Source organism: Chlamydotis macqueenii, chromosome W (assembly GCF_036417535.1).
Source record: "Chlamydotis macqueenii isolate bChlMac1 chromosome W, bChlMac1.mat, whole genome shotgun sequence".
Lineage (NCBI taxonomy): Eukaryota > Metazoa > Chordata > Aves > Otidiformes > Otididae > Chlamydotis > Chlamydotis macqueenii.
In genome coordinates this window covers 2,780,117-2,919,781 of record NC_141592.1, presented here as the reverse complement: position 1 = coordinate 2,919,781, position 139,665 = coordinate 2,780,117, and the positions used below count along the sequence as shown (strand labels likewise).

The 139,665-nt window shown below is 46.3% G+C and overlaps 1 protein-coding gene across 1 annotated transcript; it reads left to right on the top strand.

Moving 5' to 3' along the window:
* The first annotated feature begins 47,934 nt into the window (after positions 1 to 47,934).
* On the top strand, positions 47,935 to 117,915 carry LOC147596529 (polycomb group RING finger protein 3-like). The gene is made up of 8 exons (XM_086769451.1): positions 47,935 to 47,978; positions 71,284 to 71,401; positions 82,572 to 82,668; positions 92,041 to 92,096; positions 93,109 to 93,219; positions 93,998 to 94,086; positions 112,530 to 112,667; positions 117,829 to 117,915. The coding sequence occupies exons 2-8, from the start codon at positions 71,293 to 71,295 to the stop codon at positions 117,913 to 117,915; spliced, it is 687 nt and encodes a 228-aa protein (XP_086625577.1). The 5' UTR covers positions 47,935 to 47,978; positions 71,284 to 71,292.
* Positions 117,916 to 139,665: the final 21,750 nt, after the last annotated feature.

The window sequence follows — 139,665 nt, the reverse complement described above, 5'->3', positions numbered from 1 at the left end:
TGGGGTTCTCATTGCCAAACATGAAACTGGATGTGTTTTATGCTATTAAATTTACCTTTTATGATTTTGGGAATTAAAGTATGAAAAAGAAATTGCACAAATACAATGTTTACAATAAGTGATAGATCTCTGGTGGAATCTGCTACTGTTATTAGATATGGGTATATCTTATTCTGTGACCTCACCTGGAGTACTGTACCAAGCTCTGGAGCCCCCAACATCAGAAGGACATGGACCAGTTGGAGAGGGTCCAGAGGAGGGCCACGAAGATGATAAGAGAGCTGGAGCACCTCTCCCATGAGCACAGGCTGAGAGAGTTGGGGCTGTTCAGCCTGGAGAAGAGGAGGCTCTGGGGAGACCTGATAGCGGCCTTCCAGTATCTAAAGGGTGCTTAAAAGAAAGATGAGGAGAAACTCTTTAGCAGGGCCTGTTGTGACAGGACTAGGGGTAATGGTTTCAAAATAGAGAGAGGTAGATTTAGATTGGATATTAGGAAAAAATTTTTTACACTGAGGTTTGTAGAACACTGGCCCAGGTTGCCCAGAGAGGTGGTGGATGCCCCATCCCTGGAAACATTCAAGGCCAGGTTGGCCGGGGCTCTGAGCAATCTGATCTGGTTGGAGATGTCCCTGCTCCTTGCAGGGGGGTTGGACTAGATGACCTTTAGAGGTCCCTTCCAACCCAAACCATTCTATGATTCTATGAATATTGGAGATCACAATTATACTCTTGCTATATTGCTGGTATAGCTCTTAAATCTGACTTTATCATTAATGAATTGGTATTACATCAGTACTGCAGATCTGGATTGCATCAATTAAAACAGTGGCTATCTACCTCTTCTAAGAGGATTTTAATGTTATATTTTGCTTTCATAAAAAAATCTTGTGTGTTGTTCCCCTCCCCGCCATATAACTAACAATTGCTTACATATGAACTTTGGGTTGTATGGTCACTGAGAAATGTTTTTTTTTTTTAATTTTTAAGACTTCTTTAGCTTAAATTAACTAAATTTGTAAAACTATTTTTTTTTAAGCTAGATCTGTAATGGAGTGAAAAGTATAAGATGAAGAGAACAAAAGGGTGTCACCGAAATGGGGAATCAAACTCCTTAACACCAATGGAGCATTAAGAAGCAGGCATTCCTTATTGTGGCGCCGGATGCACGGGGGATCCTGCCACCTAACATGCATGCCGGTCTGGAAATCTGGACAGAATATATTCAGTAATTTCACACATAATCATAAACAATTCCCAGAATATTGATACATAATCATCAGATTTTGTAATAATCATTATAATATTCCCCATCCACTTGCGCATTCTCAGTCTTTTGAGTCGAGGGTCTTCTGATGGTCTTGGGGGTCGTCAGAGCACCTCCTCCTGGAATTCGCTGGTTGAACCCCTCCTTAAAATCTCCATGTGTGGTCTTGAGAACAGGTCGTGGTATTCCTTGATCTTCTCTACCTCCAAAGTGATGGTTCAGGGCCTGTTTCACACTCCATCCTCGAGGCCTACCTTTCTTCTACTATCCCTCTTAATTAGCCCAGATATGCTGGGCTAACTTTTAACAAACAGAATAAAAAATTTTCCTGACAATCCTAAAACTACCAGTTCTCTCTAAGGATTAATAGATTACATATGAACTCTAGCCTATTGTTGTATTTCAGCCCCAATCCAGACCAGACTACGCAGTCTCTCTCTCACTCCCCCCACCCTCTGAGGGAACAGGGAGAGAGAATATAAGAAAAAAGGCTCGAGGTTTGAGACAAGGACAGGGAGAGATCCTTAAAGTCACCATTACTCTGCACAGCACAAAACCAACAGGACTTTCTGCTTGTCCTGGTTTTGGCAGGGATGGAGTTAATTTTCCTCTCAGTAGCTGAGGTGTTTTGGATTTCAGATGTGAAGATTGTTAATAAACACACTGATGTTATGAGTAGTTATTAAAGAGACCAAGGTCACTGTCTGGCTTTCCAGGTCTCGCTAATGTGCAGGTACAGGAAGTTGGGAGGGATATAGCCAGAATAATTGATCCAAACTGGCCAAAGAGAGTATTCCATGCCATAGACGTCACGCTCAGTATATAAATGGGAGTTGCCCAGGCTGGGTGGGGCACAGCTCGATCTCCCTTGCTCTCTCCTCTCTCTGCTCCTTTGCTTGCTGCTCGGTTTCATTTCCGTGATCACTGCTCGGGACGGGCTGTATCGGTCATTGGGACATCGGGTGGTGAGAAAACATACATTGTTCATTTTGTATATTTTAATATCTTTATATTCTGTTATTATTGTAGTTTTCCTTTGCTATTCTAGTAAACTGTCTTCATCTCAACCCACAAGTTTTCCTTTCTTCCCAGTTTTCTCCACCATGCCACTGGGGAGGGGGAGGCTGAACGAGAAACTGTGTGGTGACTCGGGCTAAACCACGACACTGCTCAACCTTCCTGGACCAGTAGTGATCTTCCCAATGGGAAGGGGAGACATAGTGAATGTACTGCTGGGGGGAGGGGGGAAGAGTGAGTGAGAGTGTAAGATACCCACCTGGAGTACTGTGTCCAGTTCTGGAGCCCCCAGCACAAGAAGGACATGGACCAGTTGGAGAGGGTCCAGAGGAGGGCCACGAAGATGATAAGAGGGCTGGAGCACCTCTCCTATGAACACAGGCTGAGAGAGTTGGGGCTGTTCAGCCTGGAGAAGAGGAGGCTCCGGGGAGACCTTAGAGCGGCCTTCCACTACCTCAAGGGGGCCTACAGGAAAGATGGGGAGAGGCTGTTTAGTAGGGCCTGTTGTGACAGGATGAGGGGTAATGGCTTTAAAGTAGAGGGGGGTAGATTTAGATTGGATATTAGGAAAAATTTTTTTACAATGAGGGCAGTAGAACACCGGAACAGGTTGCCCAGAGAGGTGGTGGATGCCCCATCCCTGGAAACATTCAAGGCCAGGCTGGATGAGGCTCTGAGCAACTTGATCTGGTTGGAGATGTCCCTGCTCCTTGCAGGGGGGTTGGACTAGATGACCTTTGAAGGTCCCTTCCAACCCTAACCATTCTATGATTTTATGTTCTAGTCTCAAATCAAATGAATTAATATATCACCAAAGTTGTTTCTAGTTCTGTTCTGCATATTTCCAGGAAGAATATATTAAATGTCAGGACAGGTAGAGATCATTCAAGTCACCATTACGGGCAAAACAGTCTCGACTTGGGGAAAACTATTTATTTATTATTATTAATAAAACCAAAGCAGGATAATGGGGAAGAGAACAAAAACCAACTTCCCTCATCCCTCTCTCTTCCCAGGCTTAACTTAATTTCAAATTATCTCTACCTCCTTCACACCCTGCCCCCCCCCCCCCCCCGAGCGGCACAGGGGGGCAATAGGGAACGGGGGTTGTGGGTAGTTCATCACATGTCGTTTTCCCTCGCTCCTTCCTCCTCAGGAGGAGAACTCCTCACATTCCTCCCCTGCTCCAATGTGAGGTCCCTCCCATGGTCTGCAGTTCTTCATGAACTGCTCCATCGCGGGTCCTTTTCCATGGGGTGCAGTCCCTCTAGAACGGCTGGCCCAGCACACGCCCTCCACTGACCACAGCCTCCTTCAGGCACCCGCCTGCCCCAACGTGGGGTCCTCCACAGGCTGCAGGTGGATCTCTGCTCCTCCGTGGACCTCCATGGGCTGCAGGGGGACAACCCGCTCCACCATGGTCATCACCACAGGCTGCAGGGGAATCTTGGCCAGGAGCAGCATTACTCCTCCCCCTCCTTCTTCACTGACCTTGGCGTCTGCAGCCGTTCCTCTCACAAGAAATTCTTCACAACAGGCAGGCAGATGCCTCTCAGGTTCTTTTCACATCTCCTCTCTTCACTTCTCTCGGCTGGGCCGGGGTGAGTTGGGCCCAGATGGCTGCCTGGTGGGAGGCCAGAGGGTGAGGCCTGCAAGGCCCACAAGGCTCACTCCTCCCTCTCTCTGCCCTCGCTTCTTTTTATTTTTTTTGTTTCCCACTTCTTAAATATGTTATCACAGAAGCGTTATCACTGTTGCCAATGAGCTTGGCCCTGGCCAGCGGCGGGTCCGCCCTAGACCCAGCCAAGTCCACCAGACAAGGGAAACTTCTAGCAGCTTCTCATAGAAGCTGCCACTCTAGCCCTCATCTACTACACAAAACCAGCACAGGTGGGTTAACCTTAGCTGGCTACTAGGTGCCCACCCAGCCACTCCCCTCCTCAGCTGGACAGGGGAAGAATATAAGATGAAAAAAAGCTTGTGGGTTGGGGTAAAGACAGGAAGATTACTCACCAATTACCATAATGGGCAAAACAGACTTGACTTGTGGAAGATTAATTTAATTTATTGACAATTAACAATGGAGTAGGATAGTGAGAAATAAGAACAAATCTAAAACCACCTTCCTCCCACCCCTCCTTTCTTCCTAGGCTCAACTTCACTCCTGACTCTTCTACCTCCTCCTCCCAAGCAGTGCAGGGTAATGGGGGTTGCAGTCAGTTCATAACACTTTATCTCAGCCGCTCTTTCCTCCTCACGCTCTTCCCCTGCTCCAGCATGGCTTCCCCACAAGATCATAGGTCCTGCAAGAAAAACTGCTATTGCCTGGTCTCTTCTCCATGGGGCCACAGTTCCTGCCAGGAGCCTGCTCCAGCATGGGCTCTTCACAGGCTGCAGTTTCCTTCAGGGCACACCCACCTGCTCCAGCGTGAGGTCCTCCATGGGCTGCAGGTGGATCTCTGCTCCTCCGTGGACCTCCATGTACTGCAGGGGGACAACCTGCTCCACCATGGTCATCACCACAGGCTGCAGGGGAATCTGCTCTGGCTCTTGGAGCATCTCCACCCCTTTCTTCTTCTCTGACCTTGGTGTCTGCATAGTTCTCTCACATATTCTCACTCCTCTTTCCCAACTGCTGTTGTGCAGTGTTTTGTTACCCTTTCTTAAATATGTTATCACAGAGGCGCTACCAACGTCACTGAATGACTCAGCTTTGGCTAGCTGCGGGTCCATCTTGGAGCCATCTGGAACTGGCTCTATCTGACTTGGGGACAGCTTCTGGTGTCTTCTCACCACTTTAAAAAAACTCCAAAACACAGGACCAATGTTCAGAATCTTACTATAAACTATTGAATAATCTATACAGTTCGTAAAGCCTCTTATGGCTGCGGTGAAGGGCACTTTTGCTGAGCTGGATCCTGAAGAGCTTTATTCAAGTAAACCGTAGACAACACACTCATTCTACTGTTTATATTTCCATTACTGTTTATATTGTCGGTTGCAATCTCTACACATCTGCAGGCTGAGTAATCCTTTAGGTCATGATAAAACCTCAAAGACCATAGAAGTATCCAAGGATGCATCAGTTCAAACAAGTGAATCAAGTACAGTTGAATTGCTTTGAAGTAGTTCTAGTAACTACAATTAACTGTAAAGTTTTTTTATTACTACTAATAATAGTTTAGACCTATCTCTTGCTGTGGGACTAGATGCTTTTTTTTTCCTCCAGAGGGCTACTGACATCAGGAAAAACTATAATCAGTCAAAAATTAATAAATACACACTTTTTATGCAACCATCTTACCTTAGAGATTCACTTTTGGTAGAATACAATGAATGTTGAATATGTGGAAACAGAAATAAATACAGTCACTTTAGGATGTTAAAAAAAAAATCTAATCAATTTATTTGGGTGGGATAATTATCCACAAGTCTTTCTATGGTGATCTATTACTATTCTGTTACCCATGCTATTTTTTTACAAACCAGATCAGATTTAAAGATCCACTTTGAATAAAAGTTTGAATTTATATTGAGTGTATGTGGCAAGGTTTTGGTAGCCAAGTAGGGGACTGCAGGGATGGCCTCTGTGAGAAGAGGTAAGGGGCTGCCCTGTGCTGAGGACAGCTGATTCCAGCTGGCTCTGCAACTGACCCACTTCTGGCTGAAGCTGAGCCAATCAGCAAAGCCAGTGATGCCTCTGTGAAAATATTTAAGAAATGCCAGAGCAGGTTTGTCCTGAAGGACTGCAGCTCATGGAGATGACCCATGCTGGAGCAGGGGAGATGCATGAGGAGGAAGGAGCAGCATAGAGGAACTGTTATGAACTGACTATAACCCTTCCTGTGCTGCTCGGGGTGGGGGATGAAAGAGGCACAGTCAGGAATGAAGGAGTGAAGCTGAGACTGGGAAAAAGGGGGGGGGGAGCTGATGTTTAACATTTTGTCTTTGTTTCTCACTACTCAAATCAATTTTAATTGGAAACAAGTTAAATTTATTTTCCATAAGGCAAGTCTGTTTTACCTGTGACAGTAATTGGTAAGTGATCTCCCTGTCTTTATCTCAACCCACAAGCTTTATCATCTTATTTTCTCCCCCGTCCTGTTGAGAAGGGGGAGTGAGAGAGTGGCTTGGTGGGCACCTGACAGCCAAACAAGGTCATCTCACCATACAGATACAGCTGTGTATCATCGCTGGTTGGTTCATCTAGTACCTGTATCAAGAAGGCATATCTGACACACTACAGAAATCTTCTGGAATTCACAGCATATTTTGACTTATTCAGGAAATTGGAAAGTGAGATCCCATGGGCAGCAGCTCCAAAGGGCAAAGGAGCTGAGGAAAACTGTCAGGTCTTTCAAGAGTAAAAGTACTTAACCAGGTACTTTTAGGTACTAACCAGGTTGCCTAACCATAGTACTTGTGATGAAGCTTCAAAGAATCATAGAATGATTTGAATTGGAAGGGATCTTCAAAGATCATCTAGTCTAAATCCCCTGCCATGAGCAGGGACATCTTTCACTAGATCAGGTTGCTCAGAGCCCCATCCAACCTGACCTTGAACACTTCCAGGGATGGGGCATCCACCACCTCTCTGGGCGACGTGTCCAGTGTCTCACCATGCTCATCATAAATAATTTTTTCTTTATATCCAATCTAAATCTACCCTTCTACCATTCTACCACGTCTTCTGTTGCAGCCCAAGATGTGATTGGCTGTCTGGGCTGCAAATGTGAATTACTGACTCATGTCCAATTTTTCATCCACCAGTATCCCCAAGTCCTTCTCTGCAGGGCTGCTCTCAATACATTCATCCCCAGTCTCTACTGATACTGGGGATTGCCCTGATCCATGTGCAGGACCTTGCACTTGGCCTGGTTGAACTTCATGAGGTTTGCACGGGCCCACCTCTCCAGCCTGTCAAGGTCCCTCTGGATGGCATCCCTTCTCTCTAGCAAATCAACTGCATCACTCAGCTTGGTGTTATCTGCAAACTTGCTGAGGGTGCACTCAATTTCATTATATATGTTGTTGATGAAGATATTAGAGAGTATTGATCCCAGTATAGATCCTTGAGGGACACCACTCATTACTTCAACTTGGACATCAAGCTGTTGACTGTAACTCTTTGGATGTGGTCATCCAACCAACTTCTTATCCCTTTAAGAGTCTATCCGTCAACCCCATATGTCATGGTTTAATCCCAGTCAGCAACCAAGTATCACACAGCTGCTTGCTTACCCCCCCCTCTCCCCAAGAGGATGGGGGAAAGAATTAGGAAGAAAGGAAAACTCATGGGATAGCAAAGGAAGAAATAATATATTTATATTAAGAATGACCATTAAAAATATAGCGATAATAAAATATACAAAGCAAACGATGCACAATTTCTCACCACCATACAATTTGATGAATGATACAGCCCTTCCCGAGCAGGAATTATAGAACGAAAATGAAAGTGATCTCAGAATGATCCCAAGCAATAAGTGAAAGAGTAAGAGAGCTGGCCACTGACCAACCCCCACTTATATAGTGAGCATGATGTTTATAGAATCATAGAATGGTTAGGGTTGGAAGGGACCTTCAAAGGTCATCTAGTCCAACCCCCCTGCAAGGAGCAGGGACATCCCCAACCACATCAGGTTGCTCAGAGCCTCATCCAGCCTGGCCTTGAACGTTTCCAGGGATGGGGCCTCCACCACCTTTCTGGGCAACCTGTTCCGGTGTTCTATAACTCTCATCGTAAAAAATTTTTTCCTAATTTCTAATCTAAATCTACCCCCCTCTATTTTAAAACCATTACCTCTCGTCCTATTGCAACAGGCCCTACTAAACAGCCTTTCCCCATCTTTCCTGTAGGCCCCCTTGAGGTACTGGAAGACCGCTATCAGGTCTCCCCGGAGCCTCCTCTTCTCCAGGCTGAACAGCCCCAACTCTCTCAGCCTGTGTTCATAGGAGAGGTGCTCCAGCCCTCTGATCATCTTCGTGGCCTCCTCTGGACTTTCTCCAACTGGTCCATGTCCGCCTTCTGTTGGGGGCTCCAGAACTGGACACAGTACTCCAGGTGGGGTCTCACCAGGGCAGAGTAGAGGGGGAGAATCACCTCCCTCGACCTGCTGGCCACTCTTCTCTTGATGCAGCCTAGGATGCGGTTGGCCTTCTGGGCCGCAAGGGCGCATTGCCGGCTCATGTTGAGCTTCTCGTCCACCAGCACTCCCAAGTCCTTCTCCTCAGGGCTGCTCTCAATCCATTCTCTGCCCAGCCTGTATTTGTGCCTGGGTGGAATGGAATGGCATGGAATACTTCCTTTGGTCAGTTTGGGTCAACTGTACTGGCTAATACCGCTCCCAGCTTCTTGCATCTGCACATCAGTGAAACCTGGGAAGTTGGAAAGTGTCCTTGGTCTCTTTAGCAACAACTCATAACATCAGTGTATTAACAGCATTCTTCACGTACAAATCTCATGCTAAATCCAAAAAACACCAGCTACTGAGGAGAAAATGAACTCCATCCCAACTGAAATCGGGACAGTATCTACCCCTTATTCCATACCATCTATGTCATGCTTTTATATATATATACACACAGATATCATTCTATAGGCCATCCCTCCAAAATGTCTGTTGAGTTCATTTAGTCCATGACTTTGGGCTCCATCTGTCATAAGAGCCTTTCAGGCAGGAGAGATGCTATATAGCATTGGATTGTTGCACGCTGCATCTGGGGCTCAAAGCTGGTACATCTGGCGTGGCTGGTGTATCATGTCCAAGGTCTGTGAGTTCAAGATGTTGATCTCGAGGGAGTTGCAGGGCACCAGTTCTGGTTCCATCAGTACTGCAATTTGCTTGGTTTCATCAAAGTCAATTCTTCATTGGTCTGGGTGATTCTTTACTGTGGCATACCACTTGTTTGTGTTTGACTCCAGTTCATATTGAAGTTCTGGCATGTCCAGCACAGCAGCACTCAGTGGTGGAGTAACTTCATTCAGGCCACGATAGTCTACTGTTAGCCTCCGCTCTCCACTAGAATTTCCCACTGGCCATATGGGATTGCTAAAGGGTGAGCAAGTCTTGCTGATCACCGCCTGGCTTTCCAGTTGATGAATCAGCTTGTGGATGGAGATCAGGGAGTCTCGGTTGGTGCGATATTGCCACTGGTGTACCGTGGTAGTAGTGATCGGTACCTGTTGTTCTTGGACCCTCAGCATCCCCACAACAGAAGGGTCCTCTGAGAGGCCAGACAAGGTAGACAGCTGTTTAATTTCCTCTGTCTCCACGGTGGCTGTACCAAAAGCCACCGGTGCCCTTTTGGGTCTTTGAAATACCCACTCCTGAGGTATCTATACCAGGAATGCACGGAGCATCTGGGCCAGTCACTATGGGGTGCTTTTGCCACTCATTCCCAGTCAAACTCACTTCAGCCTCCAGCACAGTCAGCTGTTGGGATCCTCCTGTCACTCCAGAAATACAAATGGGTTCTGCCCCTTTAGAGCTTGATGGCATTAGGGTACACTGTGCTCTGGTATCTACTAGAGCCTTATACTTCTGGGGATTTGATGTGCCAGTCCATCATATCCACACACTCCAGTAAACCTGGTTGTCCCTCTCCCCCACCTAGCTGGAGGCAGAGCTCCTCTAATTCTGATTATAGTAGCCATTATCAATGAATTACTTGATCTGATCACAGTACCCACTTTCAATTAATGGGTTTGTATGATCTACGTGGGTTTGAATTCCATCCCTCTTACTCATTTCTTGTAAATAGGGATCAGAAGCCCATCTACCTTGTCTGGAGAAATGTTCACCGGAGACTGGAGCAACAAATTTCCCAGAAGAAACCCCCATTTGTGATTGTTTTCCCTTACAACTCATGTACCCTTGTCTCTAAGTGGATTTTCCATCCCACTTCCTCATGTCCTCTCCATGATTATGCATGTAAAACCACAAGGTACTGCGCCACATGTACCGTCTCCCTTGAGCAGGGGGAGGTCGTCTTCTAATAGCTGAAATACTGGTCCATGCAGGTGGGGAGCAGGACCTATCCTCCTTGAGTTGCTGAAACTCCTGGGACAGTTTTTGTAACAGGTTTTCAGATCTTTCAGTCAGTCTTTCCACAGCTGAGACACAGGCCCGTAGGGGCAGAAGAGAGATAGTCTTTGTATTGTCGGAGCTGGTTAGCCACTGCACACACTGGTAGTACCTCTTCGTCTTTCCAATTCATTGCTGCCAATGAGTTGGCATACGATGATGGTGCACTCTGTACAAACTTCCATCACATGGGTCGGGTACATTCAATTTCATCTGGGTCTATGGATGTCTGCGAGTCATCCAGGTTACGATAAATCAGCTCCCAAACAGCTAATTCCCTCAGAAACTGGATACCTCTCTCCATAGTGGTTCACTTGCTTGGGTGGCATACAATATCTTCCTTAAAGAAATACCTGTCCCTCACACCTGACAGGAGTCGCCTCCAGAGGCTGCAGGCTGCTGACTCTCTTCCAATCGTCCTGTCAATGGCCGCTTCCCTAGACAGGGATCCCAGCTGCCTGGCTTCCCTGCCTTCTAATTCCAGGCTTCTGGTCCCACTGTCCCAGCATCGGAGCAACCAGGTGACAAGTTGCTCACCTTGATGACGGCTGAAATCTTTTTGCATATCTCACAGCTCACTCAGGGATAGGGATTGGGTGATTACCTCTGGTTCTTCCTCCCGTGATGGCCCTCATTCATCGTCACCCCTGCGATCTGTTTTTTTTTCTTGCATTTCTTCTTCTGTAGAGGGACAATAGATACCAGCACAGGTTGGTTCTTTGGGTCCCCTGTGGTGCCGCTCACCAGGATTTGAGTAGCCACAGTGCCCATAGCTAGGATTAGGGCAGCCACAGTGCCCATCACGGGGACTGAGGTAGCCACAGTGCCTGTCGTGAGGGTTGGGGTAGTTGCAGTGCCTGCTGACAGGGTTTGAGTAGCAGCAACACCTGTTGTAAAGATTAGAGTAGTCACAGTATTATTAAATAGTTGTTTAACCCTAAGCAAGACCAAGGCCTGAAATACATGCAAGATACGTGACAATATGGGCATGATGGTTGAAATACCCCAAGGGTACTAAAAATTCTCAAAAATTGTTGAAATTAGCCTGGCAAAGAAGGGGAAGCTGTAAACAGATGTTCCCCTTCATAGCTTGGCTTCCTGTACTAAGACAAAAGATGTAATTCCAAACAGCGTCCACTAAATGGCTGTCAAAGTATGCGGATGAAGCCGCCGCTGCCACTTTGCTCTGCGCATCACCCAAGTACAAAACTGGTCCTCTTACAAGTGATCTCACCATACAAGCAAGTGTCACATAGCACAGCAGAACAATACCTTTAATACAATGCCCAGCATTGATAAATCACATATAAATACTAGCAAATCACACATACAGTAAGTACGATGCTGCCCAATACAGCTATAAAAGCAAATAAAATTGTGGCCAGTGGTGACCAAATCAACATAATGAATACTTATCACAAATTTGTTTTAGCATGCTGTGGAGGCAGAGAGTGCAGCACAGCTGTTTGACATTGACGAATTTGGGCTATGTCCTGGAACACCACTTGCTCAATAACAAAAACAGCAACTAGAACAAGATAAGGAAATACCAAAGGCAAAAATAGTAAAGACAACCAAAAAACTATAACCAATCCAAATGAAGCATAAGGCACGTGAACAGTATATTGCTACCAATCAAATTAGATGATTAAGTGTGTGCACTTCGCGTGTAACAGACTATAAAAGACTAATGCTGACTAACAATAAAGGTCTCTGGAACACCATCCACGGAGTCCGTGTTTTTACTGCCACAGCACACTGTTTTAGTTCAGCCCCACTCAGGACCAGCCTACGCAGTCTCTCTCTCACTCCCCCCACCCTCCGAGAGAACAGGGGGAGATGATATAAGAAAGAAAAGGCTCGAGGTTTGAGATAAGGACAGGGAGAAATCCTTAAAGTTACCGTTATGGGCAAAACAGACTCGACTTGGGGAAAACTATTCATTTATTTCTAAAACCAAAGCAGGATAATGAGACAGAGAACAAGATAACCTCCCCCCACCCCTCCCTCTTCCCGGGCTTAACATTATCTCTACTACCTTCCCCCCCGAGCGGCACAGGGGGGAAGAGGGAATGGGGGTTACGGTCAGTTCATCACGCGTTGTTTCACGCCACTGCTTCGCCATTAGTGGAAGCACTCCTCACATTCCTCCCCTGCTCCGTTGTGGGGTCCCACCCACGGGCTATAGTCCTTCGTGGAACTGCTCTGGCGTGGGTCATCTCTTCCACAGGGTGCAGTCCCTCCAGAACAGCTGTCCCAGCGGGCCCTCCACAGGCCACAGCCTCCTTCAGGCATCCACCTGCCCCAGCGTGGGGTCCTCCATTTTAAGTACTTGTAGAAGAAAATTGAGTAAAAAGGATGTAGACAAAATTGGTGCCACAGGGAAAGCTGAAAATAAATTTTTCTTTCAATCCTTAACTTTAAGGTGGGTAAACAATGGGGAATTCACCAATTTTTGTATATACCAGAGTGTCCTGTTCCCTTATTGGGGAGAGATTTATTGAGCAAATTGGAAGCACAAATTAGTTTTTAAAACGGTGAAATTCAATTAAATATTCCTGAATCAAAAGCCATAGAGGCAAGGATTTTTATGTTACAGACAACTCCAGAGCCGTATGAAATCCCTCAAGAAGTGGACAATGCAGTAACTCCTTTGGTGTGGGCTGGCGAAGTTCCTGGACATTCCAAAGCAGCAGAACCGGTAAAGATTTTCCTAAAGGAAAGCACCAAACCGGTAAGACAAAAACTGTACCCTTTAAAATTAGAAGCTAGAAGAGGCCTTGAGAAAATAATTGAAATTTTTTTAAAATATCGACTATTAGTCGAATGTGAATCAGAATTCAATACTCCCATTTTACCTGTGAAAAAGTCAGGAGGTGAGGAATATAGGTTAGTACAAGATTTAATAGCAATTAATTTAATAGTTCAGGATATTCACCCCTTAGTGCCAAACCCGTGTACCTTGTTGACAGCTTTAAAAGAAAATCACAAGTGGTTCACAGTACTGGACTTATAGGATGCCTTTTTCTGCATTCCCCTTGACAAAAATAGTCAGGCATATTTTGCCTTTGAACTGCAAAATCCCACAACTGGGCAGAAGACTCAGCTCACCTGGGCAGTGCTACCTCGAGGATTTAAAAATAGCCCAACAATCTTTGGAAATCAATTGGCTAAGGAATAAGAAACATGCAAAAGAATTAATCCTGAAGGAGTGGTGTTGCAATATGTAGGTGACATTTTAATAGCCACAGAAACCAGAGAAGAATGTTTCAACTTGACTACTAACCTGCTAAATTTCTTGGGCCAAAGTGATAACAGATTTTCCAAGAAGAAAGCACAGATTGGAAAAGAGACTGTCATGTATTTGGGATTTGAAATCACACAGGGACAACGACGACTTGGAAATGAGAGAAAAGAGGCAAATTGCCAAATGCCAGAGCCAAAAGGAGCTAAGGAGCTGCAAACATTTCTGGGAACAGCTGGCTGGTGTCACCTGTGGATTCCTAATTATGGACTGCTGGTAAAACCTTTATATGAGACTTTAAAGGAATCTAAAGAAGGGCTCCTCGTGTGGGGACCTGAAGCTCGAAAGGCATTCCAGAACGTAAAGGTGGCTCTGATGTCTACTCCTGCTCTAGGGTTGCCTGATTTAACCAAACCCTTTGAACTGTTTGTGCATGAAAGACAACACTTGGCTCTCAGGATCTTTTCTCAGAAAAATGGAGAATGGAGAAGACCGGTTGGTTATTTCTCCAAACAATTGGACAATGTTAGCCAAGGATGACCAGGTTGTCTACGAGCTGTAGCAGCAACTGTCCTCCTGATTCAAGCAGCTCGTAAGCTGACAACGGGACAGCCAAGAACAGTTTATGTACCACATATGGTACTTTCTGTTGTGAAACTGAAAGGAGGACACTGGTTATCCCCAAGCAGGATGCTCAAACATCAAATTGTCCTGTTGGAACAAGATGATGTCAAATTGAAAACAACTATGACAATAAACCCTGCCACCTTTTTAAATTGAGTAGAAGAAGGAGTCCTAAGCCATGACTGTCTACAGACCATCAAACAAGTTTAGTCCAGTAGAAGTGACCTTAAGAGTGAACCTATATCTGACCCAGAATTCGAGATATGTACTGATGGAAGCAGCTTCGTGAGAAATGGAAGAAGATTGGCTGGATATGCAATAACAACAACAAACTCTGTTATTGATGCAAAGCCGCTTCCAATGAACACCTCAGCACAAAAGGCTGAACTGATAGCCCTCATAGAAGCCCTAAAGTGGACAGAAGATAAAAGAGTGAATATATGGACTGATTTGAAGTACGCTTTTGGAGTAGTACATGCCCATGGAGCCATATGGAAAGAAAGAGGAATGCTAACAGCACAAGGAACATCCATTCAACACCATGAAGAAATTCTGCAATTGCTCCAAGTGGCGCAGAAACCCAAAGAAGTTGCAATTATGCATTGCAGAGCCCACCAATTTGGGAATTCCCCAGTGAACATTGGAAATAGATTAGCCAATCAAACGGCAAAGGAGGTAGCAGAAAAAGGCATCATGACAATAATACCAGTTAAAGAAATGAAATTTGAACAACAAACCCCAAATTACAGTAAGGTTGATCTGGAATTAGCTAAATCACTTAATTCAAATAAAAATGAAAAATGATGGATGATTACTCCTAATAATCAAGTTGTGGTCTCACTTCAATCGATGCTAAAAACAGAGAAATTCATTGGGAAATAGAGGCAATGATCAGTGATTTAAGGAGACAGGAGATTAGTATTAGGATGACAAAATTAGTGAAATCAGTAATAAAAAGGTGTGAAATTTGTTTAAAGAATAACCCTAGAAATATTAAACAACCACCCCCAGGAACCACATATAAAGAAAACTCACCTGGAAACTATTGGCAGATTGATTTTTCAGAATTGCCATGATAAAATGGATATAGATATCTATTGGTATTAGTAGATATGGCCAAAAGTTTTTCCCTGTCACACCAGTAGGCAAGAGAGGTGGCTAAAAATCTGTTGAAAGGAATAATATCACAGTTTGGAATCCTCAAAAGAATGTCATCAATCAATAACAGATTATTCAAATATTGAGCAAAATTCTGGGAATTAAATGGGATTTACACACTCCTTGAAGGCCACAATCTAATAGACAAGTAAGATTTGTCAGGAAACATCTTTAAAATGGCCTCATGCTCTTCCTTTAGCACTTTTGAGAATCAGGATTCAACCCAGATCTAAGACTAAAATTAGTCCATATGAGTTAATGTATGGAAAATCTTATCAGACTCCCACCCTTGTTCAAAATTTGACTGTTCCTGGGGATAATGAAATGGAATTGTATTTGATATCCCTTGGAAGAACTCTGAATGCTTTAAAAGGATATGGAACTGCCACAGAGCCTTTTTCTTTAAACTCCCCAGTTCACCATTTTCAACCAGGAGATTACGTGTGCCTGAAAATTTGGGAATCAGAATGTCTTCAACAAAAATGGAAAGGACCATATCAGGTGCTTCTAACAACATATACAGCCCCTAAATTTGAAGATATTGATTCTTGGATTCATTATTTGAGAGTCAAGAAGCACCGCCTCCAAAACAGAAACAATGGATTTCTAAAGAAACAGGACCTTTAAAATTAACACTCTCTCATTTTTAATGAATTGTATTTTAGTAGTAATGTTAATAATACTTTTTCTTTTACTGATTATAGAGATTAGTTATAAGTAGATGAGACTTATTTAAAAAAAATGAGCATAAATAAGTCTCAAAGGGGGGAAATATTATATGACATAAAATGCTTAATCAATATAATTTTAGAATAATATGATTTTTGAAAATTAAATATCAATATGAGGTGATTCTTGCTAACTATAGAACTGTTGTCACATAGGTTAAATTTTATCTGAAATCTATTTATCCTTAGAGGGAACGGGGAGTTTTAGAATTGTTAAGAAAATACAATATTTTGTTTTTTAGAAGTTAGCCTAGCATGTCTGGGGTAATTAAGAAAGGTGGTAGAACAAAGGTAGGCCTCAAACACCAGCTGTGAAGATAAGCCCTGAGCCATCACCTTGAAGCCAGAAAATCAAGGAGCAACACGACCTGTTCTCAGGACCATGTATGGAGATTTTAAGGAGGGGTTCGATCAGCGAATTCGAGGAGGAGGTGCTCTGACGACCCCCAAGACCACCAGAAGACCCTTGACTCAAAAGAGTGAGCATGCGCAAGTGGGTGGGGAATATGATAATGATTTCTAGGAAAACTGATGATTATGATGTGCGGATTAAACTCTATAACTCGGAGAGAGTTATAAAGCAGGCATGTTTATTCAGCACTGGGTGTGTGGGGGATTGCTCCTCCAAAAACACGCACACCATGTTAAGCAACAGGTACAGTATTTATGCATCACAGACATACATATTCATAGAATTCCCGAGGAGTTAATTACATATACATTAGTTTCTGAGAAATCATTATAATAAGTCTCCACCTGATACAGGGAATTAACGGTCTGCTAAATATTGCTTGATTTAGGAGACTAACTGTCTGCATATTGCTTGATATTACTTGATTTAGGAGACTAACTGTCTGCTAGAGAGTGCCTAACAATCCTGTTTGCCTTGAAACTCACTTCAGCTTATCAGGGACTGGTATGTGTCAAGAAACTGGTATTTGTCAAGGACTGATATGTCTAGCAAAGGACGGAATGTTAGTTCCACCACAAATTCGGTCAGAAGTCGGGAAACTGCTGAAATCCCCAAGGGAAAGGAGAGCATGGGTGAAAGACTAAAGTTCATCTAGAGGAAGATCAGACCCCTGAAGAAGTAAACGACCACCAGAGACAGATCTGAAATGCTAACGCAAGTGTTTTTTTAATAACCCCGCCTCACTTATGCATATGTATGTCTGTATTGTGCAATCCTATGAATATGTACACCTGCACCGGACAAATTTTTGGTAAAATGTGTTGTCGGTGTGCGTGCGTTTATCATGTCATTTGTGACAGTGATGAGTGTCCCTGTATGTGTAAATGTGCAGGTTTGGGGAGGATTGTTCTGGAGTGCTTGTATTTGCATGTGGAGAAAGTACAGGTTTGGGGGAAGCAGTGCCAGGAGGGCCTGTCCCTGTGTGTCAGAAGGCTAAATGGGGCAGGGAAAAGCATGCATTGCACAAGGGCTATTTCTGGGTAAATTCACCCCTCACCCAGTCACTCCCATCTTGACAAAAAGATAGCAGACAAAGATGCTACCTGAAAAAAAGTGTACATGCATGAGGGAGCAATACTGGAAATCCCACAGGGGTCACCCTAGGAAGAAACGCAGAGTACAGCAGAGAGGTATTTTCCACCCCGAGCTTAGGGGGAACCGGAAAGACACTGCTCCCTTTTCAGCACACGCATAACAGAGTGGGATAGGAGGAATGGATGACGGAAAACCAATCCAGTATCGAGAGAGAGACAAGGATCTGGATCTGAGCGTAAGTATACACCCAGTGCGCATGCGCTACATACACGACACGCTCACTCGGCTTCATTCGGTCCGCACTCGGCTATTTCCGTCTCTTTGTTTTAAACTCGGAATATTGCGAGGGGGGTGGAGAGGAGGAAAGACAGAAAGTATTTATTTTTCTTATTTTTCTCTTTTTTTTTTTTCTTTTTTCTTTTAAGGGTAGGGAAAAAATAAAAGGGGAACTGGAAGGAAAAGGAGACGGGAATCAACCCCCTAAAGGTAAAAGATTCCTGCTCCTCCCCCTTCTGTTAGCGGCTGGGCACAGCGTTGCTCATCCTCTCTTCTGTTGCCGTTGCTGCTGTTTGTTGACAGGTCAGTCTGCCGTCCTCCGGTGCTGGGGAGGGGGGAATGGGATGAGCACGGCACGGCACGACACTGGGTCGGGTGTGGGCAGGCTGTGCTTGCTTTTTGTGATGCAGAAAATGCACGTTATTGTCTCAGTGGGTTCGATGGTATTTTAATAAACAGTGGAGGGTTTTTTTCTTCTTTTTTTTCTCCCCCTCTCCTTAAACCCCCTTTCTTTTTCGTGCTTAAGGGTAGCTTCTGGCCACCAAGGGGAAAGGTGTCTTTTCCTTTAAAAAACCCCCACGAACTTCTTCTCCCTCCTCTTTTCTCCCCCCTCCCCCCTTTCTGTTTTCACCTATTTTAACTACTAAGCTTTCTGGTTTCTGGATGCTTTCTGGTTTCTGGATGAGTGGTAACGCTTCTTTCTGGTGCCTGGTCAGTGTGCCACTGCGTCCTGCCAGCAGACTCTTGTCCTCAGGTTTGCATGGAGACCTTACATTACTGTGGGTTGGCTTAGGTATGTAGCTCAGCAGGGTGATAAGGAACGTTTGTGGAGAGGTGATGGTGGGATTTGGATGAGAGCTGTTTGAGTCTCATTCAGAGCGCTCTTTCCATCCTTATTAATGCTTTTGTATTGATTAAACTCCCCACTGTTGGGAGGAGGAGGGAATCTGTGAATCTGTCTCTAGTCAGAGTAGAGTGGGCGTATTCCTTGCTAAATGACCTCAATTATGAAGATACGGGGTTTGTATGGATGTGTATGGCTTAGGTTTTCAAGTCCTGTGAGAAGTAGGAATTGAAGTAGCACTGGTAGATAAAAAAAAAAAAAAAAAGAATGTTAGGAATGTTTGTGGTTTGCATTGCGCCCCCCCCCCCCCCCCCCCGAGTATTTGTTGACCGGTGTAGTTGTCTTCTACCAAGTTCTGTTTGTTTTCGACAAATGTTGACTTTGTTAGTGAGTTGTGGTACTGTAGAATAACTGCAGGAGATTTAATACTTTAGTACTATGGTTGTATAATATTTGGATGCTCTTTGCTAGTTCATGTATTTTTGTTTTGGGAAATGTTATATACTCTATAACTCTCTATATGCATAGTCTCAAATAAGTTTAGTAATTTCCCCCCCCCCCCCCCCCCCCGGATATGAAAAATGGGTGACTGAGAAACATAGATGTAGAAATTGTTTGATTACCTATGTGTGCTCTAGAATGTTCCTTTAGAAGTGTTTTGCTTTAGTAATTGTCTACCTATGTTTCTTAGAATTAAAGTTGTGGATGAGAAGGTTAAAAGAAAAGAAAAAAATTCAGATGCTATTTAAACACAACATTCATTCTAACTTTGAGATCTCATGTGGATAACGATCCTTCTGGACTAAAGTAATTTTAGACTTAAACATTGGACTTGCCAGGAATATATTAAAAATATTTGCATGGAAACTTTAAGCTAGATATGGTCTGTAAAGTGGATGTACGTTTTGAAAAACACTGCAAATGTAATGAGATTTTGCAAGAATGCAATGTTGAATATTCCTGTTTGTTTCTATGTGTATATATAATTATTCATCCTTTTATATTGGGATAGTGGTCTGACTGGTACATAGTTTGAGACAGAGATACTAAATGGAAGCCTTTATCAGCAGTATTTGGTGATGCAACGGATTTCAGAATGTTGATAATCTTGAATGGCCTGTGGTTTAAACTAGTTCCCTTTTTGATACTGCTAGTAAAAAGGGTTGAGTAACAGTTCAAACTACCCCCTTATGCTGGGATAGGTACTCTGTCAGGTTTGAAGGGAGGCTGGAGAAAATTGACTTATGAATGTCAGATTAGAATGTCTGATTGAAATAAGGTAACAGCTAGAAAGACACTGCTCAATTCTAGAATCTATTACTTGGTACAGGACTTGTATTGGAGTCCTGTCTCTAGGGTAAACTAATAATTTCAATAAAAGACAGATTTTGGGAAGATGAAAGTCAAGGCTCACAGACTTTGTTCTAAATGTACTTGCTATGCTGAAGTAGTTAATATAATCAAAGGGTGGAGAGGGTGAGGTTGCATTGCATTAAAACCAGATCTTACTATTGTGATATGTATTGTTGTGTCTTATTGTTGATTGAAACAGATACTGTATGCAGCAGTTCTTACTGTAGTCTATTTTGAAGAGTTAAGGAAAAACTTGCTGCTTTTATTCAAATCAGGTTTCTGTGAAGATAATTTTCTGAATAAATACTTCTATATTTAAATTGTTAGCATATAAAATAGCCCCTGTGGTGAGAATTTAGGAGATGGAAAAAATTTATTTGTTATTGAAGACTTAAATGAAACTTGTCATTACAAAGGTCTTGTAATGACCTTTGCAGGCATGTTGAGGACAGAATAAAAGAGGAATGAGTTGATAGGTAATGCCATTTTCCTTTTTCTACCAGAAAGCAAGCTTCATTTAAAGTGAAAGTTGAGTTGAATTTGTTCTGAGGGATAAATTCTGTCTGAATGACATATTACTTTATATTTTATATTTTTTTTTTAATGCAGGTTTTTTTTTTTTTTTTGGCTTCATTAGCATGCAAACTCGAAAATGTCTCCTTTCACAGAGTTCAAGAATCTGTAGGAATAGATATGTCTACTTCAGAGAACTCGATTTTTTTTTTTTTTTTTTTGGAAACCTACCTTGTATAATAAGAGCTCATCAAATTGCACTTGCTTTTGGAAGCACTTAACAGAAATTTTTTTAGAGATTATTCTTTATAGGGGCAAATTCTCAAATGGTGTCTCTAGGTACATGTGTCGTAGTTTAGCCCGGCTCGGGACCAGACTACCCAGTCTCTCTCTCACTCCCCCCACCCTCCGAGGGAACAGGGAGAGATAATAAAACAAAAAAGTTAAGATTTGAGATAAGGACAGTGAGAGATCCTTAAAGTTACCATTACGGGCAAAACAGACTCGACCTGGGGAAAACTATTTGTTTATTATTAAAACCAAAGCAGGATAATGAGACAGAGAACAAGATGAGCCTGGGAAGAGGGAAGTTAACTTTATGTTCAATTATCTCTACCTCTTTCCTCCCTGAGTGGCACAGGGGGGAAGAGGGAATGGGGGTTATGGTCAGTTCATCACATGTTGCTTTCTGCTGCTCTTTCCTCCTCTGGGGAAGCACTCCTCACATTCCTCCCCTGCTCCAGCTTGGGGTCCCTCCCACGGGCCACAGTCCTTCATGAAACTGCTCTGGCGTGGGTCATCTCTTCCACGGGGTGCAGTCCCTCCAGAACAGCTGTCCCAGCGGGCCCTCCACGGGCCACAGCCTCCTTCAGGCCTCCACCTGCTCCGGCGTGGGGTCCTCCAGGGGCTGCAGGTGGATCTCTGCTCCTCTGTGGGCCTCCATGGGCTGCAGGGGGACAGCATGCTCCACCATGGGCTGCACCACAGGCTGCAGGGGAATCTCTTGACATGAGCAGCATTACTCCTCCCCTCCAGCTCAGGCAGACGCCTCTCAGGTTCTCTTCAAGTCTCATCTCCTCTCCACTTCTTGCAGCCGGGCTGGGCTGAGTTGGACCCAGTCGGCTGCCTGGCGGGAGGCCAGAGGGTGAGGCCCACAAGGCTCGCACCTCCCCCTCTCTGCCCTTGCTTCAGCTTCTTCACATCTTGTCTTTTTAATTCTTTTTCCCCTTCTTAAATACGTTATCGCAGAGGCATTATCAGGGAACATTCTGCTACCAATTGGCTCAGCCCTGGCCAGCAGCAGGTCCGCCCTAGGCCCAGCTGAGTCCACTGGACAAAGGGGAGCGACTTCTAGCAGCTTCTTACAGAACCTGCCACCATAAGCACCCCCCCCAACACAACAGTGAATTTGCTATGAGCAGTTTGCTTCACTTAGAAAGGCATAGTTAATATATTCTCGTTAGGAGCTTCTTCTTAAAAACACAAAAACAAAACCCTGAAAAAACAACCACAAATAAGAAAAAGAAAACCCAAGCAACCTCCAGACCCCAAACACTACCCCCACTCCAACCCTCCCCCCTAGCTATTCATAGTCAACCTGTCGCTAATTATACTTGTGAATGATTTGTGCTATATGAAATTCTTAAGTGTTTTCTTTAAAATAATAATAAAAATAAATTGATGGCTGAATACAGATAGAGAATGGACCTAAATAAGCATATGAGACAGTATGGTGAAATCAAGGCTTACCTGTTCTGGTTAGTTTTTGGCAACCAGTCATGTGAAGGGAATGAGACACAGACTCCATGGTTTTGGGGGAAATGGAGATGTTTATTGTTCTTTTTCTTCTCATTATATATTTTTTCCTTGTTCACGCGCTGAGCATACATATTTATGATTTGCTGTTGGCCCTGATTGTGCTTACTTCTGATTGGTTATTGATGCTCTCATCCAGTTTCTCCTTTGGTTTCCAGTTCCTCATTCTTACTCGATTACATTTTTCGTTTCTTGCCTCTGAGTGCAGTTTCTTTTCCTGCACCTGTGTTTTGTCCTTTTCCTGACCTTATTTTACTGCTGTATCAACTAGGTTCATGTAGGTCTCTGTTGAATCTCCCACAATTCCCCTTTTTTTGTTTTAACAGCACAGCATATACACCTCTATCAAAAGTTCTCATGAGGATGTCTTGTAACATAATCCATCCTTATTCCTTCTTTTCCAATCAACAGTTATGCCACACACAAGCTTAGCCAATAAAGTTACTGATCACACGTTATACATATTCATGATTATGAAGCAAAACTAAGTTTCACTACCTTCTAGTAATTTTCTACTACGGCATTCTTCTACAATTACAGACATAACAACTCCAGTAACTTTCTTATCTACAAAGCCAGTGACTAGTTTTTTGCAAGCCTCTGTTGAAACAAGCCATAAATTCTGCTAACAATGTCTTGTATCTTAAAGCTTCCCTTCTCATTCCATGGCTTTCTTCCAGCGAGCATGATTGTATCCCTCCCCCAAGGTTGGTGTGCTTTCACTGACACCGTACTGGCTGGAGAAATACCCACATCTCTCTCTTCTTTCTTTATGAGAAGAGGCTTGTTTCAACGCTTTATCTATTAAAGTCTGCACACATATCAACACACACACGGAATACAGATCAAAATACATATATAAAAAGAATGAATAAGCATCCTGCAGCTATTTGTAATAAGCTTTTATCAATCCACCAAAAAGATTTCTGAATATATCAAAATCATCACTTTGTTGCTGTTTTTGTACTCCTTTTTGCAAGTTTTGAATACTTTTGTGAATAGATTCCAAATAATCAGACAGATTCATGCAGCAAAGTCCATCACAATTCCAGCAACCATGATTTTGGGGTAATAATAAAAATCTACTATTGATCTATTCTGTTACCAACCCGACTATGCCAAAGACACCGCCGAGGAGGAGGGTGATGATCAGCCGGGTCAGAGCAGAGAAAGGAGTCAGGCACAGCACCTTCAGGGCATCCCCTGTTTTTCATAGAGTGTGCTCTGGGTCCTTTCTCTTCTCCGCTCCGAGCCACCTCTGTTTATATCCTCAGCAGATTCGCTGAAAGAGTACTGACCAGACGTTGCTGCATGCGTGGCCAGCGCACACAACAAGGCCTGTCAAATATGTGCTCTGCAGGCTAACAGCGGTTCTGTTTTGTAAAGTAGCACAGTATATAGAATCTACATCATTTAGCAGCGTTGATAGTGCCGATGCAGTTGTATGCGTTTGCTTAGCAAGCCAAAAGCCCAATTTATTTAGCGTAGCTAATGCCTGGGCACTTGCCACACCAGGTGCAAAGATTGAAGCTGCAATAGTTTCACTTAGGTTCCAAGGCTCTATACTGTCTTGGCAGTCAGATTCAAAGCTATGTGTACTTCATTTAGGTCTTTTATGCTGTAAAATCACTGTATTTGGTATAAACCTCTCCAAGGTTCCCATGGTGCAGGGGCCCCCTTTTATATGGGAGGGTATCCCTGCCCACGCACGGTCTTCATATATGAAAAACACACCATCAGGGAGGCCACTGGAGCAGTGCTGGGTTTTGATAGGTTAGTGCTCGCATGATTACACCATACTGTGTCATTGCACTGTACAGGTTCTGAAGCATTTGCAATCACTACCCCTCTGGTAACATTAGCTTCTGAATGGTTAAAAAAATAGACAGAAGTCCATCTTTACTGACCTCAAAAGTTTTATCTCCTGTGGTTCAGCACTCAGTGTTCGCGGCTGCTGTTGTTTTACACAGAGTCACTGCCCCACCGTTATCTGGCAGGTCGACCAAGCATGTTCTAAAAAGGCTTATTTGAAGATGATACAGACAGACAAATGGCGCCCCACCCTGTGGCACCAGCCATAGTTACCCACACGTTTGTTCTTTCTGTGACTGATGTCCATGGAGCTGCCACACAGCTTGTTAACAATCCGACGAACGCAAGGCAGCTTGGAGCGCTGGTCGTACCCATCGTGCAGGGATCCACTTGTTCACTGCTCCTGTAGAGACACAAGCATATCCTTCCCCCCACATCATAAGAGGGAATGGTCCTTCCCAATTACCTGTTTCCAGATTCTTAACCATCACCGGAGCTTGCCCTCGGATGGCCTCATGTACAGTAGATGATCCAAAATGTTTCTGTATTGGGGAAGAATTGTCACTCCAGTGATTTAGAAAATTGAGCACATACATTGCTTTTGCTAACTTCTCATTTGCAGATTTCCCTTCCATTCCCCCTTCTTGTTTTAACAGCGTATTTTTAAGCGTACCATGGGCACGTTCAATGATGGCCTGTCCAGTGGGGTTATGTGGAATACCAGTAATGTGCTCGATGCCCCAAAGAGCAAGGAAGGTTTGGACTGCGCGAGAAGCATACACTGGCCCATTATCTGTTTTTATACGCGTGGGAACCCTCATGAAAGCAAACACTGACATCCAGTGTTGGCAAACATCTCGAGCACGTTCTCCTGTATGAGCAGAGGCAAACAATAAGCTGGAATGGGTGTCAGTAGTTACATGTACATATTTGTGTCGGCCAAATGACGGGACATGAGTTATATCAGATTGCCATAATTCTTGAGAGCACAAACCGTGCGGATCAACCCCATATGGAGGTGGCATAATTGTGTTCTGGCAGCTGCTACAGGAACGCACAATTGCCCGAGCTTGTTCCTTTGTCAGCTTAAATTGTTGTTGAAGGGCTGCAGAGTTTTGGTGATAAAATTCATGGGACAGCTTGGCCTGCATGAGTGTGTTTGGAACGAGGGCCACATTAGTGAGAGCATCTGCTCTCGCGTTACCTTCTGTGACAGGTCCTGGAAGCGAGGTGTGAGCTCTCAGATGTACAGTAGAGTAAGGATGATCCCGCACTTGTAATACCGATAATAGCTGTTGAAACTGGTCATACAACAAAGGGTTATTAATTTCCCTTAACATTGCCCGTTCTGCACGTTGTATTACATTGACCACATAGGCAGAATCGGAGACAACATTGAGGGATTCATCTTTCCACTTATACAAGGCTCGTACCACCACCGCAAGTTCTACAATTTGGGTTGAACCTTCTACCAATTGTACGTCATGATGCCACTCACCATCTTGCTTCCACACAATCACGGATTTGTGCGTTTTTCCTGATCCATCTGTAAATATTGTCAAGGCATTTTCTATGGGGGTGTAACTTAGATGAGTCGCTGGATACAACATTAATTCTCCTAAAAATTGCAGCATTGGTTGCTTAGGCCAATGAATGGAGACCTGTAGCAAAACTGTTTCTGGAGTCAGTCTCCTAGGGGAGGATAAATCTGAGTCTCCTTTAAGTATTTGGAAGAGTGGAGAAAGCAATTCCGTATAGAGGCCTAATACCAGGCGTACCCAGTTGATAGCTCCCAGCAATTTCTGCAAATTGTTTAAGGCAAACACTGTTTGAGGGATTTTTAACCTTTGCGGCCTAACTAATTTGCCAGCCGAAATACTCCTAGGGACATACCTTTTGAATTTTTTCTTGAGCAATAACCAATTTAAATCAGGATAATGCACTGGTGATATCATTAAGAACTCTGTCCACCAGAGAATCATCGGGTGCTGCAATTAAGATATCATCCATATAATGATAAATGAGGCTGTTCCTATGCAAGCGCCTTACCGGTGCTATGGCCTGTGTGACGTACCATTGGCGGATGGTTGGACTATTTTTCATACCCTGCGGAAGTACCGTCCACTGATATCGCTAATTGGGTTCTCCTGCATTGATTGAAGGCACAGAAAATGTGAATAGTGGAGCACCCTCAGGATGTAAAGGCATAGTGAAAAAAACCAAAACCAATCTTTTAAATCAATAATGATAACATTCCAATCTCGAGGTATCACTGAAGGAGATGGTAACCCCTGTTGCAAAGGTCCCAGATCCTCAATTACTGAATTTACTGCCCTTAAATCCTGTGAGAGTCGTCATTTACCCAATTTGTCTGTATTACAGACACGGGTGTATTCTAGGAACTGTCTGTTGGCTGTATGTGTCCAAGTTGTAATCGCTCATCAAGTAACTCATTCAAATGGTGCAGCTTTTCTCTTGCTAAAGGCCACTGGTGGACCCAGACGGGAGTATCTGTAACCATGGCAGGTTTTGGGTAAGCTGCCCCCGCCCCGCCGGATGGGAGGGGCGCCTGGCGGCGGCTGCGGCCCCAGGCACATAAGAGGGGAAAAAAAACCCCAAAACCTGAGGTTTTAAGACAAGAACAGGGAGGGATCCTTAAAGCCATCGCTACAGGCAAAACAGACCCGACCTGGGGAAAACTATTCACCCATCACTAAAACCAAAGCGGGATAAGGAAAAAGGGAACAAGACAACCTCCTCCCCCCCCTCCCTCTTCCTGGGCTTAACACCATCTCTACCTCCCTCCCCTGCCCCCTGAGCGGGACTGGGCGGGAAGAGGGAATGGGGGCCACAGTCAGCCAATCACACGTTGCCTTTTGCTGCAGTTTACTAAGAGGAAACCTACAATAATAACCAAATATAAGAACATTAATATATACAAAATGAACAATGTACTATTTCTCACCACTCGGTGCCCAAATGACCGATACTCTGTCTGTTTTTTGGCCCAGCTTCCTGCACCTGCTTGTTAACGAGACTTGGAAAGCCAGACAGTGTCCTTGGTCTCATTAACAGCAACTCTTATCATCAGAGCATTCTTATCAACATTCTTCACATACAAAACCCAAAGCTTCTGAGAGGAAAATTAACTCCATCCCTGCTAAAACCAAGACAGTATTCACCCCTTATTTCATACCATTCACTCCATGCCCATACACACACACACAGACTGCCTATACCTGTCTAGGAAACTTTTTACTTGCCTCCGGACTCTAATCTGTTAATTTCTCTGTTTGCACTGCCTGTCCATTTCCACTTAAAGATCTTATAACTTAACGCTGCGCCTTACACGGCAACAATACCAACCTGGATGTATCACTTGTTCTAACGGGGTCGACCTGCGACACCACACACACCAGAACACTCAGCTGTAGCACAAATACAGATCAGCTGGAATGAGCTTACGTCCACACCAACAACACTGAACAGTATCAAAAGTATGACACCATTGACACAAAGGGCACACAAACACACACAAAAAAGCACGACACCATCGACACAAAGAACACACACACAAACACGCCACCTCTATAGCGAGGAAGCTCCAAAGACTGATGGCTCCTTTTCCGGATCTATGGGACCTGGATCAAAGGGATTTTCCGGCTCGCTGTTAGTCTTTGTTTCCATGGACGAAGGAGCGGACGGGGTAACGGGTGCTGTTGAATCTCCTTTATGCGTGTGATTCTTTAAGGCTTCAAACATTACACGCCACGCCAGTAATAGCCTTTGAGCAGCAGGGTCACCCCGCGTTGCACAGTCCCATAGTTCAACGCTTATACTGTCCCAGGTGCCCACTGTATATATATTAGAGGTGTTAGCATCTGATACGTGAGCGGACACCCAAGTCAACAAGCTCTTCAGGTCAGTGTTATTAATAGCACAGTTCTGTTCCTCTAATGCTTTTTTTAGAATCGTTAAAATTGATTTATGTTCATTTGTCAAATCCCACTGAAGTGGGACATATTGATTCAGTCCGTTATTTCACACCTGCACAGGATAAGCCATCCCTAGCACTGCTCCTTCCTTTAAAGCTTCCTGCTGTACTTGTGCCCATTGCTTCCTTGGGTCAAAGGATGGTGCAGCAGGAACGGAGGAAAACAGTGGAGAGAGGCTTGGCAACGGGGGACTCGGCAAGGGAGATGGCAAGATGCCCTTGTCTGTTTTGTCTTCCAAGTCTATTAAGTTGTCTTGCGGCGGTGACTTAGCGGGCTTTGGACTCAGCTCTGCTGTCGTCGCCTGAGCAACAGCAGTTTGCACTCCCTTTTCTGCTTGCCACCATCTCAAAGTTTCAGTTTTCACTTTATATGCATCGTATTTGATCCCCCTCTTTGCTAATTAATTGCATGAGTAGCTTTACGATTGCCTCCTCTTCTGCCGAGAGGTTAGCTCCCATGAATAATTCCCAGCTGCTCACCTGTCCTCCAGGTGATGTCCCAGGCTTGAAGCTGCAGTCCTGCTGCAAGCTTGATTCGTTCAGCTGGGTTCCCTTCAGACGCTGGGTGCTGCACTGCAAAACCCCTTATCACACTGGGGTCACCATTGAAGGGAATGAGACATGGACTCCATTGTTTGGGGGAAATGGAGATGTTTATTGTTCTTTTTCTTCTCATTATATATTTTTTCCTTGTTCACGCGCTGAGCATACATATTTATGATTTGCTGTTGGCCCTGATTGTGCTTACTTCTGATTGGTTATTGATGCTCTCATCCAGTTTCTCCTTTGGTTTCCAGTTCCTCATTCTTACTCGATTACATTTTTCATTTCTTGCCTCTGAGTGCAGTTTCTTTTCCTGCACCTGTGTTTTGTCCTTTTCCTGACCTTATTTTACTGCTGTATCAACTAGGTTCATGTAGGTCTCTGTTGAATCTCCCAGAGTCATGTAGCAATGATTGCCTCTTGCCCAGCTTGTAGTTAGGTTATGTAGAGTCAGCTGGGGAAAGTGTTGAGATTTGGGTGATAACTGGAGATCTCAAGGGTGGGTATGTTGGTGTTACTGAAATTGAGGAAAGTAAAGACACAAATGCAAAGGAAACCAGGCTCCATTAGTTCTGTTACTCATGGAACAACTTGTTTGCACAGATGAAAAATGATTGAGTTTGTTTAAAGTGAAAGGGAATTCATGATATCCTGGTATGTTTTGGTCACTGTTAACCATTTTATGTTCTAACCTTGTGAGTGACAGTAACATTAAAACTGACAATATGTAAAAATACATGTATTAGTGGCAGAAACTACTGCCACTAAAATAAGAAGGGGACAGATATTTGTGTTTCACATATAAGAAGATGGACACAAAGCAATCGAGGGGACTTTTTTTTTTTTTTTTTTTACTGTGAAGATCTTCAAGAAGTGAATCGTGACGAGGACATAATCTACAAAATTGAGAAGATGATAGCAGCAAAAGGGAAAGGAAGGAAGAAACATCTGCTGATTAAGTGGTATGGCAGACCTCAGAAATTTAACAGTTGGATCTAGTGATTGGGGTTGGAGTGGGAGGAAATAGAAGGATGGCAGATGGGAGTTTCTACATCATACATGGGGCCCAGCTGAAGTGTCTCTATACCAATGCACGCAGCATGGGGAACAAACAGGAAGAGCTGGAGATGCGTGCACACGAGCAGGGCTACGACCTCGTTGGCATCACGGAGACGTGGTGGGATGACACATACGACTGGAGCGTCAACATGGAAGGGTATAGGCTTTTTAGAAAGGACAGGAAGGGGAGACGAGGAGGGGGTGTCACTCTCTACGTCAGCAACCGGCTGGAGTGTGTGGAGCTCCGCCTGGGGATGGAGGAGGAGCTGACAGAGAGCTTATGGGTCAAGATTAGAGGATGGGGACGGACAGGGGATGTTACGGTGGGGGTCTGTTACAGGCCGCCTGGCCAGGAAGACAGAGCAGACGAAGCGCTCTATAGTCAGATAGGAGCAGCCTCACGGTCACAGGCCCTGGTCCTCATGGGGGACTTGAACCACCCTGACATCTGTTGGAGAGACAACACGGCAGGGCACAGGCAGTCCAGGAGGTTCTTGGAATGCGTGGACGACAACTTCCTCCTGCAGGCGATAGAGGAGCCGACAAGGAGGGGTGCCATGCTCGACCTTGTGCTCACCAACAGGGAGGGGCTGGTGGGGGATGTGGAACTGATGGACAGCCTTGGCTGCAGCGACCATGACACGGTGGAGTTCAAGATCCACGGGGCAGCAAGGAAACTACATGGCAAGCTCTCTGCCCTAGACTTCAAGAGGGCAGACTTTGGCCTCTTCAGGGACCTGATGGGCCAAGTGCCATGGGAGGCGGCCCTGGAGGGAAGAGGGGCCCAGGAAAGTTGGTCCATATTCAAGGAGCACCTCCTCCAAGCTCAGCAGAGGTGCATCCCGATGAAAAACAAGTCGGGCAAAAAGGCCAGGAGGCCCACGTGGATGAGCAAGGAGCTCCGGTGATTGTTACCGTGGCTATTGATCTACTTAATCTTCTCCTATCATTATTTTCCCTATTCCTATACATCCTCCAGGCTCCTTCAATTAACTTCTCCAAATCCCACACCTCAGGCTCTTTTAGTCTTTGGAGTTTTTGTCTAATATCTTCGGATGACTGGCCCAAAAACAACGATACCAATTGTTGCTGCCCTACATCAGATGAGGGGTCTAAAGTGGTATATTTACACATTGCCAATCGCAATCTGTCTAAGAATTCCGTGGGGGTTTCAGTTTGCCCTTGCTTCACAGCATAAATTGCTGACCAATTTACAGCTTTCGGGATCGCGTTCTCCAATCCAAATTTTATCCAATCTTGGTATCGCTTTAATATGCGATAGTCTGTATTATCATTTGGATCCCAATTTGGGTCAGTCAGGGGAACACACTGATCGACTCCCCCTGCCAGCGTTCCGGCTGTAATTTGAGCCTGGACATGAGTTCAGGCGGTTTTTAGAATTAGCTGTTTCTCCGTCTCAGTCATTGCATTTAACATTATGTCTATATCTTTCCAGTCTGGGTCTTGATTTTTAATTATTAATTCAAATCTTTTGGCAATTCCCAGTGGATTCTGTTGCTCGTCCCTTGTCCACCAATGCCGTCACCCCGTCATAGAAGGCCACCAAATTGGTCAGGCACGATCTGCCCTTAGTGAAGCCATGTTGGCTGTCACCAGCAACAGTCCTTCAAGAACTGTTCCAGTATGGGCCCTTTCCATCCCTTTCCATGGGATACAGTCCAGATTGCTCCAGTGTGGGTCCCCCACAGGCTGCAGTTTCTGGCAGAAAGCTTGCTCCTGCATGTGCTCCTCTCCATGGGTCACGGTTCCTGCCAGGAGCCTGCTCCAGCTTGGGGTCTTCCATGGGCTGCAGTGTAGGTATTTGCTCCAACGTGATGCTCGGTGGGCTGCAGGGGGACAACCTGCATCACCATGGTCTTCACTATGGGCTGCAGGGGAATCTCAGCTCCAGCACCTGGAGCACCTCCTCCCCCTCCTTCTTCACTGACCTTGGTGTTTGCAGCTGTTCCTTTCCCAATAAATTCTTCACAATCAGGCTTTGGCAGATGCCTCTCAGTTTCTCTTCACATCTCCTCTCTCCACTTTAGCAGCCGGGCTGGGCCCAGACGGCCGCCCGGCGGGAGGCCAGAGAGTGAGGGCTGCAAGGCCCACAAGGCTCGTGCCTCCCACTCTCTACCCCTGCTTCAGCTTCTTCACATCATCTTCTATTTTTTTTTTTTTTTTTTTCCCCTGTTTTCCCCTTCTTAAATACCTTATCACAGAGGCGTTATCAGGGAACATTCTGCTACCAATTGGCTCGGCCCTGGCCAGCAGTGGGTCCGCCCTAGGCCCGGCCGAGTCCACTGAACAAAGGGGAAACAACTTCTAGCAGCTTCTTACAGAAGCTGCCACCATAGCCCCCCCTCACTAACAAAACCAACACACTGTTCTAATAGGTGGAGTCAGATGGCTGAGCATGTGAATTTTTGAAGATTTCCTAGTAAATATCCATCAGTATTGTGTCTGATTGCTATTTAGGGATTATTCTTCTTCATCTCGTTATTAGAAATACAACAATTGTATGAGAATGAGAACCAATTCTCTTTCCTGATTAATAGAGGTCAGTAACTGCTTCCTAAGTAGCTACAAAATTCTCTATACTCTTCTACATAATATTACAACATTATACACTAGAGAGAGAATATTTCCTAGACTCTGTGAATAAGTGGTTGGCTTCTGTAGATACAGACATATGTATAACATCCTATGTAACTGGATTTTTTCATTGCATGTAGAAGTGATACATTTTTTTCTGTGAAGGAAGTTGACTGATACATGTATATGATGGGAGGGAGGAAGGGGAAGATCTCTTCAAACATAAGAACTAAAACTTAAGTTCTGTAGGAGTTGATGACAGCCACACTTAGCTTCTGACTTCTTCAGGGTGGTGTTTTTGACCCTTGATTATCTTGCATAAAGTCATAGAAAGCCATTAATACAAATATGCATACTTATTTAGCTGACAGCTTTTAAAGCCAGAAGTCAGTTGGTATCTAGAGTCCCTTATCTGTACTACAAAATGATGTTTTAATGAAGATTAATATAAGGCTTGGGTGAAGGTTGTCCTGTGTCTGTTACTTTAGTAGCTCAGCTACTTTGTAGCAGAATTTCACTGCTGACTTGATTTTAAAAGGACTTTGTTCTTCATGAGACTGAGGGCTCTCGTTAGCCAACCTTTAATTACTGGAAGACAAAGTTCTTTCCATCTCTTCATGATACATATGATTTGAATTGAAACAAAGTGCCTTTGTAATGACTTTTAATTTCTGACTACATTTTGGAATAGTGCACAAAAATGAACATTTTTTCCTTCAGAAGCCTGCTGCCTCTATAAATAATTTTGTTTAGTGATAATGAACTAGATTTTATTTAGAGAAAGTAAAATGTGGTATTAATGAAGAAGGTTAGCCTTGAGGCCATGCAGTATTTATGTAGTATTTCTAAAGATTTAGAAAGCTCTGACACTTCAAGTCCCCTTCAGATTTTTTTTTTTAGCAGATGTATTACATCTTGATGCAGGTACAAACTTGTTTTCTCAGCTCTAAATAGAGGAAATATAAGAACACAGAGAGTAATTTGGGTTTAGATAAGCCAGTGATCATTTGTCAAAAATGGAAAACTGGTTTAGTAGGGCCAAATCTGGTTGATCAGAGATTGTTTTTCCCCAAGTATAATCCTGTAGAAAAGTTTTCCTCTTCTCTTGTGTGGTAGGGATTATTTAGCATCCAAAAGAGTATTAGGCTATTCTTCAGACACGAGCCAAGACCCTGATGTGTGGAAAACAGACTCCACAATCTGTAAGATTGTAAAGTAGGTATGTTTATTCAGCGCTGGGCAGCACGGGGGGGTAATTCCACCAAAACTGTGCGCGCCTGACGTGGCAACTCACTTTGAATTCATACAACCAGGTGTTACACATACATGAAGTTTCACAATACACCTATACATATGCATGAGCTATCCCCCCCCCCGCTTCGTATTAAAATTAGTCCCAAGGGGTCATTTCCATAAACTCCTCCTATCCACGCCTGCGCAGTGCCTCCTGGTGGTGGTCGTCGGGGGTCGTGGGGATGAAGGCAGGTGACTCCTCTTCGTCTCGCTTCTAGGCGAACCTCTAGGGCTTCCAGACTTTTTAGCGTCTCTTGCAGCTGTGCGTCCTTCAAGCCGGATGAATGTTCATCCCCCTCTTCCTCACGCCGTGGTGGCAGGGAAGAAGGTGGTAACGGGGGATAAACCGGAGCTGTTGGTGCTGGCGAAAAGGCTCGTGACTCCGAGCCTGCACTGGCGCAGCGTGGCAGGGTGCCTGGCGGTGGTACATCTGATGGTGGTGAAAAGCCTTTGGCAGTTTTTCCCTCTGGTGCCCGCATATCTATAGTTATAGGGGCTGTGGCTGCATTTCCTGGAGTCCTTGCTGGGACTCGAACCCCCCCACCCTCAGCACAAGCCGGGGCGGCGGCACGGCTCGTTAAACCCAAGAACAGCATGCTGGTAGCGGAGGTGGACCCGTCGGCTGGAGTTAAAGCTGCGAAAGCAGACGCGACGACTGAACGTTCGGCTTTCATACTTTTCAAGGTTTCATTATTAAAATAGAGGGGGGTAGATTTACATTAGAAATTAGGAAAAATTTTTTTACGATGACAGTTATAGAACACAGGTTGCCCAGAAAGGTGGTGGAGGCCCCATCCCTGGAAACGTTCAAGGCCAGGCTGGATGAGGCTCTGAGCAACCTGATCTAGTTGGGGATGTCCCTGCTCCTTGCAGGGGGGTTGGACTAGATGACGTTCGAAGGTCCCTTCCAACCCTAACCATTCTATGATTAACCAGCCTCCACACGGTGGAGAATTTGCTCGCCTCCTTTGATCCCTTACTTATTTCATCCCACAGTTCTTTCCCTATTTTTTTCCCATGTCGGGAGTTCAAAAGCATCATCAAGTGTGGGGATTAATTCCCTTTTCTTTGCCCACTGCAGCAAAGCTTCTAGGACGGCCGAGTCATAACTCAGTCCTCTCATAGAGAGCATATGTTGGAGGAGCTTAACCACTGCTGACTCCTCTTTGGTCAGTGTGGACCCCATCTCCTCCCCGGCCGCTCGCCTGGCCAAGACGAGATTCCCTCCGTACCTTTTGTACCTTTTTGCGCTATAGCGACTTCCCGAGTGCCGGGGCAGCACTCGCCTTCGACCGGCTTCCGCCCCCTCTTCTTTTCCTATTTCGGTTCCGTCGGGATGTCCAACGCCGATCTGAGGGTCCCTGTACCCTCTCTCCGAGGGTCCCTGTTTGGGCGCCACCTGTTGACGCGGAAGTCACGGACACTGCTCACGATCAATATGATCAAGCAAATGCCGATTTATTGTTGATACATCCCGGTTAATATAGCCCTTCTAATTCCGTATCATGCGCAAGCTCTCTGCTAATTGGCTAACTATATCATGCACGTGCTGCTAGCTAAAATATGATTCGTTAAGTCTCTTTGTTCATGCGCACAGCTCTCTCCACCTGCACCCTGCTTCATGTTCAGCCCCCAGTCACGTATGCCAGCTGTTTTCCTTCTTCTCAAGGTTGCTTCGTTTACTTTCTCACAGGAAGCTTCATTACTTTCTCACAGGCGGCCTCATTATTTTCTCACAGGTGGCTTCAGTACTTTCTTACAGGCAGCTTCAGTGATGTCCTTGAGGCCTGCTGCTCACAAACATAACAATTCCATTCGGTCTGGATTGTTCACTAAGTGTCCCTGGTACTCCAGGTATCCAACAGCTCCCCTTTGTTCAGTGGACTCAGCCAGGCCTAGGGCTGACCCGCTGCTGGCCAAGGCCGAGCCAATTGGTAGCAGAATGTTCCCTGATAACGCCTCTGTGATAATGTATTTAAGAAGGGGAAAAATTAAAAAAAAAAAAAAAAAAAGAGAGAGAAGAGAAGATGTGAAGAAGCTGAGCGGGGGCAGAGGCACAGAGGGGGAGGCGCAGGCCTCATGGGCCTTGCAGGCCTCACCCTCTGGCCTCTCGCCAGGCAGCTGACTGGGCCCGACTTGGTCCATCCCGGCTGCAAGAAGTGGAGAGGAGATGAGAAGTGAATAAGATGTAAAAAGATCCTGAGAGACATCTACCAGCCTGTTGTGAGGAATGGCTGCAGACGCCAAGGTCAGTTCAGAAGGAGTGGGAGGAGTAATGCGGCTCCTGGCCAAGATTCCCCTGCAGCCTGTGGTGACGACCATGGTGGAGCAGGTTGTCCCCCTGCAGCCCATGGAGGTCCACGGAGGAGCAGAGATCCACTTGGAGCCCGTGAAGGACCCCATACCGGGGGAGGTGGAGGCCTGAAGGAGGCTGTGGCCCGTGGAGGGCCCGCTGGGACAGCCGTTCTGGAGAGACTGTACTCCGTGGAAGAGATGACCCACACCAGAGCAGTTCCATGAAGGACTGTGGCGTAGGGGTGGGACCCCACAACGGAGCAGGGGAGGAATGTGAGGAGTTCTTCCCCTGACCATGAAGCAGCAGCGTGAAACAACGTATGATGAACTGACCGCACCCCCCATTCCCTCTTCCCCCCTGTGCTGCTCGGGGGGGGAAGGTAGTAGAGATAATGTTAAGCTTGGGAAGAGGGAGGGGTGGGGGGAGGTTATCTTGTTCTCTGTCTCATTCTCCTGCTAGTTTTAGTAATAAATGAATAGTTTTCCTGAAGTCGAGTCTGTTTTGCCTGTGATAGTAACTTTAAGGATTTCTCGCTGTCCTTATCTCAAACCTTGAGCCTTTTTTTCCTTATATTTTCTCCCCCTGTTCTCTCGGAGGGTGGGGGGAGTGAGAGAGAGACTGCGTAGTCTGGTCCCGATCAGGGCTGAACTACAACAACATTGCATTACCTGGGCCTTCTTCTTGGACACCCAGTATCCCTGGAGTCCCAAGAAATTCAACAGACTCACCGTCCATGCCATACAGTCTTCCTCTGTTTTGGTGGCGATCAGGATATCATCCACATACTGCAACAATTTTCCTTCCTCAGACGGGGTTTCCCAGGATTCTAAGTCTTTTGCAAGCTGATTGTCAAAAATGGTAGGACCATTCTTAAATCCTTGCGGCAACACCGTCCAAGTGAGCTGGGTCTTCCGACCACTCTTAGGATTTTCCCATTCGAATGCAAACAATTTTTGACTGGCTTCGTGGAGAGGGAGGCAAAAGAAAGCATCCTTCAAATCTAAAACAGTAAACCAACTTAGTTCAGGTGCTAACACAGTCAGCAGGGTATATGGATTGGCCACTACTGGGTAGAGGTCTTCAGTTATCTTATTCACCGCCCGTAAGACTTGGACCACCCAATATGACCCATCGGGTTTCCGAACAGGTAATATAGGGGTATTGAATTCTGACTCACACTCCTTTAATAGTCCTAACTGTAGAAATTTTTCTATCACCGGCTGGATTCCTTCTCTATCTTCCTTCTTTAGGGGATATTGTTTAATTCTTACCGGTCATTGGCCTTCCTTAACCTTAACTTCAACAGGTGGAGCACTTTTCGCTCTTCCAGGTACATCAGTAGCCCATACCCCCAGGTACACCTGGTTTAGGATTTCCTCATTAATTTTTCCTTCTGAGGGGAGACTGGTTAAGGTTAGACTCAATATCTGAACATATTGCTGATCTTTTACCTCCAGAGTAATTTCTCCTTTTTCAAATATAATCTTTGCTCCCAATTGTTCCAACAAATCTCTTCCCAAAAGTGCTTTTGGGGAGTTGGGCATATATAAAAACTTGTGGATGCCCCATTGTTTTCCCAATTTGTATTTTAGGGGCTTACAAAAATATGCCTTTTCACTTTGGCCAGTTGCTCCTTTTACCATAACATAATCATTTCCCAGGGGCATCAAAGCTTGATTCAGAACCGAATATGTTGCCCCTGTATCTACTAAGAATTCTACTTGTTGTTGTTTTTCCCCTAGCTTAATTATAACCAGTGGATCCGCTAGGGTAGACTCCCCAGGTTCCCGTCAGTCTTTCTTCACATGGGCTATTGTTCTTCCTGTTTGAGCCCTTTGACCTTCTTTCTTGTTCCTTGGGCATTCCTTTTTCCAATGACCAAAATTTTTACACAAACCACATTGATCCTTGCCCAGTCGGGGCAGGTCTCGTCTAATCCTTCTTCCTCCCTCTTCCCGGATAACAGCTATCAGCTTCTTTTGCCCTTGTCTATGTCCTTCCTCTCTGTTACTGAATACTCTCCATGCTTCATCTAACAGTATTTCTAAATTCCTGCTTTCTGTGGGGCGTAATTTCTGAAGTTTGCGCCTTATATCCCCTGTAGATTGACCCAAAAATAGGGAGACTAATTGCTGTACTCCTACCTCTGACCCAGGATCCAGCGGTGTGCTGCGGCGCATCACGTCCCTCAGTCGATCCGGGAACTCAGATGGGGACTCGAAAGGACTTTGTTTGACTGCATATAAAGCTGACCAATTTATAGTTTTGGGGATTGCCTTCTCCATTCCTTTTGAAATCCACTCCTGATACTCCTGCAATCTTTCCACATGTACAGATCTATTAACATCCCACTTTGGATCTTGGAGAGGGAAATATTCCTTAACATTCCCTCCTGTAATCTTATAACGGTCTTCGGACAGATTCCCTGCCGTTTTTAAAATCAGCTGTTTCTCTGTCTCAGTCATATACTCCAATAATAGCTGTATATCCTTCCAGTCAGGATTATGCTGTTTTACAATAAATTGGAAATGCTTGGTTACAGTTACCGGGTCACTCCTATAATCTTTTGCAACCTTTTTCCATTCCCCTAGGTCAGCAGTAGAAAAGGGTACTTTAATTAACATCGTCCCACCATCCGGTCCCACCGCCTCCCGGAGAGGTGCTTGCAAAACTGTTGGAGCAGATTTCTTCCTAGTGCGGGAAGATACGGGGCTGTCCGGGGGGGTCGAATCTCCGTCCGAGTCCGTATCCTGTTCCTGTGGTCGAGGGGGAGGCTTAAACAAATCAGTTAAATCGTGTTCTGGTGCCTGGTGAATCTTACTTGCCTTAGTACACCTTTGTCCAATGCCGAACAACACCGCCTCAGTTGACCTCTAAGCTCCTTGTTGTTTTCTTGCTCAAGTGCGAGTACCATAGGGTCCTGTGGGGGTACCATTCCACAGTCCCTTTGCCACTCCGGGTGGCTTTGGAGGGTGAAAAACATATCTGCATACGAAACCTCGTCCCATTTCCCTTCTCTCCTTACAGCATTAGTTGTAACAGAGTATTATAATCTATTGACCCATTGAGCAGCCACTTAGCCTCGCCTTCTAGCTTATACAATGGCCACCACCGATTGCAATATTTGATAAGGGTCTTCTTACTTTCCGTACCTCCAGTCCCAACAATATCTTTCCAGTGGGCAAGTACACACCCCAGAGGACTCTTCTTTAATATTCCTCCGTGGTTGTTTCCCATTTTACAATCTCTCCCAATGATTCTTAACTTTTACTCACAGTGGCCACACAATCATACAAGACAGAGGAAAGTCCCCTTGCTTTCTAGCCCACCTCAGAAGAATCTGGGCGGCTAAGGGCGGCTGGACAGACCTCGCGCCGCACACAGTCACAGCTTTGCTCAGATTCCCGGGACTCACTCACGCTTTCACAACACAGGCATTTACACCATAGAAGGTCCCATACACAACATAGAATTTCCACCACGCAACACAGAAGATCACACACACACAAAAATATTCAAATCATACAATTATTGCTCCAGTTGACAACCTTCCAGCAGCTGCAAGTATCTTTTAAAATCGCAAGAGGCCTGCTTACCCTTCTCCTGCTTCTCATATACCGGTCATCAGCAGGTCCATCCTGGCTCCCGACAATGGGATGCAGCGGTTACCTCGGAATCACTCGATCTACCCCCAAGATCGCTAGCGGCTGCTCTATCGGTCAGCGAGTCCCCTCTGGCGCCCCAAACCAACCTGGGTACCCACCCAACGGGGACTGTGCTGCACGCCAGACGTCTCTGCGCAATTTACCAGCTGCCCCGGCCACGTGTACGACTTGGCATGCCATTAAACATACCGTTTGGCCCGCGGCTTCAGGAGGTTGTTGTCTGCTCCTGCGGTGAGCGGCTGGCAGCGGAGGCTCCTCCGAGGAAAGTGCTCGGGGCGCGCCTAGGGGCGTCCGCTCCGCAGTCGATCCCGTAGCCAAGCAGAGATCCTCCTGGCTGGCTCGCCAAACTGACGTGCGGAAAACGGACTCCACAATCTGTAAGATTGTAAAGTAGGTATGTTTATTCAGCGCTGGGCAGCACAGGGGGGTAGTCCCGCCAAAATCGTGCACACCTGACGCGGCAACTCACTTTGAATTCATACAACCAGGTGTTACACATACATGAAGTTTCACAATACACCTATACATATGCATGAGCTATCCCCCCCCCGCTTCGTATTAAAATTAGTCCCAAGGGGTCATTTCCATAAACTCCTCCTGTCTGGGCTTGCGCAGTGCCTCCTGGTGGTGGTCGTCGGGGGTCGTGGGGATGAAGGCAGGTGACTCCTCTTCGTCACCGCTAGTAACCTTTTGTTCTTGCGCAAACTCGGTTATCCCTTGGCTTTTATTCAAGCTGCAGGGTCGGTTTCAGCTGGTTCTTGAAGGAGGCCCCCTGGAGGGGGGGGGACTGTCTTGTCATGAAGAATTGCAAAACTCCCCACGAAAGGTTTAGCAAATCGTTAAGCAAGTGATTCAAGCACTATTTATCACCTTAGTATTCACGGCAATAATTAATCAAGGCCATATCCACTAAAATTTCTTTAATCCCTTCTCTCAACCCTATCCCAAGTAATTAATGATTTGAACAGTCTAATACATTTTAATTGAAAAGAGACAGCTGGAATGCACCTTGCTTAACTGTGTTGGAGACTGGCTTTACAAACAGTGGAGCAAAGCTAATGTCTTGCTGCTGCCAAAGGGAATTTACAACTCTTCTGGCTGTGCAGTCCAGCCTCTTGCCTTGAGCCATTCCTAAAGTCTCCCTAAACTTTAAAGCAAACCTACTTGTATGGTAGATGCTGCTTGAGTAAGATTCTATGTGATATAAGAGCTTTGAACAATACAGTTATCAGATTACACAGCTTTGATAATCAAGGCAACCAGATTGTGAAGCATCTGAAGGGACATAGGATCTACTCGCTATCAATATTCCTCTTTTTATTCTATCTTATTAAAACAGTTATTTTATGATGCCCTTTGTTGTCAGACCTTTCTTATTGAGATTGAATTGTAGGTATTTCCTTCCACTTGATGAAAATTAAGTCATTAACCTGTTTCCCTGCTCTATGAAGTTTGTGGTTCCCTCTGCTGATAGCTTCCCACATATGGGAAAAATGATTTAAGAGTACCGCTCAGATATGAGTATTTGAGAAATGTCTGTAATAATGAAAAATCTAATGCCTTCACAAATAGCTTAACTCTCTCAAAGAGAGGCCATGCATGCTGCTAATCATAACTTCACTTATTAAAGCAAATGTAAATATTGAACTATTTATTTCTATTCAACAATAAAGGTGTTTCTAGCTAGTTTATTTTATTAAACTGTCGTAGTTCAGCCCGGATCGGGACCAGACTACGCAGTCTCTCTCTCACTCCCCCCACCCTCCGAGGGAACAGGGAGAGATAATATAAGGAAAAACGGCTCAAGGTTTGAGATAAGTACAGGGAGAAATCCTTAAAGTTACTGTTATGGGCAAAACAGACTCAACTTGGGGAAAAAAATATTCATTTATTACTAAAATCAAAGCAGGATAATGAGACAGAGAACAAGATAACCTCCCCCCACCCCTCCCTCTTCCCGGGCTTAACATTATCTCTACCTCCTTCCCCCCCTGGAGTGGCACAGGGGGGAAGAGGGAATGGGGGTTATGGTCAGTTCATCACACATTGTTTTACGCCGCTGCTTCCTCCTCAGGGGAAGAACTCCTCACATTCCTCCCCTGCTCCAGCTTGGGGTCCCTCCCAAAGGCTACAGTCTTTCGTGGAACTGCTCTGGCGTGGGTCATCTCTTCCACGGGGTGCAGTCCCTCCAGAACAGCTGTCCCAGCGGGCCCTCCACGGGCCACAGCCTCCTTCAGGCCTCCACCTGCCCCAGCATGGGGTCCTCCACAGGCTGCAGGTGGATCTCTGCTCCTCTGTGGACCTCCATGGGCTGCAGGTGGATCTCTTTTCCTCCATGGACCTCCATGGGCTGCAGGGGGACAGCCTGCTTCACCATGGTCATCACCACAGGCTGCAGGGGAATCTTGGCCAGGAGCTGCATTACTCCTCCCCCTCCTTCTTCACTGACCTTGGTGTCTGCAGCTGTTCCTCTCACAAGAAATTCTTGACAACAGACAGGCAGATGCCTCTCAGGTTCTCTTCACATCTCCTCTCCACTTCTTGCAGCCAGGCCGGGCCGAGTTGGGCCCAGTTGGCTGCCCAGCGGGAGGCCAGAGGGTGAGGCCTGCAAGGCCCACAAGGCTCGCGCCTCCCCCTCTCTGCCCCCACTCGGTGTCTTCACATCTTCTCTCCCCCTTTTTTTTTTTTTTTTTTTTCTCCTGTTTTTCCCCTTCTTAAATACGTTATCGCAGAGGCGTTATCAGGGAACATTCTGCTACCAATTGGCTCGGCCTTGGCCAGCAGCGGGTCCGCCCTAGGCCCGGCCAAGTCCACTGGACAAAGGGGAGCAACTTCTAGCACCTTCTTACAGAAGCTGCCACCGTAGCCCCCCTCAATAAATAAAACCAGAACATAAACACAGAGGGAAGAATTTTTTCAAAGCTTAGAATATTTTAAAACTTTTTTTTGAAGAACAAAATCATTTTAATTTTGAGGCATTTTGTTAATTCCAGCAAAACTTTCTTGCTCCAAGTAAGTTTGAACTTATTGTTCTCTTGTTAGGTGGCTGGAGTGAATGAGGGTCTCAGCATCAGTAGATGGAGGGGCCATGGATCTAAGGAGCATGTGTCTGGAGTGCTAGCTATTGGGGGGATGGATATGACTGAATATGGGGCCAGCAACTAGAGTGAGTGGGAGTCTCAGTGCCAGCAACTGGAGTGGATGAGGGTCTTGGTATTAGCCACTAGGCTGGGACTATAGGTCATAGGGCCCATTTGTGTCCTGGGTGCCAGCTGCTGGGGAGACCAGGGTGAGTGAAGTGAGCGAGGATCACAGCATCAGCAGCTGAAGTGGGGATGGCAGGTCACATGTGTCTAGGTGCCAGCTACTAGTGGGGTTGGAATGTTTGTATTTTACCTAACCTGTGGTGCATGTGTGTGTGCATGTGTCTCTAATTTGCTAGCAAACTTCAAGCTGGACTAGCCATTAAGTAGGAGGCTTAGGATCATGGCAGGGGTATCAGTCTGGCAAAGGGGCAGTGCCGATATTAGAGGGATCTGAGAGTATGGGGGTGTCTGTGAGATGTGTGAGTGCATGCACCTGTTTGCTAGCGAGTATCAAACTAGACTAGCTGGCAAGTAGGAGACCAATATAGTGGGTAAGAGGGCTCAGGATCTGGGCATGGATAATAGATGGACAGAAGGGCTGTGATGATATTTGAGGGATCTCTGAATGTATGTGTGCTTGTGAATCTAGAGAATAAGGGTACGTGTGTTTTCACTAGTGAACTTCAATCTTGATCATCCAGAGAGGAAGGAAAGGGAAACTTGACTAGCTTTACTTATGTTTTATGGGAGTTCTGGTAGTGTTATATGTGGATGTTGTTAAAGGCAGCATCCTGTCTGTGGCAGTTTGTATAGCTGGCCATGTTAGTGTCCTTTGTGAGAGTGTGTGTGTGCGCACGTGTGCGTCTCTGGGATATGCACTCAACCTTGTTACTGATTGAACCTGCAAACAGGAAAACAGCAGCTGCATCCATTGGCTTGGGACGGAGAGACTCATGAGCTTGTCTCCAGCAGCCAAGCAGGAGGAATCCTGGAGTCTGCCAGAGGTAGCAGCCTTATAACATCCCTTAAGAGTGTTCACCCCTGTTCTGGGCTCTCATGAGAGAAGGCTAACTTCTTGTCTTGCATTAAAAAAACCATTTGGTACAGTTGAGAACTACAGTTTGCCAATTTATCAAGTTACTAAGAGCAATCCTAGCAGTTTGGGTACTCCTGTAAATAAAATAAAATACATGTTAAAATGCTACCACTCACTTCGCCCTGAACTTGTTTGTATTAAGGGTTAGTAAGTATCCTTGCCTAGTCACCAATAGCTGGTCTAGATAAAAAATTGAAGCATACTTCACTCTTAGCTTTCATAATGCATCATCATCTTGTATACAGAGCATGTAGCATATGGTGATATAGGACCAGTTTAGCTTTTTTATTTTCCTCTCTCACGAAGATAAGCACCAATCATTCTTTCCATCTGAATTACAACATTGCTGTGTTCTCTCCAAGTAAGGGGAGATATTTGATAATCCCTTTTAGAAAACCTCTTCATTGATCAGAAGCTTGTGTTGTGATATGTTTTCAGAATGGATTTGGGGGTGTTGGTTGATGAGAAGCTCACCATGAGCCAACAATATGTGCTCGCAGCCCAAAAAGCCAACTGCATCCTAGGCTGCATCAAAAGAAGTGTGTCCAACAGGTTGAGGGAGGTGATTCTTCCGATCTGTTCTGCTCTCGTGAGACCCCACCTGGAGTACTGCATCCAGCTCTGGAGCCCCCAACATCAGATGGATGTGGACCTGTTGGAGCAAGTCCAGAGGAGGCCACGAAGATGATCAGAGGGCTGGAGCACCTCTCCTATGAGGCCAGGCTGAGAGAGTTGGGGCTGTTCAGCCTGGAGAAGAGGAGGCTCCGGGGAGACCTGAGAGCAACCTTCCAGGACCTAAAGGGGGCCTACAAGAAAGCTGGAGAGGGACTTTTGACAAGGACATATAGTGATAGGACAAGGGGTAATGACCTTAAACTGAAAGAGGGTAGATTTAGATTAGACATAAGGAAGAAATTCTTTACTGTGAGGGTGGTGAGGCACTGGAACAGGTTGCCCAGAGAAGTTGTGGATGCCCCATCCCTGGAACTGGTCAAGGCCAGGTTGGATGGGGCTTTGAGTGACCTGGTCTAGTGGAAGGTGTTCCTGCCCATGGCAGGGGTGTTGGAACTAGATGATCTTTTTCCAACCTCCAACCCAAACCATTTTATGATTCTATTAATACTCTGGTGATAAACCTGTAATTCAGGTTCTTCAACCACAATATAAATGAGGACTTTTTTTTTTTTTGATGAAGGAATGGATTCTGTTGCAGCAGATGTGTCCTCAAGTCAATTCTCCTCTACAGCCAAGGGATTTTCTATTGTCTGTATGAATTTTTTTGTTGTTGGTACAGCACAAAGGCATTTAATGCCACTCTACTCTGCTTTCAGTGTGGCAATGTTTAACACTTTGAATTTTCTCTGAATGCGACAAAAAAGTACTCAAAGGAGGTACTGAGAGATTGTTCAGTTGCATTGTATTCTGGTTTTTGCCTATTGCTGTCATGAAGTTTCATTGTATGATAGTGTTTTGTCATTTCCTTAAGCAAAACTAATAATTGCAGGCTATGCCTTTGATTTTGATGGAGAAAGATAAAGAAGTAGTATTCATTTTTTGTCTTTATAACATCTGGATATTTCCTGTGTGAATTAACTTTTAAAAAATTACCTTATTTTGTCAAGCTAAGATGTTCATGTGATTATCCTCTGTTTGGAAAGTAAAAGGAAAAAATATTTTTCCATCATGTTGGAAAATATATGAAAATTTTGGAGATATAACAGATTTACATCTGAAATGGAGAGCAGATATTTTGAAATAGATTTTGAGAATAATACTGTTTGCTGTGGATCTTCAAACCCAAATCTTCTTTTTAACAGACTGTTCTGGTGTTGTTTAGTGAGGCTACGGTGGCAGCTTTTTTAAGAAGCTGCTAGAAGTCGCTCCCCTTTGTTCAGTGGACTTGGCCAGGCCTAGGGCGGACCTGCTGCTGGCCAGGGCCGAGCCAATTGATAGCAGAATGTCCCGTGATAACGCCTCTGCGATAACGTATTTAAGAAGGGAAAAACAGGAGAAAAAAAAAAAAAAAGGAGAGAAGATGTGAAGCAGCTGAGCAGGGGGCAGAGAGGGGGAGGCGCAGGCCTCATGGGCCTTGCAGGCCTCACCCTCTGGCCTCCCGCCGGGCAGCCGACTGGGCCCAACTCGGCCCAGCCTGGCTGCAAGAAGTGGAGAGGAGATGAGAAGTGAATGAGATGTAAAAAGATCCTGAGAGACGTCTGCCAGCCTGTTGTGAAGAATTTCTTGTGTGAGGAACGGCTGCAGATGCCAAGGTCAGTTCAGAAGGAGGGGGAGCAGTAATGCGGCTCCTGGCCAAGATTCCCCTGCAGCCTGTGGTGCAGCCCATGGTCAGGCTGGCTGTGCCCCTGCAGCCCGTGGAGGCCCACAGAGGAGCAGAGATCCCCCTGCAGCCCGTGGAAGACCCCACGCTGGGGCAGGTGGAGGCCTGAAGGAGGCTGTGGCCTGTGGAGGGCCTGCACTGGGGCAGCTGTTCTGGAGGGACTGCACCCCGTGGAAGAGATGACCCACGCTGGAGCAGTTAATGAAGGACTGTGGCCCGTGGGAGGGACCCCAAGCTGGAGCAGGGGAGGAATGTGAGGAGTGCTTCCACTAACGGCGAAGCAGTGGCGTAAAACAACGTATGATGAACTGACCATAACCCCCATTCCCTCTTCCCCCCTGTGCTGCTCGGGGTGGGGGGGGAAGGAGGTAGAGATAATGTTAAGCCCGGGAAGAGGGAGGGGTGGGAGGAGGTTATCTTGTTCTCTGGCTCATTTTCCTGCTTTGGTTTTATTATTAATAATAAATGAATAGTTTTTCCCCAAGTTGAGTCTGTTTTGCCCGTGACGGTCACTTTAAGGATTTTCTCCCTGTTCTTATCTCAAACCTTGAGCCTTTTTCTTGTATCATCTCCCCCTATTCTCTCGGAGGGTGGGGGGAGTGAGAGAGAGACTGCGTAGTCTGGTCCCGACTGAGGCTGATCTACCACACAGACCAATAATTTTCTTCTGTCATTCTCATTTGTGCAGATGTGGTGAGTTGACCCAAGCTAGCAGCTAAGCACCACACAGCCACTTGCTCACTTTCCCCCACCAGCGGGACAGGGGAGAGAACAGAAGGTCAAAAGCAAGAAAACTCATGCGTTGAGATAAAGATAATATAGTAAGCTAAGGAAAGAGGAGGAAGAAAGAAAAAACAACAACAAAAAAAAGATGATGCAAAGGCAAATCACTCAACACCTCCTACAAGTAGACCGATGCCTAGATAGTCCCTGAGCAATGGCTACTTGCCCAAAACCTCCTTCCCCTTCGTTTTTATTGCTGCTGCATTACATTGTATGGCATGGAATATCCTTTTGGTCAGTTCAGGTCAACTGTTCTGATTGTGTTCCCTCCCAACTTGCGCATCCCAACCTATGCGCTGTGGGGCAGAGTGAGAAACAGAGGTGGCCTTGATGCTGTGCAAGCACTGTTCAGCAATAGCTAAAGCATTGGTGTGTTATCAACACTGTTTTGGTTACAAATCCAAAACAGCACTGTGCTGCCACAACTATCTTCCTCTTAAATAAGCTCTGCTAGCCATGATGGACTTCAAGCTGTCTATGACACTGTGTGTGTTGTGATTGTCAGAGGTGACTTTGGAGGGATTGCAGGTGCCATCCAACTGAAGTCCTAGGCAATCCCTTTTGTGCTGGTGGTTAGCACCATACAGACTACTATGAAGAAAATTAACGCCATCCCAGCCAGACCCAGTACAGGAGATAATTGATTTTTTTTGATCTTTTTGCCACCACATGATATCAGGACTGCTTGAATTTTGGGCTGGTTTTACTTTTCTGTAGTAAACTTGTCCTTTCATTGAGGATGTTTCCTGAAGTTCCTTTTCCTACTAATTCTGGCAGGCTTTCCCTTTCTTTCTTTATAAAAAATGAATGTTTCTTTTTCCTTTGAGTTGTTTTGAATTAATACATGTAGGTAGTGTTAGGTGAGCTTAGTAGGTTAAGATTTCTATGTGGTAGCTGGATTTTAAGGAGTTTTGGATGCTAACTTTCAGATTATTTTTCTGTATTTTCAGGTCTCTGGATGGCAGACTGAAAAGAAATGCAGTTTTGAGAGGTATGCCTCATGTAGCCCAAAATATTCCTGACTAGCATATATACTAATGATAAAGCAACTCCTTTGAGGAGGGATCTCTTTGCTTGTCCTCTGTTTCTGAGTCTGCTCTAATAAGTTTTCTTTGCTGGAATCTCTGAAAGCTGCTTCTTCAAACCTGTTTTGTTAGTGGTATAACTTTGCTGAAGAGGTCTGTAATATACTGCTTACCCTTCTGGTTGATAATTTTAACAAGACATTACCTTAATAGAGAAAGTATAGCATGAATGAGGATATTTGACTGACACGTCTACCCCCTTCCACTCTCTCCTGTTGTGGATTTTATTTAAATTGAGAGTGTACTCTGAATACTTTTGTAGTTTCCTCTACTCCATCCCTTGGTTGAATACTTGGGCTATCAGGCACCAATATTGTTCCTAGCCTCAGTGTGGTATAACACCAGCGACCAGGAGCACTGTGAACAGGGCAGGCAAAGAGGGTGTGGCACGTCAGCAAGGATGTGGTGCGGCAGTCATGCAGAAGGGTGCACAGGGAGGGCGCCTCCTCTTTGAAGGAGGGCCATTCCACTAGGCGAGAGGGTGACCTGAGACACACACAACCCAGCATCTGGGCACCGGCCTAGAGCACTCATCCTACCCGACCCTCAAGGCAGAATGGTGGGCACTCGCCTGAGGGCAAAGGCTGCAGCTCCAGCTGGGAGGTCTGCACCAGCTACCCCAGCGGTGGCCGATGCCTCCAGCCAAAGGGGAGGCAGCAGTGCAGACCCTGGACTGCAGGAAGTGCCTTCTCCTGGGGCAGGGATGGGTGGCAGCCTTGCCTGCAGAAGGTGTGCCCAGGTGGAGGAGCTTCTGTGCCAGGTGGCTGAGCCGCAAGAGGCGGTGAGAAGGCTGTGTAGCATTAGGGAGCCTGAGAAGGAGTTGGATACTTGGTTCCAAGTGCAGTCTGCACCAGAACCACAGCGCCCCGTCAAACAGCCACCCCCCCCCCCCCCCCCGACACACGCAGAAGGTAAGCAGGCCAATGATGCTGAGGAATGGAAGCTTGCAAAGGCAAGGGGCAGCAGGAGGAAGAGACTTCCCCTGAAACCTGAGGTGCCCTTGCAGAACCGCTTCACTGCTCTGCAGGCTGAAGAAGTAAGACCTAGCACATCAGGAGAGACAATGGAGCTGAGCAAGGCAGCCCAGCCTGCTCGTATAAAGACCAGTGCAACCAAGAAGAAGTGACGGGTGATAGCAGTGAGTGACTCTCTTCTGAGAGGTACGGAGGCACCCATTTGCCAACCCGACGAACTGTCTAGAGAGGTGTGCTGCTTGTTGGGGGCTCATATCAGGGATGTTATTAAGAGACTACCAAAGCTCATACAGCCCACAGGCTATTGTCCGCTGCTGTTGTTTCACGTGGGTGCCAGTGACACAGCCAGGAGCAGCCTGAGGAGGATCAAGAAGGATTACAGAGCCCTGGGAGCAATGGTTAAGGACTCTGGGGCACAGGTAGTCTTTTAATCTGTCCTCCCGGTCAAAGGGAAGGGACCTGACAGGGCCAGTCGAATCTGGCAAGTCAACAAATGGCTACAGGAATGGTGCCACAGCCAGGGGTTTGGCTACTTAGTCCATGGGACTTGCTTTGAGAAGCCTAGTCTACTAGGGGCAGATGGGGGGTACACCTAACTGAGAAGGGGAAGAGCGTCTTCGGCCAAAGGCTTGCTAAGGTGGTTAAGAGGGCTTTAAACTAACGTTACTGGAGGAGGGTGTCGTAGTTTAGCCCCACTCAGGACCAAGCTATGCAGTCTCTCACTCACTCCCCCCACCCTCCAAGGGAACAGGGAGAGATAATAAAACAAAAAAGGCTCAAGGTTTGAGATAAGGACAGGGAGAAATCCTTAAAGTTACCATTACAGGCAAAACAGACTCGACTTGGAGAAAACTATTTGTTTATTATTAAAACCAAAGCAGGATAATGAGAAAGAGAACAAGATAACTTCCCCCCACCCCTCCCTTTTCCCAGACTTAACTGAATTTTCAATTATCTCTACATCCTTCCCCATCCCGAGCGGCACAGGAGGGAAAATAGGGAATGGGGGTTACGGTCAGTCCATCACATGTTGCTTTTCACCACTACTTCCTCCTTGGGGGAAGAACTCCTCGCATTCCTCCCCTGCTCCATCGTGGGGTCCCTCCCACAGGCTACAGTCCTTCATTAACTGCTCCGGCGTGGGTCATCTCTTCCACGGAGTGCGGTCCCTCAGGAACAGTTGCCCCAGTGGGCCCTCCATGGGCCACAGCCTCCTTCAGGCCTCCACCAGCTCCGGCGTGGGGTCCTCCACGCGCTGCAGGTGGATCTCTGCTCCTCCGTGGACCTCCATGGGCTGCAGGGGGACAACCTGCTCCACCATGGTCATCACCACAGGCTGCAGGGGAATCTCTGCTCCAGTACCTGGAGCACTTTTCCCCCCCCTCCCCTGGCCAGCAGTGGGTCCGCCCTAGACCCAGCCAAGTTCACCGGACAAAGGGGAAGCAGCTTCTTGCAGAAGCTGCCACGGTAGCACTCCCACTAAACAAAACCAACACAGAGGGGAAGCACAATCCAACCCACCACTGTCAATATGGCACCAGTGCTAGCAACAGGTACCCAGAACCTGGGGAAGGATTACAGGTAAGTACGAGAACAACTAAAATGCAACTCAAGAAGGGTACAGGGAGCTCGTAAGGTCGTGTAGAGAGGAAATTAGAAAGGCAAAAGCCCTGCTAGAACTCAATCTGGCCACTGTTAAGGATAACAAGAAATGTTTCTACAAATACATCAACAACAAGAAGAGAGCCAAAGACAATCTCCATCCTTTATTGGATGCGGGGGGGGAGGGGAACATTATTGCCAAGGATGAAGAGAAGGCTGAGGTACTTAATGCCTTCTTTGCCTCAGTCTTTAATAGCCAGACCAGTTATCCCCAGGGTGTTCAGCCCCCTGAGCTGGAAGACGGGGACGGAGAGTGGAACGAAGCCCCCACAATCCAGGAGGAAGCAGTTATTGACCCGCTACGCCACCTGGACACGCACAAGTCTATGGGGCCGAATGGGATCCACCCGAGGATATTGATCTGTTACTCACAAAGAAGGAAGAGCTGGCTGGGGATGTGAAGATTGAGGGCAGCTTTGGCTGCAGCAACCATGATATGATGGAGTTTAAGATCTTGAGACCAGGAAACAAGGCAAACAGCAGAATCACATTCTTGGACTTCAGGAGAGCAAATTTCAGCTTATTTAGGGATCTGCTTGACAGGCTCCCATGGGAGACTGCTCTGGAGAGCAAAAGGGCTGGTTGATCTCAGAGGAGAACTTCCTCAAAGCACAAGAACAGTCTATTCTGACATGCAGGAAGTCTAGCAGGTGTGGCAGTGGGCCAGCATGGATGAACAGGGAACTCCTGACTGAACTCAAATGCAAAAAGGAGGTACACAGAAGTTGGACATGGAGAATGAGCTACCCAAGAGGAATATAGAGACGCTACCCAAGTACGCAGGGATGGAGTTAGGATAGCCAAAGCTTAGCTGGAGTTGGAACTAGCAAGGGGTGTGAAGTGCAACAAGAAGGGCTTCTCTACGTATATTGTCGGTAAAAGAAAGGCTAAGAAAAAATGTGGGCTTCAGTTCAATGGGGCAGGGGACCTAGTGAATGAGGACGTGGAAAAGGCTGAGGTAATTTCAGTAATTTCAATAATTTCCTTGCCTCGGTTTTCATTGTTAAAGTTTTCTCTCAGATCTCTGAGTCTGCTGGCAGGGGGATTAAAGCATTACCCACAGTAGAGTAAGATCGAGTTAGAGAGTACTTAACTGAACATACACAAGGTTTATTAATTAAGTCAAAGTGTAGCTATCACCAATCAGAAAGCAAGAGGGCAGCAGTCTCCAGTTTAACAGTGGTAGGATTGGAGTAAATTTTCTCGCTTTGCTTTTAAAGGTATAGACTAAAAGAAATTCAGAACTCATGCTCAGTGAGGGGTGGTCGCACCGCAGAGGCGGGTAGCTTTTGAGATGGAGGTGTGTTTAGGTATTATAATGACATTATAATGAGCAAAGTTCATCTAAAGGACACAATTTCGCCACAATTATTGGCTCAGCAACTGCTGTTCTTGTTTGACAAGTGCAATGCAGTGCATCAGCTGGTATACGGCCTATCAGCCACCAGATACCATGAAGTTCCCGTCCCTGCAGGGAGTGTAACAGAGTTTGGCCATAGTGCCTCCACTCTGCTCCACCCTCTCTTCTGTTCATTCAGTTCATCTTAGCATACGCTAGGGGAGGCAGGGTGTGTTGCCTAGGGAACTGCTGTAGCGAGCATGCCAACCACATTTTATCCTGGAAGTAGCAACTGCATTTTACCCTAGAAGTTCTATTAGGATGAACCTTAGAGAAATTAATTTCCCCTTCTAGTCGTTGTCTCACAGGATATGTTGTGGTTTAACCCCAGTCAGCAACAAAGTACCACACCGCCGCTCGCTCACCCTCCCCCTCCCTGGTGGGATAGGGGAGGGAATCGGAAGGGTAAAAGTAAGAAAACTCGTGGGTTGAGATAAGAACAGCTTAATGATTGAAATAAAATATAATGATAATAGTAATAGTAGTAGTCATAATAGTAATGAAAAGGAAAACAATTAAAAGAGAGAGAAACAAAACCCAAGAAAAACAAGTGATGCAACCGCTCACCACCTGCTGACTGATGGCCAGCAATTGCTGCCCCCTTGGTCAACTTCCCCCAGTTTATTGCTGAGCATGATGTCATATGGTATGGAATATCCCTTTGGCCAGTTTGGGTAAGCTGTCCTGACTGTGCCCCCTCCCAGCTTCTTGTGCACCTCCAGCCTTCTCACTGGCAGGGTATGAGAAGCTGAAAAGTCTTTGACTTAGAATCATAGAATGGTTTGGGTTGGAAGGGACCATTAAAGCCCATCCAGCCCAACTCCCCTGCAAGGAGCAGGGACATTTCCAACCAGATCAGGTTGCTCAGAGCCCCGGCCAACCTGGCCTTGGATGTTTCCAGGGATGGGGCATCCACCACCTCTCTGGGCAACCCGTTCCAGTGTTCCACCACCCTCACTGTAAAAATTTTTTTCCTAATATCTAATCTAAATCTACCTCCTTCTATTTTAAAACCATTACCCCTCGTCCTGTCACAACAGGCCCTGCTGAAGATTTTTTCCCCGTCTTTCTTGTAGGCCCCCTTTGAGTATTGGGAGACCACTCTAAGGTCTCCCCAGAGCCTCCTCTTCTCCAGGCTGAACAGCCCCAACTCTCTCAGCCTGGCCTCATAGGAGAGGTGCTCCAGCCCTCTGGTCATCTTTGTGGCCCTATCATCTTGACTTAGCGTAAGCACTGCTCAGCAACAAATAAAACATCAGTGTGTCATCAACGTTATTCTCATACTAAATCCAAAACACAGCACTATACCAGCTACTAGGAAAAAAATTAACTCTATCCCAGTCGAAACCAGAACAGGATACAACACAGCTATCCTTTCATGGAGCACTATCCATTCATAACCCTGGCTATTAAAGAACAAACCGATTGTTTGGCTGTGGTTTTCTGTGAGAAGTGCAAGGCCTATGTAGAAAAGCATCACGAATGTAAAGGCTGGGAGTGTAGAATATTCCATGAACAGATCTATAACGCACCAGTGTATTATGCCCGTGACCAAAACTCCAGAAGCAGGGCAGGACTATATTATCTATGGCATGGAATGTACGCAGGAAACCGGGACACATATCCCAAACTACGTTTTTGCCATGGAGTCAGCTCCAGATGCCTTTTGGGATGATGAAGAAGAAGGAGGAGTGGAAAGGAAAACTGAAGGAAAATGGGAGTGTTTCAGACTTTATTCAGTTGTTTATGGACAGAGTTCTGGGGCTATGCTTTCCTAGCGCGTGATGCCAAAGGCTATGATGGCTACTTTGTTATTAGCCAGGTTTTGAAAGGAAAAATGGATGTGCAATTAATCATCCAAGGTGGTAAAGTCATGTACATAGAAGTACCCAGCCTGAGTATACATTTAATAGACTCTTTACAGTTTTTACCCATGAAACTAAGCAGTCTTCCCCAAGCATTGGGAATTGCAGGCTGCAAAGGTTATTCCTTCCATTTTTTTGACATTGCTGAAAATCAAAGTTATGTTGACCCTCTTCCGCAGCCAGAATATTATGGGATGGACAGCATGATGCTTGAAGAGAAAAAGCCATTCTTGGCAGGGCACACAGATAACCAGGAGAGGATTTTTGACTTGCAAAAAGAATTGGGTCTGTCTGAGATGGAGGTAACTTTCCCCATAGCAGCCCTCATAGTGCTGTGCTTTGTATTTGTGGCTAGAACAGTGTTGAACACACACCAATGTTTTGGCTACTGCTGAGCAGTGCCGGCACAGCATAAAGGCTGTCTCTCCAACCTCCTGACCCCAAAGGCCAGTAGGCTGGGGGTGGGAAAGAGAGTTGAGCGATTCACCAGGGATTCACCTGACCAAGCGGGGCAAGAGGGTCTTCACCAACAAGCTGGCCAGGGCTTTAAACTAGACTTAGCAGGGGAAGGGGATGGAGTTCTGAGCACCAGACAAGAGCCAGGGGCTGCTGAGGTATTAGGAATCAACAGGGAAACACCTGTGAAATGCCTCAAAGGAATTAGGGCACGTTCCTCTAAAAGGTGACAGGGTCGATAGCCCAATTGAAGCGCCTCTATACCAATGCACGCAGCATGGGTAACAAAGAGGAGGAGCTGAAAGCCACTGTGCAGCTAGAAAGCTATGATCTAATCACTTAGAGGCCCAGCTTAAGTGCCTCTGTGCTAACACACATAGCATGGGCTACAACCGTTGTTGGCATCACGGAGACGTGGTGGGATGGCTCCTATGACTGGAGTGTTGGAATGGAGTGATATAGACTCTCTAGGAAGGACAGGCAGGGGAGAGGAGGAGGGGGTGTCATGCTTTGTGTCAGTGACCAGCTGGAGTGCGTGGAGCTCTGCCTGGGAATGGATGAGGAGCCGACCGAGAGCTTATGGGTCAGGATTAAAGGGAGGGCAGGGACAGGCGACATTACAGTGGGGGTCTGCTACAGGTCACGTGACTAGGAGGACTGAGCAGATGAGGCCCTCTATAGACAGATAGGAGCAGCCTCACGGTCACGAGCTGTTCTGGTTTTATTTAGTGAGGGGGGGCTATGGTGGCAGCTTCTGAAAGAAGCTGCTAGAAGTTGTTTCCTCTTTGTCCAGTGGACTCGGCCGGGCCTAGGGCGGACCTGCTGCTGGCCAAGGCCGAGCCAATTGGTAGCAGAATGTTCCCTGATAACGCCTCTGCTATAACATACTTAAGAAGGGGAAAACAGAAAAAAAAAAAAAAAAAAAAAGAGATGATGTGAAGAAGCTGAGCGGGAGGCAGAGAGGGAGACACGAGCCTTGTGGGCCTTGCAGCCCTCGCCCTCTGGCTTCCCATCAGGTGGCCCTGAGCAGGGCTAAACTACGACAGTAGGTCATTAATGAAGATGTTAAATAGTATTTACTCCTGTATTGATCCCTGACATACACCACTTCTGACTTGCCTCCAACTGAACTTTGTGCCACTGCTCACAACCCTGGCCATTCAGCCAGTTTTCAGTCCACCTCTCTGTCTACTTATCTAATCTGTACTTTGTCAGCTTGTTGTCATAGTTCAGCCCCGCTCGGGACCAGACTACGCAGTCTCTCTCTCACTCCCCCCACCCTCCGAGAGAACAGGGGGAGATGATATAGGAAAAAAGGCTCGAGGTTTGAGATAAGGACAGGGAGAAATCCTTAAAGTTACCGTTACGGGCAAAACAGACTCGACTTGGGGAAAACTATTCATTTATTGCTAAAAACAAAGCAGGATAATGAGATAGTGAACAAGATAACCTCCCCCCACCCCTCCCTCTTCCCGGGCTTAACATTATCTCTACCTCCTTCCCCCCCCCCCGAGCAGCACAGGGGGGAAGAGGGAATGGGGGTCGTGGTCAGTTCATCACATGTTGTTTCACGCTGCTGCTTCCTCCTCAGGGGAAGAACTCCTCACATTCCTCCCCTGCTCCAGCTTGGGGTCCCTCCCACGGGCCACAGTCCTTTGTGAAACTGCTCTGGCGTGGGTCATCTCTTCCACGGGGTGCAGTCCCTCCAGAACAGCTGTCCCAGCGGGCCCTCCACAGGCCAGAGCTTCCTTCAGGCCTCCACCTGCCCCAGCGTGGGGTCCTCCACGGGCTGCAGGTGGATCTCTGCTCCTCTGTGGACCTCCATGGGCTGCAGGGGGACAACCTGCTCCACCATGGTCGTCACCACAGGCTGCAGGGGAATCTTGGCCAGGAGCCGCATTACTGCTCCCCCTCCTTCTTCACTGACCTTGGCGTCTGCAGCCGTTCCTCACAACAGGCAGGAAGTTTGGCCCGTAGGGGACCCACACTGGAGCAGAGGAAGAGCATGAGTAGGAAGGAGCAGCAGAGATGAAGCGTTATGAACTGACTGCAACCTTCATTCTCCATCCCCCTGCGCTGCTTAGGACAGCAGGGAGGAGGAAAAACTGGGAAAAAGAGGGGATGGGAGAAAGATTAGTTTTGTTGTTATTTCTCACTATCCTACTCTGTTATTAATTGGCAATAAATTAATTTCCCCAAGTCACATTTGTTTTGCCCGTGATTGTAATTGCTGAGTGATCTCCCTGTCCTTATCTCAACCCATGAGCTTTTTCATCTATTTTCTCCCCCTATCCAGTTGAGGAGGGGGAGTGAGAGAGTGGCTTTCTGGACACCTGGCAGCCAGCCAAGGTTAACCCACCACAGTAGTTTCTGTGGTTTTTTAATAATTATTTTATCTTTTCCTCTCTAAATAAAATCAAATGGGAATCACCTCATGGTTGGCTCAGAACTTCCTATTTAAGGTGTTACTTTAAAGAGAAAGGATAGTGATAACTTCAGAGTATTTTGAATGATTGTTGTGGTTTAGCCCAAGTCACCACACAGTTTCTCACTCACCCTCCCCCTACCCAGTGGGATGGGGGAGAGAATTGGGAAAGAAAGGAAAACTCGTGGGTTGAGATGAAGACGGTTTACTAGAATAGCAAAGGAAAACTACAATAATAACAGAATATAAGGATACTAAAATATACAAAATGAACAATGCACGATTTCTCACCACCCGATGTCCCAGTGACCGATACAGCCTGTCCCGAGATGTGATCAGGGAAACAAAACCGAGCAGCAAGCAAAGGAGTGAAAGCGAGCCAGCAAGGTAGGGGGAACGATGCCAGCAAATGAGAGAGATGGATGCCAGGAAGGCAGATACTCACCCTGGCCTGCCCCCACTTATATACTGAGCATGACGTTTATGGCATGGAATACTCTCTTTGGCCAGTTTGGGTCAATTATTCTGTCTGTCTTTCTCCCAGCTTCCTCCATCTACATGTTATCGAGACTTGGAAAGGAGGAAAGTGTCCTTGGTCTCATTAACAACACCTCATCAGTTTGTTTATCAACATTCTTCACATCTGAAATCCAAAACACACCAGCTACTGAGAGGAAAATTAACTCCATCCCTGCCAAAACCAGGACAATGATAAATCAATGTTCACTTTGCAGATTAAGAAAAGCATATTGGGAAGCACATCAGGTTGTCTCCAAGGTCTAGGTCAGTCAGTATCACTAGTCTAATCAAACTGACATCTTCATAATGTAGCGTTTTGCTGCTGGCTTCTTCTTGTCTTTCTAAATAGTTACAAGTATATCTGGCATTGCTGCTTCTAATATAGCATTTTGAGACGTTTCACTGTTATGGTTTAGCTGTTTTTAAAAATGTTGATTTATTCCAATTCTTTGACCCTTCTGTGAGCAGAGGACAATGTGTAGCTTGAGTTGTGTATGGCTAAACTGAAAGCTGATGCTGAGAACTTATGAACCTTCAAAATTTTGTTGCCTGTCAAAGATTCATCTTGTGCTGGAACATGTATGTCAGGACCTCTGCATGTGTAGTTAATCTGTTTTCTTGTTTTAACAGCTGCATGTTAACAGTATGGGTCAGGCTTTCTGGAGAAACCTCTTATTGTGGCTTGCATCTTATTTTGAAGTTGAAGTGACTAATGCTATGGAAAAAGTTGCCTCTGTACCTCTACTTCCTGCTAATAGATTCCAGTGTCTGTTTTTTAAACAACTACTGAGTTTTCTGTTGTGCTTCTTGCAGGTTCTATAAAACTGTCACCAGGTTTATTTGCTGCTTAGTTATTGTAATCAGGGAATTCTACTAGATGTATATTTTTCCTTTACCAAAAAATATCTGAGTTTTATTTCCCATTCATTAAATGGATGTGTGTATTATCTTTGCTATCCTGTTTCACTGACAAAAATGGCTTTAATTAGGCTATCTATTTTGTAGCATATTTTTTTTCTTTATTCTATAGTTATTTCACATCTTATTATATTTTGTCCTACCTGAGCTCTTTCTGGCTGATGCCTCGCTTGGTGTTGCTTGACTATACTATAATGGGGGAAAAATATCCAGTGTTCTCCAGAGGAGAAATTATTTCTGGATATTTCAGCAATAAATACTCAGGGAAAGGAGGAGGAATTGGGGACATTTGTGGTAACGGCATTTGTCTTCCCAAGCAACCATTATGTATGCTGAGGCCCCGCTTGCCAGGAAGTGGCTAAACATCTGCCTGCCAATGGGAAGTAGTGAATGAATTCCTCTTTTTGCTTTGCTTGCGCACACAGCTTTGGCTTTCCTTATTAAACTGTAATTATCTTGATCCCTCTGTTTTCTCCCCATCCTGTAAGAGAGGGGAGTGAGCAAGAGGCTGGGTGGGTGTTGACCAGGGTCAACCCACCACACTAATGTATTTATGAAATTTAAACACTGATGATTCAAGTTACAAAGCTACAATACTTAGGAAGAAACTCCCCGTGTGAATAGATGTTTAGCACAGATTTTCTTGCACGTTCCTGTCTGGCATCTGTCAACATCTGTCACCTTAGATGGGGTACTGGGTTAGTTGAACCGCAGATCTGTTCTGGTGAGAAAGTACCAGCACTCTATGATCTACCATCCAACAAATGTTCAAGCTATTTGGATCATATAAAATAAATCAGATTTCATAAAATCACCACAAATGTATTTTTTCTGTAACCATACACACACTCAGAAGTAGACTGTTATAGGGGAAAAGCTTTTGAATTGTGTCTAATTAAAAGATTAGAAGCAAACAGAGTAAATACAAGAATTACACAGCTATTAATGTTGGAACTATTTTGACACATCATCATAAGGGCATACCAAAAATAATCCCCAAAACTCGTGTTAAGCAATCTTAATTTCCACTTACACAGTTATGAATACAATCCCAGACTTGTGTTGATGCTTGCTGAAAGTTATTTCTATGTTACCAATAGTGAATTCAACATTTATTGAAGTCTAAGATTTTACATTTGTCTAAATAGTTTACAAATTCCATGTGAAATATTTTTTGTGATTATCAATCAACTAAACAAAATAAATAATCCTTCTACTGATGGGTTACTATAAAAGCATCAAGACAAATTTATGTTCAGACAGTTTCAATAGTCTTTAAAAAGTTTCAGCATCTGTCTTCAGTGCCTAGCTAACAATCTCAAAGGTCTAAATTAACCCAGCGCTCACATCTATCACAAAGAGTGGAATAAAAGCAGACTTCAAGTACTTCAGAGATCTGCTTGGAAGAATCCCATGGGATATGGCCCTGGAGAGAAGAGAGGTCCAGGAGGGCTGGTTTATATTTAAGGATCACATTCTCCAAACCCAGGAAAGGACCATTCCAACAAGTAGGAAAGCAAGGAAAGGTGGCAGGAGGCCTGCATGGATGAGCAAGGAGCTCCTGACTGAACTCAGATGAAAAAAGGAAGTGTACAAGAGGTAGAAGCAAGGATAAGGTACTCAGGATGAGCATAGAGATTGTAGGGCACAAGAACACTTTGTTATGGTAACCCAGGATAGTTCGCCTCCCCCAACCAAGTATGTAGAGTCCCAAGCACATCTTACCTCGTTGTCACGGTAACCTGGGATAGTTTGCTTCCCCCTCATCTTCACATACCTTTGCGAGGGGGGCAATGTGAAGGCCAGCTGTGGATCTTGGAATTCGGACAACAGCACCTGCATTACATCAGTGGGGAGTGGGAGGTTGAGCGAGAAACTGTGTGGTGACGAGGGCTAAACCACCACATGAGCAAAACAGGATGTATGATATGTTAATCAGTGCAAGTTTTATTATCCACCCCTGCAGTGCTTTCCCTTGAGTTTCACTCCCGAGCAGGGTTCTACTGCATTGGGTCCCTATTTGATTAGCGCTGATGTCCTGGAATTCCACCGTGGTAATGTTACACACTCATTAAAGCCAAAGCTTTCACTTGCTTTGTGTTGTGCCTCATCCCTGAGAGATCCACATCTGCTTTTTTGATAGTAACAGAGATGCTGTCTGATCTTGCAGGGATAGGGTTAGAAAAGCCAAGGTCAATTTGGAGCTGAATCTGGCAAGGGGTGTGAAGGATTTTACAAGTACATAAACAGCAAAAGGAAGACTAGGGAAATGTGGCCCAGCTGCTGAATGGAGCATGGGAACTAGTGACAAGGGACATGGAAAAGGCCAAGGTGCTCAATGCATTCTTCAGTTTTTACCATAATACCTTTAGCTTCTCATCCTGGTTAATGCTTGGATTCACTCCTTGGTAATCAATGCACACCCATAGTTTTGGCTGAATTCCCACCTAGTCAAATAACTAGAGTTATATTTAATTTTTGTTCCTGAGTGTTTGACATTTTAGATATACTTTTAGCCTTCCTAACAGTTTTTACCTGTTAAAAATTATATTTTCTACTGCCTTCAGAAGAGTTCACTTCCTGTTTGGCTAGTGATTCAAACAACAGTTTAAGTCATCTCCTAAATATTTTAAGAATGGCCATAAATAGCTGTTCTCTTGTGCTATAGAAATGTGTGTAGTTCATACAGTTTTTAAATTGGAGATCTCATTTGCTATATTGAAACTGCTAAATATGTGGCTACTCTTCAATTTCACAGAAACCTAGTGTCCTGGTTGTGGCTAGGACAGAGTTAACATTCACGTGAGCTGGGAGGAGAACAGGAGCTGGTGGCCCCTGTGGCTGGGGCACCCAGCTGGGCTAGGTTACTGATTAGCCAACAGCTGGGGTAAGTTTCCCCAAACTGGCCCAAGGGCTGTTCCATCCCATGGGACACCCTGCTCAGTGTATCAGTGAGGGGAGTGGGAAGTCTCCTGTTACTTGGGAATAAACTGGGCATCAGGATTTGCTGTGAGCTATTGTACTGTATTTGTTTTCCATCTGTTTTGTTTTCTTCTGTTATTTCTCTTGAATTTATTTGTTGTTTCATCTCGACCTAGGAGTTTTGCCATCTTTTCTTTACTGATTTTCCTCCCTGTCCCACTGGAGAGTGGGGGTAGTGAGTGAGAGACTGTGTAGCTTAGTCCTGAGCAGGGCTAAACTGTGATACCTAGCTATAAAATAAGGTTTAGACAATAAGTAATTTAATTATCTGGTATAGATTCTGATCTATCCAATATACTGTGTAAACAAATCATGTTTTCATTCTTTTTTGACAGCTAGTTACTAGGTTAATGGAATCTCAAATATTGTAAAATAAATTTGAGTTCTCTATCTTTCACTACTTAGCCCTTAGACCTAGAAGTCTTCAATTACTCTTATATATTATGTAGTGTAGATTTTATAGTGCTTGAGAGAAAACACACTTCAGTAGTTTATAATGGAATGTAATTACCTTTTTAAGTGCTGATATATTTCACATTAGTTTGAAAGTTTAGCTTCTGCTAGTTCTTATACTTAGTTTACCACTTAATCTATTTACCTTAATCTTTTTCTATGTTTAACAAATTTAGGATTCCAGCTACCATCTTCTCATATTCCTTTCTGAAGCTTTGCATACTGTGAAAAATGTTTCACTATTTGAATTCTGAAATGTATTCCAAAACAAACTCAGTTAAAACAAGTATTTGTGAGCCACGCCTACTCAGTCAGTTTACTGGAGAGCAAGCTTATCTGATAACAGAGTGTAATCTGGTAATCTGCAGTGTGGGAACCATAAGTAACATACAGTAAACCAGTTTAATCTCCTGTTTTAATTAAATCTAATGCTGTCATCTTATGCTACCAGTGCAATTTTTATTTTGATATATATGTATAAGCAGGTGGTTTCTTTATCATATTTAAAACTGCCCACATAAGGGTTTTTGGGATCAGAATATATCTGCTTCCTGGGTAACTTATCCTCTCTTGCATTTTAAACAAAAAGAATGAAAAATGTTGCACATATTCTGAGGATAAACAGGACAGAAATCTAAGTATTCAATTACAATTAGAGAGAGGGAAAGTTTAGGAAGTTTGAATCTTAATCCTTGGCTGTATATTTATGAGAATTATATGTTTGAGAAATAAAGGTTACTTAGTTTCCTAGTACTGTTTGAAGTGACTTTTTAATTTTCTAATTTTTTTGTTACTCTTCTTTTTGAGGTTCCATAGGCAGAAAGATAATATATATTTAAAAGGTAGCAGTATATTTGTTAATTAAAGCATGCATTTTGTAGTCTGTTTCTGTTTACTCTACCAGTGGTGGGAAAAACAAATACACACAAAAAACCACTGTTCTTATTTAACTCTAAAATTATGAATGCATTCCTTTTAATTTGGAAAGGGAGGGGAAAGCTTTGTGTTTCACATTTCCTAGTACAACAGAATATAGTTCTACTGATGGGACAAGAAGTTTACCTTGTCATATTTTCTTTATTTAATTTGATTTTAAATGTTTAAGAAACCTGGTTTATTTTACTTTTCAGCTCCATTTTTCAGATATGGATTCAAAATCATGTTCTAACCATAATGATATGTGAGGATAACACAAATTTGCCAAATCAGACCTATTCCTTTTGATTTTGCACTTTGACAATTATAGGAGGATCATTTCTCTTCACTTTCAGATGTCTTAATTACTAGCTTGACTGAAATTACTTAGATGAGTAAAATAGGATTTGGTCTTAAATTTGCATCCCTTAGTGTATTGGATGTAAGTGGCAAGGGGGGGTGGGCTGCAGGGATGTGGCCTCTGTGGGAAGAGGTCAGGGACTGTCATGTGCTGGATATAGCTGACTTGGCAACAGACCTACAACAGGCCAGAGCTGAGCCCATCAGCAAAGTTTGTGGCACCTCTGTGAAAATATATTTAAGACAGGGCAGAAAAAGAGAGGAGTAGGGAACAAAAAGAATGAGAAACAACAGAGGCAACACCAAGGTCAGAGAAAGGAGGAGGTGCTCCACGGTGCTGGAGCAGATAATTCTCTGCAGCCTGTGGAGGATCCATGCCAGAATAGATGGATATTCCTAAAGAAACTGCTGTCTGTGTGTTTTATCTCAGAGCAGGATCAGCACAAAAGATTGAAATACCAAAATAATCAACAAGACCGAGTTTCACTTGATTTATTCAAATAGAGAATTTCATAAAGGATTAGTAGCAATTATCAACAAATTAACAGTAATAGCATTTAAAGGTAATGCATCTGCAGGCTTCTCTTGCCGGCTCACCTACCCCGCACGCACCGGAGCCCCGCCCCGGGGAAAGCAGGGCATCACACGGATACCGCCAAGCCAAGCCTTCAATTTAATGCTGCGCAACACAGGGTTAAATACCCGTACACCCGCTGCGCACGCGAACGCACCCGCCCCCCTGCACCCATGGACCCATCCATGCCCGCCACGCACCTGCCCCTGCGCCCATGGACTTATCCGTGCCCACCACGTACGTGGACGCACCTGCCCCTGCGCCCATGGACTTATCCGTGCCCACCACGTACGTGGACGCACCTGCCCCTGCGCCCATGGACTTATCCGTGCCCACCACGTACGTGGACGCACCTGCCCCTGAGCCCATGGACTTATCCGTGCCCACCACGTACGTGGACGCACCTGCCCCCTGCGCCCATGGACCTATCCGTACCTAGCGTGCGAATCACTGCGGACCGCCCCTCCTGCATACATGCAGCCCTGCTAACGTTACCCCACAATTCCCCCCCGTATGCTAAATCATCCTGGTCTAATGGCTGGTACCCTGAGGTGGATGCCGCCATAACATAGTTGATCATGGATAGTCGCCTAGTGACCCCTCAACCATAGCATGCACGAAACGTAACAGTAACAGAAACAAACAAAGCATTATCAAAGCAACTGCTAGGATTGTCAAACCTATAGACACAATATTTCTTAGCCATCTAGGTAAACCGAACAGGTCTGGAAACTACCCCAGTCCTTTAGGGCTTTGACTGGGCAGCATGCGCACGCGTCTTCTCCAAGGCCGAGGAGGAGTTCTTGCTGAAGTCCAAACAGCAGTAGCTTAGGAGACCTAGGACTCCCTCTAGGTCGCTGCAACCGATGCCAGGCCTCGCAAGGGCATAATCTAATGCCAACTTCATTTGTGTCAGTCCTTCGTCGCGTGCTGAGTAAAGTTGATGTAGTTCGTGAACCGCTCCCAGAAATTAGGCGTTATCACTGCCATTGGAAGACTCACAATCAGGATCAATCCCACTAGGATGAGCTGGAGAGCGTGGAGCCGCTCGGTCACCCTGCCGATCCTCCAGCCACGGCGGTACCAACCAGGCTGGGATCCATCAGGTCCCCACACCTGTGGAGATACAAGCATACCCTCGTCCCCATGTTAGCAAATCAGCGGGACCTTCCCAACGTGGGTCTTCTGGCAGGCGGTACCAGACCTTTGGGAGTGCCTTGCCCCCAAACAGCAGCTGACATGAGGAAAAATGATTTTGGATAGGGGAAACGGATTAAGGGCCAGCGAAGGACATATGATTCAGTACCACAAGTACTTCACTGACCAAGACTCCTGGCGAACCCCTCTTTCCCCCCTCTCTGAAGCAGATTAGCTGTGCTTTCAGGGTTTTGTGCGCGCGTTCTACAATCACTTGCTTGGTGCTGTTCAGAGGAATGCCAAACGTATGGCGGACTCCCCCCATCTGCAGGAAGTGGCGAGATACCCGTGACGGCCCACGGTCAGTCTTTATTTTCCGAGGTACCCTAGGCAAATAAAAGCCCAGCTCTGGTGCAGGATGGATTTTGTGTCGTGGACGTCGTGAATGGACACACGAAGAGAGCTCGGGAGCAAGTGTCGATCGCAACATGAATGTATTTGAAACAGCCAAATAGCGCATAGTCTGTGATATCTAGTTGTCGTACCTGGTTCGGAGCATACCTCCGGGGTTAACGCCTGGGTAGTATAAGGCCTGGTTCGGGTTAGGTGCTTGACATGCTGGACAGGCTGCCACTACAGCCCAACCGTGTGAGACGGGCAGTCGGAACTGACGTCGTATGGCGTGTGCGTTCTGATGTAGTATTCTCTGTGTCACTTTTATAGACAGGTGACCAAGCACGGAATGTTAATGATTATACCTAGTATGATGCCTAGTATCACAATTTTTTAGCTAAGGATAGCAACCACCTAGCTATGCCCTACACAAGCTAATAAGATTACTAATGACACCTTATATATATATATAAAAAAAACCCTAAATGTCACTATTTTCTACTAATTTTCTATTATGATATTCTCTATTACTACAAACATAATAACTTCAGTAACCTTCTTATCTACAAGGCCAGTGACTAGTTTTTTGCAGGCCTCTGTTGAAACAAGCCATAAATTCTGCTAACCACGTCTTGTATCTTAAAGCTTCCCTTCTCATTCCATGGCTTTCTTCCAGCGAGCATGATTGTATCCCTCCCCCAAGGTCGGTGTGCTTTCACTGACACAGTACTGGCTCAAGAAATACCCACATCTCTCTCTTCTTTGTTTATGAGAAGAGGCTTGTTTCAACGCTTTATCTATTGAAGTCTGCACACATATCAACACACACGGAATACAGATCAAAATACATATATAAAAAGAATGAATAAGCATCCTACAGCTATTTGTAATAAGCTTTTATCAATCCACCAAAAGATTTCTGAATATATCAAAATCATCACTTTGTTGCAGTTTTTGTACTCCTTTTTGCAAGTTTTGAATACTTTTGTGAATAGATTCTGAATGATCAGACAGATTCATGCAGCAAAGCCCATCAAAATCCTGACAACCATGATTTTGTGCTAATAATAAAAAAATCTATTGCTGATCTATTCTGTTACCAACCCGACTACGCCAAAGACACCGTCGAGCAAGAGGATGATGATCAGCAGGGTCAGAGCAGAGAAGGGAGACAGGCGCAGCACCTTCAGGGCGTCCCCTGCTATTAATAAAGTGTGCTCTGGGTCCATCCTCTCTCTCCCTGGCTCCGAGCCACCTCTGTTTATCCCTCAGCAGATTCAGTGGCAGAGTACTGACTAGGTGTTGCTGCACGCGTGGCCAGCGCACACAACAAGGCCTGTCAAATATGTGCTCTGCAGGCTAACAGCGGTTCTGTTTTGTAAAGTAGCATAGCGTACAGAATCTACATCAATTAACAGTGTTAATAGTACTGATATAATTGCATGTGTTTACTTAGCAAGCCAAAAGCCCAATTTATTTAGCGTAGCTAACGCCTGGGCACTTGCCACATCAAGTGCAAAGATTGAAGCAGCAATAATTTCACCTGGTTTCCAAAACTCTGTATTATCTTGGCAATCAGATTCAATGCTATGTGTACTTCGTTTAGGTCTTTTATGCTGTCAGGATTTTGATATGTGCTCGCGTGGTTACACCATGCTGTGCCATTGCGATGTATAGGTCTTAAAGCATTTACAATCATTACCCCTCTAGAAACATTAGCTCCTGAATAGTTAAAGGAAATAGGCAGAAGTCCATCTTTAGGGATCCCAAAAGTTCCATCTTTTGTAATTTAGCACTCAGCACTCGCAGCTGCTGTTGTTTTACACAGAGTTGCCGTCCTACCGCTATCTGATCTGGCAGATTGACCAAGCATGTTCTGAAAGGCTTATTTGAAGATGATACAGACAGACAAATGGCGCCCCACCCTGTGGCACCAGCCATAGTTACCCACACATTTGTTCTTTCTGTGACTGATGTCCATGGAGCTGCCACACAGCTTGTTAACAATCCGACGAACGCAAGGCAGCTTGGAGCGCTGGTCGTACCCATCGTGCAGGGATCCACTTGTTCACTGCTCCTGTAGAGACACAAGCATATCCTTTCCCCCACGTCATAAGAGGGAATGGTCCTTCCCAATTACCTGTTTCCAGATTCTTTTTTTTTTTTTTTTTTTTTTTTGGCTCAGCTTCCTGCACCTGCTCATTAACGAGACTTGGAAAGCCAGACAGTGTCCTTGGTCTCATTAACAACAGCCCTTATCATCAGAGCATTTTTATCAACATTCTTCACATACAAAATCCAAAGCTTCTAAGAGGAAAATTAACTTCATCCCTGCTAAAACCAAGACAGTATTCATCCCTTATTTCACACCATTCACTTCATGCTTATACACACACACACAAACACGCCACCTCTATAGCGAGGAAGCTCCAAAGACCGAAGGCTCCTTTTCCGGATCTATGGGACCTGGATCAAAGGGATTTTCCGGCTCGCTGTTAGTCTTTGTTTCCATGGACGAAGGAGCGGACGGGGTAACGGGTGCTGTTGCATCTCCTTTCTGCGTGTGATTCTTCAAGGCTTCAAACATCACACGCCACACCGGTAATAACCTTTGGACAGCAGGGTCACCCCGCGTTGCACAGTCCCACAGTCCAATACCTATGGTGTTCCAGGAGCCCTCTGTATAGATATTACAGAGGTTTGCGTTTGATACGTGAGCGGACACCCAAGTCAACAAGCTCTTCAGGTCAGTGTTATTAATAGCACAGTTCTGTTCCTCTAACACTTTTGTTAGACTCGTTAAAACTGATTTATGTTCCTTTGAAGCAGTGCTTCTCGTCGTTCTGGTCTGGAGGACCGCGGCTCTATCACCGCCGCTTTATCCTTGGTCTCGGGGACCGCGGCTCTTTTCCCCACCGGGAAAGCGCTCGGACCCCGCTCCGCGCCCCGCGACTCCTCGGGCGCCACCTCGAAACTGGCTCCCGCCTCACTATCGCCCCTCCGCGAATCCACAAGCGGTGGAGCCGATGGGGCAGAAGGAGAGACAGAGGGCATTTCTGTGTCCTCGTATTTGGGGGGTTGTTCTTTCGGGTCAGGCTCCTCCGGCAAGGAAGGCGTGATACACAGGGGAGTACACCCAAATTCCATCGCCCCTCTACCACCATCAGAGGCTCCCGGCCGAACCAGGCAGACCACCGGAGCGCCACCCCCCTGTCCATCCCCCTCCCCTTCCGAGGGCCACCCTTCTTTGATTGCAGTTAAAGCCGCAACCCACACTTGGCGCGCCTCTCGAGCCTTAGCCAGCAGTCTTTTCACCGAACCTAACATCTCCAGCCGCGTCGCCACACCCTTCGTTCCGACCCCCCCTTCTTCCAGTAACTCTTTCCCCGCCGCCTGTAACCGCGCCACGTCCATCACCTCACCCGGCTTGTTAATCAAGCCCCTTTTCTGCATCCATAGGATGAACTCCGTCAACGGTGCCGTGTGCACCGGACAATGCACATCTTTACCCAACGCCTTTAATACCTTCACTGTATCAGAGATGGATGCCATCCTAACAGCAGGCAGGCACGACCGCCGCGCGGCCCCAGCTCAAAACCGTCCGGACCTGTCACACGTCGGGGTCACCACTTGCCGGCTCTCTTGCCAGCTAACCTACCCCGCACGCACCGGAGCCCCGCCCCGGGGAAAGCAGGGCATCACACGGACACCGCCAAGCCAAGCCTTCAATTTAATGCTGCGCAACACAGGGTTAAATACCCGTACACCCGCTGCGCACGCGAACACACCCGCCCCCTGCGCCCATGGATCTATCCGTGCCCGCCACGCACCTGCCCCTGCGCCCATGGACTTATCCGTGCCCACCACGTACATGGACGCACCTGCCCCTGCGCCCATGGACCTATCCGTGCCCACCACGTACGTGGACACACCTGCCCCCTGCGCCCATGGACTTATCCGTGCCCACCACGTACGTGGACGCACCTGCCCCTGCGCCCATGGACTTATCCGTGCCCACCACGTACGTGGACGCACCTGCCCCTGCGCCCATGGGCTTATCCGTGCCCACCACGTACGTGGACGCACCTGCCCCTGCGCCCATGGACTTATCCGTGCCCACCACGTACGTGGACGCACCTGCCCCCTGCGCCCATGGACTTATCCGTGCCCACCACGTACGTGGACGCACCTGCCCCCTGCGCCCATGGACCTATCCGTGCCCACCACGTACATGGACGCACCTGCCCCTGCACCCATGGACTTATCCGTGCCCACCACGTACGTGGACGCACCTGCCCCTGCGCCCATGGACTTATCCGTGCCCACCACGTACGTGGACGCACCTGCCCCTGCGCCCATGGACTTATCCGTGCCCGCCACGTACGTGGACGCACCTGCCCCTGCGCCCATGGACTTATCCGTGCCCACCACGTACGTGGACGCACCTGCCCCTGCGCCCATGGACTTATCCGTGCCCACCACGTACGTGGACGCACCTGCCCCCTGCGCCCATGGACCTATCCGTGCCCACCACGTACGTGGACGCACCTGCCCCTGCGCCCATGGACTTATCCGTGCCCACCACGTACGTGGACGCACCTGCCCCTGCACCCATGGACTTATCCGTGCCCACCACGTACGTGGACGCACCTGCCCCTGCGCCCATGGATCTATCCGTGCCCACCACGTACGTGGACGCACCTGCCCCTGCGCCCATGGATCTATCCGTGCCCACCACGTACGTGGACGCACCTGCCCCTGCGCCCATGGACTTATCCGTGCCCACCACGTACGTGGACGCACCTGCCCCTGCACCCATGGACCTATCCGCGCCTAGCGCGCGAATCACTGCAGACTGCCCCTCCTGCATACATGCAGCCCTGCTAACATTACCCCACATGCATCCAATCATTACTACATGAAAATAAGTATAGTAATTAAGAAAGATACATCACCAATTGCCCTATTAATACATTACCATCATCCAGAGATACAGTCACTGGGGAGCCCCAGTTGCAGCGAGGATTTAGAGAGCCTGTCCCGGCAATTGGGAGGTCCTATGCAGTGCGTCCACTCGTAGGTGAGGTCTCCAAAGTCGCTGCAAGAGGGTCCAGCCTTTTATAGTGCTAAATAAACAACTTTCTTTCATTATTCTACAATGCAGAATCATCTGGTTTCAGTTACCCTGTTGCCCCTCCCCCCAGAGCTTGGCCAGAGCTCAAAAGAGGAAACAAGGGAGTTGCTGTGATGTAACGCTTCTCTCTTGCATATCTTCTGTTTTTTCATAAACAAGGCCAAAGAGTTGTTACCCATTCTTATGATGTACTTTCTCACACTCTGTGTATACTGAAGAAGTTATAATTAAAACAACACAATCCTGCTGAACATAGCAATGTGATACAGATCATCCATGGGTCAACTCTGGCTCGGGCCTGTTAATCAGGCCCGGTCATAGGTCACTTCACCCTGGAGAACCCACAGTAGAGCAGAGGAAAAAGCGTGAGAAGGAAGAAGCAGCAGAGAGAAACCATTATGTACTGTAACCTTCCATCCTCTCTGTGCAGCTTAGGGGGGATGAGGTGGAGGAGTCTGGAGTGAAGAAGTAAAGTTGGGCATGGGAAAGGGAAGAAGGAAAGGTGTTGGTTTAATGTTTTTACTTTTGTTTCTCACTACCCAACATGGCAATTACATTTTTATTTTAGTTGGCAATAAATTAAGCTATATTCCCCAAGTCATGTCTATTTTGCCTTTGACCATAATTGGTAAGCAAACTCCCCATTTTTAACCATGAGTTTTCTCATTACTGTTCTTCCTACTTTCTCTCCCTGTTATGCTGAAGAGGGGTAGTGAGCAAGCAATTGTGTGGGAGTTGGCAGTTAGTCAAGGCTAACCAACCACACTTGTTCAATGTTAATAATGTACTAGGACTCTTCTACTCTGAAAACTTGACATGTAAAATAGTGTAGATCTCAATTATTTCACCATTCATTTTTATCATCTTATAAAATTTTAGTACTCATTCAAAATATATGCATAAGTATACAAGAGCATGAAGCTGTCTATATAAGTGTATCTTTAAGATGAATTATAATTATTCATTTATTTCAAAACTACTTTTACCTCATCAGTATATCTGAGTTGCTATGTAATGTGTGGGTGATTTTTTTTTTTTTCTCCAGATACTGAAGATGATGACTAGAAAGATTAAGCTTTGGGACATTAATGCCCATATAACCTGTCATTTATGCAATGGATACCTGATTGATGCCACCACTGTAACAGAATGCCTACATACTTGTAAGTAGGAATATAATGCTGTGAGCAAGCTAAAATTGTTTTTTATTTGATATGCTAGATGTTTTAACAGTTTTAGTTTAAATTTAAAGTTTTTTAAAGCCAGAATAATTACCTATTTGAAATGCTGTTCTAGTATCTATGGAAATGGTTTTGTATTCCAATTTTAAGCATGTTTTGTTAGGAAGACTCCAATTAGATATAATTTTCTTACCATAGCTACAATGCATCACTTCTCTGAATTGAGAACAGTCATGAAATATGTTCATTAAAAATGTTCTCTTCTCCAGGCTGAACAATCCCAACTCTCTCAGCCTTTCTTCATAGGAGAGGTGTTCCAGCCCTTTGACTATTTTTGTGGCCCTCCTCTGGACCTGCTCTAACAGGTCCATGTCTGTCTTGTACTGCGGACCCTAGAGCTGAATGCAGTATTCCAGGTGGGGTCTCATGAGAGCAGAGTAGAGGGGGAAAATCACCTCCCTCAACCTTCTGGTCATGCTTCGTTTCATGCATCCCAAGATACGACTGTCTTTCTGGGCTGAGAGCACACATTGCCAGTTCAGGTCCAGTTTTTCGTCCACCAGTATATCCCCAAGTTCTTCTCTGCAGGGCTGCTCTCAATCCATTTATAACCCAGCCTGTATTGATACTGGGGATTGCCCTGATCCATGTGCAGGACGTTGTGCTTGACTTCGTTGAACTTTGAGGTTCTCACAGGCCCACTCCTCAAGCCTGTCAAGGTCCCTCTGGATGGCAGCCCTTTCCTCAAGAGTATCAGCTGCACCACTCAGCTTGGTGTCATCTGCAAACTTGCTGAGGATGCACTCAATCCCACTATGTCATTGATGAAGATACCTCTGCCTCCAGGGGTTCTCTGGGGTCCCACACTTTGTTGTCCTAAGGCCGTGATTGTTACCGTGGCTATTGATCTACTTAATCTTCTCCTATCATTATTTTCCCTATTCCTATACATCCTCCAGGCTCCTTCAATTAACTTCTCCAAATCCCACACCTCAGGCTCTTTTAGTCTTTGGAGTTTTTGTCTAATATCTTCGGATGACTGGCCCAAAAACAACGATACCAATTGTTGCTGCCCTACATCAGATGAGGGGTCTAAAGTGGTATATTTACACATTGCCAATCGCAATCTGTCTAAGAATTCCGTGGGGGTTTCAGTTTGCCCTTGCTTCACAGCATAAATTGCTGACCAATTTACAGCTTTCGGGATCGCGTTCTCCAATCCAAATTTTATCCAATCTTGGTATCGCTTTAATATGCGATAGTCTGTATTATCATTTGGATCCCAATTTGGGTCAGTCAGGGGAACACACTGATCGACTCCCCCTGCCAGCGTTCCGGCTGTAATTTGAGCCTGGACATGAGTTCAGGCGGTTTTTAGAATTAGCTGTTTCTCCGTCTCAGTCATTGCATTTAACATTATGTCTATATCTTTCCAGTCTGGGTCTTGATTTTTAATTATTAATTCAAATCTTTTGGCAATTCCCAGTGGATTCTGTTGCTCGTCCCTTGTCCACCAATGCCGTCACCCCGTCATAGAAGGCCACCAAATTGGTCAGGCACGATCTGCCCTTAGTGAAGCCATGTTGGCTGTCACCAGCAACAGTCCTTCAAGAACTGTTCCAGTATGGGCCCTTTCCATCCCTTTCCATGGGATACAGTCCAGATTGCTCCAGTGTGGGTCCCCCACAGGCTGCAGTTTCTGGCAGAAAGCTTGCTCCTGCATGTGCTCCTCTCCATGGGTCACGGTTCCTGCCAGGAGCCTGCTCCAGCTTGGGGTCTTCCATGGGCTGCAGTGTAGGTATTTGCTCCAACGTGATGCTCGGTGGGCTGCAGGGGGACAACCTGCATCACCATGGTCTTCACTATGGGCTGCAGGGGAATCTCAGCTCCAGCACCTGGAGCACCTCCTCCCCCTCCTTCTTCACTGACCTTGGTGTTTGCAGCTGTTCCTTTCCCAATAAATTCTTCACAATCAGGCTTTGGCAGATGCCTCTCAGTTTCTCTTCACATCTCCTCTCTCCACTTTAGCAGCCGGGCTGGGCCCAGACGGCCGCCCGGCGGGAGGCCAGAGAGTGAGGGCTGCAAGGCCCACAAGGCTCGTGCCTCCCACTCTCTACCCCTGCTTCAGCTTCTTCACATCATCTTCTATTTTTTTTTTTTTTTCCCCTGTTTTCCCCTTCTTAAATACGTTATCGCAGAGGTGTTATCAGGGAACATTCTGCTACCAATTGGCTCGGCCCTGGCCAGCAGTGGGTCCGCCCTAGGCCCGGCCGAGTCCACTGAACAAAGGGGAAACAACTTCTAGCAGCTTCTTACAGAAGCTGCCACCGTAGCCCCCCCTCACTAAACAAAACCAGAACACTGTGTCATAGACGCTCATTTTATTAAAAGAGTTTGATAGTGCTCTGGAGGAGGCAGGAAACTCTGGAGGTTTTAGAAGAAACAAGGTGAGTGTGGAAGAGTTGGATGCTCCATAGCAGGCAGATTTGTTGGACAGGCAACCGTTTTCTGAACACAAGGATGGTGTTAAGTACTTCTTAACAGTGATTGATAGACACATTATTAAAGCATGCCTGGGCCATTGGTCTAAAAGGCAAAATGGGTTCTGAAATAGCTGGGGATTTTAAAACCATTTTTAGTAGGGGGCCTGTGCCTCAGAAGTTACAGACAGACTGAAGAAATAAATTTCTAAGCAAGCCTTTAAACAAGCATTTAAAGCAGTATGATATTTACCGCTTTGTTACTAATGAAATAAAAGCCTCTGTTTATAGAGAGTTTAAAATGGACGCTCAAAACAAAGATATTTTGCAGCACGTGACATTCTTGACTACATTGATATGTTGTCGGAGTTTATAAAGAGCTATAGTCATAGCTTTCACAGAATTGTCAGAACCAGGCCTTGTGGATGTGAACTCTTTAAACTCTGCAAGGGTTTGCAAAAATGTATATGGGGGTATATTTAAAATGAGAGAATATGCACCTCTGCTCAGAAAGGAAGACCAGGTGGAGGTGCCCAGCACAGCTCAAAATGGATGAAAAGCCTTACACTGTATCCTACAACAGGGGACCTAGCACAGCGGGCAGGCACGTGGCAGTGGGCAGGTGCGCGGCAGCATGGTGACCACCTGGCAAAAAGTGGTATCCTCTGCTTCTCCTGAGCTTCTAGCACCCAGTAGAACCAATGCAGCCACACAGACAGAGCTCCTGTCAGAGCATGTGACCACCCAGGCTTCAGACTGCGGTGAGTGTGTGCGAGGATATTCCTGGAGATGGAGGGTGATAGCAAGCAAGCCTATGGGAGGTGTGACCAGGTAGATGAACTACTCTGCCTGGTGGCCAAGCTTCAGGAGGAGGTGGGTGGACTGAGGAGCATCCGAGAGTCTGAGAAGGAGATCAAGCAATGGAGCTGTGTTCTGCCATCTCTGGTACACACATGCCAACTCAGTATGGCCACTACGGAGGTAGGTCCAGGATCTGTTTTGTGCCAGGAGGAAGGTAGTGTTACGAGGGATAGGGAGGAGTGGAAGCAGGTTACTGCATGGAGCGGTAAGAGGAACCCCTTCTTACCCTCTCAGCTACCTTTAAAGAATAGGTACAAGGCTCTGGATATGGTAGATGAAGTGTGTGGGGTAACGTTAGCAGGGCTGCATGTATGCAGGAGGGGCGGTCCGTGGTGATTCACGCACTGGACGCGGATGAGTCCACAAGTGCAGGGGGCAGGTGCGTCCACGTACGTGGTGGGCACGGATAAGTCCATGGGTGCAGGGGCAGGTGCGTGGCGGGCATAGATGGGTCCATGGGCACAGGGGGGCGGGTGTGTTCGCGTGCGTAGCGGGTGTACGGGTATTTAACCCTGTGTTGCGCAGCATTAAATTGAAGGCTTGGCTTGACGGTATCCGTGTGATGCCCTGCTTTCCCCGGAGCGGGTCTTCAGTGCATGCGGGGTAGGTGAGCCGGCAAGAGAAGCCGGCAAAGTGCATAATGAGATAGGAGGAATCTGTGCAAGCATCGTCACCAAGGTCAGTTCAACCAACCCCTCACAACAAGACTTGCATTAAGACCAGCACTGAGAAGAAACAACGATGAGTTATGGTCATAGGTGGCTCCCTCCTGAGCAGAACAGAGGCACTCATTTGCAGACCGGACCCTCATTTTGGGGAATTTTGCTGCCTCCCTGGGACCCGAGTCAGGGATGTCACCAGACGACTGATGAGCTTAGTACAACCTTCGGACTATTATCCACTCAGACTCTTTCATGTGGGTATTAATGATGTTGCAACAAGAAGTCCAAAGTTGATCAAAAGAGATTTTGGGGCCCTGGGAAGAATGCTAAAATATTTGGGAGCACAGGCAGTGTTTTCCTCATTCTTCCTAGTAACGGGGAGAGACTTTGGAAGAAGCAAGCATGCCCAAGACATCAGTACCTGACTCCAGGACTGGCGCCTCTGCCAGAACTTTGGACTTTATGACCATGGAAGAGTGAGCCTTTGAGGCACAAGATATGCTGGGGCCTGACAGGATCCGCCTGTCTTGATGGGGGAAAAGCTTCTTTGCTTGTAAGCTGATGGGACTGATTGAGGGGGCTTTAAACTAGAATTGATGGGGCTTTAAACTAGAATTGATGGGGGAAGGGGATACCAACAGGAGAGCTGAAGGTAAGCCAAGGGTTGGCATGGCATTGCCTGAGGGTGGCAATGCTAGTGGGAGCATTTACGCCCTTCCAGGGAGCACTGAGGGCTTAGGAGCACATCTGAAATGCATGTACGCTAACACACACGGTATGCGAAACAAGCAGGATGAACTGGAAGGCACTGATCAGTTCCCAGAGCTACAATATCATTGGTACTAGTGAGACTTGGTGGAATGAATCTCACGACTCAAGTGCTGGGATGGAGGGCTACAGGCTGTTCAGGAGGGATAGGCAGGGCAGACAAGGTGGAGGTGTTGCACTGTATGTTAAGGGAGCGGTTTGATTGTACAGCCCTTACAGTTAGTGATGATGTGGTGGAGAGCCTCTGGGTGAGAATTAGGATGGAAAACAAAGCAGATGTTGTAGTAGGTGTCTACTGCCCAGCCAGGATGATAATAGCACTGATGAATTACTCTATAGGCAATTAGGAGAAATCTCTGGATCAGTAGCCCTTGTCCTTATGGGAGATTCCAACTTCCCAGACATCAACTGGGAATATCATACTGCTGTGATGAACAAGTCTGGGAAATTCCTGAACTTTGTGGAAGATAACTTCTTGTCACAAGTACTCTGAGTCAACTAGGAAAGATGCCCTCCTAGACTTATTGTTTGTGAATAGAGAAGGACTCATGGGAGATGTGATGGTAGGTGTCTCTCTTGGCCACATTGATCAGGAAATGGTTGAGTGTAAAATTTTCAGTGTAATGAGAAAAAATGTTGTCAGAGTTGCTACCCTGGATTTCAAGAGAGCAAATTTTAAGCTATTCAGGGAGCTACTTAGCAGTGTCCCTTGGAAATCTTCCTTTGAGGGCTTAGGAAGTTTTTAAGAAGCACCTTTTAGAAGCACAGGAGCAGGCAACCCCATTGTGTCGAAAGTCAAACAAGCGGGGCAGAAGACCAGCTTGGCTGAACAGGGAACTCCTTGAGGAGCTCAAGAGGAAGAAGAAATTGCATGATTTCTGGAAGCGGGGTCAGGCTTTGCAGGAAGAGTACAGAATCATAGTTTGCACATGCAGGGAGAAGGCACGAAAGGCCAGAGTTGAAACTGGCCAGTGTTGTGTCAGACAACAAGAAAGGCTTTTTAAAGCACATTAATAGCAAGAGGAGGTCTAAGGAAAACATTTCACCGATGCCTGTTAAGATGGTCGCCTGACTAATAGGGATGAAGAAAAAGCGGAAGCATTCAATGTTTTTGTTTTGCCTCAGTCTTTAATAATACTGATAGACCTTGGGCTGCCCGGTCCCCTGAGTCGGAGGACCACGAGTGTGGGAACAGTGCCTTTCCATTTGTGGACACTGAAATTGTGAGGGACCAACTGTGTCAGCTGTATGTTCACAAGTCCGTGGTGCCTGATGGGATTAATCCCAGAGTACTGAAGGAGCTTGGGGATGTTACAGCAGGACCCCTCCTTGATCATCTACCAAAGGTCTTGGGAGTCTGGGGAGGTCCCTGCTGACTGGAAGCTAGCCAATGTTATTCCAATTTACAAGAAGGGCGTGAGGGAAGACCCAGGAAACTACAGACCTGTTAGTTCCTGGAAAAATTATGGAGAAGATCGTACTGGGTGCTATTGAAAGGCATTTAAAGGACAATGCAATCATCAGGCACAGTCAACGTGGGTTCACAAAGGGAAAGTCCTGCCTAACTAATTTGATACCCTTCTATGATGAGGTCACCCGCCTAGTGGATGAAGGGAAGGCGGTGGATGTAGTCTTTCTGGATTTCAGTAAGGCTTTTGCTACTGTCCCTCACAGTATCCTTCTGGACAAGTTGTCCAACTGTGGTACATGGTGCAGGTACATGGTGCGCTGGGTGAAGAACTGGTTGAAGGGCAGAGCTCAAAGGGTTGTAGTGAGTAGGGCTACATCTGGCTGGTGGCCAGTCACCAGCGGTGTTCCTCAGGGCTCAATCCCAGGCCCAGTTCTGTTCAATATTTTATCAATGATCTGGATGCAGGAGTTGAATTCACCATTAGCAAGTTTGCTAATGATACTAAACTGGGAGGTGCTGTTGACTCTCTCAAGGGACGAGAGGCCTTACAGAGGGCTCTGGATAGATTGGAGCATTCAGCAATGATTAATGGGATGAAATGTAACAAGAATAAATGCCAGATTCTGCACCTGGGACAGATTAATGCTGGACACAAGTATAGATTGGGAGAGGAGTGGCTGGAGAGCAGCCCTGCAGAAAGGGATCTGGGGGTGCTGGTTGACAGCAGGCTCAATATGAGCCAGCAGTGAGCCCTGACAGCCAAGAGGGCAAACCACATCCTGGGGTGCATCAAATACAGCACAACCAGCCGGTCAAAAGAGGAGATTATCCCGCTGTATTTAGCGTTGGTGCGGCCTCACCTCGAGTACTGTAGGTGCTGAGCTCTTCTCCCTGGTATCCAGGGACAGGATGCATGGGAATGGGTCAAAGCTGCGTCAGAGGAGGTTCAAACTTGACATTAGGAAGCGTTTCTTTACCGTGAGGGTGGTGAAACACTGGAACAGGTTTCCTAGAGAGGTGCTCGATGCCCCATGCCTGTCAGGCATTTGGACAATGCCCTTAACAACATGCTTTAACTTTTGGTCAGCCCTGAATTGGTCAGGCAGTCGGACTAGATGATCGGTGTAGGTCCCGTCCAACTGAATTTTTCTATTCCCTTCTGTTCTAAAAATATTGTTGAGTACTTCAGCCTTTTCCACTTCAGTTGTCACTAGTTCTCCCGTCTAATTTATCAGGGAGGGGGTACATTTTCTTTAACCTTTCTTTTCTGGCCAACGTACCTGTAAAACCCTTTTCTATTATTCTTTGCGTTCCTTGCCAAATTCAGCTCCAGCTTTGCCTTATCTGTCTTCGTCCCATCCCTACGCATCCGGACAGCATCCTTATATTCTTCCCAGGATACATGTCCCTGGTTCCACTGCCTATGAATTTCCTTTTAGTTTGACCAGGAGATCCTTACTCAGCCATGCTGATCTGCCTTCCTTGCCTGATTTCTTACATGTGGGAATCAAGAGCTCTTGCACTCTAAGAAAAAGTTCTGTTCAGCTCCTTTGCCCCTGAGGGCTGTTTCCCAGGGGGTCACATTCACTAGTTCCTTAAACAATGGAATGTTTGCTGTCCTAAAATTCAAGGTCCTGACTTTACTCTTCACCTGGTCCATAGCTCTCAAGACTGAGAATCCCAGCAGGGCATGATCACTGCAGCCCTGGCTGCCACCAGTCTTGACCTCTCTAATTCATCTCTGTTGGTGAGCAAGAGGTCCAGTAACCCTTCTCCTCTGATCGGGCTGTCTCTCATCTGGATTAAAAAATTATCCTTGATGCACGCCAAGAGTCTCCTGGACTGCTTACAGCTTGCTGTGCAGCTTTTCCAGCAGATGTCAGGGTGATTGAAGTCTCCCAGCAGGATCAGGGCCTGCGATTGTGGTGCTTCCCGTAGTTCAAGTAAGAACGCTTTGTCCACAGGCTCCCCTTGGTTGAGCGGTCTATAGTAAACACCACTCATGAGGTTTCCTTTGTGTCTTTGGCCCCTAATTACTGTTAAGCAACATTCAACCGAAAAGGGATCTGGACAAACGTTCAAGGCAGAACTTAAGGGCTGCCTTGCTCCAGAGCTTTATTCTAACTTCAGAGGTCACAACTAGTTCACAAGAAGGCTATGTCAAGGCCAAAGAGAGCTATCTAATATGAAAACCTGTCAGGACCCTGAGTTCATTCCCCTCCTCCCTGGGGGTTTGCTTGCCTGAGCTCAGGGCCAATTTTGATGAGCAGCTGTACGACCATGAAACTGTTGTAAAGAAAGAGCAGTTTGAGAAAAAGCTTGAAGAATTTTCAGTGTGAACTCACTCTGCTCCACTTAGCAGCAGCATGCACTAACCAGGCATGTGCAAGACAACCAGGGGAACAGGCCCAGCCAGCATGGGTTCATGAAGAGCAGGCCCTGCTTGACCAACCTGATCTCCTTCTATGACCAGGTGACCTGCCTAGTGGACGACGGAAAGGCTGTGGATGTTGGCATCAACAGGTGGATGTTGGCACTTGGCCTTGTTGAACCTCATACAGTTCACCTTGGCCCATCGGTCCAGCCTGTCCAGATGCCTCTGCAGAGCCTTCCTGCCCTCGAGCAGATCGACACTCCCACCTGGCTCTCAAGTTCCAGAGCCCCATATCTGTTGTGTAAGGGCAACTGGCAAGGTGAGGGAGGCCAGGAGGGGATTCGCCTGCCGCCCCAAGCAGGAACCTGTTTCCATTCCGTGTGATTTGTCCCACCACATTTCAGTCATAGTTTAGCCCCGCTCAGGACCAAACTACACAGTCTCTTGCTCACTCCCCCCACCGTCTGAGGGAACAGGGAGAGATCACAGAATGATAGAATCATAGAATGGTTTGGGTGGGAAGGGACCTTCAAAGCCCATCCAGTCCAGCCCCCCTGCAAGGAGCAGGGACATCTCCAAACAGATCAGGTTGCTCAGAGCCCCGGCCAACCTGGCCTGGAATGTTTCCAGGGATGGGGCATCCACCGCCTCTCTGGGCAACCTGGGACAGTGTTCCACCACCCTCACTGTAAAAATTTTTTTCCTAATATCTAATCTAAATCTACTTCCTTCTGTTTTGAAACCATCACCCCTCGTCCTGTCACAACAGGCCCTAGTGAAGAGTTTCTCCCCATCTTTCCTGTAGGCCCCCTTGAGGTACTGGAAGGCCGCTATCAGGTCTCCCCGGAGCCTCCTCTTCTCCAGGCTGAACAGCCCCGACTTTCTCAGCCTGTGTTCATAGGAGAGGTGCTCCAGCCCTCTGATCATCTTCGTGGCTCTCCTCTGGACCCTCTCCAACTGGTCCATGTCCTTCTGATGTTGGGGGCTCCAGAGCTGGATGCAGTACTCCAGGTGGGGTCTCACAAGAGTGGAACAGAGAGGGAGAAACACCTCCCTTGACCTGCTGGCCATGTTTCTTTTGATGCAGATCAGGATACGGTTGGCTTTCTGGACTGCAAGGGTGCATTGCCTTCTCATGTTAAACTTCTCGTCCACCAGCACTCCCAAGTCCTTCTCCTCAGGGCTGGTCTCGATCCATTCTCCGCCCAGCCTGTATTTGTGCCTGGGATTGCCACGACCCAGGTGCAGGACCTTGCACTTGGCCTGGTTGAACTTCATGAGGTTGGCACGGGCCCACCTCTCCAGCCTGTCCAGGTCCCTCTGGATGGCATCCCTCCCCTCCAGCGTGTCAACGGCACCACACAGCTTGGTGTCATCAGTGAACTTGCTGAGGGTGCGCTCTATCCCACTGTCCATGTCTCTGACAAGGATACTCATCGCAGTATCATTGGACCCTATGTGGAATAGTAGGAATGGATGGTAATCCATAGGGTTCTCCAGGCTCAGCACTCTCTCAGTGCCGTCACTAATGCGAGCTCCTCGTAGGCAGCAAACTTCTAGAGAAATTGTCTGGACAACAAATGGTGCTCTGGTGCCTCTCAGTAAGGAGTCTCCAATTACTAATAGTATATGTGCTTTTCTGATGGCACTGGTTCTAATGCGGGTAGATGGTTGGATCAACATCTTGTGAATTTCTTGTGTCAGTCATCTCAAGGTTGAGTTCAGGCTTACCTTCTCCTTGCACTGCCTTAAGGCCGGGCTGTCATTCAGCCTGGGACAGGACACAATACCTTGTATTGATCTCCTGCTCACATTTTTGGATACTACACTGCCTGTTGAGCTCCTCTTATAATGTATCTAGTTGTTTGAAGAGTTCTTCTTGCTGAGTGCAATTGCAGCTATGACCTCCACCGCTGCCTTCAGGTGTTAGGGGGACTTTCAGACGCTGCAACTCTATCCAACCTGAGATCTGGACAGCTATTTCAGTCCTTGGGAGGTCTGTTTGGGTGGAGACGTTAGCATAGGTAGGCTGTAGTGCTTCTGTTTGAGTTTCAGCCTCAGCCTTGCAGTTATGTCACCATTTTCTTTTGGCCGGTCACAGTCTCCTTGTAATTCTCAGAAAAAAAAAATGGCCCACTTACTTATAGAATGGTAATTCTTTTGAAAGATGTCATCCTTCTAATTCTAATTCCCTGGAGACCTCAAGCTTCTGGGTAGGCTTGCATAGCCACCAGTTAGTTGAGTTGACCATCAGGGCTGCAGCCTAAGTCTGCAGATGAGCAGAGCAGGCAGCAGCCCAACAATTGACAGAGTGCACTGCCCTTTTCATGCAAACTGCTGACACCACTCCCAACTAATGCCACACTCTTGGTCGTTAGCACTCCCTAGGAGCCAGTTATATGCAGTTTCATGGGGTTTGTACTGGCTATGGGGACCACCAGCACCAACCAACTCTTGCCCGCCCCTCTTGCAAGAGGCAAAGCCCAAGGGTGTCAGAAACCCGCTCATACCCCTGTCGACCTCACAAGTTTCTTCAATCTACGTCTTCTTTTGTTTGTTTTTAATTATTAGTATTCTTTAATATTCTTGTTATTAGTTTGTAGAAGCTGCTTGGTGAAGTATTTGGAGGAAAACAACACCTGTCCAACATGTCGGATTGTTATACACCAGAGCCATCCATTACAGTATATTGGGTAAGTGTGCAGTATGAAAGGAAAAGCACAACTAGTTACTCTCTGGGCTGTACAAACCTCTCAAATATAGTACAATTTCACTCTACGTTTTTTTGTTTATTATCAGTATTTTAAATATATATAAAGAAGCTTGATTAGAAGATAGAAGATTTATATAAAAGAGGTAAGGTATTGAATTCTGCAGTGAATTTGCAATTTTTTTGAAGTAAATCCTTTTCTCTTGAATTGGACAAACACAATAGACTTTCTTGTTTAATTCCTGAGTGAAGTTTAATGAGATTTAGTCATGTTGTGGTTTAGCCCAAGTCACCACACAGTTTCTCGCTCACCCTCCCCCTTCCCAGCAGGAATGGGGGAGAGAATTGGGAAGAAAGGAAAACTCGTGGGTTCGGATGAAGACGGTTTACTGAAATGGCAAAACTACAATAATAACAGAACATAAGGATATTAAAATATACAAAATGAACAATGTACAATTTCTCACCACCCGATGTCCCAATGACCGATACAGCCCGTCCCGAGCAGCGATCACAGAAATGACACCGAGCAGCAAGCAAAAAAGCGAGAGGCAGAGAGCAAGGGATCGAGAGCGATGCCAGCGATGCCTCCACTGGCCAACCCCACTTAGAATCATAGAATCATAGAATCACATGGTTGGATGGGACCTATAAGATCATCTAGTCCAACCGTCTTCCCACTACCATTGCTGCCACAGCTACTAAACCATATCCTGTAGCTTCTCATCAAGCCGCCTCTTGAACACTGCCAGGGACGGAGACTCCACCACCTCCCTGGGCAGGCCGTTCCAGTGCCTTACCACTCTTTGAGAGAAAAAGTTTTTCCTCAAGTCCAATCTAAACCTCCTCTGGTACAACTTGTGGCTATTTCCTCGGGTCCTGCTTGTTGCCTGGAAGAAGAGGCCAAACCCCTGTTCATCACAACCTGCCTTCAGGAAGCTATAGAGTGCAATGAGATCTCCCCTGAGCCTCCTCTTCTTCAGACTAAACAATCCCAACTCTCTCAGCCGCTCCTCATAAGACTTGTGCTCCAGACCCCTCACCAGCTTTGTTGCCCTTCTCTGGACACGTTCCAGGGCTTCAATGTCTTTCTTGTAGTGAGGGGCCCAAAACTGAACACAATACTCAAGGTGCGGCCTCACCAGTGCCGAATACAGGGGGATGATTACCTCCCTGCTCCTGCTGGCCACACTATTTCTAATGCAGGCCCTCTTGGCCACCTGGGCACACTGTCGGCTCATGTTCAGCTGAGCATCAACCAACACCCCCAGGTCCCTTTCCTCTTCACAGTCCTCCAGCCACTCAGCTCCGAGCCTATAGCGCTGCATGGGGTTATTGTGGCCAAAGTGCAGGACCCGACACTTGGCCTTGTTGAACCTCATGCCATTCAGCTCAGCCCAGTGATCCAGCCTATCCAGATCCCTCTGAAGGGCCTCCCTACCCTCAGGCAGATCAACACCGCCACCCAACTTGGTGTCATCTGCAAACTTACTGAGGGTACACTCAATCCCCTCGTCTAGGTCATCAATAAAGATATTGAACAAGATGGGCCCAAGTACCGACCCCTGGGGGACACCACTTGTAACAGGCTGCCAGCTGGACTTGACTCCATTAACCACCACCCGCTGGGCACGGCCCCCTAGCCAATTCTTTATCCAAAGAAGGGTATACCTACCCAGTCCACAGGCAGCCAGTTTCCCTAGGAGAATACTGTGAGAGACCGTGTCAAAGGCCTTGCTGAAGTCCAGGTAGACCACATCAACAGCCTTTCCTTCATCCACCAGTCTGGTCACCCAGTCGTAAAAGGAAATGAGGTTGGTCAAGCACGACCTGCCTTTCGTGAACCCGTGCTGGCTGGGCCTGATCCCCTGGATGCCACTCATATGCCGAGTGATCTCACCCAAGATGATTTGCTCCATAACTTTCCCGGGTACTGAGGTCAGGCTGACAGGCCTGTAGTTCCCCGGATCCTCCTTATGGCCCTTCTTGTAGATGGGAGTCACATCGGCAAGCCTCCAGTCCTCCGGGACCTCCCCAGATAACCAGGACCGCTGGTAGATGGCCGAGAGCGGCTCGGCAATCACCCCCGCCAACTCCCTTAGCACCCTAGGATGGAGCCTGTCCGGTCCCATGGACTTGTGGCAGTCCAGATGGAGAAGGAGCTCTCTAACTGTCTCCACCTGTACCACAGGGGGTGTACTCGGCCTGGCATCCCAGACTTCCAGATTAGGGCATAAAGTGCCCTGAGGATAACTGATCTGCCTATTAAAGGCAGAAGTAAAGAAGGCGTTGAGGACCTCAGCCTTCTCCTTATCCTCAGTGATCACATTCCCCGCTGCATCAAGTAAAGGGTGTAAATGCTCCTTATTTCTTCTCTTACCACTGATATATTTGTAAAAGGATTTCTTGTTCTCTTTTACTGCAGTGGCCAATCTGAGTTCATGCTGAGCTTTTGCCTTCCTAACTTCCTCCCTGCATACCTTAGAAACTTCTTTGTAATCTCCCCAAGTAGCCTGTCCCTTCTTCCAGAGGACATAGACTCTCTTTTTCTTCCGGAGCCTCAACAATAGTTCCCGGTTCATCCACACCGGTCTTCTTCCCCTACGGCTCGCCTTACAGCATTCAGGAACAGCCTGTTCTTGTGCCTTTAAGATCTCCATCTTGAGGAGCGTCCAGGCTTCCTGGACCCCTTTACCCTTAAGGAGCGACTCCCAAGGGACCCTCGCAACAAGCGTCCTGAACAAGTCAAAGTCCGCCCTCTTGAAGTTCAGGATAGCCGTTCTGCTAGTCATCCTTCTGACATCTCCAAGAATAGAGAATTCTACAATTTCATGGTCGCTCTGCCCAAGACAGTGCACAACCTTCACGTCTCCCACCAGACCTTCTCTGTTAGTAAAGAGTAGGTCAATCAGGGCACCACCCCTGGTAGGCTCTCGTACCAGCTGCATAAGGAAACTATCTTCCACACCCTCTAGGAACCTTTTGGACTGTTTCCTGTGCGCTGTATGATATTCCCAGCATATATCAGGGAAGTTATATACTGAGCATGACGTTTATGGCATGGAACACTCTCGTTGGCCAGTTTGGGTCAATTATTCTGTCTTTCTCCCAGCTTCCTGCACATTAGCGAGACCTGGAAAGCCGGACAGTGTCCTTGGTCTCATTCACAACAGCTCATATCATCAGGGTGTTTATCAACATTCTTCACATCTGAAATCCAAAACACACCAGCTACTGAGAGGAAAATTAACTCCATCCCTGCCAAAACCAGGACAGTATCCACCCCTTATTCCATACCATTTACGTCATGCTTATAGATATACACACAGATATAATTCCCTCAATCTATGGGCCTCCAAAATGTCTGTTGAGTTCATTTAGTCCATGACTTTGGGCTCCATCTGTCATAACAGTCTTTCAGGACAGGAGAGATGGTGTGTAGTGTGGGGTTCTTGCATGCTGCATCTGGAGCTCACAGTTGGTACCTCTGGCGTGGCTGGTGTATCATGTCCATGGTCTGCAAGATGAAGATGTTGATCTCGAGGGAGTTGTTGGTCGCCAGTTCTGGTTCCATCACCGCTGCACATCACTTTGTTACAGTGAATTTTGTTCTGCACTGATGTGGGTGATTCTTGCTGCAATACCTTTGATATGACATACAATAATGACAGAAATAACAATAACTACATATTCCTTACATGCACCACAGGAACTTTATCACCATCTACAGTATGTAAAAGTTCTGACTGGGCAGAGCCAGCTTGATTGGTGGATCCCCGAGTGTTGACTAACCAGGTGGCTTTTGCTAAATGTGTATCCCAATGTTTGAAGGTCCCACCACCCATTGCTCTCAGTGTAGTTTTCAGCAGTCCATTGTACCGTTCAATCTTTCCAGAGGCTGGTGCGTGGTAGGGGATGTGATATACCCACTCGATGCCGTGCTCTTTGGCCCAGGTGTCTATGAGGCTGTTTCGGAAATGAGTCCCCTTGTCTGACTCAGCTCTTTCTGGAGTGCCATGTCGCCAGAGAACTTGCTTCTCAAGGCCCAGGATGGTATTTTGGGCAGTGGCATGGGGCACAGGATATGTCTCCAGCCACCCAGTGGTTGCTTCCAGCACATGGTGCTTACCTTGGCAAGTTTGTGGGAGTGTGATGTTATCAATCTGCCAGGCCTCTCCATATTTATACTTCAGCCATCGTCCTCCATACCACAGAGGCTTTAACCGCTTGGCTTGCTTAATTGCAGCACGTTTCACATTCATGGATAACCTGTGCAATAGTGTCCATGGTCAAGTCCACCCCTCGATCACGAGCCCATTTGTATGTTGCGTCTCTTCCTTCATGGCCTGAGGTGTCATGGGCCCACTGAGCTAAAAAGAGTTCATCCCTATGTTGCCAGTCTAAGTCCACTTGGGAAACTTTAATCTTAGCAGCCTGATCCGCTTGCTGGTTGTTTTGATGTTCTTCAGTGGCTCGACTCTTGGGTACGTGGGCATCTACGTGACGTACTTTTACAACCAGCTTCTCTAACCGGGCAGCAATATCTTGCCACAGTGCGGCAGCCCAGATGGGCTTGCCTCTGCGCTGCCAGTTGCTCTGCTTCCATTGCTTTAACCACCCCCACAGGGCATTTGCCACCATCCGTGAGTCGGTGTAGAGATAGAGCACTGGCCATTTTTTTTCCTGTTCAGTGATGTCTAAAGCCAGTTGGATGGCCTTCACCTCTGCAAACTGACTTGATTCACCTTGGCCTTCAGTGGCTTCTGCCACTCGTCGTGTAGGACTCCACACAGCAGCTTTCCACCTGGTTTTATTTATTGAGGGGGGCTACGGTGGTAGCTTCTGTAAGAAACTGCTAGAAGTTGCTCCCCTTTGTTCAGTGGACTCGGCTGGGCCTGGGGCAGACCCACTGCTGGCCAAGGCCGAGCCAATTGGTAGCAGAATGTTCCCTGATAATGCCTCTGCGATAACGTATTTAAGAAGGAGAAAAACAGAAGTAAAAAAAGGGAAGAGAAGATATGAAGCAGCTGAGCGGAGGCAGAGAGGGGGAGGCACGAGCCTCGTGGGCCTTGCAGGCCTCACCCTCTGGCCTCCTGCCAGGCAGCCATCTGGGCCCAACTCGGCCCAGCCTGGCTGCAAGAAGTGTAGAGGAGATGAGAAGTGAATAAGATGTAAAAAGGATCCTGAGAGGCGTCTGCCAGCCTGTTGTGAAGAATTTCTTGTGAGAGGAACGGCTGCAGACACCAAGGTCAGTGAAGAAGGAGGGGGAGGAGTAATGCTGCTCCTGGCTAGAATTCCTCTGCAGCCTGTGGTGATGACCATGGTGAAGCAGGCTGTCCCCTGGAGGTCCATGGAGGAGCAGAGATCCACCTGCAGCCCGTGGAGGACCCCACGCTGGGACAGGTGGAGGCCTGAAGGAGGCTGTGACCCGTGGAGGGCCTGCTGGGACAGCTGTTCTGGAGGGACTGCACCCCGTGGAAGAGATGACCCACGCCAGAGCAGTTCCACGAAGGACTATAGCCCGTGGGTGGGACCCCAAGCTGGAGCAGGGGAGGAATGTGAGTAGTTCTTCCCCTGTGGAGGAAGGAGCAGCGTAAAACAACGTGTGATGAATTGACCGTAACCCCCGTTCCCTCTTCCCCCCTGTGCCGCTTTGGGGGGGGAAGGAGACAGAGATAATGTTAAGCTTGGGAAGAGGGAGGGGTGGGGGGAGGTTATCTTGTTCTCTGTCTCATTCTCCTGCTGTTTGTAGTAATAAATGAATAGTTTTCCCCAAGTCGAGTCTGTTTTGCCCGTAACGGTAACTTTAAGGATTTCTCCCTGTCCTTATCTCAAACCTCGAGCCTTTTTTTTCCTTATGTTATCTCTCCCTATTCTGTCGGAGGGTGGGGGGAGTGAGAGAGTCTGCTTCTCTTTGTTCTTGAGATGTCCCTGGTTTCTCATTGTCTTTCACTATGCAAACTGATTTTTTGGTGTGTTTCTTATGTACAGGGGCAACTGGTACTGGTGTGGGTTTGTTTTTTGGTTCATCTGCAATACTACTTGCCAGGATTTGAGTAGCCACAGTGCCTGTCGTGAGGGTTGAATTGCCTGTAGTGGGGACTGGGGTAGCTATGGTTCCTGTTGTCGGGGCTGAGGTGACTGTAGCATCTGTAGTGGGGACTGAAGTAGCCACAGTGTCTGTAGTGGGGACTGGGGTATCCACAGTGCCTGCTGCCAGGGTTATGGCAGCCACAGTATTCTTAAACAGTTGTTTAAACTTAATGAAGATCAAGATCTGAGGTAGCTGCCAGAGACCTGCCAACATGAATGTGGTGGTTGGGGTATCCCAAGGGTATTCAAAATTCTCAAAAGCTGTTGAAATTGGCTTGCCAAAGTGGGGGAAGCTGTAAACAGATGTCTCCCCTGCGGCCTTACTTCCCGGACCAAAACAGGAGGTATAATTCCAATCAACACCCACGAGATGGCTCCCAAAATACCTGGATGGAGCTACCACTGCTGTTTCACTCTGTGCGTCACCCACCACCACTGAATACAAGTACGAAACCAGTCCCATTACCAATGATCTCAACAAACCAACCAGTGCCACACAGCACAGCAGAACGATACCTTTAATCCCAGAAAAGATAAGCCGTGCATAAACACCGACAAACAGCAGCAAGTAGGGTGCTGCCCAATACAGCTCCAAGAACAGCTCTGAGAGCAAATAAAACAACACTGTGCCCAGCGATGACCAAACCGACATAATGAGTGCTTGTAACAAATCTGTTTTCAACACACTGTGTTCAAACCTGTCCTTATCTCAACCCTTCAGGACTGACCAGGGGCTTGAACCTTGCATCCTCAGATTAAAGGCTGATGATCTCCCGACTGATCTAGTGAGGCCCCTTGGTGCCCGAGGTTGGGCATCAAAGAGACTGTGATGGTTTAGCCCAGATCACCACACAGTTTCTCACTCCCCCTCCCCCTCCCTAGCAGGACAGGGGAGAGAAATTGGGAAGAAAGGAAAACTCATGGGTTGAGATGAAGACAGTTTACTAGAACAGCAAAGGAAAAGTACAATAATAACAGAATATAAGGATACTAAAATATACAAAGTGAACAATGCACGATTTCTCACCACCCGATGTCCCAATGACCGATACAGCCCGTCCCGAGCAGCGATCACGGAAATGAAACTGAGCAGCAAGCAGGAGAGAGAGAGAGATGCCCCCTCAACCAACCCCCACTTATATACTGAGCATGACGTTTATGGCATGGAATACTCTCTTTGGCCAGTTTGAGTCAATTATTCTGGCTATATCCCTCCCAGCTTCCTGCATCTGCAAATTAGCAAGACCTGGAAAGCCAGACAGTGCCCTTGGTCTCATTCACAACAACTCATATCATCAGGGTGTTTATCAACATTCTTCAGATAAGAAATCCAAACCATGTCAGCTACTGAGAGGAAAATTAACTCCATCCCAGCCAAAATCAGAACAATTACCTTTCTTCAACAGTTTTCTCTCATTTTAAAAATTTCAAAGATATCAGTCAAATGTTTATACCACCTGACTTGGCTGGATCTGCACTAGCGATTTGCACCATAACAACTGTCACTGACAGAAATGTATTGAGACAGTGTGTTCACAATAGCTACTGTATGTTGTGTAAACTCTTGACTACTGCCATGCAAAGTTTATTTTTGTTTATGGCACTGCTTCAAATGTGCATGTCTCAGTTCTAATGCAGCTTTTGAAGAAGTGGCTATAGAAAATGAATTTAATTCTATCTCCACTTTCACTTAGAATTGTGCATGTCCTAAAAATTTTTTTTGAATTACTCAAAACTGAGTTCCCTTCAGGAGTCAGAAATAAGATAAGGTTTTCCTTATACCTTCTGAGAATGATGTAGAGACTATACTAGAGTGTATCTTGAAATATGACAAAACAGTAATGACAAATTCATACCACTAGGCAAGAAGAAACAAATGACACTTAAGACAACATGATTGTCCTCTGTAAAGCTACAGGAATACATCTGTGTATTGGTTCAGAATCCTGTTTTCAATGCTAAGAGAGGCCTGGGAGCATAGCCTCAAATTGAGTAGTTGGAAGTGGATTTGACAGTTGTTTGAGAACACTGAATGCACAGTATTATGTTTTTTAAAAAAATGATCCCCTTCTTCAGTCTAGGTTCTTTGCTCTACTGCTTCAAAAAATGAAAATGCCCTTCTAGAGAAGTATTTTCCTGAGCTAGTTACAAAATACTGCCCCTTAAAGATCAAAACAGATAGCCTTTGTCCAACCTGCTTTTGGAAGTCTATGGTTTCTTCAATAGAGGATTAATAGGGAGGAACTTTGTATTATGCCTTAAGTATAAGAATCCATGATCTAATTCATACTCATCCCTCTGGGGAATAGTTAAAACAAACGCATCTCATGTTTCAGCATTACAAATGCTGTTAAATTCTCACCTTTGCTCTCATGCTGGTGGCTAAAATAATTAATTTAAATTTAAATGTTTTTGGAGATGTTCCTGCAATCTGTAAATGACATTTAAAATCCTAACCTGAGAGTCAAAGCTGGAGTTTGGTATTGTAAACTCTTGTGGGGTTAATGCCCTGGTAGCAGCTGAGGCTGACATTTTAGCTTGTATTGGATTTTATTTATAGTTTGGCAGCCAGAGTAATATTCTGATCCTTTCAGGCAATGACTTGTTTAGAGTAATCCAGGAAATGGCAGCTTGTAGTTAAACTTTGGTTGAAAACATCAGTGTTTAGAATCTTCAATAGTCCTACTTCCCCACCATTTCCTTCCTTATGTGCTTGATCAGTTTGGGTTTTTTTGTTCCACCCTTTTTAGCTAGATGGGATTCTGAGCTACATGATGTTGCTTTTGGGTAAAATGCTGGATTATAAGAGTAAATGCAAGTTTTCTTTCCTTTGTTCTCTTCTTTTTTTCCCCTATAGATTTTTTTTCCTCATATTTTTAAAAAAGTCCAATATGGATAACTAAACAACCTAGCAATATGAGAGATTAATTAAAAGGGATAAGAAACAGTCTAGTTTCTAGAAACAGAAAATAAAAAAAAATGCTTTTGTCAAAATTGTAAAGGAATTTTAGGTGATGATACTGATACACTTGTGTCAGTTTAACTTTTGTCAGTTCTTGTCTTAGCCTGAACCTTATCTGCATTCCTTTCTTGTTACTGTTATCTCATGTTTGATATTTCAGTTATTCAAGATAAATATTTTTATTTCTTACAAGACTTTAGAGATTTGTAGAGTTGATTTAATACTGAATATCTTTAAGAGAAATGTTTTGAAGCAAGATGACTAATTTAAACCTTCATTTTTCTTTTATTTTCTTACTAGTCATGATAGAACAATGCAAGATATTGTTTACAAACTTGTGCCAGGCCTTCAAGAAGGTAAGTTTTCTGGTATGACCTATTTTTACTGAATGTTAGATTTACACATAGTTCCTTTACATTAACTAAAGGAGGAAATCAGGAAAATGTTAATGGGGGGATGAAAAATACCATCTTCACTTGTTCCGGTTCTAGCAGTACTTTTCCTCTATACTTCGGTGTTTTTTTTAATTTTAGACTTGTACTAGCAGTGTTACTGAAAAAACTTCAGAAATGAAAATGTTGGTGTTATTTCAGGGCAAAGTAACATTATGTAAACCTAAACAGCCAACTTTTTCATGTTGGCATTCTATAATTTGCATACATTCTTCTTTAGTAAACTGTGTACATATTCATGTCTTTTTTGACAGCTTTGCAGAGTTCTCAGAGGTAGAATACTGATGTAGCAAAACTTTTAGTTTCGGTGAACTTTTCTTCTCTTAAGATGTACTTAAATACTTTGCTAGCAGATACCTTTGCATTTGTGTTCTTATAATCTACTTTGATAATTAATCTGTTGAACTAAAGGAATGCTTTATAGTAATTGTTCAGTATTATTTTTCAGTGGTGTGTTGCTACTTTTATTTAAGTAGACTATTTCAATCTAATTAAGCTGTTAAGTGAGGACATTATTGGACGTTTATAAGCAAGTTTAGGTAAAGAGGTTATTTAAAAAATGTTTCTAGGATATTGAAAATCAGAAATGCGGATAAAAATTCCAAACCAATTATTTTGACAGAAATATTAAAGTGGGAAAAAACAAAGTATGATATAGTATTTCAAATTGGTTTTATATGTAAAAACAGAATGGTGTAATAATAGCTCTGCAAATGAGTTGGTAATATTCTGCCTCTCGAGAATAAGATCTGGGGTAACTCAATTATGGCAGCAAGAGTAGAGAAGTAGCAAAAAGTGCTAATACCACTTCCTGCCTGACAAACTTCTTTTACAGAATATAAGAGGGTTTTGGAATACCTTGATAAATATTGTGCTAGAACTTTATTACATAACTAATATTTACAATTTTAAACAGCGGAAATGAAAAAGCAGAGGGAATTCTATCACAAACTGGGTATGGAAGTACCAGGGGACATCAAGGGGGAGACATGCTCTGCAAAGCAACATCTAGATTCACATTGCAATGGTAAATGGTCTTATGTTTATTCTGTCTTGGGGTGGGGGCACAGACTGCCATTAAGCTGCTGAAAGGATCTGTCAGAGGTAGGTGTTTAGCTAATATTTATTAGCACTCATAATTGTTGTATAATATTGTACAAGGCTTGCTTGTGCTTATATATTTGACTATATACAAGAACTCACCACTTTGAACTCACCATCTAAGTGCAGTATTGTTTTGCATCACACTTGTTTATAGAATGTGTTCTTTTAGTTGGCTGTAATGTGTTCCTGGTGAAGATCTTCAGTTGTATCTATGTGGGAATTCTAAATTCTAAAAAGGTTACTTTTTATCCCAGTCCTGAATTGCATTAACTTCAGAAACTGCTGATGTTAACAGTAATTTTGTGATAGAAATAGTGTGGTATTTATACTTAAAATGTATGTGTGTGTGTATTTATCCAAGGACAAAAGAATTTTTAAATTTGTGACTGCCAGGAGACTATATTAGTTTTACAAAATAGTGAATGAGCCCTGACAAATTTGTAGCAAGGTGTCTTGAACTAATTTTTTGGGCAGCTTTGGATTAGTATCTGCATCTCTGCCAACAAGAATAAAGCTGCTTTCCAACTTTTTTTTCCTGGTTAGAAGAGAAAGTGATCATGCTCTGACAAGCCTAATTATTAAAAAACCAAACCCAAACAAAAAACCCACAGTTACTCTAATAGTCTTGACTTTGTTTCAGGATTACCTGTCATGTGATGTGTCTAATTTAATTATTGTAATGCTCTGCTTTATTCTGAAAGGTGAAACTAAACCAGATGAAAATTCAAACAAAGAAACTTCTGAAGAAAAACAGGAAGAAGATAATGACTATCACAGAAGTGATGAACAGGTGGGCTTATTTCTGATACAGGGCATTTCTTTTATTATGTATTTCCACTTTATCTTTAAATTATTATTTTTCTTTGATAAACTTTTTTTCCTCTGACACAGACAAGATACAGTGTTCTCCCATACTTCTATGTAAACTTGAGATTAATCTTTTTTATTTAGGTAGCTGAGGAGAAATTTGATGTTGTGGTTTAGCCCAAGTCACCACACACTTGCTCGCTCACCCTCCCCCTCCCCAGCGAGATAGAGGAGAGAACTGGGAAGAAAGGAGAACTCGTGGGTTGAGATGAAGACAGTTTACTAGAACAGCAAAGGAAAATGACAATAATAATAAAATATAGGAATATTAAAATATGCAAAATGAACAATGTACAATTTCTCACTGTCGTAGTTCAGCCCCGATCGGGACCAGACTACCCAGTCTCTCTCTCACTCCCCCCACCCTCCGAGAGAACAGGGAGAGAAAATATAAGGAAAAACGGCTCGAGGTTTGAGATAAGGACAGGGAGAAATCCTTAAAGTTACCGTCACGGGCAGAACAGACTCGACTTGGGGAAAACTATTCATTTATTACTAAAACCAAAGCAGGATAATGAGACAGAGAACAAGATAACCTCCCCCCACCCCTCCCTCTTCCCGGGCTTAACATTATCTCTACCTCCTCCCCCCCTCCCCTGAGCGGCGCAGGGGGGGAAGAGGGAATGGGGGTCGCAGTCAGTTCATCATACATTGTTTCACGCCGCTGCTTCATGGTCAGGGGAAGAACTCCTCACATTCCTCCCCTGCTCCAGCTTGGGGTCCCTCCCACGGGCCACAGTCCTTCATGGAACTGCTCTGGCGTGGGTCATCTCTCCCACAGGGTGCAGTCCCTCCAGAACAGCTGTCCCAGCGGGCCCTCCACGGGCCACAGCCTCCTTCAGGCCTCCACCTGCCCCGATGTGGGGTCCTTCACGGGCTCCAAGTGGATCTCTGCTCCTCCGTGGACCTCCATGGGCTGCAGGGGGACAACCTGCTCCACCATGGTCGTCACCACAGGCTGCAGGGGAATCTTGGCCAGGAGCCGCATTACTCCTCCCCCTCCTTCTGAACTGACCTTGGCGTCTGCAGCCGTTCCTCACAACAGGCTGGTAGATGTCTCTCAGGATCTTTTTTACATCTTATTCACTTCTCATCTCCTTTCCACTTCTTGCAGCCGGGCCGGACCGAGTTGGGCCCAGTCGGCCGCCTGGCGAGAGGCCAGAGGGTGAGGCCTGCAAGGCCCATGAGGCCTGTGCGTCCCCCTCTGCGCCTCTGCCCCCACTCAGCTTCTTCACATCTTCTCTTCTCTTTTTTTTTTCTGTTTTCCCCTTCTTAAATACGTTATCGAAGAGGCGTTATCACGGAACATTCTGCTACCAATCGGCTCAGCCTTGGCCAGCAGCAGGTCCGCCCTAGGCCCGGCCGAGTCCACTGAACAAAGGGGAGCGACTTCTAGCAGTTTCCTACAGAAGCTGCCACCTTAGGCCCCCCCTCACTAACAAAACCACGACACTCACCACCTAACGTCCCAATGACCGATACAGCCCGTCCCGAGGAGCAATCAAGAAAAATGAAACTGAGCAGCCAGTAAAGGAGCAAGAGAGAGAGATGCCCTGCCGAGCAACTACCACTTATATACTGAGCACGATGTCTATGGCATGGAATACTCTCTTTGGCCAGTTTGGGTCAACTGTTCTGGCTATATCTCTCCCAGCTTCCGGCACCTGCACATTAGTGAGAACTGGGAAGCCAGACAGTGACCTTGGTCTCTCTAGCAACAGCTCATATCATCAGTTTGTTTATCAACATTCTTCACATAGGAAATCCAAAACACACCAGCTACTGAGAGGAAAACCCTAACTCCGTCCCTGCCAAAACCAGGACAGTATCCACCCCTTATTCCATACCATCTATGTCATGCTTATAGATATACACACAGATATAATTCCCTCAATCTATGGGCCTCCAAAATGTCTGTTGAGTTCATTTAGTCCATGACTTTGGGCTCCATCTGTCATAACAGTCTTTCAGGACAGGAGAGATGGTGTGTAGTATGGGGTTGTTGCATGCTGCATCTGGAGCTCACAGTTGGTACCTCTGGCGTGGCTGGTGTATCATGTCCATGGTCTGCAAGATGAAGATGTTGATCTCGAGGGAGTTGTTGGGCACCAGTTCTGGTTCCATCACCGCTGCACCTCGCTTGGTTTTATCGAAGTTCGTTCTTCACTGATGTGGGTGATTCTTGCTGCAATATCTTTTATACCACATACAGTAACTATAGAAATGATGACATACAGTATTATATAGCAATTAACATAATACAGTTCAAATTCTTGGCTATTTTCACCTAAAATCAAATCTTCTTGAGGTACACATTGGACTTCCCCATCCTCCCGCATCACCCACCAAGTACACCCAGGTCTTTGAGCAAAAGCAATCCCAGGGATGGGTTTGCCTTTGCCCAGGGGAGGAATAACCCAGACTGTCTTTCCCAACATATTCCTCACATGCACCACAGGGACTTTATCCCCTTCTACAGTATGTAAAAGTTCAGATTGGGCAGGGCCAGCTCAATCGATGGACCCCTGAGTGTTGACTAGCCAAGTGGCTTTTGCTAAATGTGTATCCCAATGTTTGAAGGTCCCACCACCCATTGCTTTCATTGTAGTTTTCAGCAGTCCATTGTCCCGTTCAATCTTTCCAGAGGCTGGTGCGTGATAGCGGATGTGATATACCCACTCGATGCCGTGCTCTTTGGCCCAGGTGTCTATGAGGTTGCTTCGGAAATTTGTCCCATTGTCTGACTCAATTCTTTCTGGAGTGCCATGTCGCCAGAGAACTTGCTTCTCAAGGCCCAGGATGGTGTTTCGGGCAGTGGCATGGGGTACAGAATATGTCTCTAGCCACCCAGTGGTTGCTTCTACCATCATAAGCACATAGCACTTGCCTTGGCGAGTTTGTGGGAGTGTGATGCAATCAATCTGCCAGGCCTCTCCATACTTATACTTCAGCCATCGTCCTCCGTACCACAGAGGCTTTAACCGCTTGGCTTGCTTGATTGCAGCGCATGTTTCACATTCATGGATGTCGTAGTTGAGCCCCACTCGGAACCAGACTACACAGTCTCTCTCTCACTTCCCCCACCGTCCAAGGGAACAGGGAGAGATAATAATAAAAAAAGGCTCGAGGTTTGAGATAAGGACAGGGAGAGATCCTTAAAGTGACCGTTACGGGCAAAACAGACTCGACTTGGGGAAAACTATTTGTTTTTTATTAAAATCAAAGCGGGAGAATGAGACAGAGAACAAGATAACCTCCCCCCACCCCTCCCTCTTCCCGGGCTTAACATTATCTCTACCTCCTTCCCCCCCCGAACAGCACGGGGGGAAGAGGGAATGGGGGTTGCGGTCAGTTCATGACATGTTGCTTTCTCCTGCTCCTTCCTCCTCAGGGGAAGCACTCCTCACATTCCTCCCCAGCTCCATCATGGGGTCCCTCCCACAGGTTGCAGTCCTTCATGAAACTGCTCTGGCGTGGGTCATTTTTCCACAGGGTTCAGTCCCTCTGGAAGCGGCTGCCCCAGCGTGGGCCCTCCACAGACCACAGCCTCCTTCAGGCCTCCACCTGCTCCGGTGTGGGGTCCTCCACAGGCTGCAGGTGGATCTCTGCTCCTCCGTGGACCTCCATGGGCTGCAGGGGGACAACCTGCTCCACCATGGTCATCACCACAGGCTGCAGGGGAATCTTGGCCAGGAGCCGCATTACTCCTCCCCCTCCTTCTTCACTGACCTTGGTGTCTGCAGCCGTTCCTCTCGCAAGAAAAATTCTTCACAACAGGCTGGCAGACGCCTCTCAGGTTCTCTTCACAGAGAGGCTCGCACCTCTCCCTCTCTGCTCCCTGCTTCTGCTTCTTCACATCTTTTTTTTTTTTATTTTTCCCCTTAAATACGTTATTGCAGAGGCGTTATCAGGGAACATTCTGCTACCAATTGACTCGGCCCTGGCCAGCAGTGTGTCCACCCTAGACCCATCCTTGTGCATTTGACAAAGGGGAAACTTCTATCAGCTTCTTGCAGAAGCTACCACATTTTAGCAGCCTGATCCACTTGCTGGTTGTTTTGATGTTCTTCAGTGGCTCGACTCTTGGGTACGTGGGCATCTACGTGACGTACTTTTACAACCAGCTTCTCTAACCGGGCAGCAATATCTTGCCACAGTGCGGCAGCCCAGATGGGCTTGCCTCTGCGCTGCCAGTTGCTCTGCTTCCATTGCTTTAACCACCCCCACAGAGCATTTGCCACCATCCATGAGTCTGTGTAGAGATAGAGCACAGGCCATTTTTCCCGTTCAGCAATGTCTAAAGCCAGCTGGATGCTTTCACCTCTGCAAAATTACTTGATTCACCTTGGCCTTCAGTGGCTTCTGCCACTCGTCGTGTAGGACTCCACACAGCAGCTTTCCACTTTCGATGTTTTCCCACAATACGAGAGGATCCATCAGTGAACAGGGCATCTCGCCTCTCATTTTCTGGGAGGTTGTTGTATGGTGGGGCTTCTTCAGCATGCGTCACCTCTTCCTCTGGTGGCTTTCCAAAATCTTTGCCTTCTGGCCAATCTGTGTTTACTTCTAAGATCCCTGGGCGACTGGGGTTTCCTATTCGGGCTCGCTGTGTGATCTGTGCAACCCACTTGCTCCATGTAGCATCCGTTGCATGATGCGCAGAGGGGACCCTTCCTTTGAACATCCAGCCCAGCACTGGCAGTCGGGGTGCCAGGATGAGCTGTGCTTCAGTACCAACCACTTCTGAAGAAGCTTCATATGCATCCAATATTTCTTTTTCCGTTGGAGTACAGAGACTTCAAGTCTCCCCTGGTGCTTTCTTCCAGTATCTCTTTTTCAGTTGGAGTATAGCAGGCCTCGGATCCTCTATATCCCTGGCTCCAAAACCCAAGGGGTCGACCACGAGTCTCCCCTGGTGTTCTCTGCCAGAGACTCCAGGTAGGGCCATTCTCCCCGGCTGCGGTGTAGGGGATGTTTTTCACTTCTTGTTCTGCCTGGACTGGCCCAAGAGCTACTGCATGAATTTGTTCAAAGGCTTGTCGTTGTTCAGGGCCCCATTTGGAATCATTCTTCTTTCGGGTCACTTCATAGAGATGGCTTACAACCACACTGTAATTTGGAATATGCATCCTCCAGAAACCCACAATGCCCAGGAAAGCTTGTGTTTGCTTTTTTTTAGTTGGTGGAGACATGGCTGTTACTTTGTTGACCACTTCCATTGGAATGTGACAATGTCTATCTAACTATTTTACTCCTAAGAACTGGATCTCTTGTGCAGGCCCTTTGATTTTGCTTTGTTTAATCGCAAAACCCGCTTTCAGAAGGATTTGGATTATTTTCTCCCCTTTTACATAAACTTCTTCTGCTGTGTTGCCCCATACGATGATGCCATCAATGTATTGCAGGTGCTCTGGAGCTCCACCCTTTTCTAATACAGTCTGGATCAGCCCATGGCAAATGGTGGGGCTGTGTTTCCACCCCTGGGGCAGTCGATGCCAGGTGTACTGGACCCCCCTCCAAGTGAAAGCAAACTGTGGCCTGCATTCTGCTGCCAAAGGGATGAAGAACGCATTGGCGATATCAATGGTGGCGTACCACTTGGCTGCTTTTGACTCCAGTTCCTACTGAAGTTCTAGCATGTCCGGCACGGCAGCACTCAGTGGTGGTGTAACCTCATTCAGGCCACGATAGTCCACTGTTAACCTCCACTCTCCACTTGATTTTCTCACTGGCCATATGGGACTGTTAAAGGGTGAGCGGGACTTGCTGATCACTCCCTGGCTCTCCAGCTGATGAATCAGCTTATGGATGGGGATCAGGGAGTCTCGGTTGGTGCAATATTGCCACCAGTGCACAGTTGTGGTAGCAATTGTCACCTGTTGTTCTTCCACCCTCAACAACCCCACAACAGAAGGATCCTCTGAGAGGCCAGACAAGGTAGACAGCTGTTTAATTTCCTCTGTCTCCACGGTGGCTGTACCAAAAGCCACCGGTGCCCTTTTGGGTCTTTGAAATACCCACTCCTGAGGTATCTATACCAGGAATGCACAGAGCATCTGGGCCAGTCACTATGGGGTGCTTTTGCCACTCATTCCCAGTCAAACTCACTTCAGCCTCCAGCACAGTCAGCTGTTGGGATCCTCCTGTCACTCCAGAAATACAAATGGGTTCTGCCCCTTTAGAGCTTGATGGCATCAGGGTACACTGTGCACCAGTGTCTATTAGAGCTTTCTGCTCTTGTGGGTCTGACATGCCAGGCCATCGGATCCACACAGTCCAATAAACTCTGTTATCCCTCTCCTCCGCCTGGCTGGAGGCAGGGCCCTCTAGTCCTGTTCATAGTATTCATTGTTCGTTTATTTTAAATATGCATCAGAAGTCTCTTTGAGAGGGTCAGAAGTAAGGCTATTCTTTCTACTCTGCCTATTGGAGACTGGTGCAACAATTTTCCAGGGAGAACTTCTATTTCGTAGAATCATAGAATCATAGAATCATAGAATGGTTAGGGTTGGAAGGGACCTTCAACGGTCATCTAGTCCAACCCCCCTGCAAGGAGCAGGGACATCCCTGACTAGATCAGGTTGCTCAGAGCCTCATCCAGCCTGGCCTTGAACGATTCCAGGGATGGGGCATCCACCACCTCTCTGGGCAACCTGTTCCAGTGCTCTACAACTCTCATTGTAAAAAATTTTTTTCTAATATCTAATCTAAACCTACCTCCTTCTAATTTAAACCCATTACCCCTTGTTCTATCACAACAGGCCCTACTGAACAGCTTCTCCCCATCTTTCCTGTAGGCCCCCTTGAGGTACTGGAAGACCGCTCTCAGGTCTCCCCGGAGCCTCCTCTTCTCCAGGCTGAACAGCCCCAACTCTCTCAGCCTGTCCTCATAGGAGAGGTGCTCCAGCCCTCTGATCATCTTTGTGGCCCTCCTCTGGACCCTTTCCAACTGGTCCATGTCCTTCTGATGTTGGGGACTCCAGAACTGGACGCAGTACTCCAGGTGGGGTCTCACCAGGGCAGAGTAGAGGGGCAGAATCACCTCCCTCGACCTGCTGGCCACGCTCCTCTTGATGCAGCCCAGGATGTGGTTGGCCTTCTGGGCCGCAAGGGCGCATTGCCCACTCATGTTGAACCTCTCGTCTACCAACACTCCCAGGTCTTTCTCCTCAGGGCTGCTCTCCATCCATTCCCCGCCCAGCCTGTATTTGTGCTTGGGATTGCCACGACCCAGATGCAGGACCTTACACTTGGCCTGGTTGAACTTCATGAGGTTGGCACGGGCCCACCTCTCCAGCCTGTCCAGGTCCCTCTGGATGGCATCCCTCCCTTCCAGCGAGTCGACGGCACCACACAGCTTGGTGTTGTTGGCGAACTTGCTGAGGGTGCACTCTATCCCACATTTCCAATGTTTTTTCCACGCAACTCACATACCCGGGCCTCTAGGGCAGAGGTAGGCTTCCCATCCCACTCCCTCATGTCCTCTCCTTGGTCATACAAGGTAAACCACAGGGTACCTCGCCACGTGTACCATCTCTCTTGAGCAGGAGGAGGTTGTCTTCTAATAGCTGAGATATTGGTCCGTGCAGGTGGGGAGTAAGACCTATCCTCTTCGCATTTCTGAAACTCCTGAGATAGTTTTTCAAATAGTTTTTGCATTTTCAGTCAGTCTTTCCTTAGCCAAGATGCAGGCCCATATTGAGGAAGAGAGATTGTCTTCATATTGTCGGAGCTGGTTAGCCACTGCAGGTACTGGTGGCATCTCATCATCTTTCCAACTCATTGCTGCCAATGAGTTGGCATACGATGATGGTGCACTCTGTACAAATTTCTGCCACATGGGTCGGGTGCATTCAATTTCATCTGGATCTACAGATGTCCGTGGGTCATCCAGGTTATGATAAATCAGCTCTCAAACAGCTAATTCCCTCAGAAACTGGATTATAGAATCATAGAATGGTTAGGGTTGGAAGGGACCTTCAAAGGTCATCTAGTCCAACCCCCTGCAAGGAGCAGGGACATCCCTGACTAGGTCAGGTTGCTCAGAGCCTCATCCAGCCTGGCCTTGAACGTTTCCAGAGATGGGGCCTCCACCACCTTTCTGGGCAACCTGTTCCAGTGTTCTATAACCCGCATCATAAAATTTTTTTTCCTAATATCCAATCTAAATCTACCCCCCTGTCGTGGTTTTGTTTAGTAGCGGGGGGGGGGCCTAAGGTGGCTCCCACGATGGAGCAGGGGAGGAATGTGAGGAGTTCTTCCCCCGACCATGAAGCAGCGGCATAAAACAACATATGATGAACTGACTGCAACCCCCATTCCCTCTTCCCCCCTGTGCCGCTCGGGGGGGGAAGGAGACAGAGATAATGTTAAGCCTGGGAAGAGGGAGGGGTGGATGGAGGTTATCTTGTTCTCTGTCTCATTATCCTGCTGTTTGTAGTAATAAATGAATAGTTTTCCCCAAGTCGAGTCTGTTTTGCCCGTGACGGTAACTTTAAGGATTTCTCCCTGTCCTTATCTCAAACCTCGAGCCGTTTTTCCTTATATTTTCTCCCCCTGTTCTCTCGGAAGGTGGGGGGAGTGAGAGAGAGACTGCGTAGTCTGGTCCGATCGGGGCTGAACTACGACACCCCCTCTATTTTAAAACCATTACCTCTCGTCCTATCGCAACAGGCCCTACTAAACAGCCTTTCCCCATCTTTCTTGTAGGCCCCCTTGAGGTACTGGAAGACCGCTATCAGGTCTCCCCGGAGCCTCCTCTTCTCCAGGCTGAACAGCCCCATCTCTCTCAGCCTGTCCTCATAAGAGAGGTGCTCCAGCCCTTTTATCATCTTCGTGGCCCTCCTCTGGACCTTCTCCAACTGGTCCATGTCCTTCGTGTGCTGGGGGCTCCAGAACTGGACACAGTACTCCAGGTGGGGTCTCACCAGGGCAGAGTAGAGGGGCAGAATCACCTCCCTCAACCTGCTGGCCACGCTTCTCTTGATGCAGCCCAGGATGCGGTTGGCCTTCTGGGCCGCGAGGGCGCATTGCCTGCTCATGTTGAGCTTCTCATCCACCAGCACTCCCAAGTCCTTCTCCTCAGGGCTGCTGTCCATCCATTCCCCGCCCAGCCTGTGTTTGTGCCTGGGATTGCCGTGACCCAGGTGCAGGACCTTGCACTTGGCCTGGTTGAACTTCATGAGGTTGGCACAGGCCCACCTCTCCAGCCTGTCCAGGTCCCTCTGGATGGCATCCCTCCCTTCCAGCGAGTTGACGGCACCACACAGCTTGGTGTCGTCGGCGAACTTGCTGAGGGTGCACTCTATCCCACTGTCCATGTCGCCGACAAAGATGTTGAACAGGGCCAGGCCCAGCACGGACCCCTGAGGGACGCCACTCGTGACCGGTCTCCACCTGGACATTGAGCCGTTGACCACCACTCTCTGAGTGCGGCCATCCAGCCAACTCCTTATCCACCGAGTGGTCCGTCCATCAAACCCATGCCTCTCCAGTTTAGAGAGAAGGATGTCGTGTGGGACAGTGTCAAAAGCTTTGCACAAGTCCAGGTAGATGATGTCAGTTGCTCGTCCCTTGTCCACCGATGCCGTCACCCCGTCATAGAAGGCCACCAAATTGGTCAGGCACGATCTGCCCTTGGTGAAGCCATGTTGGCTGTCACCAACCACCTCCTTGCTCTCCATGTGCCTTAGCATGGTTTCCAGGAGAATCTGCTCCATGACCTTGCCAGGCACAGAGGTGAGGCTGACCGGCCTGTAGTTACCTGGGTGTTCCTTGTTCTCCTTTTTAAAAATTGGGGTTATGTTCCCCCTCTTCCAGTCATCAGGGACTTCACCAGACCGCCACGACTTCTCAAATATGATGGCCAGTGGCTTGGCAACTTCATCCGCCAGTTCCCTCAGGACCCGAGGATGGATCTCATCAGGACCCATGGACTTGTGCACCTTCAGGTTCCTTAGATGTTCCCGAACCTGCTCTTCGAGTACAATGGGCGGTTCTTCATCCTCGCCGTCCCTGCTTGCACCTTCTACAGCTTGGGCGGTGGGACAGGAACTCTTGCCGGTGAAGACTGAGGCAAAAAAGTCATTGAGAACCTCAGCCTTCTCCATGTCCTGGGTAACCAGGACACCAGTTCCCTTCTGGAGGGGGCCTACATTTACCCTGGACTTTCTTTTGTCCCCTACATACCTATAAAAGCTCTTCCTGTTACATTTTATATCCCTGGCCAGATTCAGTTCTGCCAGGGCTTTGGCCTTCCTTACCTTATCCCTGGCCACTCGCACAGCCTCTTTGTAGACCTCCCAGGCTACCTGTCCCCACTTCCACCCTCTCTAGGCTTCCTTTTTCACTTTCAGTTGGTCCAGGAGCTCCTTGCTCATCCACGCCGGCCTCCTGGCCTTTTTGCCCGACTTGTTTTTCATCGGGATGCACCTCTGCTGAGCTTGGAGGAGGTGCTCCTTGAATATGGACCAACTTTCCTGGGCCCCTCTTCCCTCCAGGGCCGCCTCCCATGGCACTTGGCCCATCAGGTCCCTGAAGAGGCCAAAGTCCGCCTTCCTGAAGTCTAGGGCTGAGAGCTTGCCGTGTATTTTCCTTGTTGCCCCGTGGATCTTGAACTCCACCGTGTCATGGTCGCTGCAGCCAAGGCTGTCCTTCAGTTTCACATCCCCCACCAGCCCCTCCCTGTTGGTGAGCACAAGGTCGAACATGGCACCCCTCCTTGTCGGCTCCTCTATCGCCTGCAGGAGGAAGTTGTCATCCACGCATTCCAGGAACCTCCTGGACTGCCTGTGCCCTGCCGTGTTGTCTCTCCAACAGATGTCAGGGTGGTTCAAGTCCCCCATGAGGACCAGGGCCTGTGACCGTGAGGCTGCTCCTATCTGCCTATAGAGCACTTCGTCTGCTCTGTCCTCCTGGCCAGGCAGCCTGTAACAGACCCCCACCGTAACGTCCCCTGTCCGTCCCCATCCTCGAGAGAGGTATCCCCTGGATACCTCTCTCCATAGCGGTCCATTTGCTTGGGTGGCATACAATATCTTCCTTAAAGAAATACCTGTCCCTCACACCTGACAGGAGTCGCCTCCAGAGGCTGCAGGCTGCTGACTCTCTTCCAATCGTCCTGTCAATGGCCGCTTCCCTAGACAGGGATCCCAGCTGCCTGGCTTCCCTGCCTTCTAATTCCAGGCTACTGGCCCCTCTGTCCCAGCATCGGAGCAACCAGGTGACAAGTTGCTCACCTTGATGACGGCTGAAATCTTTTTGCATATGTCACAGCTCACTCAGGGATAGGGACCGGGTGACTGCCTCTGCTTCTGCCTCTCCCTGTTCTTGTGATGGCCCTGGTTCATCATCATCTTTCACTATGCGAACTGATTTTTTGGTGTATTTCTTCTGTACAGGGGCAACTGGTACTGGTGCAGGTTGGATCTTTGGTTCATCTGTGGTGCTGCATGCTGTGGTTGGATTAGCTGCAGTGCCCATTGTATGGGCTGAAGTAATCGCAGTGTCCGTAGCAGGAATTGGGGTAGCTGCAGTGCCTGTCGTGGGGGCTGAAGTAGCTGCAGTGTCTATAGCAGAGTTTGGAGTAGCCACAGACTATCTAGCGGAGATTGGAATAGCCACAGCATCTCTGGTGAGGATTGGAACATCTGCAGTGCCTGCTGCCAGGGTTATGGCAGCCACAGTATTCTTAAACAGTTGTTTAAACTTAATGAAGATCAAGATCTGAGGTAGCTGCCAAAGACCTGCCAACATGAATGTGGTGGTTGGCGTATCCCAAGGGTATTCAAAATTCTCACAAGCTGTTGAAATTAGCCTGACGAAGAGGGGGAAGCTGTAAACAGATGTTCCCCCAATGGCTGGGCTTCCCGGAACAAATCAAAAGGTAAAATTTCACACAACATGCATGACATAACTCCTGGAATACCTGGATGAAGCTGCCGCTGCTGCTTCGCTCTGCACACTGTCTGCCACCACTGAATACAAGTACGAAACTGGTTCTGTTACCAATGATCTCACCAAAACAGACAGTGCCACACAGCACAGCAGAGCGATATCTTTAATTCCAGAATTTATAAACTGTATATAAACATCAGCAAACAGCATATAAGGCAAATAGGATGCTGCCCAATACAGCTCCAAGAACAGCTCTGAGAGCAAATAAAACAACACTGTGGCCAGCGATGACCAAAACGACAGCCTCTCCCCATCTTTCCTGTAGGCCCCCTTGAGGTACTGGAAGACTGCTCTAAGGTCTCCCCGGAGCCTCCTCTTCTCCAGGCTGAACAGCCCCAACTCTCTCAGCCTGTGTTCATAGGAGAGGTGCTCCAGCCCTCTGATCATCTTCGTGGCCCTCCTCTGGACCTTCTCTAACTGGTCCATGTCCTTCTTATGTTGGAGGCTCCAGAACTGGACTCAGTACTCCAGGTGGGGTCTCACCAGGGCAGAGTAGAGGGGCAGAATCACCTCCCTCGACCTGCTGGCCACACATCTCTTGATGCAACCCAGGATGTGGTTGGCCTTCTGGGCCGCAAGGGCGCATTGCCGGCTCATGTTGAGCTTCTCATCCACCAGCACTCCCAAGTCCTTCTCCTCAGGGCTCTTCTTGATCCATTCCCCACCCAGCCTGTATTTGTGCCTGGGATTCCCATGACCCAGGTGCAGGACCTTGCACTTGGCCTGGTTGGACTTCATGAGGTTCTCATGGGCCACCTCTCCAGCCTGTCAAGGTCCCTCTGGATGGCATCCCTCCCTTCCAGCATGTTGACAGCACCACACAGCTTGGTGTCATCGGCGAACTTGCTGAGGGTGCACTCTATCCCACTGTCCATGTCGCCGACAAAGATGTTGAACAGGGCCGGGCCCAGCACGGACCCCTGAGAGACGCCACTCGTGACCGGTCTCCACATGGACATTGAGCCATTGACCACCACTCTCTGAGTGCAGCCATCCAGCCAATTCCTTATCCACTGAGTGGTCCATCCATCAAATCCATGTTTCTCCAGTTTAGAGAGAAGGATGTTGTGCGGGACAGTGTCAAATGCTTTGCCAGCATTTGACAGGTAGATGTCATCAGTCCAGGTAGATGACATCAGTTGCTTGTCCCTTGTCCACCGATGCTGTAACTCAGTCATAGAAGGCCACCAAATTGGTCAGGCATGATCTGCCCTTAGTGAAGCCACGTTGGCTGTCACCAACCACCTCCTTGCTCTCCATGTGCCTTAGCATGGTTTCCAGGAGAATCTGCTCCATGACCTTGCCAGGCACAGAGGTGAGGCTGACCGGCCTGTAGTTGCCCGGGTCTTCCTTGTTCCCCTTTTTAAAAATGGGGGTTATGTTTCCCCTTTTCCAGTCATCGGAAACCTGACCAGACTGCCATGACTTCTCAAATATGATGGCCAGTGGCTTGGCAACTTTATCCGCCAGTTCCCTCAGGACCCGCGGATGCATCTCATCAGGTCCCATGGACTTTTGCACCTTCAGGTTCCTCAGATGTTCCTGAACCAGCTCTTCTCCTACAGGGGGCAGTCCTTCATTCTCCCCTTCCCTGATTTTGCCTTCCACAACTTGGGCAATGTGGCTAGAGCCCTTATCAGTGAAGACTGAAGGAAAAAAGTTGTTGAGTTCCTCAGCCTTCTCCATGTCCCAGGTAACCAGGTCTCCCTTCCGGACAGGGTCCTCATCACATTCTCCCTGGTCTTCCTTTTATACCTGACGTACCTAAAGAAGCTTTTTTTTTTTTTTTTAGTCTTCGACATCCCTAGCCAGATTGAATTCTGTCAGGGCTTTAGTGTTCCTTACCTGATCCCTGGCCGCTCGGACAACCTCTCTGTATTCCTCCCAGGCTACCTGTCCTTTCTTCCACCTTCTTCTGTAGGCTTCTTTTTTGGTTTTCAGTTGGTCCAGGAGCTCCTGGTTGATCCTTGCAGGCCTCCTTCCTCTTTGTTGGAATGCATCTCTCCTGAGCTTGGAGGAGGTCATCCTTGAATATCCTTGTTGGGCCCCTCTTCCCTCCAGGGCTGTATCCCATGGTACTCTGCAGAGCAGGTCCCTGAAGAGGCCAAAGTCTGCTCTCCTGAGTCCAGGGCAGAGAGCTTGCTACACGTCCTCCTCGTTGCCCTAAGGATCTTGAACTCCACCATCTCATGGTCACTGCGGCCAAGGCTGCCCTTGAGCTCCACATTCCCCACCAGCCCCTCCCTGTTGGTGAGAACAAGGTCCAGCATAGCACCTCTCCTCGTTGGCTCCTCTATCACTTGCAGGAGGAAGTTATCATCCATACATTCCAGGAACCTCATGGATTTCTTTATACCCTGCTGTGTTGTCCTGCCAACAGATATTGGGGTGGTTCAAGTCCCCTATGAGGACCAGGGCTTGTGACCGTGAGGCTGCTCCTATCTGTCTATAGAGGGCCTCATCTGCTCAGTCCTCCTAGTCACGTGACCTGTAGCAGACCCCCACTGTAATGTCGCCTGTCCCTGCCCTCCCTTTAATCCTGACCCATAAGCTCTCGGTCGGCTCCTCATCCATTCCCAGGCGGAGCTCCACGCACTCCAGCTGGTCACTGACATAGAGCATGACACCCCCTCCAGTCATAGGAGCCATCCCACCACGTCTCCGTGATGCCAACAACGTCGTAGCCCTGCAGGCATGCACACATCTCTAACTCTTCCTGTTTGTTCCCCATGCTACTTGTGTTAGCACAGAGCCACTTACGCTGGGCCTCCAATGAAGCTAACTTGCTGGCTGGAGCAACAGGAATTCCCTTGAATCATAGAATCATAGAATATGTAAGGTTGGAAAAGACCTCCAAGATCATCAAGTCCAACCGTCACCCTAATACCACCACGCTAAACCATGTCCTGGAGTGCCACATCTACACGTTCTTTGAATGCCTCCAGGGATGGTGACTCCACCACTGCCCTGGGCAGCCTGTTCCAGTGCCTGACCACTCTTGCAGTACAGAAGTGTTTCCTAATATCCAACCTAAACCTCCCTTGCCACAACTTGAGGCCATTTCCTCTCCTGCTATCACTAGTTATTTGGGAGAAGAGACCAACACCTGCCTCCGTACACCCTCCTTTCAGGTAGCTGTAGAGAGCAATGAGGTCTCCCTTCAGCCTCCTCTTCTCCAGACTAAACAACCCCAGTTCCCTCAGCCGCTCCTCACAGGACTTGTGCTGCAGACCCCTCACCAGCTTCGTTGCCCTTCTCTGGATGCACTCCAGCACCTCAACGTCTTTCTTGTAGTGAGGGGCCCAAAACTGCACACAGTATTTGAGGTGTGGCCTCACCAGTGCTGAGTACAGGGGCACGATCACTTCCCTGCTCCTGCTGGCCTCACTGTTCCTGGTGCAAGCCAGGATGCTGTTGGCCTTCTTGGCCGACTTGCTGGCTATGTTCAGATCTGTCCTTATCTCAGCCCTTAGGGCTATATCCCTCCCAGCTTCCTGCACCTGCACATTAGCAAGACCTGGGAAATCGAACCAAGTCCTTGGTCTCTTTAGCAACAACTCATAACATCAGTGTGTTTATCAATATTCTTCAGATAAGAAATTTAAAATATGTCAGCTACTGCGAGGAAAATTAACTCCATCCCAGCTGAAACCAGGACATTTGGTTTTGAGAATTTCATTAAGATTTGATAGTTATAACTATTTATGAGTTTCCTGAGTAATGGCTAAACTCTGTGTTGGCTTTCATCTCAGCTAGATTTCAAGTCATCTTGGACCTTTATCTGAGTCTACTCCCATGCTACTCTGGTGCATCAGTTCTGAATATGTTTCAATAAGTAGAATGAAAAAATCTTTTTTTACTTATTATTTAGTGTCAAGTTTTAAACACAAAACCTGTTTGAGTATGAAACTTGCTGTTGTATTACACAAGTCACTGCCTTCATGTTTCCCTGCTAACTGTGTCCAGAGTAAATTAAATTTGGATTAATTTTCCATTTAATGATAGTGTAATGGTAGTATTCAGATGGATTGTGCTTTGTACTAGATCATTTAAGTGCACAGAATAAAACTTATCCTAAAGAGCTTAGACTAAATAAAGAAAACAGATGATTGAGAAAAGAGGGAACCGAAGCAGAGATCAAAAGGCCATTTTTTTCCTATATAATCTTTTGAACTTCAAAAATTTGTTACATCATCTGCATTAGTAATTTCAAAAGTTCAAAATATTATTTTAAAACATGCCTTAAGTATTAAACTATGTTACTGGATTCAGAAGTTAAATTAGAAACAGTCATTAAAAAATGATAATGGTTTTGTCAGGGAGCAGCAAGAGCAGACTGCTGCATAAGGGCAGGCAAGCCAGAAGCCAAGAGTGACAGCAAGGCAGGCAGGACACTGACCTCACCAACAAGGGGTACAGTCCCACAATACCTGAATAAGGAGAGCATAGCAGGTCTGGTGACAGTGAGCAGATTCAGCCACAGTCCAGTGATTACCAGGTATATCTTCAGTGAAGAGGCAGGTCCAAGATTAAGCCAAAAAGTTAAATGGGCAAGTTGAAGTCAGGTCCAGAGATGGTAGTAACTGAGGTCATACACAGTCCAGTGATTTTTTCAGCAAAGCCACTGAGGCGAAGGACTCCAAAGTGGAGTATCGCGCCGGGGGACCCTTCCTGAAGCAGCAAAAACCGTGGCCAAACCGCGAAGGCAAAAGGGCAGGGAGAGAGAGGCTACCCCCTCCCACCCTCAAGCGGGCCAGAGCGAGCCCCCTGACGAGCGGACAGGAGTGACGGCGGCCCAACCCCCCCTCGCACATGGCAACAGCAGGTCGAGGGAGGTGTTTCTCCCTCTCTGTTCCACTCTTGTGAGACCCCACCTGGAGTACTGCATCCAGCTCTGGAGCCCCCAACATCAGAAGGACATGGACCAGTTGGAGAGGGTCCAGAGGAGGGCCACGAAGATGATCAGACGGCTGGAGCACCTCTCCTGTGAGGACAGGCTGAGAGAGTTGGGGCTGTTCAGCCTGGAGAAGAGGAGGCTCCAGGGAGACCTGATAGCGGCCTTCCAGTACCTCAAGGGGGCCTACAGGAAAGATGGGGAGAAACTCTTCACTAGGGCCTTTTGTGACAGGACGAGGGGTGATGGTTTCAAAATAGAAGGAAGTAGATTTAGATTAGATATTAGGAAAAAAATTTTTACAGTGAGGGTGGTGGAACACTGTCCCAGGTTGCCCAGAGAGGCGGTGGATGCCCCATCCCTGGAAACATTCCAGGCCAGGTTGGCCGGGGCTCTGAGCAACCTGATCTGTTTGGAGATGTCCCTGCTCCTTGCAGGGGGGCTGGACTGGATGGGCTTTGAAGGTCCCTTCCCACCCAAACCATTCTATGATTCTATCATTCTGTGATCTCTCCCTGTTCCCTCAGACGGTGGGGGGAGTGAGCAAGAGACTGTGTAGTTTGGTCCTGAGCGGGGCTAAACTATGACTGAAATGTGGTGGGACAAATCACACGGAATGGAAACAGGTTCCTGCTTGGGGCGGCAGGCGAATCCCCTCCTGGCCTCCCTCACCTTGCCAGTTGCCCTTACACAACAGATATGGGGCTCTGGAACTTGAGAGCCAGGTGGGAGTGTCGATCTGCTCGAGGGCAGGAAGGCTCTGCAGAGGCATCTGGACAGGCTGGACCGATGGGCCAAGGTGAACTGTATGAGGTTCAACAAGGCCAAGTGCCAACATCCACCTGTTGATGCCAACATCCACAGCCTTTCCGTCGTCCACTAGGCAGGTCACCTGGTCATAGAAGGAGATCAGGTTGGTCAAGCAGGGCCTGCTCTTCATGAACCCATGCTGGCTGGGCCTGTTCCCCTGGTTGTCTTGCACATGCCTGGTTAGTGCATGCTGCTGCTAAGTGGAGCAGAGTGAGTTCACACTGAAAATTCTTCAAGCTTTTTCTCAAACTGCTCTTTCTTTACAACAGTTTCATGGTCGTACAGCTGCTCATCAAAATTGGCCCTGAGCTCAGGCAAGCAAACCCCCAGGGAGGAGGGGAATGAACTCAGGGTCCTGACAGGTTTTCATATTAGATAGCTCTCTTTGGCCTTGACATAGCCTTCTTGTGAACTAGTTGTGACCTCTGAAGTTAGAATAAAGCTCTGGAGCAAGGCAGCCCTTAAGTTCTGCCTTGAACGTTTGTCCAGATCCCTTTTCGGTTGAATGTTGCTTAACAGTAAGTTGACAAAATACTAGACAATCTTTTTTTTTTTAAATGACACTGCATGCATTTTGCTTTAAAGAATACTGATATTCTACATTTTCACCTTTTTGTTGGACTAATAAATGCTGCGTGTGAAATGCATAATGAGGACTCCAGAAAATTCTGTCAACTAGCTCTGACTGTGTTTGCTTTTTCCTGAAGGTAAGCATCTGCTTGGAATGCAATAGCAGCAAATTACGTGGATTGAAACGAAAATGGATCCGCTGCTCAGCACAAGCAACAGTCTTGCATCTAAAGAAGTTCATTGCTAAAAAACTTAACCTTTCTTCTTTTAATGAGGTAATGTTTTAATGTTTAAATTTTTTTTTTTTTGCAAATTAAAGTCTTATGGATAATTTTCAAGACAATGTCTTTCTTTCCAACCGAATTAAAAAAAAAAACTGAAGCACACACTATTTCTTAGTATAAAGGAACAGAAAATGGCCATTTAGGGTGAGGAGCTGAATGCAAACAAATAGATTTTTTTCCAAATTTACCTCCCCACCCCTCACTTTTTAATTTAAGGATGCTAGTCATCTTCCTTTTTTTTTTTTTTCTCCCTCCAGTACAACGGAGATGTAGCTCTTACTGGTTCTTGGCTTTATACAGAGTTGGTAGTGCACCTCAGTGTGTTGTTCCATGACTAGTTTTAAAACATACCAAAGGACTTGGTTATGTGTTTTCCACCTGTGTTAAAACTGACTCCTGCAAGACACTTTGTTTGGTGGTCTTAAATGAAGGGATATGCTGCCCTAGCATAGATTTTTCACTCAATGCAGAGAATGGATTATAACACTTGGATACTACTGAAAGACTGATTTAATGGAAAGCAGTACATATACTTTTCTTCTGCTTCTCTACTCTGAGTGAAACTCAGCCTTGCATAGTATCAGCTGGTGCCAACTTCCCTGCAGGGAGTACATAATCAGACTATTGGTGGGAAGAAATCCTGGTGGAGGGTGAGTGAAAAAAGAGACTTTTCTATTCTCTGCAAGTTCTGTTATTTCAGATTGTAAAAGCAGAACGCATAATGGCAGGCATGTGAAAACACAGCCTCTGTTCCCTCTTTGTTGATATTAGTCACAGTCCCCCTCTATCCAGTCTGACTGCCATCTCTCAATCTTGAAAACTTCCAAGGATGGTGATGTCATGACCTCTTTGGGCAACTTGTTCTGGTGCTTAATTATCCTTGTAGAGATTTTTCTCCTTATATCCAGTTAGAAATTCCTCTGTTTCCATTGATGACTTCAAATCATAGAATCATAAAATGGAAGGTTGTAAGGGATCATAGAATCATAGAATAGTTAGGGTTGGAAGGGACCTTTAAAGGCCATCTAGTCCAACCTTCCTGCAAAGGAGCAGGGACATCTCCAAACAGATCAGGTTGCTCAAAGCCTCATCCAACCTGGCCTTGAATGTTTCCAGGGATGGGGCTTCCACCACCTCTCTGGGCAACCTGTTCCAGTGTTCTACCACCCTCAGTGTAAAAATTTTTTCTTAATATCTAATCTGAATCTGCTTCCTTCTATTTTAAAGCCATTACCCCTCGTCCTGTCACAACAGGCCCTGCTAAAGAGTTTCTCCTCATCTTTCTTATAAGCCACTTTTAGGTACTGGAAGGCTGCTATAAGGTCTCCCGGGAGCCTCCTCTTCTCCAGGCTGAACAGCCCCAACTCTCTCAACCTGTCCTCATAGGAGAGGTGCTCCAGCCCTCTGATCATCTTCATGGCCCTCCTCTGGACCCTCTCCAACTGGTCCATGTCCTTCTTATGTTGGGGGCTCCAGAGCTGGACGCAGTATTCCAGGTGGGGTCTCATGAGAGTGGAGAAGAAGGGAAGAATCACCTCCCTCGACCTGCTGGCCATGCTTCTAATGCAGCCCAGGATGCGGTTGGCTTTCTGGGCTGCAAGCGCACATTACTGGCTCATGTCCAACTTTTTGTCCACCAGCGCTCCCAAGTCCTTCTCCTCAGGGCTGCTCTCAATCCATTCTCCGCCCAGCCTGTGTTTGTGCCTGGGATTGCCATGACCCAGGTGCAGGACCTTGCACTTGGCCTGGTTGAACTTCATGGGGTTGGCACAGGCTCACTTCTCCAGCCTGTCGAGGTCCCTCTGGATGGCATCCCTCCCTTCCAGCATGTCGACTGCACCACACAGCTTGGTGTCCTTGGCCAACTTGCTGAGGGTGCACTCTATCCCACTGTCCGTGTCGCCGACAAAGATGTTAAACAGCGTTGGTCCCAATACGGACCCCTGAGGAACGCCACTCATCACTGGTCTCCACTTAAGCATTGAGCTGTTGACCTCAATTCTTTGTGTGCGACCATCCAGACAATTCCTTATCCACCAAGTCGTCCATCTGTCGAATCCATGTCTCTCCAGTGTAGAGACAAGAATATCATGTGGGACAGTGTCAAATGCCTTGCACAAGTCCAGGTAGATGATGTCAGTTGGCTGTCCCTTATCTACCGATGCTGTAACCCCATCATAGAAGGATCTTCAAATATCATCTAGTCCAACCTCCCTGCCATGAGCAACAACATCTTTCACTAGATCAGGTTGCTCAAAGCCCATTCTAATCTGGCCTTGAACACTTTCAGGGATGGGGCATCCACAACTTCTCTGGGCAACCTGTTCCAGTGTCTCACCATCCTCATCATAAATAATTTCTTCCTTATATCCAATCTAAATCTACCCTCTTTCATTTTAAAACTGTTGCCCCTTGTCCTGTCACTACAGGCCCTGGCAAAAAGTCTCTCTCCATCTTTCTTATAAGCCCCCTCTAGTTTACTGACTGTGCTTCTGTTGATACACCCCAGTATCCTGTTAGGCTTCATCACTGACAGAGCACACTGCTTATTCAGGTTCAACTTACTTTCAACCAGGACCCCCAAGTCCTTTTCAGCAGAGCTGCTACCCAGCTTGTAACATCTTGTAGCTTTGCCATTGTTCTTGTTGAATTTCATGTGATTCTTGACAGCTCATCCTTCTAGCCTGTCTAGGTCCCTCTGAATGGCAGCCCCGTCCTCAAGTGTGTCAGCTGCACTTCCCTAGTTTGGTGTCATCCACAAGCTTGATGAGGTAGATTCTTTCTCCTCCTCCAGTTCACTGATAGACATTCAATAGCACAAATCCCAGGATAGACCCCTGCAATACTCTGCATGTCACTGGCCTCTGTGTAGAGTACAACCCGTTAACCACTACAATCTGAGCCTGACAGTCCACCTGGGTCTTCACCTATCAGGTAGTCCACCCATCCAGATCATAATGTCCCAATTTGGATACAAGGATGCTGTGCAAGATGGTGCTGAAAGCCTTGCTTAAGTCAAGGTTGACAACATCCACTGTTCCCATCCATGGATCTAGTAATTTCATTAGAGAAGGCAATCAGGTTGGTCAAGCGTGATTTTTTTTTCCCTTCATAGAATCATAGAACCATAGAATAGTTAGGGTTGGAAGGGACCTTCAAAGGTCATCTAGTCCAACCCCCCTGCAAGGAGCAGGGACATCTCCAACCACATCAGGTTGCTCAGAGCCCCGTCCAACCTGGCCTTGAATGTTTCCCTTGGTGATTGGTAATAGCCAGCATGGATTTACCTTTGCCTTTATGTGCCCAGAAATGGCTTCGAAGAGGACTCACTTCATGACTTTCCCAGTGATCACCAAAGTGAGGCTGACTGGCCTCTAGTTCCCTAGGTAGTCCTTCTTGGCCTTTTTCAAGATGCATACATTTCTCCAGTCATTGAGTGCCTTCCTTGATCTCTGTGACCTTTCAGTGATGATAGTGTGGCCTTACAACGACATCAGCAGACTCTTGTGGCACCCTTGGATGTATCCCATCTGTTCCCATGGACTAGTATGGGTTGAGATTTCTCAATAGATCCCTTACTCAATCCTCCTCTGCTAATGGCTATTCATCTCCTCCTTGAACTCTGTCTCTAGGTACAAAAAGGCCTGGGAGATCTTGTTGGTGAAAACCAAGGCAAAGAAGGCACTGAGTACCTCAACCTTATCTGCAGACACTGTCACTAAATTGTCCGCCCCATGCAGCAGTGGGCTCACATTTTCCTTGTTTATTCTTTTATTGATATGTAGCAGTAGAAGTTCTTCTTGTTGCCCTTGATGTCCCTTGTCTCTTTCATCTCCAGGTGATCTTAGGCTTTCCCCAAACCATCCCTGTATACCCAGGCAATGTTTTTATATTCCTCCTTTGTAGCCTATCCTCACTTCCACCTCCTCTATATGTCCTTTTTTCTCATGAGCCAAGCTCATCTCCTGATACATCTAGTAATTTTTCTGAGTACTGGAAAGGACTGTTCTTGTGCTTGGAGGACATTGTCCTTAAAGACCTGTCAGTTCTTGAGCTCCTTTGCCCTTCAGAGCTGCCTCTCATGAGATCCCACTTCCTAGCTTCCTGAAAAAGCAAATTTCTGCTTTATTGAAGCCCAGGATCTGTACTCTGCTACTTGATTTCCTTGCTTTCTTCAGGATCTTGAACTTCACTATTTCATGGTTGCTACAACCAAGGCTGCCATTGATTATCATGTCCCCAGAAAGTTCTTCCTGTTTTGGTGAGTAGTAGATCCAGCTGTATGTCACCTGTGGTTGGCCCATCTAGCATCTATGTTAATATTCCTAACACCTTTCAGAAAGCTGGATTACTTTCTTACTCATTACGCCTTTTGCTTTTGTGTTTAAACTCACTATTCCACTGCTACAATCTCTGGTTTTACAACCTACTTGGCTCTTATTGAAATATAAGAATGTTTGTTCAACAGTACTTGTATTTCAGGAGTCCTCCCTCCCACTTTAAGGGCACATGGTATTTCTGTGGAAACAGTATATTGGTATGTCCAGTGAAAAATATGTTTTGAGGAGGAAGATCCTTGTGAATACTTGGCTGAATGTTATAGACAAATCCTGGTTTGAGTTGTTGTCTGTCAGCTAATCCATGTTAGTGGACTGCATGCATATTCTTAGCTTTCTCAGGTTGTGGTAAAGTACATTAGCATATGTCACTTTCATGGCAACTTACCCTTTCAGTACATGTCACCTTGCAGTCAAATAGGCTAAGATCATGTGCATGATCATCTATTGCAATTCAGCTGATGGCTGGTCACATGATCTCACATTTGCTTATGAGTCCATACCCTTGCTGTTTCCAATATCAAGATCTTTCAAAGCTGACATAGAAAAGTAAAAACAACTATAAAGTGTCTGCAAAAAAAAAAGCCCTAAACAATGATGTATAAGCAGGAGAAAAAAATGTATTTTCAAAGTAGAAAGTTACTTGGTGGGTACTGTGTAAACAATTTTCATAGCATGTCAAAGGACAAAGATGTCTTTACATGAGAATTGAGTTCTATTTCTTTGATCTTTTTATTGGGCCTTATCTGAAGTGTATTGATTCAAAGCCATGTTCTGTGTCTCAGTGAATTAATTATTTCTTCTTTTTACATCAGCTGGATATATTATGCAATGAAGAGATTCTTGGCAAAGATCACACACTCAAGTTTGTAGTTGTTACTAGATGGAGATTTAAGGTATGACATAACTGCTTTTTATCAAAATTTTCATGTTCCATGAAAATCATTAGCTGACTAAAGAACAAAGTTCATGCAGGCCTATACTGCAATAACTTCAAAATGGTTAATATATATAATTTAAAATGTCTAATAAACTATCTTTAAAAATAGATATTTTTCTTAATTCAAAAGAGAAAAATGAGGGGAAATTTAAAATGTGCCACTACGGAAAAGGGGAAGTTGATGGCAGATGTCAATTTGATAGTAATTAAAAATGGATAAGGTAATGGCTGAAGACATTGACAGGGACATTTTTCTCAGCCATGTCAGTCAGATACAACTAATATTATTCTGTGTAGATTGTGAAACTGGTTACAATGCAGAAGAAACAAATGTTCAGAGAGAGGCTGGATATACTCATTAAAGGAGGCGAATGAATTCACTTTGCTCCCCTCTTCAGTTCAAGAGTCTTGTAGCAATATTTAGTAGGCATAAACAAGGCTGGGGAGTGGGTCTCTGGGTTTAATATGGGTAAATGTAGAGAAGCATGCTGGGGAAAACATGTATCTGAACTTTATATATAAAAATGATGGGCTCTGAGTTGACTGCCATCAAACAGAAAACAGGTTTTGGGGTTAGACATAAAGATGTCAGCCCAGTAGTGGTGCAACAAAAACCCAAATGAAATGCTGGAAATTATTAGGAAAAAAAAGAGAGCTAAACAAGAGCACTGCTGTGCCTCTGTATAAATCCACTATTTACCTATATCATGAAGATTTATACAGTCATGAGTGGCATGGAAAAGGCAGCAACTGTAAACTGTTATTTGGTAAAAGAGATGAAGAGTATCAAGTGAAACTCGTAGGTATGAGGTTTAGAATGAACAAAAGGAAGTGATTTTTATAGTAAATTCCATTTACCCTGATAGGGGATTCATTTGGGGGAGACACAGATCACAACCATTATTGATTAATAACAGCTTTTATAAAGCTCTTATTAATAGAATCAAGCTATTATTAATAGCAAATAACTTTATACAGTATATTCATTTATTCCCTCGCGTGCTCAATCATAGTTACTGTTGTAGTTCAGCCCGGATCGGGACCAGACTACGCAGTCTCTCTCTCACTCCCCCCACCCTCCGAGGGAACAGGGGGAGATGATATAAGAAAAACGGCTCGAGGTTTGAGATAAGGACAGGGAGAAATCCTTAAAGTTACCGTTACGGGCAAAACAGACTCGACCTGGGGAAAACTATTCATTTATTTCTAAAACTAGCAGGAGAATGAGACAGGGAACAAGATAACCTCCCCCCACCCCTCCCTCTTCCCAGGCTTAACATTATCTCTACCTCCTTCCCTCCCTGAGCAGCACAGGGGGGAAGAGGGAATGGGGGTCGCGGTCAGTTCATCACACGTTGTTTTACGCCGCTGCTTCATCGTCGGGGGAAGAACTCCTCGCATTCCTCCCCTGCTCCAGCGTGGGGTCCCTCCCATGGGCCACAGTCCTTTGTGAAACTGCTCCGGCGTGGGTCATCTCTTCCACGGGGTGCAGTCCCTCTAGAACAGCTGTCCCAGTGTGGGCCCTCCACGGGCCACAGCCTCCTTCAGGCCTCCACCTGCCCCAGCGTGGGGTCCTCCATGGGCTGCAGGTGGATCTCTGCTCCTCCATGGACCTCCATGGGCTGCAGGGGGACAACCTGCTCCACCATGGTCGTCACCACAGGCTGCAGGGGAATCTTGGCCAGGAGCTGCATTACTCCTCCCCCTCCTTCTGAACTGACCTTGGCGTCTGCAGCCGTTCCTCTCGCAAGAAAAGTTCTTCACAACAGGCTGGCAGACGCCTCTCAGGATCTTTTTACATCTCATTCACATCTCATCTCCTCTCCACTTCTTGCAGCCATGCCGAGCCGAGTCGGGCCCAGTTGGCTGCCTGGCAGGAGGCCAGAGGGTGAGGCCTGCAAGGCCCACAAGGCTCAAGCCTCCCCCTCTCTGCCCCTGCTCAGCTGCTTCACATCTTCTCCCTTTTTTTTCTGTTTTCCCCTTCTTAAATACGTTATCGCAGAGGCGTTATCACGGGACATTCTGCTACCAATTGGCTCGGCCTTGGCCAGCAGCAGGTCCGCCCTAGGCCCGGCCGAGTCCACTGAACAAAGGGGAGCGACTTCTAGCAGTTTCCTACAGAAGCTGCCACCTTAGGCCCCCCCTCACTAAACAAAACCAGTACAGTTACCCAATTGTAGAAACAGCAGGGAGATCAACCCCAGCTGTGTACTCAGAAGCAGAGTGTCATACTGACATGCGAGTGGCTTCTAGGTAGGTGTTCAAACAGTCCTTTATGACACTTCTCTCCCTGTTGATACCCAAGTTAATCTTATGGTATTGTAAATTTTCATTCAGTTTACATAATCACAGAATGTTTCATTAGCTGTATAATCTTTATAAGCATAAACATTTTTATTCTATATTATTTTATGATTATCACAATTAATAAAATGATCCATTCAAATTTGATTAAACATACAACAAGGTGTCTTAAGAGATATACTAGTATTTCCTTAAGTCTTATCCCTTAAAACTTTTAACCTAATCTCTCCCCATAACATGTGACAATTATGAAATTATTTCTCATTCCTTATATAATTGTTTAGTGAACCAATATGTTCTCTTTTATCATGAGTAAGATTACATTTACAGTAGATCTTTCCCAATTCTATTAAACATATACATTTTACAGTATCTTGTTAGGTGTCCTAATATAATTGTCACCTAATGTAGCCCTAGTACATGGATAGTGATATTCCTGGTCACTACTGAAAAAGTTAACACATGATTGCAACGATCAAACCAGTCTCATCTAGCTTTCACTGTTGATATTAGTAGCTTGATCTGACCCAAAGTTCTCAGCTAGCCTCACCCCACTTCTGCCCTTCTTATCTTCTTGCAGGTTCTCTCATAACTTAGTGATTTTCTTAGATATGTGTCCCAAGGTTATGCAGCTGTGTAGCATCAGAGCCGGGCTTTGGATCTTTGGAACATAGGCAACTAAACAGTTGGGGGAGGGGAGAAGGAAAAATAGCAGAGGAGAAATTACACAGAGTTGTTCACATAATCAGTCATCACATTCACGTATAGACTTCTATCATTCTCTTTCTTTTTTTACTCTTACAGAAATGCTGGGTTTAGTGATTAAGTTCTGATTATTAGATATAAGTAACCTCCAATACCTGGTATAGATAAGTATCTCACTTCAGTGTTACTTCTATTATGGTTCAACTATAATATTTCACTATTCATTATATATTATCCTCTGGCTACTCCAGTTAAACAGACAAAAATAAAGCTCCAAACAAGCAAAATATGACAAGTTGCGCCTATATCGAATTTGTGGCCTTGTTAGCAACAACAATGCCATGTTTCCTGGGCTACAAGGTCACTTCTATCCCTCTCATTTGGTAGTCCATGAATCACAGGTTATTGCTCAATGAGTCCAATAAGGATGCTGCAAACTCTCCTATGGCTCAAGGCTCCTAATCAGGACTGAGCAGAGACTCTTCTTGGAGGCATTCACTTTCTACTGTCAGGTCTTGCCTCATGATAATCTGTAAAGGTCTGAGAGTTCTTCACGGCAGTGTATAGTCAGTACCTGATTTGCTAAATCATAGAATGGTTTGGGTTGGAAGGGACCTTTAAAGGTCATCTAGTCCAACCCCCCTGCAAGGAGCAGGGATAACTCCAACCAGATCAGGTTCCTCAGAGCCCCGGCCAACCTGGCCTGGAATGTTTCCAGGGACGGGGCATCCACCACCTCTCTGGTCAACCTGCTCCAGTGCTTCACCACCCTCATCATAAAAAAAAAAAAAATTACTTATGTCTAGTCTAAATCTACTCTCTTTTAGTTTAAAACCATTACGCCTTGTCCTATTGCTACAGGCCCTGTTAAAAAGTTTGTCCCCATCCCTACGCAACCAGGCATCTCTGGATGACATCCCATCCCTCAGGCATGTCAACTGCACCACTCAGCTTAGTGTCATCTGCAAACTTGCTGAGGGTGCACTCGATCCCACTGTCTATGTCAGATGAAGATATTAAGCAGTACTGGTCCCAATATGGACCCCTGAGGGACACCACTCATCACTGACCTCCATCTGGACATTGAGCCATTGACCACTACCCTCTGGATGCGACCATCCAACCAATTCCTCATCCACCGAACAGTCCACCCATCGAATCCATCTCTCTCCAATTTAGAGAGAAGGATGTTGTGGGGGACCATGTCAAAGGCCTTACAGAAGTCCAGGTAGATGGCATCTGTAGCTCTTCCCTTGTCCACTGATGCAGTCACTCCATCATAGAAGGCCACTAGGTTGGTCAGGCAGGACTTGCCCTTGGTGAAGCCATACTGGCTGTCTCAAACCACCTCCCTGTTCTCCCTGTGCCTCAGCATAGTTTCTAGGAGGATCTGTTCCATGATCTTCCCAGGCACAGAGCTGAGGCTGACAGGTCAGTAGTTCCCAGGATCCTCCTTTCTACCCTTTTTAAAAATGGGTGCAATGTTTCCCTTTTTCCAGTCAGCAGGGACTTCACCTGACTGCCATGACTTTTCAAATATCACGGAGAGTGGCTTGGCAACTACATCAGCCAATTCCCTCAGGACTCTGGGATGCATCTTGTCAGGTCCCATGGACTTGTGCACCTTCTGGTTCCTCAGGTGGTCACGCACCTGATCTTCTCTTACAGTGGGAGGGACTTTGCTCCCCCAGTTCCTGTCTTGCAATCCATCCACTCAAGAGGTGTGGGAAGAGAGGTTGCCAGTGAAGACTGAGGCAAAATGTTGTTGAGTACCTCAGCCTTCTCCTCGTCCGTTGTTACCAGTTTGCCAGTCATGTTCATCAGGGAAGTACACTTTCTTTGACCTTCCTTTTCTGGCTGACATACCTGTAGAAGCCCTTCTTATTCCTTGCGTCCTTTGCCAAGTTCAGCTCCAGCCATGCCTTTGCCTTCCTGACCCCATCCCTACGCAACCAGGCAGCGTTTCTATACTCTTCCTAGGATACTTGTCCCTGCTTCCACTGTCTGTGCATTTCCTTCTTGTCCTTTAGTTTGACCAGCAGGTCTTGGCTCATCCATGCTGGTGTCTTGCCTTCCTTTCCTGATTTCTTACACCTGGGGATTGATGTCTATATCTATGATTAACATAGTTTATAAAAACAAGCAAACTATTACAATAGGGTGTAGAGCCAAATTAAGAATTCCTGCAATTTCAGGAAACCTCTCTGAGTCTGATAGGCACTGGTGTGTACCACTCACTATAGCTCAAGCCTACTAACTGCTACTGAATTAGGTTCTTCTGGCAGGCTGCATATCCTTGGTCTTGCCTCAGAGTTTACCTTGTTACATTATAACTTTGTCAGCCCTCACTTGTTGATGTAGTTGCAGTTAAGTCTGTTGACCTGCAAAAATCAAAGCATAAGACAATAATGTTAGTATAAGTATATGAGTAGATCTAATAAACACAAGGTAAAATAACATGTAAGCCATACCACCTCCCTTACTTTTTGTGGATATGATTACATTTGGTCTTGCTGTGGGTAGGAAGGAAGGGGAACTAGACTAAATAGCCTCTGGAGGTAGATCTTTCAGGAAATTTCTGTGTCTCCATTCTTGGCAAATCCATGCAGTCATGGAATAGTTGAGGTTGGAAAAGAACTCTAGAGGTCATCAAGTGCAACTCCCCTGCTCAAAGCAGGGTCAACTAGACAAGGTTGCCCAGGACCATATCCAGTCGAGTTTTGAAGATCTTCATGGACGGAGACTCCACAACCTCTCTAGGCAACCTGATCCAGTGCATAGTCACCCCTATAGTAAAAAAAGAGGTTTTTATGTTTAAATGGAATTTCTTGTATTTCAATTTGTGCCAACTGATCCCTTCACTGGATACCACTGAAAAGAGTCTGGCTCCATCTTCTTTACTGTCCCCCCCATCAGGTATTTGTACACATTGATAAGATCCACTCTGAGCCTTCTATTCTCCAGGTTAAACAATCCCAGCTCTCTCAGCCTCTTCTCAAATGCCAGACACTCCAATACCTTAATGAACCCTTTACTGGACTCTCTCCAGTATGTCCATGTCCTTCTTGTGTTGGGGACCCAGGACTCTAGATGTAGTCTCTCACCAATGCTGAGCAGAGGGCAATAACAACCTCCCTCAACCTGCTGGCAACACTTTTCCTAATTCAGCTCAGGATATTGTTTGCCTTGTTTGCTGCAATGGTGCATTGCTGGCTCCTGTTCAACTTGATGTCCAACAGGACTCCAAAGTCCTTTTCTGCAAAGCTGCTTTCCAGTCAGTCAGCCCCCAACGAGTACTGGTGCCTGGGTTTATTCCTCCCCAGATGCAGGACTTAGCATTTTCCTTTGCTTAACTTCATGAGGTTCCTGTCAACCCATTTCTACAGTCTGTCAAAGTCTTTCTATGTGACAGCAAATCCATCAAGTGTATCGACCACTCCTTCCGGTTTTGTATCATCTGCAAACTTGCTGAGGGTGCTGAGGGTGCCCCATTGCTCAAGTTATAAAGGAATATGTTAAACAGTATAGAATCATAGAATGGTATGGGTTGGAAGGGACCTTCAAATATCATCTAGTCCAACCTCCCTGCCATGGGCAACGACATCTTTCACTAGATCAGGTTACTCAAAGCCCCATCCAACCTGGCCTTGAACACTTTCAGGGATGGAGCATCCACAACTTCTCTGGGCAACTTGTTCCAGTGTCTCACCACCCTCATCATAAATCATTTCTTCCTTATATCCAATCCAAATCTACCCTCCTTCAGTTTAAAACTGTTGCCCCTTGTCCTGTCACTACAGGCCCTGGCAAAAAGTCTCTCTCCATCTTTCTTATAAACCCTCTTTATATATTGAAAGGCTGCAATATGGTCTCCCTGGAGTTATCCCTGCTCCAGGCTGAACAGTCCCAACTCTGTCAGTCTTTCCTCACAGGAGAGGTGCTCCAGCCCTATGATCATTTTTGTGGCCCTCCTCTGGACTCGCTCCAACAGGTCCATGTATTTCTTGTACTGGTGACCTCAGAGCTGGACACAGTACTCCAGGTGGGGTCTCGTGAGAGCAGAGGGGGAGAATCACCTCCCTCGACCTGCTGGACACACTTCTTTTGATGTAGCCCAGTATACAATTGGCTTTCTGGGCTGCAAGTGTGCATTGTCGGCTATGTCCAATTTTTTTCCACCAGTATCCCGAAGTCCTTCTCTGCAGGGCTGGTCTCAATCCATTTGCCCCCCGTCTGTACTGGTATTGGGGATTGCCCCAACCCAGATGCAGGACCCTGCACTTGGCCTTGTTGAACTTCATGAGGTTCGCAGGGGCCCACTCCTCAAGCCTGTCAAGGTCCCTCCGCTCTAGGGAATCAACTGCACCACTCAGCTTGGTGTCATCTGCAAACTTGCTGAGGGTGCACTCAATCCCACTGTCTGTGTAATTGATGAAGATATTAAATGGTATTGGTCCCAGTATGGACCCTTGTGGGACACTGTTTCTTGTTTCCACTTGGACATTGAGCTGTTGACTGAAACTCTTTGGACACAGTCATCCAGCCAATTCCTTATCCACCTAACAGTCCACCCATCGAATCAATATCTCTCCAATTTAGAGAGAAGGATGTTGTGGGGGACTGTATCAAAGGCCTTACAGAAGTTCAGGTAGATGACGTCCGTAGCTCTTCCCTTGTCCACTGATGCAGTCACTCCATCTTAGAAGGGCACTAGATTAGTCAGACACTTTTTCCAGTCACTTTTTCCAATCACTGGGGGCTTTGCCTGACTGCCAGAACTTTTCAAATATGATGGAGAGTGGCTTGGCAAATACATCTGCCAGTTCCCTCAGGACCCTGGGGTGCATCTGATTGGATCCCATGGACTTCTGTATGTTCAAGTTCCTCAGGTGGTCTCGAACCTGATCTTCTCCTACGTAGGGAGGGACTTAATTCCCCTAGTCCATGCCTTGAGGTTCAGGGGCTTGAGAGATGTGGGAAGAGAGATTGCCATTGAAAACTGAGGCAAAAAATTGTTGAGTACCTGAAGTGACCGGGCCTGATTAACAGGCCCGAGCCAGAGTTGACCCATGGATGATCTGTATCACATTGCTATGTTCAGCAGGATTGTGTTGTTTTAATTATAACTTCTTCAGTATACACAGAGTGTGAGAAAGTACATCATAAGAATGGGTAACAACTCTTTGGCCTTGTTTATGAAAAAACAGAAGATATGCAAGAGAGAAGCGTTACATCACAGCAACTCCCTTGTTTCCTCTTTTGAGCTCTGGCCAAGCTCTGGGGGGAGGGGCAACAGGGTAACTGAAACCAGATGATTCTGCATTGTAGAATAATGAAAGAAAGTTGTTTATTTAGCACTATAAAAGGCTGGACCCTCTTGCAGCGACTTTGGAGACCTCACCTACGAGTGGACGCACTGCATAGGACCTCCCAATTGCCGGGACAGGCTCTCTAAATCCTCGCTGCAACTGGGGCTCCCCAGTGACTGTATCTCTGGATGATGGTAATGTATTAATAGGGCAATTGGTGATGTATCTTTCTTAATTACTATACTCTATTTGAATAAATCAAGTGAAACTTAATTTGGTGGAGTATTTTGGTATTTGGATCTTTTGTGCTGATCCTGCCCTGAGGTAAAACAGTACCTCATTCTTCTCCATGTTGGTTGCCACCAGTTCTCCTGTCTTATTTATTGACGGGAGTACATTTTCTTTAATCTTACTTTTCTGGCCAAATTACCTGTAAAAGCCCTTCTTCTTGTTCTTCATATCCCTTGCTAAATTCAGCTCCAGCTGCACCTTAGCTTGCCTGATCCCATCCCTATGTATCTCGTCAGCGTCCAAGGGGAGGGGAACCTCAGTTCATCTCTACTATGTGCGCACACCTGCAGAGCTACAACCTTATTGGCATCACGGAGACGTGGTGGGATGGCTCCTATGACTGGAGTGTTGGAATGGAGTGATATAGACTCTCTAGGAAGGACAGGCAGGGGAGAGGAGGAGGGGGTGTCATGCTTTGTGTCAGTGACCAGCTGGAGTGCGTGGAGCTCCGCCTGGGAATGGATGAGGAGCCGACCGAGAGCTTATGGGTCAGGATTAAAGGGAGGGCAGGGACAGGCGACATTACAGTGGGGGTCTGCTACAGGTCACGTGACTAGGAGGACTGAGCAGATGAGGCCCTCTATAGACAGATAGGAGCAGCCTCACGGTCACAAGCCCTGGTCCTCATGGGGGACTTGAACCACCCCAATATCTGTTGGCAGGACAACACAGCAGGGTATAAAGAAATCCATGAGGTTCCTGGAATGTATGGATGATAACTTCCTCCTGCAAGTGATAGAGGAGCCAACGAGGAGAGGTGCTATGCTGGACCTTGTTCTCACCAACAGGGAGGGGCTGGTGGGGAATGTGGAGCTCAAGGGCAGCCTTGGCCGCAGTGACCATGAGATGGTGGAGTTCAAGATCCTTAGGGCAACGAGGAGGACGTGTAGCAAGCTCTCTGCCCTGGACTCAGGAGAGCAGACTTTGGCCTCTTCAGGGACCTGCTCTGCAGAGTACCATGGGATACAGCCCTGGAGGGAAGAGGGGCCCAACAAGGATATTCAAGGATGACCTCCTCCAAGCTCAGGAGAGATGCATTCCAACAAAGAGGAAGGAGGCCTGCAAGGATCAACCAGGAGCTCCTGGACCAACTGAAAACCAAAAAAGAAGCCTACAGAAGAAGGTGGAAGAAAGGACAGGTAGCCTGGGAGGAATACAGAGAGGTTGTCCAAGTGGCCAGGGATCAGGTGAGGCAGGCTAAAGCCCTGACGGAATTCAATCTGCTTAGGGAAGTCAAAGGCAACAAGAAAAGCTTCTTTAGGTACGTCGGGGACAAAAGGAAGACCAGGGAGAATGTGGACCCTGTCCGGAAGGGAGACCTGGTTACCTGGGACATGGAGAAGGCTGAGGTACTCAATGACTTTTTTCCTTCAGTCTTCACTGATAAGGGCTCTAGCCACATCATAAAAGTTGCGGAAGGCAAAATCAGGGACGGGGAGAATGAAGGACTGCCCCCTGTAGGAGAAGAGCTGGTTCAAGACCATCTGAGGAACCTGAAGGTGCAAAAGTCCATGGGACCTGATGAGATGCATCCTCGAGTCACGAGGGAACTGGTGGATGAAGTTGCCAAGGCAACATCCATCATATTTAGAGAAGTCATGGCAGTCTGGTCAGGTTTCCGATGACTGGAAAAGGGGAAACATAACCCCAATTTTTAAAAAGGGGAACAAGGAAGACCTGGGGAACGACAGGCCAGTCAGCCTCACCTCTGTGCCTGGCAAGGTCATGGAGCAGATTCTCCTGGAAACCATGCTAAGGCACATGGAGACCAAGGAGGTGGTTGGTGACAGCCAACATGGCTTCACCAAGGGCAGATCGTGCTTGACCAATTTGGTGGCCTTCTATGATGGGGTAACAGCATCGGTGGACAAGGGACGGGCAACGGATATCATCTACCTGGACTTGTGCAAGGCATTTGACACTGTCCCACACGACATCCTTCTCTCTAAACTGGAGAGACATGGACAGATGGACAGACCACTCGGTGGATAAGGAACTGGCTGCATGGCCGCACTCAGAGAGTGGTGGTCAACAGCTCAATGTCCAGGTGGAGACCGGTGATGAATGGCGTTCCTTAGGGGTCGGTATTGGGCCCGGCCCTGTTCAACATCTTTGTCGGCGACATGGACAGTGGGATAGAGTGCACCCTCAGCAAGTTCGCCGACGACACCAAGCTGTGTGGTGCCGTCGACTCGCTGGAAGGGAGGGATGCCATCCAGAGGCACCTTGACAGGCTGGAGAAGTGGGCCCATGAGAACCTCATGAAGTTCAACCAGGCCAAGTGCAAGGTCCTGTACATGAGTTGGGGCAATCCCAGGCACAAATACAGGCTGAGCGGAGAATGGATTGAGAGCAGCCCTGAGGAGAAGGACTTCGGAGTTACTGGTGGATGAGAAGCTCAACATGAGCAGGCAATGCGCCCTTGTGGCCCAGAAGGCCAACCGCATCCTGGGCTGCATGAAGAGGAGAGTGGCCAGCAGGTCAAGGGAGGTGATTCTGCCCCTCTACTCTGCCCTGGTGAGACCCCACCTGGAGTACTGCATCCAGCTCTGGAGCCCCCAACATCAGAAGGACGTGGAGCTGTTGCAGCGAGTCCAGACAAGGCCACGAAGATGACCAGAGGGCTGGAGCACCTTTCCTATGAGGACAGGCTGAGAGAGCTGGGGCTGTTCAGCCTGAAGAAGAGAAGGCTCTGGGAAGACCTTATAGTGGTCTTCCAATACCTAAAGGGGGTTTATAAGAAAGACAGGGAGAAACTTTTTAGCAGGGCCTGTTGTGACAGGATGAGGATAATAGTTTTAAAATAGAGGGAGGTAGATTCAGACTAGATATAAGGAAGCCATTTTTACAATGAGGGTGGTGGAACACTGGAACAGGTTGCCCAGAGAGGCGGTGGATGCCCCATCCCTGGAAACGTTCAAGGCCAGGTTGGCTGGGGCTCTGAGCAACCTGATGTGGTTGGAGATGTCCCTGCTCCTTGCAGGGGATTTGGACTAGATGACCTTTGAAGGTCCCTTCCAACCCAAACTATTCTATGATTCTTCCCAAGGTACATGTCTCTTGTTCCACTGCATATGCATTTCCTTCTTATACTTTATCTGACAGCAGCCTACCATCATTCTCCAGGATTTTTATCAGCCTTTTTAACAAACCTTAATGGAGAATTATATTGTCAGGCCCCTGAGGTCACTAAGAGGTCTTAATGTCCCTGACCAACTTTACTTCGAGCCTCCACACCCTCTACCCAGGAGCAGTAGAGTGGAAAGTGTACTGAGTTCAGCTCAGACGTCGGCCTTCAGTCCCTGCCTGAGCTATGTCATAAGAGTATCAAACTCCATCTCAGCCACTGCTGTGCTTGGCCATAGACCCCACTGATCTGGATCCTGACCTGCAGACTGATTTCCTAGTCTGACCTTGGCTTTACCTTGTCACTATGGACCTACTCATTGGTCAATATCTGACCCTGATTACTCTCATCAGACCTGATCCTGACATTAACCTGCAAATTGACTTCCTGGATTGATCTTGGACTTGCCACATCACTGTGAACTTGCCTGATGATCTCGACTCTTAGTTGAACCTGTTTACCATCCCTGGGTCTACCCTGCTCACCTTGCTCAGGTACTGTGAGGGCTACTGCTGTCCTTTTTATCGCATTTGGCTCCTCATCCCTTAGGGAGCAGATGGCCATCACTGCACTCTGACATATGTGGGTTTATAATTTCCCACAGAAAACCTTGTTCTAAATAGTCCTTAATGATTTCTCCCAGAGCAGTCCTATCTTTTTTAGGATATGGATATTGTATAAGGGGGATGAACTGAGAGTCCCACTGTTTCAACTTGGTCATTTCTTTTTTCTACACTGTAGGATTTTTTTCTGTCATACTCCTGGGACCTGTTGTTTCCAGAATTCTTTATCTGTTTCAGTTAAAGTTTATACTTGTTCTCTTGAATCTTTATACCAGCCTTTCCCTGCTTCCTATATTCCTTTATATTTCTACAAAATATCACTATAAAAATTAAGATTGTAATCAATTCCTAAAATAAGAGGTTCTTTGCTATTATTTACAACCTCATACTTGATATCAACACCTCACTGCCCTATTATTAAATTAATAATATAATATTTAGGGCCTTTTCCTTCCTTCCTGTTGAAAGAGGCTGCCTTCATATTTTCTTGTTGAATAGATTATTTAAGAAAAGTTTTAGACAAACTGATTCATGCTCCTATTTCCAGGAAAACACCGTATTTTTTTTTTCTCTTCTTCATACAAAATATTGGGGTGTCCCCCTCCCCCAGGATCCCAGTGTATTAGGCACACAGGCATCCATTCATATGGGTAATCCTGGGCCCAAAACAGACTTCCCTGTTGTTGGTTTTCATCAATTGAGGGTAGGACAGCAGAGCTTGAGCACTGAGGTATACTGCTGGTACTGCTCTTCTTTTCAGCTGTTGTATTACTCTTTTTATCTTATCCCATGTTTTCTTCCTAATCCATTTTGCCATATTTTCTCCTGAATCCTTTAACACTTTTCCACAACCTTACACAGATTTGGTCCATTTCTTCTGATTTACTAACCTTGTTATCACTGTTTCCTGCACCTATTTCTCTTAGCATTATTACTCTGCAACCTCTTCTCTACTGTCCATCTTCACAGTTACTGTAAGTCTCTGTTTCTCTGTTTTTTCTTGATCCGTGTGAGAATTTTTTTCCCTTTTCTTCTGAACCTAATCCCTAATACTTTGTAACACACTGTGTTACCTCTACCCATTGGTAGATTCCCTTGCATTTTGCTGCATGGACAGTTTTTGTGAATAGCAGGGATGCATTTGGGCAACTAATTATCATAATTCATCCACTGTTCAAGGAACCTGATTCATCCTTATTTTTGCCATGGAAGGTGTACCCCATCAGGAAAGGGTGCTCAGTACACAATAGATATCATGTTCTGCCAATATTTGAGAAACCCCACATACATTCATAAAACATTCTCCATCTTCTCCTGGCTTAGCACAGTCAACAGAAGCATCTAACAGATGCAGCAGTTTGCACAGTGGTTTCTGGGCTCTGGTTTTAGATCATCTAGATTTTCTGGGAACAACTTCTGAGATCATCAGGGGACTCCTAGGAACCCCTTGAGGAACTTCAGGGTGCCTGATGTTGTTGGGAAAGGCTAGCTATGAGAGACTGTGATTCTAGCAAGCTCCAGCAGCAGCTAATGAGCTCTGTTAGTTGTTCTTGATCAAGGGGTGCTTTGAGCTTTTGTTCCCGCTGACTCCTGATTAGGAATGGTCAATCACACTTTCAGCAGGTGCTAGGGAGAGGCCTATATAACTGCTGGGCCTAGCAGTAATAGAAGTAGTGAGCAGGCCACTACCATTGAAGAGTAGCCCTGAGGAGAAGGACTGGGGAGTGCTGGTGGACGAGAAGCTCAACATGAGCTGGCAAGGTGCGCTTGCAGCCCAGAAGGTCAACCGCATCCTGGGCTGCATCAAGAGGAGTGTGGCCAGCAGATTGAGGGAGGTGATTCTGCCCCTCTACTCTGCCCTGGTGAGACCCCACCTGGAGTACTGTGTCCAGCTCTGGAGCCCCCAACACAAGAAGGACATGGACCAGTTGGAGAGGGTCCAGAGGAGGGCCACGAAGATGATAAGAGGGCTGGAGCACCTCTCCTATGAGGACAGGCTAAGAGGTGGGGCTGTTCAGCCTGGAGAAGAGGAGGCTCTGGGGAGACTTTATAGTGGCCATCCAGTACCTCAAGGGGACCTACAGGAAAGATGGGGAAAAATTCTTCAGTAGGGCCTGTTGTAATAAAATGAGGGATAATGGTTTCAAAATAGAGGGAGGTAGATTTAGATTAGATATTAGGAAAAAAATTTTACACTGAGGGTGGTAGAACACTGGCACAGGTTGCCCAGAGAGGTGGTGGATGCCCCATCCCTGGAAACATTCAAGGCCAGGTTGGATGAGGCTCTGAGCAACCTGATCTGGTTGGAGATGTCCCTGCTCCTTTGCAGGAAGGTTGGACTAGACGACCTTTCAAGGTCCCTTCCAACCCTAACCATTCTATGATTCTAATTAATTCACTACTTCCTGTAGGCAGGCAGCTGTTTGGCAATTTCCAGGAAAGCAGGGCTTCCTCATGCATAATGGTCCAAATGTGTCATCACCCCCTCCCCCCCTTCTTTCCCACAGCTTTTATTGAGTTCCCTCTCAACCTCTTGTGCACCCCCAGCCTACTGGGATGGAGCAGCATGAGAAACAGAAGACATCGATACTATGCAAGCACTGTTCAGCAGTAGCTAAAACATGGGTGTGTTATCAACACTGTTTTGGTCACAAATCCAAAACACAGCAACATAAGAGCTGCTATGAAGAAAAGTACCTCCATCCAGTAGATAAGTAATTGTACTGTGTGAATAGTTAACATAATTCACTTATGCACGTGTGCTTGTAATTATTGGATTGGAGCAACAGTAGGGAGGCCAAATCCATCTGTCTACTAAGAAGTAGAGGGCCATACTGATATGCTAGTGGCTTTCAGGTAGATGTTCAGAAAGTCCCTCAGTGATCCTTTGTCTATTCAGGTATATATATAATCCTATCATTTTCATCTACATGTAGCAGCCACCACTTTCTTGGATGTGATCTGAGTTGTGCAGCCCATTATTAATGCCAGTGTTTGTTCATGGCCTTGGCCTTAAGCAGACCCTTGGTGTTCTGTGTTTATCAGGTCTTGTGGGTTCAACAGAACTGCTAGTTTCAGGAGCTTATTGGCCCTAGGGAGACATTCACATGCTATTTTCATGAAGTTCAACAAGGGGAAAGGTAAAGTCCTGCACCTAGGGAAGAACAACCCCATGCATCAATATATGCTTTGGACCACCCAGCTGGAAAGCAGCTTGGCAGAAAAGGGCCTGGAGTCCTCGTGGACACCAGGCTGAACAAGAGCCAGCAATGTACCCTTGCGGCAAAGAAGGCTAATGGCATCCTGGGCTGCATCAGGCAAAGTATTGCTGGCAGGTCGAGGGAGGTGATCCTTCCCCTCTACTCAGCACTGGTGAGGCCACACCTAGAGTCCTGTGTCCAGTTCTGGGCTCCCCAGTACAAGAGAGACATGGACATAGAAAGTCCAACGAAGGACCATGAAGATGATTAAGGGACTGGAGCATCTCTCCTATGAGGAAATGCTGAGAGAGCTGGGACTGTTCAGCCTGGAGAAGAGAAGGCTCAGGGGGGATCTTATCAATGTATATAACTACCTGAAGGGAGAGTGCAAAGAGGACAGAGCCAGGCTCTTTTCAGTGGTGCCTAGTGATAGGCTAAGAGGCAATGGGCACAAGCTGAAACACAGGAGGTTCCTTCTGAACCTCAGGAAACACTGGAAGGGCTTGTCCAGAGAAGTTGTGGAGTCTCCTTGGAGATATTCAAAAGCCATCTGGACATGGTCCTGGGCAACTGGCTCTAGGTGACTATGCTTGAGCAGGGAGGTTGGACCAGATGACCTCCAGAAGTCCCTTGCAACCTCAATCATTCTGCGATTCTCAGAATGTACTTTTCCTCACTTTGGCCTGCTCTTTTCAGGTAACTATTGCTCCATCCACGCACATAAGTCCCTAAAGAGCCAATTCATACAAACTCACGCAGAAGAGGTTTTTATGACCATTCTTTATGTTGTGTAAACTTGAACTGTAGAACTCTGTACTGCAGGATGTTGTAGATGATAAGAGTTTACATAGCTTTAAAAAAGTAATGGGTAAATTCATAGAAGAATTATGGTTGAGGACTATTAATACAAGGCTCTACATCTGGCTTAGGAAATTAATGAATTTTTTGAGACTGGAGAGCATTCTGGAGACTATTGCTATTTACTTGCCCTGTTCTTATGCCCTTCCCCAAGGGTCTGTGATTGGCTCCTGCTGGGAACAGGTGGCCAGTGATCTGGGCCACTAGATGGCCAGTGTTAGTTAGCTACTCTTAGGATGATCAATTACTGAGACAAAAAGTAGGATTCTTTTGGGAGGAGGCTCCATAGGTGGGGTGTCTTGGTGAAATTTTGGAATATAGCTACTCTGATAGTCTCTCTAAGCTTTAATTTATGAAACAGCTAATTTTTATAAATAAAGTATATTAATTCCTTTTGGTTTTGCCCCTTAACCTGTCTGATGATTCTGTCTTGCAGAAAGCACCTCTACTGCTACATTACAGACCCAAAATGGACTTGCTGTAGGAGAACTTTATTGTCCTTCTGGACAGTTTTTTTTGTAGAGACTATCATCTGGCACCTTCGTGCAGCACTTAACTTTCATGTGACACAAACCAGCAGAATCATTTTGGAAGACTGTAGTGCTTCTATAGCAGACTGTCCTTCTGAATATTTCTAGGGATGTGCTGCATGGATTTTTGGACAAAAAAAAAATATATATATATTTATTTTTGTACAAATTAAATAAATCACAACTCAACAAGATTCTACCAGCACTGAGTTTACAGGTAGTGAAAACACTTCACAGTTCCATGGAGCTCAGCCTAATTCATCTATTTGAAGTTACACAAAAATAAATTTAAATGGTGTGGGAGAGATTTAAAATGTTGCTTTTAACACCAAATTACTACATTTACTTATTTTTTGTCTTTAAACTTTACAACTTATTTCAATATGTTTTTCTGAGATGTTCTTGTTTTATGTAGTATGCCCAATTATGTCAGCTTTAATCAAGCCATTCTATAGAGCATTGAACATACTTAATAATACAGTGACTGGTGATATTTAATGCTGCATTAAAAACTTCCTAAAAGCCTAGAGATCCAATTACTTCATTAGTTTTGCACAATGTTTGTTCTTTATTTTGTATTTCAGTAATGTTTTAATATCCCCCCTTTGCATGTTGATTTGAAATGAGTTCACTTGATTTTTTAAATTATGCCTTAATATTTTGTTGTGGCATAAATTACACCCGATCATAACAAATACTCATAAGTGCTGAACTTGTGAAATTGTTTTAAAGCAAATATGACATATAATTGTGGCTTGCAAAAATCAAATTTTACTTTAGGGAGTATTTGCTATTTCATTAGCTGTTAAAACTATGGCTCTTGGGCACCTTTTGTTAATGTTGCACAAATTTCCTTTTCACTAGCTAAAAATTCTTCAGTTAACTGCAAACCAATTCTGTGTTTCTTTTACTGTTTTCTATGTGAAACCATAGCTGTTTATAGCTCAATTACTATTTATCTTTGAGGTCAGATTAGATTACAGGGGCACCATCTGGCCTTAACTGATAATTTTGCTTGTGTCAAGCCCTGAGAGATGTAAACTACCATATGTGTATGTGTGTCTGTGTACAGACATGCGCCCACCTTAGAGAATCCACCTTCAGTAGTGCTTAGCAGTGTTGACTACACTGATTGAAAGGCTTTTTAAAATAGTCAGCTTTGTAAAAATGTGGTAGTAGTTGAAAGTGACTTCTGCAAGCTGTATGCTGCATAGTATTATATATAGCATGGATGTGAATGTGTCTGACATGGGATCTTAAGTAATTGAAAAGAAGATAAGCCATATTATTGTCAGCCTCCAGTTGCTAATAATTTTTAACTCTTATCCTGTCAGCTGAAAATGGCAGTTATATCAAACACTTTATTCTTTCATAAAATGTCAATGGCTAGGAAATCAATATGCCTGTTAGCAATGTCCTGCTTCTTCCAGCTGTGCTCCCCTACTTTGCAAGAAAGCATTGCTTAATGTTACTTGATAATAGGAGGTTGATCCTATAAGAGGCTTATTCAAGTATTCTAAATCCTACTGCCTCTTCTTGAGTTTTCCAAGTACCACATTGCTCTGCGCATCTCCCATGCTTTTCTTAATTGAACTTTTCAGTTCTTCTTTTCCTAGTTCTGCTGTTGCCAGAGGGAAGCGCTAAGTTGACTTGTTTGTCTTTGGAAATGGGGCACTTGTTTTCATTTATGGCCATAGATGGTGAATGGTGAAGAAATTGAAAGAAATGTAAAGAGAAAGAAAAAGTCTACAGAACTATGGGGATGGTTGAGAGCCACAGTAAGGCCAGTTGTCATGGATTAACCCCAATCAACAATCAAATACCACACAGCTGCTCACTCTCCCTTCCCAGCAGTATAGGGGAGAGAATTGGGAAGAAAGGAAAACTCATGGGTTGAGATGAAGACAGTTTACTAAAATAGCAAAGAAAAATTATAATAACAAAATATAGGGATACTAAATTGTACAAAATGAATGATGCACAATTTCTCACCACCCGATGTCCCAATAACCGATACAGCCCATCCCGAGCAGCGATCATGGAAATGAAACCGAGCAGCAAGCAAAGGAGCAACAGAGAGATAGCTGCCTCCCAGACAACCCCCACTTATATACTGAGCATGATGTCTATGGCATGGAATACTCTCTTTGGCCAGTTTGGGTCAACTGTTCTGGCTATATCTCTCCCAGCTTCCTGCACCTGCACATTAGTGAGACCTGGGAAGCTGGAAAATGTCCTTGGTCTCTTAGCAACAACTCATAACATCAGTGTATTATCAACATTCTTCATGTACCAAATCCCATACTAAATCCAAAACACAGCAGCTAATGAGAAGAAAATTAGCTCCATCCCAGCTGAAACCAGGACACCAGTGGAGTACTGCCATCTCTGCAAATGATGATGTGAGACCACTACATTTGAACCACCTGGATCAGACAACTATGTCAAGACTTAAAGAATGTGTCTGTGATGGAATTAGAAGTTTTATCTGGTTTTGCTGTACTGTTTCTGGAATCACCTCCCTATAATTTAGCTTTTATCTTTTTTTAGCATTAATAGAAGTGACAGAAGAGGACAGGTGAGATCTAATTAGTCTCTATTTTTGATAGTTTTTAATAGAATAGTGAATGCAGGTGATATAGATGTATATGTAAGTTAACATAATAAGCCTTTCTGGAGCTCTTCATGTGGCTATCATTGTATACTTCCCAGTGTAAATCAGGGGCTGATTCGAGTTGGTACGGCCTCCAGAGAGTACAAATATGATTATAAACACTCATCCTCCATGCACCCCTAATGTACCTGACACAGACATGGAGCTCAAGCCCATAGACCATGTAAATGCCTAATTCATTGTTCAGCTACAGTTTAAGGGTTTCATAAATATATTTGTGATTGGTCTACCTCAGTACACGTACACTGTGGAACCTTATTGAAAGATCAGATGTTAATGCAGTGATGTTGAAGTTTATTGGGATTTTAATGTTTCCCTGTGTAGCTCTACAACTGAAAGAGGTTAGCAGTTACAAACATGTAAATTCAGAAAGCTCTCTGCCATTCAGTTCTAAATCTTGCTCTAACAGTCTATAGTATAGAATATATGTTTGCAAGTTTGTAACTAACTTTGGAATTTCTCAAATTTGTTACAGTGCTATATCAATATATTTAAATCTGTTTATATAGGGATGCATCTGTAGCCAGTGCTAACATCTGTAGCTGGTGATTGCTCATAGAATCATGGAATCGTTAGGGTTGGAAGGGACCTTCAAAGGTCATCTAGTCCAATCCCTCTGCAAGGAGCAGGGACATCTCCAACCAGATCAGGTTGCTCAGAACTTCATCCAACTTGGCCTTGAATGTTTCCAGGGATGGGGCATCCACCGCCTCTCTGGGCAACCTGTTCCAGTGTTCTACCACCCTCACTGAAAAATTTTTTCCTAATATCTAATCTGAATCTACCTCCCTCTATTTTAAAACCATTACCCCTCGTCCTATCGCAACAGGCCCTACTGAAGAGTTTCTTCCCATCTTTCCTGTGGGCCTAAAGAGGCACTGGAAGGCCGCTATCAGGTCTCCCCGGAGCCTCCTCTTCTCCAGGCTGAACAGCCCCAACTCTCTCAGCCTGTCCTCATGGGAGAGGTGCTCCAGCCCTCTTATCATCAATTGTGTGTAACTGCTTTTGTAATGTGTTTAACCTGATAAAACCTCAACAATGCTTTTAAAAACAAAACAAACAAACTTAAGCACAACCCTGTTGTTCAAATCAAGTCACAATAGATATCTTCATTACAAAAACTCCTCAATGGGGAGGGATGGGATGGTGCCTGCACCATTTATTTGCTTTATAGAAAGACTAGACTACAACTGAATTCAAGTCAGGGGCAAGCCTTGGGGTCAAAGTTCTGTTTTACTTCTTTGAAGCTTAAGAAACAGTTGATTTAATGTCAAGATTATATTAACTAAATCAATGCTAACTTCTCTCTCTTTTTTTTTTTTACTTTTAAATCTGAAAGTTGGGCTCAATATAGATATTGTTTGAATCCTGATGAGGTCATGCTTAATTTATTTAGATCTTTATGAAGATAGCATTACTGTGAAGTAATTTTTACAGCCACTTACACTGGTAAATAATTGCGATAAAAAGGTATCTTGTGGCATTATCCTCAGCAGTAATGAGACTAAATTATCTCAGGCTCAGAGTCTCACTAGATATAGAATCATAGAATGGTTAGGGTTTGAAGGGACCTTCAAAGGTCTTCTAGTCCAACCCCCCTGCAAGGAGCAGGGACATCTCCAACTAGGTCAGGTTGCTCAGAGCCTCATCCAGCCTGGCCTTGAACGTTTCCAGGGATGGGGCTTCCACCACATTTCTGGGCAACCTGTTCCAGTGTTCTACGACTCGCATTGTAAAAAATTTTCTCCTAATATCCAATCTAAATCTTCCTCCCTCTATTTTAAAACCATTACCCCTCGTCCTATCACAACAGGCCCTACTGAACAGCCTCTCCCCATCTTTCTTATAGGCCCCCTTGACGTACTGGAAGGCCGCTCTCAGGACTCCCCGGAGCCTCCTCTTCTCCAGGCTGAACAGCCCCAACTCTCTCAGCCTGTCCTCATAGGAGAGGTGCTCCAGACCTCTTATCATCTTCGTGGCCTCCTCTGGACCTTCTCCAACTGGTCCATGTCCTTCTTATGTTGGGGGCTCCAGAGCTGGACACAGTACTCCAGGTGGGGTCTCACCAGGGCAGAGTAGAGGGGCAGAATCACCTCCCTCAACCTGCTGGCCACGCTCCTCTTGATGCAGCCCAGGATGCGGTTGGCCTTC

Coding starts and splice junctions, on each gene's coding strand:
- LOC147596529 (XM_086769451.1), top strand. CDS start 71,293: ATGATGACTAGAAAGATTAAGCTTTGGGACATTAATGCCCATATAACC. Junction 93,220..93,997: donor TCTAGATTCACATTGCAATG/GTAAATGGTCTT, acceptor TTATTCTGAAAG/GTGAAACTAAACCAGATGAA. Junction 94,087..112,529: donor ATCACAGAAGTGATGAACAG/GTGGGCTTATTT, acceptor TTTTTCCTGAAG/GTAAGCATCTGCTTGGAATG.